The 144,179-nt window shown below is 45.7% G+C and overlaps 3 protein-coding genes and 2 non-coding genes across 5 annotated transcripts; 4 read left to right on the top strand and 1 right to left on the bottom strand.

Moving 5' to 3' along the window:
* Positions 1–9,169: 9,169 nt before the first annotated feature.
* On the bottom strand, positions 9,170–12,646 carry LOC138362860 (gastrula zinc finger protein XlCGF9.1-like). Its single transcript, XM_069321432.1, has 3 exons — positions 12,511–12,646; positions 12,075–12,228; positions 9,170–9,227 (listed from the first exon to the last, which is right to left on the bottom strand). The coding sequence occupies exons 1-3, from the start codon at positions 12,644–12,646 to the stop codon at positions 9,170–9,172; spliced, it is 348 nt and encodes a 115-aa protein (XP_069177533.1).
* A 23,546-nt stretch (positions 12,647–36,192) lies between these two features.
* LOC123765939 (E3 ubiquitin-protein ligase SH3RF1-like) lies at positions 36,193–60,627 on the top strand. Its single transcript, XM_045754801.2, has 3 exons — positions 36,193–36,274; positions 52,693–52,763; positions 59,635–60,627. The coding sequence occupies exons 2-3, from the start codon at positions 52,758–52,760 to the stop codon at positions 60,196–60,198; spliced, it is 570 nt and encodes a 189-aa protein (XP_045610757.2). The 5' UTR covers positions 36,193–36,274; positions 52,693–52,757; the 3' UTR covers positions 60,199–60,627.
* LOC123765938 (peptidyl-prolyl cis-trans isomerase G-like) lies at positions 60,260–99,399 on the top strand. Its single transcript, XM_069321431.1, has 3 exons — positions 60,260–60,490; positions 97,187–97,363; positions 97,463–99,399. Exons 1-3 carry the CDS (start codon positions 60,260–60,262, stop codon positions 98,039–98,041), a joined length of 987 nt encoding a protein of 328 aa, XP_069177532.1. The 3' UTR covers positions 98,042–99,399.
* A 22,265-nt stretch (positions 99,400–121,664) lies between these two features.
* Positions 121,665–121,738, top strand: TRNAN-GUU (transfer RNA asparagine (anticodon GUU)). The gene has a single exon. It is a non-coding gene; the product is annotated as a tRNA-Asn (tRNA).
* Positions 121,739–125,093: 3,355 nt separating this feature from the next.
* TRNAV-CAC (transfer RNA valine (anticodon CAC)) lies at positions 125,094–125,166 on the top strand. The gene has a single exon. It is a non-coding gene; the product is annotated as a tRNA-Val (tRNA).
* Positions 125,167–144,179: the final 19,013 nt, after the last annotated feature.

Here is a 144,179-nt window from a genome sequence, read left to right as displayed (position 1 = left end):
AGATTCTGTGACAAATTCTCGCTCAGTCAGCAGATTACAGAACCGACTAGGAATGAGAACACGCTGGACCTCATATTCACGAATAATGATGAGCTAATCAGAGACATTACTGTCTCGGACACTACGTACTCGGACCACAAGCTCATTGAAGTGGAAACTAACATTAATAATGGTAGTAGGCCCAAGAGAAACAACAAGCGAGAAGGGCTATTCAATAAATTAAATTTTAATAATAAAAGGATAGACTCGGAGAAAATAAACAAGGAACTTACAACATTCAATGGGAAAATGTTTAAGTAATAAAAATCCTACACAAGGTCCAACGTAGAAAGAGAACACAGACGACATTACAGAAGAAGAAAAAAGTTAACAGAAGTGCTGAAGCAGACACGACTTTCCATACAAAGAAGGAATAATTTAAACAGGGAGATTGAAGAAATTGAACAGACTGAAGCATTCATATCAACTTGACGAAAGGCAACTAAAACAGAAAGCAATTCAAAAAATAAAGAAATACCCAAAATATTTCTTCACATATGCTAAATCAAAAGCAAAAACCACTGCCAGTATTGGACCTATTCGTACTAGTGAAGGTTCATACACTGAGGATGACAAAGAAATTAGTGAAATCCTAAAAAAGCAATATGAGGACATGTTTAGCACCCCGATACACAGCATGAAAGTGGAAGATCCGGACAACTTCTTTACGCGTGATATACAAACCCCTGTAAATATAATTGATATCAACACGAGCGTGGCAGGTTTTGAAAGAGAAATTGACAATATGCCCATGCACTCAGCCCCGGGTTCAGACTCATGGAATTCAATATTTATAATGAAATTCAAAGTGCCAGTAGCACAGGCACTCAGTATAGTGTGGAGAAAGAGCTTGGACACGGGGGAGATACCAGATGCGCTTAAAGCAGCAGACATAGCCCCTCCACACAAGGGAGGTAGCAAAGCATTGGCAAAGAATTATAGACCAGTTGCACTTACGTCCCACATAATAAAATTACTGTATTTGAGAGAGCGATCAGGAGTCAGGTCACTAGTTTCATGGAGACCAATGACCTCCACAATTCAGGCCAACATGGATTTAGAGCAGGAAGATCATGCCTCTCACAGATACTTGACCATTATGACAAAATCACTGAGGCATTAGAAGAAAAACAGAGTTCAGATGTAGTATACACAGATTCGCAAAGGCATTCGATAAATGTGACCATGAAGTGATAGCACACAAAATGAGGTCAATGGGAATAACTGGTAAAGTAGGATGCTGGATACTCAGTTTTCTGTCGAACAGACCAGAGAGAGTAACAGTTAACCATATAAAATCGAGTCCAAGAGCAGTTAAAAGCTACAGTATCTCAAGGTACAGTCCTTGCACCATGGCTTTTCCTTATTCTCATATCAGATATAGACTCAAATACAAGGCACAGCTTTGTATCATCCTTTGCAGATGACACAAAAATCAGCATGAAAATTACCTCTGCTGAAGATATTGAAAAACTACAAGCAGATATTAATAAAGTTTTCGACTGGGCTACAGAAAATAACGTGATGTTTAACAGCGATAAATTCCAGGTACTAAGATACAGTAAAAGTGAGAACCTTAAACTTAATACAGGGTACAAAACACAATCAAATTTGCCCATAGTAGGAAAGAAACATGTAAAGGATTTGGGAATAATGATGTCTGATGACCTAAATTTTAGGGAGCATAACCAAGCAAATATTGCGGCAGCCAGGAAAATGATAGGATAGATTACGGGAACTTTCAAATCCAGGGATCCCATCACAATGGTTGTACTCTTCAAATCACTTGTGCTGTCCCATCTTGAGTACTGCTCAGTACTCACTTCCCCATTTTGAGCAGGAGAGATTGCTGAAATAGAGGGAGTACAGAGAACATATACTGGATACATAAACGAGATAAAGCATCTAAATTATTGGGATCGTCTCAAAGCTCTCCGAATGTACTCACTAGAAAGACGATGGGAGAAATATCAAATAATATACAAGTGGGAAAATACTGGAGGGCCAGGTCCCAAATCTGCACAGTAAAATAACAACATACTGGAGTGAACAAAATGGTAGAAAATGCAGAGTACTGTACAACCAGTGAAGAGTAGGGGTGCCATAGGCACAATTTAGAGAGAACTATATAAACATCAGAGGTCCATGGTTGTTCAACATCCTCCCAGCGAGCATAAGAAATATTGCCGGAACAACCGTGGACATCTTCAAGAGGAAACTAGATAGTTTCCTCCAACGAGTGCCGGACCAACCGGGCTGCGATGGGTATGTGGGCCTGTGGGCTGCTGCAAGCAACAGCCTAGTGGACCAAACTCTCACAAGTCAAACCTGGCCTCGGGCCGGGCTTGGGGAGTAGAAGAACCCCCAGAACCCCATCAACCAGGTATCAACTAGGTGTTTATGGATGAATAAATCATCAGGACGAGTAGAATTAACATGACCGAGATTAAAATACTTAGTTCATGTAGCAGGACTTGTAGCGAGTAGATTATCCCAATAATATACTCGCTCCAAATGCATTGTTAATATTCCTGTCAACCTTTGGAGATGAATGAGGTGAGGCGTTGCCTGGGCAACACGGTGAGGTGTTGCCCGAGCATATAAGCAGCGGTGTAGCGAACATTGGCTAGTCTACTTTCAAGTGTGGTCTAGAGCAGACACTTGCGAGATACTGTACCGACGCTCAGTGCGCTCAACTCACACCAAAGTATCACCGGTGTACTTCTGTATATTCGACCAAATATATATATAGTATCTTAGTGTCTGTGTTTATTTGTCACCATACTTTACGTAACAATAGAACCGTTACATTGGTGACGCAGTGAGTGAAAAAGAACACCTAGTCACAAACTAGATCTTCGCCATGGATTTATCTACCAGGTTTCCAGCATACAACGCAGATGAGCCAGAATTTTGGTTCATGCAGATGGAGGCTATTTTCGACCTTCACGAAATTTTGACTGAGAAAGCCCGATATGCCTGTACCCTGCCAACACTTACCTCGGAGGCTATGCACACTGCCTCCGCTGTCATCACTGCGCCATCACCGGACACCAGGACGTACACTGCATTGAAGGCCGCTCTTCTACAGGCAGCAATGAAACGCCGCATTCAACAAAGGGACCAACTCCTCACTGACAAAAGATTAGCAGACAAAACACCAGCTCAGCTTCTGTGGCATATTCAGTATGTGATGCATACTGCAACTGGCCCAGCCCCCAGCGAGATTGTGAGATCACTGTGGATACAACTCTGTCCAAAACACATTCAACCGGCCCTATTCAGTATGGCTGACGACACCCCATTAGCCCAGCTGGCTACACTGGCAGACTGGCTTCATACGACGTCTAATAACACTATATTGTCCCACCTCAGTGATACACAGCAGACTACAGACACCCAACAACTCGACGTCCTCCAGAACCGGCGTTTCGTCCACCCAGGGAAAACGTACCATGCGAATCCAGTATCAGTCTCTAGGCGACAGCGAGAACGTCGGGGAAAGCTTTGTTCTTACCACCAGAAGTTTGGACACCAAGCCTGCACCTGTAGGGCTCCTTGTTCCTGGTCGGGAAACTACTTCGGCGGGGACTGTTAACGGCCAGTGACCCCGCCATTTCAAACACTACACTGCTCTACATATCTGACGTCATAACCAAACGCCGTTTCCTCGTTGACACAGGTGCAGCAGCTAGCGTGTTGCCTCCCCCACTAGTCAAACCAACCCGTACTCCTGGTTTGGACTTACGAGCCGCCAATGGTACGTCCGTCCGTACATATGGGACCCGCGCCCTGGTTCTCGAGTTCGCCTCTCTGGGTCGCTTTACGTGGACTTTCCTCATAGCGGATGTGGAACAACCCATTCTTGGATGGGATTTCCTGCAACACCATCGACTTATGGTGGATCCCGCAGGTGCAGTACTTCGAGCCTCTCCTAGTACCTCTACACAAGTTAACATCGTCACCCCAGTCGCATCTACGGAACTTCAAGCACTCCTGGATGAATTCAAAGATGTGACCCAACCCGCCAGCCCTCGACCAGAGGTGCAACATACGATTACGCATCACATTACTACAACGGGAGCACCTACCTTCGCCAGACCACGCCGCCTGGCACCGGAACAACTGGCGGTAGCACGTGCTGAATTCAATAAGCTACAGGAGGCGGGAATAATCCGCCCTTCGAACAGTCCTTGGGCTTCACCTCTCCATATGGTCCCGAAAACAGCCCCAGGGGAATGGCACCCTTGCGGAGACTACAGGGCTCTCAACGTTCGCACTCTGCCGGATCGCTACCCAATACCACACATCCAGGATTTCTCACAGGGATTGAGCAACGCAACAGTTTTTTCGAAAATTGACCTTGTGCGGGCATTTCACCAGATCCCTGTGGAACCGGCAGACATTCCGAAAACAGCGATCACAACACCTTTTGGACTGTTTGAATTCGTCCGGATGCCTTTTGGTCTACGGAATGCAGCCCAGACATTCCAACGCTTCATCGACCAAGTAGTTAAGGACCTTCCTTTTGGCTACGCCTACATTGACGATCTGCTGGTGGCCAGTACATCACCAACAGAACATCTGCTACACCTCCGACTCCTTCTCACCCGTCTGCGCAACTTCGGCTTGCAGCTCAACTCCGAGAAGTGTATTTTCCATGTTCCAGAGCTGGATTTCTTGGGACACCGTGTGTCAGCAGCAGGGGTCCAACCACTAGAGAAGAAAATCGAGGCAATCAAGGAATTCCCGCGCCCATCTACTCCAAAGAAGTTGCAAGAATTTCTTGGTGTAGGGAATTTTTATCATCGATTCATCCCACATTGTTCGGACATCTTGCGACACTTATACGACCTCTTACGAGGTCGGAAACTCACGTCCCGTCTTCCGTTGGAGTGGACTCCCCAGGCAGAGACAGCATTCACCGACATAAAACACAAGCTGGCGGAATTCACCTTGCTCGCACACCCAGTGTCTGACGCTCCCACCAATCTATCTACCGACGCTTCAAACACAGCAATTGGTGCTGTACTACAACAGCTCATTGAAGGAGAATGGCGCCCAATTGCATTCTTTTCAGCGCGCCTGTCACCCACTGAAGAGAAGTACAGCACTTTTGATAGGGAACTGCTCGCCATCTACTCAGCCATACATTTCCGGCACTTTCTCGAGGGGCGGAACTTCCACATCCTCACAGACCACAAACCTCTCACTTATGCGCTGGCGGCCAAGGGTGATGCTCACTCTCCTCGAGTAGCCAACCACCTGGGATTTATTTCCCAATTTACCTCGGATATCCGCCATGTCAAAGGAACTAATAATGTCATAGCCGATGCACTGTCTCGACCCACCATAAACCACGTCGTGACAAACCCAGCTCAGGTGGACTATTGTGTAATCAGTAAGGCCCAACGGGAAGACCCTGATCTGCAGCGATTACGAACATCTGACACAGCTCTCCGGTTCATCGAGATTCCCATGGAAGGTGGCGGAAGGATAATCTGTGACACCTCACGGACGGGAGCACTTAGGCCCTACATTCCTGCCCAGTTTTGCTGGAAAACGTTCTCAGTATTTCACTCCCTAGCACACCCAGGAGAACGTGCTTCCCAGAAACTACTAACGGAGCGTGTTGTATGGCCAGGAATCAATGCCGATGTTCGACGATGGACTCGCCCATGTCTCCAGTGCCAGCGAGCGAAAACACATCGTCACACAAAGAGCCCTCTTCAACAGTTTCCATTACCTTCTGACCGTTTCGAGGTGGTGCATGTAGACATCGTTGGACCATTACCGTCTGCAAGAGGATATTCTTATCTACTCACCTGCATCGATCGATTCTCCAGATGGCCGGAAGCAATCCCATTAATCAACATCTCAGCTGAGTCAGTGGTCCAGGCTTTCCTCTCTGGATGGGTCGCCCGTTTTGGCAGCCCCTCTGTCATCATCACCGACCAAGGACGACAGTTCGAATCATATCTATGGAAGGAACTTATGGAATTCCTCGGCACCACACATAACCGAACCACAGCATACCACCCCGAGTCGAACGGAATGGTAGAACGCTTTCATAGACAACTAAAAGCTGCCCTAAGAGCTCAAGCACGCCCTGATGATTGGATCGACAACCTTCCATTAGTCTTGCTTGGCATCCGTTCGGCCACGAAGGAGGGCAGTGGATTCTCGGCAGCAGACTTAGTATACGGATCTAGCCTGCGGCTCCCGGGCGAATTCTTAACCCCAACGCCACTTATCACACCCCCAGACCCCACTTTTGTCCAGAAATTACGGGCGGCCATGACAAACATTCGGCCTACACCACCACGCCAACCGACAACTCGTGCTACATATGTGCCTCATGAGCTCCACACAACTGAACACGTGTTTGTAAGAGTCGACGCTGTTCGACGCCCTCTACAGTCACCTTACGAAGGACCATTTAAAGTGGTTTCTCAAACACCGAAGTTCTTCACCATTGAACGCCGAGGACAGCGGGTAAACATCTCCATCGATCGCCTTAAACCAGCACACTGTGACGCTGCCCCAGACATCCCTCCAGAGACACATCCGCCGACTACGCAGTTCACTTTTCGACCACAGTTACCAGCAGCACCGCCACCTACGACAACGGACGATCCTGTACGACCTCTCACCCTACAACCCCAGTTACCAGCCGCACCACAACCTGATCCTGCGACGACGGACGATCCTGTGCGACCTCCCACCCTATGACCCCAGTTAGATGACATCAGCGAAGAGGAGGAAGTTAACTTTGATGGTTATGTAACGCGAGCAGGGCGTACAATTCGCCGACCAGCTAAGTTCCTTGATCAAGTATTTTTCCTTTCATCCCCTGGGAGGGGGAGTTCTGTAGCGAGTAGATTATCCCAATAATATACTCGCTCAAATGCATTGTTAATATTCCTGTCAACCTTTGGAGATGAATGAGGTGAGGCATTGCCTGGGCAACACGGTGAGGTGTTGCCCGAGCATACAAGCAGTGGTGTAGCGAACATTGGCTAGTCTACTTTCAAGTGTGGTCTAGCCCTTAAACTGCGCATGGCGTATATATACGCCCTGAGTAACATGTCCCATGGTGCGCATGGCGTATATATACGCCATAGGGTGCCAGGCTTGATTCAAATGGCCCGCGGCTACACGGGGTTCACAGTAGCTTCCTCAGGGCTCTTGTAAACAGATGCCATTTAAAAAAAAAATCGTGGGCAATATTCTCAGGTGTGAGAGGCACAGTACTGTTGGAGCAACCAAGGCCGGCGCACGCAGCATGAGCGAACAGCATTGATGTTCAGCTTGTGACCACAGCATCGCCGAAAAATGTCAAAATAAATATATAATTGTTATTATTTAGCGATGACAATATTACAGATGACCAATGACTGTGATATAAATAACCAGGGTTGTGATAATAGCAGGATTGTTGTAATAATTAGCGCTGTGTGAGGAGTGATGCTGAGAGACGGAGGGAGACAGCATTGTTTTCTGACTGTGTGGCCACCTGTTATTGTTTGCGTTCACCATACCAGCTCAGTGGTTCTCTATGGTGAACACAAATGTAGATACTTATATATAATGTGTGTATTAGTGTAATAACAGCAAAAGGATTATGCTGGGAGGAGCCATATGGGTGACGGAGGTGACGTCGTCTGCACGATTTCTCTAGCTGTTTAGAGGGTGGCCACTATGCTCTTTGGGCGCTCTACAAGCTTAGGTGTACAGTTACGGTTCATAAAACATGTAGATATTTATATATAATATGTGTATATAGGGTAATAACACTGCAAAAGGTATTGTTGGGGGAGAAAGTTTAGTGCGTGTGACCTTGAAAGAGTGAGGGAGCCGCCAGCCGCCATCTGTGTATAGCGACGACTCTTAGTGCCTGAACTAACTATATCAGCTTAGCTGAACAGTTGTGGTGAACAAAATATACACATACTTATATATAACGTCTGTATATAGTGTAATAACACCACAGCTGGTATTGTTGGGGGAGAAAGTTTAGTGCGTGTGTTGAGGGAGTGGCAGCGAGTGGCTGGCTGGTGTGTGGCAGTAACTCCTCGTTGCTTTTCGACTCTCAATACCAACTTAGTGGTTCGTTATGGTGACCAAAACATGCCAATACTTATATATAACCTGTGTATAGAGTGTAATAGCAGCAAAACTATTTGTTTATTGTTTTATAAACATAATAATTGAATCACTAATATGCACATCATACTTTTGAGTATAGCGATAATTAACCACTTTTATTATATAAATATATTACAATACACACTATTGAATAATATTACTGCAAAAAAACTAAGAAAAAATCAATCGGAGACATTGAAACAATTAGGTAATAATATCTTTGTGGCAACTCCCATCTGTCAACGCGGGTGACGCTGACCGGGTCTGACGACCGCTCTGTCAACGCCCACTTTTTGCCAGACTTCCTCGGTCAATTGCGCCCAAAATATGTCACCTACGATTTTTTTTTATTTTTTCCGTGCTCAGGGGACACAAATTAACATGTTTAGAAGACGAAAAAAATTTTTTGAATTTTTTTTTTTCTTGCGCACAGGGGTGTAAATGTCCATATGACCCCTGAGCAGTGTAAGGGCTAGAGCAGACACTTGCGAGATACTATACCGACGCTCAGTGCGCTCAACTCACACCAAAGTATCACCGGTGTACTTCTGTATATTCGACCAAATATATATATAGTATCTTAGTGTCTGTGTTTATTTGTCACCATACTTTACGTAACAATAGAACCGTTACAGACTAAACAAAGCTTGGAAGGTATTAGAACTGGAAGGCATTGTGCAAGTGTGACTGCGGAGAGGACGGCACCGAGCACCCTCAGTAAGAGGGGGGGTAAAAGGCGCAGTTGTTACAATGAGAGATGAAGCCACTCCATGTGATGAGGTGGTCATCACTGGGGGCTTGGGGCTCAACCCTGCCACAGAGGTAGAAGGGGAGCAGAGAGGGGTAGTCGGGACCTGGTAGACCAAGCTCTCACAAGTCAAGCCTGGCCTCGGGGATTAGAAAGACTCCCAAAACACCATCAAGCGGGTATCAAGCAGGGAAAGTCTGGAGCTGCTTGGTCTGGGACCAAAGTAGCTGGGGGTTACAGAGCCCGGCTTTCATCACAGTCCGACTCTGGGCCCTGGTCTCCCACCCCACATCTGAGAAGTTAAAAATAAGTGTCAGATATCAGCATGTAAATGAACAGGTAATCATTTCATCAACAAACAAGCCCCCATACCCACCATGACGCCACAATTAGAGGATAGGACACCCAATAGGATGTGGGCCCCCCCCCCTAAGGGTGCATCGTGGATATATGCCCTGCAATCACCACTTTAAGAACCATTAGTCCATCAAGATTGGGCTCAGCAACGAAGGAAAAGAGTGACAATAAAAGTGTCCCTTTGCTCAACAATTTCGGGTACCACAGTTTTACGGGCGAGAGACTGTGCCTCACCTAACACCCAGTGTCAAAACAGAAGACGACATCTAAAAGAATGATCAAGAATAGCAAAAAGTCGCTGGGAAATAGCAATTAAAAAGGAGAATTGGGAAGGAAAAAGTAAACTTAGTAGGAAAAAGCATTCAGCACAATTAGTGAAGAAGGCAGCAGGAGCATAAGGCTTCAAAAGGACAGAGGACACTGTCCCATGGAGCATCACACTCTAGCATCCGCCAACCAAGCCCCCTCACGATGGCAACGGGCTGGAAAGGGAGGGAGAGATGAAAAAGACGAGAGGGTGAAGATTACTGCCCGGTGAGACACCAGTGTTAATGGGTAGAGTGGGAAAATTGGAATTATTCACAGAGACATACTGGAGCCTGTCACTGAGGTAAGATTATAGGTATTGGAGGGAGTGATCTCTTACTCCGTAATGTTGTAATTTAAGAAAGTTAATGTGTTTACAATGTCAAAATGTCTTATGTAGGTCAACAAATAAATGAATAAGTTTTCCAAGGGCTGCATAAATGAAATTAATCATACTAACTGGGCATGATTGGTCCTGTTTTGGGCCTGAAGCCATTATGGGAAGAACTAAGTATAAATAGGAGTAAGGCTGCGTGTAAATTAACTTTAAAATAATTTAGACAAAATCGGCAGAATTGATATTGGTCTATAATTGTTGACTTCAGTGAGATTGCTGATTTTATGGACTAAGGTTACTCTTGCTTTTTTTCTCAAAATATCAGGAAAGGTTTAGAGTTCAAATAATTTGTTGTAGAGCAATGCAATGGCTGGAGCTAAAAATCTAGAGGTTTTTTTTTGTAAATTAGGGGTGGTATCTCAACATACAGTATCTATGCATGAGGTTCATTCATCCACTGCAAACTACCTCAAGCCCATCATCACCCAACAAAAATCTGCTATCAGAACAATAAAACTGTCTTCAAACAACACCCAACCTCTGTTTAAATCCCTGAACATGCTAAATATACACTCGCTCTACACATTCTCTTATGCTATTTACAAGTACAAAACCTTGTTCCTAAATGCTAACCCTGATCTGAAACTCTCCATTGATAGACGTAATAGAACCCACAAGCACCACAACATAAATATCTCTTTGATATAATTTTTTATATAAATTGAGTCAGGATAAAATAATTGCCAGACTAATATAACTTTGAATCAGGCTTTTTCACCCACAGGGTTATTGATCAATGGAACTTCTGACCCACCAAACCCATACCTGCCAAAACTGTACTGAATTTCAAAATATACCTGGAAAAAATCATGAAGGCAAACTGGGAGGGGGAAGGCAACCTTCAACAAGCCGACGACTTCCAGTTCTCATCAAGGCCACTCGGGTTAGTGGCCCTCAGGTAAATCGGGTAAAATATTATTCCCAGACAATTACAGCATAACTGATAAAGTTAGGCTAGAGTAATAAATTTCTGGTAAATTTAGAGTGATAAATTTTTAGAGTTATATAAATTTAAATTTCATATTATCTTCACTGACAGTTATAAATGCCAGTCTGCCTTCAATAAACTCTTTGGTGAAATATTTATAATCAAGAGAGGAACTCATAAATAAGCCAAAGCAAAAAATAAAAAATGGACATCAGTTTGCATATGAATCTGATGAGAAAATTCCTTGATTAGTATACATTTCCCTTCCAATGAAATGGTCTCATCTTAAGTATATCTCAGACTGTGTTCTTCACCAACTCCAATGCTAAATAATATTACAACAAAAATGTCCATAACTTAGCTACAGAGTATATAACATTTTAAATAAATTTCCACAGGAAGGAAAAAAAGGAAGCACATTATTTACATAAATATGAAGAAAAACATTTAAAGCTTTGTTTTACCTTTGCTAAATTAAAGAGATATTTCTATACAGTACTTATAAGCAATTTTGAGTTTTCCTACAGTGACAGCTTCTCCAGTTCTTGCTTGGTCATCTAACTTTCATAAAAGAACAATATAATAAAATATCTTCATATCTTTACCTTTCATTGTGAAGTGTATTTGTCAAACAAAATATAAACCTACAGTCTCCGTGGTGTAGTGAAAGACACTCGCCTGGTGTTCCGCGAGCGCTATGTCATGGGTTCGTATCCCGGCCGGGGAGGATTTACTGGGCGCAAATCCTTAACTGTAGCCTCTGTTTAACGCAACAGTAAAATGTGTACTTGGATGAAAAAAAGATTCTTCGGGGCAGGGGATCGTATTCCAGGGACCTGCCCGAAACGCTACACATACTAGTGACTGTACAAGAATGTAACAACTCTTGTACATATCTCAAAAAAAATTACCTCTGAAGAACATCCAACTGACATTGTGACAGCACGATAGCACACTGTTAGATTAAAGGTAAGTTAATATACCATAATGTGCCTCATTATCCTTCAACATTCTCTTAATTATCTTTCACACTCAAAGTGTTTAGCCTATTATCTGCATGTATCATCTTATGCCTCTTCATATGTCCAAGCTGACTGAATCTCTTACCACACTCTGGACAGTCGTGAGGTTTCTCACCTGAATGCACTAACATGTGAGTCTTCACATGTCCACGCTCACGGAATCTCTTTCCACACTCTGGACACTCGTGAGGTTTCTCACCTGAATGCACTAACATGTGAGTCTTCATATGTCCAAGCTGACTGAATTTCTTTCTACACTCTGCACACTCGTGAGGTTTGTCACCTGAATGCATTAACATGTGCCTTATTATAGTTCCACGTTCTCTAAATTTTTTGCCACACTCGGCACATTGTAAAGGTCTCTCATCCACATGCATCTTCCGGTGTGTCTTCATATGTCCAAGATGACCGAATCTCTTCCCACACTCTGGACATTCATGAGGTTTGTCACCTGAATGCACTAACATGTGCATTATTATAGTTCCACGTTCTCTAAATTTTTTGCCACACTCGGCACATTGAAAAGGTCTCTCATCCGCATGCACCATCCTGTGCTTATTCATACTTCCACGCCGACTGAATCTCTTCCCACACTCTGGACACTCGTGAGGTTTCTCACCTGAATGCACTAACATGTGACGCTCCACATGTGATGGACTGGTGAATACCTTCGGACACTGTGGACACTGGTGAGTCTTCATCTTCTTTATGACAGGTACAGTTTGTGTGAAGGTTTTCTCCCCCGGATGTTGGGAGAAGCGTCAAGGCTTGAGTGTTGTTTCTTAGAGTTAGACTTGATGTGAGCACTTGGCGGTCAATGGTGGTGCTTCTTCTTTATGATAGGTGCAGTTTGTGTCAAGGTTTTCCCTTAATGCTCGTGCAGGACCTCACCGGCTGGTGCGGTAAAATGGCGGCGGTTGTTTACCCTCTCATCACCTGAGCGTTCCAATGTTTTGGTCTGGTTCCACATATCACTTTTCCAACCTCTTATTTTTGTTTATATCTAGTCATTTGAAATTAACGCTTGTATTTATTCTCATGTTTTTGAATCAAAGAATGTACTTGGAATTGTTTCTTTAAACATAAGGCCACACGATTATACTTTTTGAAGGAAACAGCTCTCCCACAGGGATGCAAGATACTCTTTACATTGACAACACTAATTTTTTTGCCATTTCGGAAACCAGTTTTGGACGTTTCTCTTATGTGTACGTGTTCAATATTAAATCGACTATATAATGCTATTAATAATTAAATTATTATAAATTAAATAATTAAATTATTTATTATAAATAAATACTTAAAAAATGTATTATGTATGTTGTATTAAAAATTAAAAATACGGATGTACACTATTTCACTCGGAGATATTTGCATAATACGAATTATAATCTGAAAATATATACATATAACAATGTATAATCATGAGTGAAAAATCAAACAGGAAATTACTTAAGCACTTACGTGATAATCAATTCAATTTCTTTATTATGCACCCCATACCCATCCTGTGGGCGGTGGTGTAAAGGATTACAGAGGCACATAATCGGTTCAGGAACTGAACCCTCTAGTTCGTTTAGCTAAGCAAATAACAATGTTTGACGCTAGTTACAAAATTATCAATGTTGCATACACATGTACACACCCTCATATATACATGTACATATATATATATATATATATATATATATATATATATATATATATATATATATATATATATATATATATATATATATATATATATATATATATATATATATATATATATATATATATATATATATGTCGTACCTAGTAGCCAGAACTCACTTCTCAGCCTACTATTCAAGGCCCGATTTGCCTAATAAGCCAAGTTTTCCTGAATTAATATATTTACTATAATTTTTTTCTTATGAAATGATAAAGCAACCCTTTTCTCTATGTATGAGGTCAATTTTTTTTTATTGGAGTTAAAATTAACGTAGATATATGACCGAACCTAACCAACCCTACCTAACCTAACCTAACCTATATTTATAGGTAAGGTTAGGTTAGGTAGCCAAAAAAAGCTAGGTTAGGTTAGGTTAGGTAGGTTAGGTAGACGAAAAAACATTAATTCATGAAAACTTGGCTTATTAGGCAAATCGGGCGTTGAATAGTAGGCTGAGAAGTGCGTTCTGGCTATTAGGTACGACATATATATATATATATATATATATATATATATATATATATATATATATATATATATATATATATATATATATATATATATATATATATATATATATATGTCGTACCTAATAGCCAGAACGCACTTCTCAGCCTACTATTCAAGGCCCGATTTGCCTAATAAGCCAAGTTTTCATGAATTAATGTTTTTTCGTCTACCTAACCTACCTAACCTAACCTAACCTAGCTTTTTTTGGCTACCTAACCTAACCTTACCGATAAATATAGGTTAGGTTAGGTTAGGTAGGGTTGGTTAGGTTCGGTCATATATCTACGTTAATTTTAACTCCAATAAAAAAAAATTGACCTCATACATAGAGAAAAGGCTTGCTTTATCATTTCATAAGAAAAAAAATATAGTAAATATATAAATTCAGGAAAACTTGGCTTATTAGGCAAATCGGGCCTTGAATAGTAGGCTGAGAAGTGAGTTCTGGCTACTAGGTACGACATATATATATATATATATATATATATATATATATATATATATATATATATATATATATGTCGTACCTAGTAGCCAGAACTCACTTCTCAGCCTACTATGCAAGGCCCAATTTGCCTAATAAGCCAAGTTTTCATGAATTAATGTTTTTTCGTCTACCTAACCTACCTAACCTAACCTAACCTAGCTTTTTTTGGCTACCTAACCTAACCTTACCTATATATATAGGTTAGGTTAGGTTAGGTAGGGTTGGTTAGGTTCGGTCATATATCTACGTTAATTTTAACTCCAATAAAAAAAATTGACCTCATACATAGTGAAAAGGGTAGCTTTATCATTTCATAAGAAAAAAATTATAGTAAATATATTAATTCAGGAAAACTTGGCTTATTAGGCAAATCGGGCCTTGAATAGTAGGCTGAGAAGTGAGTTCTGGCTACTAGGTACGACATATATATATATATATATATATATATATATATATGTCGTACCTAATAGCCAGAACGCACTTCTCAGCCTACTATTCAAGGCCCGATTTGCCTAATAAGCCAAGTTTTCATGAATTAATGTTTTTTCGTCTACCTAACCTACCTAACCTAACCTAGCTTTTTTTGGCTACCTAACCTAACCTTACCTATAAATATAGGTTAGGTTAGGTTAGGTAGGGTTGGTTAGGTTCGGTCATATATCTACGTTAATTTTAACTCCAATAAAAAAAATTTGACCTCATACATAGAGAAAAGGGTTGCTTTATCATTTCATAAGAAAAAAATTATAGTAAATATATTAATTCAGGAAAACTTGGCTTATTAGGCAAATCGGGCCTTGAATAGTAGGCTGAGAAGTGAGTTCTGGCTACTAGGTACGACATATATATATATATATATATATATATATATATATATATATATATATATATATATATATATATATATATATACGTATACACATACACATATACATATACATACATATCTAATCACCCACACAAATACACACATCAATAATCTTTGTGTCACAAGTGACACAAAGAGGTGTCACAAGTGACATTACAAGAGGCTCACAACAGTCACTATACAAGGCACTTTACATCTATAGTGAGTCACACAGTTGCTAGTCTTGCTGCACACCCACCCAACTGGGCGGCAGCTTTACAGTCATGTGCATGCATTACCTACAGTAAGCAAATTTTGGATACTTCGCTAAAATTTCGGGCAGCACATCATTATGAATGAAGTACTTACACATTTCTTGGACACTATTGATGGTGTTATCTCTAAATTCCGCAATTTTTTCACATTCCATTATATAATGACGCAAAGTATGCGAATAGTTCTGCTGACAGAGTTTACATTTAGTCAAATCTACATCAGCAGATGTTACAAACTCCCAGAGGTATTTGTAGCCGAGCCTAAGCTTAGCAGTGGTAACATCTAGAAGTCTGATAACATTATTGGATGACCCATAGACGTGCGGTTCTTCATGCATAATAGAATGATGATAGATGGAGTAACTGGTGTGAATTTCACTTTGCCTCAAGTCTCCGTAATTTAGTTGATGTTTCTGGGATATTGCTGCCCTCAGGCTGCTCAAAGGCAGTCCAAGTTGGTAATCAATTCCCTCTTTACGACCAAAAGTCTTGGCTAGCTCATCGGTTCTATCATGCATTCGGAGACCAATAATCAACACGTCATAATATACTTTGGATGATATGTTCATCAACATGGAAGTGCTTAAGTTTTTTCCTTTCATAAGTTTCCTTCGTGGTTATACATTGTCTTCAACTCTACATTGTCATACTATTTTTATTTTTTTTTTTTATTTGAGATATATACAAGAGTTGTTACATTCTTGTACAGCCACTAGTACGCGTAGCGTTTCGGGCAAGTCCTTAATCCTATGGTCCCTGGAATACGATCCCCTGCCGCGAAGAATCGTTTTTTCATCCAAGTACACATTTTACTGTTGCGTTAAACAGAGGCTACAGTTAAGGAATTGCGCCCAGTAAATCCTCCCCGGCCAGGATACGAACCCATGACATAGCGCTCGCGGAACGCCAGGCGAGTGTCTTACCACTACACCACGGAGACTGTGAAAAAAAATTCATTACGTAAATTCATTACGTGTTAATTTTTTCATGAAGCCTGTGAGGTGCGGATAAAAGATAAACTTATAGCCATTTTTTTTTACTTACTCTTTGTAATTCTTCATATAGAATATCGTAGAATTATATAGAATAGGGTAGCAGCACAATGCTGCATATACCTAAGCTTATCAATGAAAAAAATGGATTTATATACACACACACAAATATATATATATATATATATGTATATATATATATATATATATATATATATATATATATATATATATATATATATATATATATATATATATATATATATATATATATATATATGCGGAAAATCCACAGAGAAATATGAAATGAGGTGAACGTTTCGGCTTTGTTAAAGCCTTTGTCAACACCAGACTGACTAAGGAGAAGGGAGAAGGGGAGGATATATAGGCCGACACCTGACCAACCCATCCCTAGGGTTGGTCAGGTGTAATTAACCAAAAAAGGTATAGCTTAGCTTAGAATGGTCAAAGAGGATTAAGCGGTCAGAGAATAAGGATGAAAGATTAAAGAAAAGCCTCATGAACACACAATATATGAATATACAATTATAATGAGACATTGTAAGCCTCTCTATCAGAGTTGTTTCTTAAACTGTTGTGCAATATTATAACTTAAAAATGGATCAAGTTTGTACATTCCAGTACTAACATTAAGAAGATTTGGACACTGACTGATTAGAGCAGACTCAATCAAATTCCGTTCCACGAAATCCCCACAATTGGTAATGCTTTTTGCCCCATTCCAGTTAATATTGTGATCGCATAAACTCGTATGTAGATACAATGCATTAGACGTTTGGGCAGTTCTAATACTATAAGCATGTTGTGACAACCGCAATTGTAAGGACTTTCCTGTTTGTCCAAGGTACACAGAATCACAATCATTGCAGGGAATCGAATACACACAACCTCCTGTATCAGGGGAGTTTTTTATTAAATTGGATTTGATCGTACTATTAGTAAACACCAAATTTATATTAAGTTTCTTAAAAATCAGAGACAATTTTTCAAGTCCACTCGCATAAGGTACCACCAATGAGTTAATAATTTTTGGTTTCGCCTTAGGGACGTGATTATAAAACGTACGCTTGGCTTGTACAAACGAGAAATCCAAAAACCTCTTAGGATATTGTAAACTCTTCCCAATTTCATATATTTTAGCAATCTCTTCATCAAAAAACTCAGGGCTGCAAATCCTCAAAGCTCGTAGAAACATTCCTGAAAATACTGCCTGTTTAACTTTACTATGATGATTCGAATAAAAATGAACATACGACCCCACGTTGGTAGGTTTATTTGTGATCGTCAATTGCATATATATATATATATATATATATATATATATATATATATATATATATATATATATATATATATATATATATATATATATATATATATATACCAAAATAGGGGTGGTAGGAGAAGAAAATATCAAAGTGTTCAGTGAGGATCCACAAGGTCTTCTCTGAGTACTCTTTATTTTCTTCTCCGAGGCTATGGGTCCCTACACTTGCACCAGAGGTGGTACCCCTTCTATATATATATATATATATATATATATATATATATATATATATATATATATATATATATATATATATATATATATATTCCCTCTAATGCGTTATGCGTGGTTTCCTCCGAGGCTATCCCCCTTCTTCCAGCTAGAGGTGGTACTACTCTCCCCTATAATATATATATATATATATATATATATATATATATATATATATATATATATATATATATATATATATATATATATATATATATATATATATATATATATATATATACAAAGCCAGTGTACAATTCAATTTCTTTCTTTATTATGCACCTCATACCCATCCCGTTGGCGGTGGTGTAAAGAATTACAGAGGCACATAATTGGTTCAGGAACTGAACTCTCTAGTTCGTTTAGCTAAGCAAATAACAATTTTGACGCTAGTTGCGAAATTATTAATGTTGTATACACATACTCTCATACATACATAGAAATTCCGGGCTGTGACGGGTTCAGAGACTACATAACAGGAACTATAACAATGGGTGGACCTAAGATAATAGTGGCAGTCATTTACAACCCTCCCCTAAATGACAGAAGACCTAGACAGGAGTTTGATAGGAACAACATGGCAACCATTAATATAATAGAGAGAGCAGCTTCAGTTGTCTGCAGGAATGGCTCAAGACTCTTAATCATGAGCGATTTCAACCATGGAAAGATAGACTGGGAGAATGGGGACCCACATGGTGGTGCAGATACGTGGAGAGCTAAACTCTTGGAAGTGGAAACAAGGAATTTTCTGAGCCAGTATGTCAAGGAACCCACAAGAGTGAGAGGCAATGATGAACCAGCTAGACTCGACTTGATATTCACCCTGAATGAGTCAGAAATAAGGGAAGTCAAAGTTGAAGCCCAAATAGGAATGAGTGACCACAGTGTACTGACCTTTGAGTACTTGGTGGAGGTAGGAATAACCTATCCAAGGATGGAATCGGAGGGAAAAAGACTGAATTACCGAAGAGGAAAATATGACGAGATGAGGAACTTCCTCAGGGGAATACCATGGGAAACAGAACTTAGAGACAAGAATGCGCAGGTCATGATGGATTTTGTCACCCAGAAGTGCCAGGAAGCTGCAGACAGGTTTATCCCTGTCAAAAAATCAAATCAAATCAATTCAAATCAAATGTTTATTTAGGTAAGGTACATACATACAAGATATTTTACAAAGAGTGATGGATTTATATATTTATTTATTTATTTATTTATTTATTTATTTATGCATATACAAGAAGGTACATTGGGAATGTGAGTATACATAATATGGTAATTACAGTCTTGTAAAGCCACTAGTATGCGCAGCGTTTCGAGCAGGTCCTTAATCTAAGAAAATTTTAAGTAGGTAAATACTTGCAAAATTTATAGACAAAAAAAAATGATAACAGTTACATGGCATGAAAAAAAAAGATGAGAGAAAATTGTAGGTACAGTATATTAAAGCACATAGGTAGCTAAGATTGATTGCAATGACAGCTTGAATGGTAGTTGACAAAAATTGGTAGCACAATACAGCATATGGCTAGCACATAAAAGAAGACAGCAATGAACACAATGATAAGGTTGTTTGATACTACATAAAAATTAGAAGATTGGGTAACACTAGGTACAGAGCAAATTTAAAGCTCAGTGTAGGAAACTAAGAAGATGAAATTAGGTACTTTTTGGTTTTGCTTTTAAACAAGGCAAAAGTTTTACAGTTTTTCAATTCACTAGGGGGTGAGTTCCATAGACTAGGTCCCTTAATTTGCATAAAGTGTTTACACAGATTAAGCTTGACCCTGGGGATATCAAAGAGATATTTATTTCTGGTGTGGTGATAATGGGTCCTATTACATCTGTCCAGGGAGAGTTTCAGAGCATGGTTTGCATTTAAGAACAGGGTTTTGTAAATGTAGTTGACACAAGAGAATGTGTGGAGGGAGTTAATATTTAGCAAGTTTAGGGATTTAAACAAGGGAGCTGAGTGTTGTCTGAAAGCAGAGTTAGTTATTATTCTGATAGCAGATTTTTGCTGTGTGATGATTCAGATTCAGATTCAGATGTTTATTCAGGTAAGGTATATACATACAAGTGATGTTACATTAATGGATTGATATATAGAAAGAGCTAGTACATACAATGCCTAAAGCCACTATTACGCAATGCGTTTCGGGCAAGAAAAACATTAATATCTAGAACTTAATACTAATTGAGCATAAAGAATAAAAGATGTTGAGAACAAATACAAATAAAGATAAAAAAAAAGGGGGAACATGACTGAAAAAGCAGCACAAATACAATAGGTTGACAAACAGTGTTGATTAAAAAAAAAGAAAAAAAAGAAAATAACAGACATGGGTTGACAATAGAGGAGTGAGGTAGATTACAGGGAATTTATTAGGTAGTGTTTAGTTTTTATCTTAAACTGGTTGAGAGAGGTACAGTCTTTAACATGGTTGGGAAGGTCATTCCACATTCTGGGCCCCTTGATTTGCAGAGCATTTCTAGTTTGATTAAGACGTACTCTAGGAATATCAAAACTGTATTTATTTCTGGTGTGGTGCTCATGGGTTCTGTTACAACCTTCTATGAAGCTTTTAAGATCAGGATTGGCATTATAGTTTAGCGTTTTATATATGTATAATACACATGAGAGAATGTGCAGTGACTTAATATCTAACATATTAAGAGATTTGAGTAGGGGTACCGAGTGATGTCTGGGGCCAGAGTTGGATATTGTTCTAATAGCGGCTTTGTGTTGGGTAATTAGAGGACGTAAGTGATTTTGGGTAGTAGAACCCCAAGCACAAATACCATAGTTGAGATAAGGATAGATAAGGGAGTAATAGAGAGTCACCAGAGCAGGGCGTGGTACATAATATCTGATCTTAGAAAGAATGCCCACAGTTTTTGAAACTTTTTTTGATATATTTAGAATGTGTCCCTGGAAATTCAGCTTGTGGTCAATGAGAATGCCAAGGAATTTGCCATCTAATTTGTTACAAATTTGGGTATTGTTTATTTTGAGATTTATAAGACTAGAGGATTTATTGCCAAACAGAATATAGAAGGTTTTGTCAATGTTAAGGGTGAGTTTGTTGGCAGTTAGCCAAAGATGTACTTTATTTAGCTCTGTATTTACTGTGGCATTTAGAGCAAGAGGGTCAGGACTGGAGTAAATGAAGGTTGTGTCGTCAGCAAATAGAATTGGTTTGAGGTGTTGGGAGGCATTTGGAAGGTCATTAATGTAGATGAGAAAGAGGAGAGGGCCAAGTATGCTGCCCTGAGGAACACCAATGTTGATGGGTAGGGTGGGAGAAATTGTATTATTCACAGAAACATATTGGAGCCTGTCAGTAAGGTAGGACTCGAGGTATTGTAGGGAGTGTCCTCTGACTCCATAATGATGTAATTTAAGAAGAAGGTTTTGGTGGTTGACAGTATCAAAAGCTTTACGCAGGTCCACAAATAACCCAACAGGGAGTTCCTTTTTATCAAGAGCTGTATGAATCGAGTTAAGCATACTAATAAGTGCATCGTTAGTGCTTTTTTTGGGTCTGAAGCCATATTGGCAAGGGCTAAGTATATTGAGTTTGGCTAGATATGAGTAAAGCTGCTTGTATATAAGTTTTTCAAAAATTTTTGACAAGTTTGGCAGGATTGATATAGGTCTGTAGTTGTTAACATCTGTGGGGTCACCACATTTGTGGACAGGCGTTACTCTCGCTTTTTTTAGAATATCTGGAAAGGTTTGGAGTTCAAGTGACTTGTTGAAGAGCAAAGCAATAGCAGGGGCTAAAGATCTGGAGGCTTTTTTGTAAATTAAAGTTGGTATCTCCTCAAGGGCACCAGACTTGGTTTTAAGGGAAAGGATTATCTCATTGACGTCAGTGGAGTTAATAGGCTTTAGGTACAGAGACTGTGGATAGTTACCTGTAAGATAGTCCTTAATGTCAGTACTGGAAGATGGAATATCATTTGCAAGGGATGAACCAATGGAAGAGAAGAACCTATTGAACTCAATAGCAGAATCAGAGGCTGAAAGCTGACCATCGTTATTAGACAGGAGAGTCGGTTTGTTATTTAAAGATTTCTTTGATCCCAATATTTGTGAAATTGTGCTCCAAGTTTGTTTAATGTTGCTCTTTATTTGAGTAAATTTATCTTCGTAGTAATTCGTTTTGGCTCGTCTAATTATCTTAGTTAGCAATAATGAGTAATTCTTTGAGAATTCTTTGGAGACAATTCCTAACCTATACTTCTTCTCAAGGTCGTGTTTTTTGTTAATGGATTTCAGTATTCCCTTTGTAAGCCAAGGATTGTTAAGCCTTTTGCTTGTGACTTGTTTTGTAAGCCTAGGACAGTGGGTGTTATAAAGGCTAAGAGTTGTTTGTAGAAAAGATTGCACTGCTAGGTTGATGTCCCCTATGTTACCTAATTCGGACTCCCAGTTGACATTATCAGCAGCAGTTATAAAATTGTTTATAGCAGTTTCATTGTGCAGCCTAAAGCTTAATTCCCTTGTTTCTAGAGGTGGTTTGCTAATGTTAGTTAAGAGAAATGTGGGGTAGTGGTCTGTAGTGCTATCGGTGATTATACCTGAAGTAAGCGGAGAGGTTATGTTGGTCCAGATGTGATCTAGAGTCGTGGCAGTGCTATCAGTGATTCTAGTAGGTCTAGTGATTAAGGGTATGAGGAGGCAGGAATTCATACAGTTGAGGAAGCTAACAGCAGTAGGGTGTTCTGGCTCGCAGAGGTCAATATTAAAGTCCCCTGCGATAATTAGGTGGTTTTTGTTCAGTCTGTTATCAAGTATTAGATTTCTAAGGTTTGAGTTGAATACAGACACATCAGTGTTGGGAATTCTATAGACTGCACCCACAGACAGGACAGACTCGGCACCCTTGACTCTGAAGCTGGCGAAGATATACTCCCCATAGCAGTCTCTAGTTCTAATTTCTTTTAAGCATGTTAGTTCTTGGTGGTAGTAAAGAGCAGTGCCACCACCTCTCTGGAGTTGACGACAGTTGTGAATTGCTGAGTAGTTAGGCATGTTAAAGAGTTGAGTAGTATCCTCTTTCAACCATGTTTCAGTAAGCCATACTCCCTTACTCCTTTGTACCCCTGTAAGCCCCTTTTGTGTTTGTTTTGTACAGTATTGTGTATATATTTTTCCCTATTTTATAGCTTTTTTCTACTTATTTCTGATTCTACAATCAGCTTTTTTTATGCAGTCAAGTATAGACCCTGAACTTAACCTCTTATCCACTATCTATGACAATAATCACTTTAATGATCTAAATTGCAGATATTTTGCAGCACATGATGTAAACAATGTATTAACTCATAATCACAATATCTCTGTAATCAATTTGAACGTTAGATCCCTAGGTAAACACTTCGATGATGTTAGTGCCTTGATTGAAACTATTGGCAACAAATTCTCTTTTATTATACTTACTGAAACATGGTTGAAAGAGGATACTACTCAACTCTTTAACATGCCTAACTACTCAGCAATTCACAACTGTCGTCAACTTCAGAGAGGTGGTGGCACTGCTCTTTACTACCACCAAGAACTAACATGCTTAAAAGAAATTAGAACTAGAGACTGCTATGGGGAGTATATCTTCGCCAGCTTCAGAGTCAAGGGTGCCGAGTCTGTCCTGTCTGTGGGTGCAGTCTATAGAATTCCCAACACTGATGTGTCTGGATTCAACTCAAACCTTAGAAATCTAATACTTGATAACAGACTGAACAAAAACCACCTAATTATCGCAGGGGACTTTAATATTGACCTCTGCGAGCCAGAACACCCTACTGCTGTTAGCTTCCTCAACTGTATGAATTCCTGCCTCCTCATACCATTAATCACTAGACCTACTAGAATCACTGATAGCACTGCCACGATTCTAGATCACATCTGGACCAACATAACCTCTCCGCTTACTTCAGGTATAATCACCGATAGCACTACAGACCACTACCCCACATTTCTCTTAACTAACATTAGCAAACCACCTCTAGAAACAAGGGAGTTAAGCTTTAGGCTGCACAATGAAACTGCTATAAACAATTTTATAACTGCTGCTGATAATGTCAACTGGGAGTCCGAGTTAGGTAACATAGGGGACATCAACCTAGCAGTGCAATCTTTTCTACAAACAACTCTTAGCCTTTATAACACCCACTGTCCTAGGCTTACAAAACAAGTCACAAGCAAAAGGCTTAACAATCCTTGGCTTACAAAGGGAATACTGAAATCCATTAACAAAAAACACGACCTTGAGAAGAAGTATAGGTTAGGAATTGTCTCCAAAGAATTCTCAAAGAATTACTCATTATTGCTATCTAAGATAATTAGACGAGCCAAAACTAATTACTACGAAGATAAATTTACTCAAATAAAGAGCAACATTAAACAAACTTGGAGCACAATTTCACAAATATTGGGATCAAAGAAATCTTTAAATAACAAACCGACTCTCCTGTCTAATAACGATGGTCAGCTTTCAGCCTCTGATTCTGCTATTGAGTTTAATAGGTTCTTCTCTTCCATTGGTTTATCCCTTGCAAATGATATTCCATCTTCCAGTACTGACATTAAGGACTATCTTACAGGTAACTATCCACAGTCTCTGTACCTAAAGCCTATTAACTCCACTGACGTCAATGAGATAATCCTTTCCCTTAAAACCAAGTCTGGTGCCCTTGAGGAGATACCAACTTTAATTTACAAAAAAGCCTCCAGATCTTTAGCCCCTGCTATTGCTTTGCTCTTCAACAAGTCACTTGAACTCCAAACCTTTCCAGATATTCTAAAAAAAGCGAGAGTAACGCCTGTCCACAAATGTGGTGACCCCACAGATGTTAACAACTACAGACCTATATCAATCCTGCCAAACTTGTCAAAAATTTTTGAAAAACTTATATACAAGCAGCTTTACTCATATCTAGCCAAACTCAATATACTTAGCCCTTGCCAATATGGCTTCAGACCCAAAAAAAGCACTAACGATGCACTTATTAGTATGCTTAACTCGATTCATACAGCTCTTGATAAAAAGGAGTTCCCTGTTGGGTTATTTGTGGACCTGCGTAAAGCTTTTGATACTGTCAACCACCATAACCTTCTTCTTAAGTTACATCATTATGGAGTCAGAGGACACTCCCTACAATACCTCGAGTCCTACCTTACTGACAGGCTCCAATATGTTTCTGTGAATAATACAATTTCTCCCACCCTACCCATCAACATTGGTGTTCCTCAGGGCAGCATACTTGGCCCTCTCCTCTTTCTCATCTACATTAATGACCTTCCAAATGCCTCCCAACACCTCAAACCAATTCTATTTGCTGACGACACAACCTTCATTTACTCCAGTCCTGACCCTCTTGCTCTAAATGCCACAGTAAATACTGAGCTAAATAAAGTCCATCTTTGGCTAACTGCCAACAAACTCACCCTTAACATTGACAAAACCTTCTATATTCTGTTTGGCAATAAATCCTCTAGTCTTATAAATCTCAAAATAAACAATACCCAAATTTGTAACAAATTAGATGGCAAATTCCTTGGCATTCTCATTGACCACAAGCTGAATTTCCAGGGACACATTCTAAATATATCTAAAAAAGTTTCAAAAACTGTGGGCATTCTTTCTAAGATCAGATATTATGTACCACGCCCTGCCCTGGTGACTCTCTATTACTCCCTTATCTATCCTTATCTCAACTATGGTATTTGTGCTTGGGGTTCTACTACCCAAAATCACTTACGTCCTCTAATTACCCAACACAAAGCCGCTGTTAGAACAATATCCAACTCTGGCCCCTGACATCACTCGGTACCCCTACTCAAATCTCTTAATATGTTAGATATTAAGTCACTGCACATTCTCTCATGTGTATTATACATATATAAAACGCTAAACTATAATGCCAATCCTGATCTTAAAAGCTTCATAGTAGGTTGTAACAGAACCCATGAGCACCACACCAGAAATAAATACAGTTTTGATATTCCTAGAGTACGTCTTAATCAAACTAGAAATGCTCTGCAAATCAAGGGGCCCAGAATGTGGAATGACCTTCCCAACCATGTTAAAGACTGTACCTCTCTCAACCAGTTTAAGATAAAAACTAAACACTACCTAATAAATTCCCTGTAATCTACCTCACTCCTCTATTGTCAACCCATGTCTGTTATTTTCTTTTTTTTTTTTTTTTAATCAACACTGTTTGTCAACCTATTGTATTTGTGCTGCTTTTTCAGTCATGTTTCCCCCTTTTTTTTTATCTTTATTTGTATTTGTTCTCAACATCTTTTATTCTTTATGCTCAATTAGTATTAAGTTCTAGATATTAATGTTTTCTTGCCCGAAACGCATTGCGTAATAGTGGCTTTAGGCATTGTATGTACTAGCTCTATCTATATATCAATCCATTACTGTAACATCACTTGTATGTATATACCTTACCTGAATAAACATCTGAATCTGAATCTGAATCTAAGTATAATAAAAGAGAATTTGTTGCCAATAGTTTCAATCAAGGCACTAACATCATCGAAGTGTTTACCTAGGGATCTAACGTTCAAATTGATTACAGAGATATTGTGATTATGAGTTAATACATTGTTTACATCATGTGCTGCAAAATATCTGCAATTAAGATCATTAAAGTGATTATTGTCATAGATAGTGGATAAGAGGTTAAGTTCTGGGTCTATACTTGACTGCATAAAAGAAGCTGATTGTAGAATCAGAAATAAGTAGAAAAAAGCTATAAAATAGGGAAAAATATATACACAATACTGTACAAAACAAACACAAAAGGGGCTTACAGGGGTACAATGGAGTAAGGGAGTATGGCGAGGCTAGGCAACCTAGGCAATTAATGAGATTAAAGAAAAAACATGTAAACATGGACTATACAAAACACAAGATATGGAAATACAAAACAAAAAATATAAGCAAGACTAAGCAATACAAAAAAAAAAAAAAAAAAAACAAATTGAGCAAAAATGAGGTAGATTGCTTACGAGTACTCACAGGTACACTGTAAGTAACAATTTGCAATTTGAGATGCAGGCAAAGCCAGGGGTACAATGGAGTAAGGGAGCATGGCAAGGCTAGGCAACCTAGGTAAAAAATGAAATCAAAGAAAAGTTGAATAATAAACATAGGCAAATTTAAGCTAATGATTAATAACTATAGATAGTTCAGTAATGACTGTATAATTAAAAAGACCTGAAGAACTACTTAATAACTCAATTAAATAATTTCGGTAAATGACTAGGTAAGAGTAAGTTAAAAAATAAGTCAGAAAATGAACCAAGGAGACTTAGGATACCTAGCCCCACTAGTTGACAGGGGGTTAATTAAGTTAATTCATTGGGAGTGATAAGGTGAGACAAACCACATTGGGAGAGGAAAGTGTTGAGGTTTTCTTCTCTAGTAATAGTAAACATTTTGCCCTCTGCGGTTTTTCTCACCTTTATCAGACCATCTCTAACGAAGCACTGATGAATAGCATCTGGGTTTTGTTGCCGGATTTGACGCAGGCGGTAGAGGATTTGCTGTCTGTTCCTGGTCAAGCACTCGTTGATGTATAATCCCTTCCGTAGGGATGCAGCTGTCCGGACTAGATTGGATTTCGTGAACTGGGAAGACAGCTTCAGGCGAATTTTCCGTTGATTTAGACCTGATGGATTCTTTTTGCCTACTCTGTAGGCAGCAATAACGTCAGTTTTGTTTAGATTGAGCTGCAATTTGTTTTTTAAGAGATCCTGAGCTATTTCGAAACAATTTTCACCTTCATGTTCCACAGGTATATCTTGGGACGACACGATAACAGAGTCTAGCAGCTTTTGCTGGTCTTGTTCCTCCTGGGAGACGGAACGTTGAGCTGAAAATGTACTGATACATGCAGTCATTTTGCTGAGAGCTTCCTCCTGCTTTTTTAAGGCTTCATCAGTTTTACGAAGGTTGTTTACCTCATGGAGATCATTCAAATCATGCTGTAGTTGGTCTTGGCTAGCCTTGTAGTTTCTAATATCCTCGCGGAGGAGGGTTATTTCTTGTTGTTGTTGTTGGAGATTAGCGCGGTTCGCTAGATTCTCGTTGAGAAGACTCAAGATGATAGAATTTTGTGACTCGAGGACTAGGCACAACTTTTTGAACCACAGATTCTCGGTCCAGTTAGTGAATTCCGGTGAGGGACCGGAAGCTCGCTTGAGTTGATTATACTGGGATGCTAGCATGTTCATAGGAGAGGGTTGAGAGGACTCTGCTCCCTTGCTCAATGGGGTGGAGGGGAGGGCAGCCCCGCCACCCCGGACCCCAGAGCTTCCAGACGGAGAAACACGGATATTGTTATTGTTGGCCGGGATGGATGTCTTGTTAAGGGGTTTGCTGCCCTTATTTCCCTGCACAGTCACATTTTTAGGAGACATGATTGGTTAGAATGGACTGAGGGGTATATGTTGAGAAGAAACTTGCGTCAGGCAGCGCGGTGGCGGCAGCATGCACTGGTACTCACACCGTAGAGGATGGGCTTAAGGTGGTTTGCAGTGGTAGACCCCCATGCACAGATACCATAATTAAGATAGGGGTAGATTAGTGCATAATATAGTGAGAGGAGAGCAGAGTTAGGAACATAATATCTGATTTTGGAGAGTATACCAACTGTCTTAGAGACTTTCTTAGTTATGTGTTGAATGTGGGTGCTGAAGTTGAGTCTCTTGTCTAGGAATAGGCCAAGAAACTTGCCATCTTTTTTATCACTGATGTTAATGTTGTCTATCTGTAGCTGAATTGCATTTGATGATTTGCTTCCAAATAAGATGTAGTAAGTCTTTTCGATGTTTAATGTTAGTTTGTTCGTTGACATCCATAAGTGGACTTTTTTTTAATTCATTATTCACAACATTATTTAGTGTATGTGGATTGAGGTCTGAATAGATAAGGGTAGTACCGTCAGCAAACAATATAGGTTTGAGAATATTAGAGACATTAGGCAGATCGTTTATATATATAAGAAATAGAAGAGGTCCTAAGATACTGCCCTGCGGCACTCCAACGGTAATTGGTAGAGTGGAAGAAGTTGTATCATTGATGGTTGTATGTATGAATGTATGAACTCGTGTATATATAAATAATAATAATAATAATAAAAGTAGTTACAGAGCTCAAAATACCTCGTACCATTTGGTCTGAAATCATTGATAACAGGGCAGTCAGAGATGTTACAACATTCCCAGTGTTATGTTTAGACCAGAAGTTAGTTAGTTTAGTTCATTTATTATGCACCCCATACCCATCTTGTGGGCGGTAGTGGAAAGGGTTACAGAGGCACATAATGGGCTCAGGGACTGAACCCCACAATTCATTTAGCTAAGCAAGTTACAATCTTGATGAGCTAGGTTACAAAATTCAGTATAAGTCGTCACATCAACAATGGGTTCGAGATCGACCTCAAGTACAGTTTCTAAATTAAGCAACTGACGTATTTGGAGAGCTAGTGTCACAATTGATATGTTTGTGCTGCACACCGCCCCCCATCCAGTGGGCAGCGGTGGATAGGTTACAATCACTTAGTTACTACCTACAGCTAGCAAACTGGGGATATTTGGCTAAAATTTCTGGTAGCTAATCATTTTGAATGAAATATTGACACATCGCTGGAACATTTGTTAAAGAATTGTCTCTGAATTCACGTATCTTTTCGCACTCCATCACATAGTGACGGAGGGTGTGCGAATAATTTTGTTGACACAGTTTACATTTGGTCAGGTCTACATCAGCAGATAATGAGAATTCCCAGAAATACTTGCAACCGAGTCTAAGCCGAGCAGTAGTAACATCTAGAAGTCTGCTGATTTTATTGGATGATCCATAGATGTGTGGCTCCTCTTGCATGATAGTATGATGATAGATGGAATTACTGGTGTCAATTTCACTTTGCCTCAGATCTTCAAGATCTTGTTGAAGTTCTCGGTGTACTGCTGCTCTCAGATTGCTCATTGACAATCCAAGGTTACACTCAACGGCTTTTTTAAAGGCAGATTCTTTGGCTAACTTATCAGCTCTATCATGCATTCGGAGGCCAACATGAGATGGAGACCACATGAAATGGACTCTGTTGCCATCATTAATAATTTTGTTGTATTTGTGTCTAGCTTCGGACACGAGAATGTTACAGTTATGTCTTAAAGAGTTGAGAGCATTTAAGGATGATAAGGAGTCACTTACAATTAATGTATCAAGTTTGGAGACTTGTACACATTTCAGTGCAAGGAACAAGGCAAATAGTTCAGTCTGAAGGGTAGAGGCCCAGTTGTTTATACGGACTCCCCACTCAAAATATAAGCCATCGCCCATTGTCAGGACAACTGCACTTCCAGCTGCACCCATGGTGCGGTGTAGGGAACCATCAGTGTATATGATTTAAGAGAGAGAATGTTCTGTGGACAGAGCATCAATATGCAGGAAAGTGCCGTAGTTGTCTCTCTTGGTACAAATCATAAGCCTGATACATTTTGAGTTGAGTTCCAGTTTTAGTCATCCATTTGGAACAATGTTGACCTTCAATAAAGAAATTCTGGAGGGCTTCTGTGCAAGGGTTAGGATGAGTTAGCCTAAGTATTTTTATACCAATTTGACAGTTTATTTCAGTAACACAATCAACATCGCTCAGAATATTAAGTTCCTTTCTCATGTTAAGTATCTTTGTGGTACGAAGGCACCCAAGGATAATCTTCAAGGCTTCGTTCTGCAGTTTTTCAAGCCCCTCAAGCTTTCTTTCAGGCATCAAAACAAGCAGAGGTGCAGCATAATCCACTAAAGATCTGATGTATGCAAGGTACATCATTTTGACAATTACAAAAATACAAATACAAATAATATTATTCAGGTAGAGTACATACATACAAGGTGAGATACAAAAGTTGATGGATTCATAGATAGATAAATAATGATATTAGATAGATAATAATAGATAGAGCTAGTACATACAATGCCTAAAGCCACTATTACGCAAATCGTTTCGGGCAGGAAAAACACTAAGACTAAAACTTAATACTAACTTAGATTAAAGTATAAAATGTGTTGCGAAAAAATAAGAAAAAAATGAAATACTGCCCTGGGGAACACCAATGTTGATGGGTAGGGTGGGAGAAATTGTATTATTCACAGAAACATACTGGAGCCTGTCAGTAAGGTAAGACTTTAGGTATTGCAGGGAGTGTCCTCTGACTCCATAATGTTGTAATTTAAGAAGAAGGTTTTGGTGGTTGACAGTGTCAAAAGCCTTATGCAGGTCCACAAATAACCCAACAGGGAACTCATTTTTATCAAGAGCTGTATGAATCAAGTTAATCATACAAATAAGTTCATCGTTAGTGCTTTTTTGGGGTCTGAAGCCATATTGGCAAGAGCTAAGTATATTGTGTTTGGCTAGATAAGAGTAAAGCTGCTTGTAGATTAGTTTTTCAAATATTTTAGACAAGTTTGGCAGGATTGATATAGGTCTGAAGTTGTTAACATCAGTGGGATCACCACATTTGTGGACAGGGGTTACTCTCGCTTTTTTTTAGAATATCTGGAAAAATCTGGAGTTCAAGTGACTTGTTGAGGAGCAATACAATAGCAGGAGCTAAAGATCTGGAGGCTTTTTTGTAAATAAGAGTTGGTATCTCCTCAAGGGCACTAGACTTGGTTTTAAGGTTAAGGATTATGTCAGTAACATCAGTGGAATTAGTAGGCATTAGGTACAGAGACTGTGGATAGTTACCTGTAAGATAGTCCTGAATATTAGTACTGGAAGATGGAATATCACTTGCAAGGGATGACCCAATGGAAGAGAAGAACCTATTGAACTCAAGAGCAGTGTCAGAGGCTGAAAGCAGACCATCATTATTTGACAGGAGTGTTGGTTTGCTATTTAAAATCTTCTTTGATCCCAATATTTGTGAAATTGTGCTCCATGTTTTCTTAATGTTGCCCTTTGTGTGGGTAAATTTATCATCGTAGTATCTAATTTTGGCTCTCCTAATTATTTTAGATAGCAATGATGAGTAATTCTTTGAAAATTCTTTGGAGACGATTCCTAACCTATACTTTTCTCAAGGTCATGTTTTTATTAATGGATTTAAGTATCCCCTTTATAAGCCAGGGATTGCTTAGCCTTTTAGTTGTAACTTGTTCAGTTAGCATACGACAGTGGGTGTTATAAAGGCTGAGAGTTTTTTGAAGAAAAGATTGCACTGCTAGGTTGATGTCCTCTATGTTACCTAATTCGGACTCCCAGTTGACATTAGCAGCAGCAGCTATAAAATTACCTATAGCAGTTTCATTGTGCAGCCTAAAGCTTATCTCCCGTGTCTCTAGAGGTGGTTTGTTAATGTTAGTTAGGAGAAATGTGGGGTAATGGTCTGTAGTGCTATCGATGATTATACCTGAAGTAAGCGGAGAGGTTATGTTGGTCCAGATGTGATCTAGAGCTGTGGCAGTACTATCAGTGATTCTAGTAGGTCTAGTGATTAAGGGTATGAAGAAGCAGGAATTCATACAGTTAAGGAAGCTAACAGCAGTAGGGTGTTCAGGCTCGCAGAGGTCAATATTAAAGTCCCCTGCGATAATTAGATGGTTTTTGTTCAGTCTGTTATCTAGTATTAGATTTCTAAGATTAGAGTTGAATTCAGACACATCAGTGTTAGGAATTCTATAGACTGCTCCCACAGTCAGGACAGACTCAGCACCCTTGACTCTGAAGCTGGCGAAGATATACTCCCCACAGTAGTCTCTAGTTCTAATTACTTTTAAGCATGTTAGTTCTTGGTGGTAGTAAAGAGCAGTACCACCACCTCTCTGAATTGCAGTCTCCGTGGTGTAGTGGTAAGACACTCGCCTGGCGTTCCGCGAGCGCTATGTCATGGGTTCGTATCCTGGCCGGGGAGGATTTACTGGGCGCAATTCCTTAACTGTAGCCTCTGTTTAACGCAACAGTAAAATGTGTACTTGGATGAAAAAACGATTCTTCGCGGCAGGGGATCGTATTCCAGGGACCATAGGATTAAGGACCTGCCCGAAACGCTACGCGTACTAGTGGCTGTACAAGAATGTAACAACTCTTGTATATATCTCAAAAAAAAAAAAAAAAAAAAAAAAAAAAAAAAAAAAAAAAAAATTGGTCGACAGTTGTGATTTGCTGAGTAGTTTGGCATGTTAAAGAGTTGAGTAGTCTCCGTGGTGTAGTGGTAAGACACTCGCCTGGCGTTCCGCGAGCGCTATGTCATGGGTTCGTATCCTGGCCGGGGAGGATTTACTGGGCGCAATTCCTAAACTGTAGCCTCTGTTTAACGCAACAGTAAACCGTACTTGGTTGTAAAAACGATTCTTCGCGGCAGGGGATCGTATTCCAGGGACCTGCCCGAAATGCTACGCGTACTAGTGGCTGTACAAGAATGTAACAACTCTTGTATATATCTCAAAAAAAAATAAAGTATAATAAAAGAGAATTTGTTGTCAATAGTTTCAATCAAGGCACTAACATCATCGAAGTGTTTGCTAAGTGATCTTACATTCAAGTTAATTACAGAGATATTGTGATTATGTGTTAATACATTGTTTACATCATGAGCTGTAAAATATCTGCAATTATGATCATTAAAGTGATGATTGTCAAAGATAGTGGATAAGAGGTTTAGTTCTGGGTCTATACTTGTCTGCGTAAGAAGGCTGATTGTAGGAAAACAAGGCAAGAATGGCAATTACAAAACAAAATTTTGATATAAAAGGGGGAAAATTAAAATATAAACAAGACCTATACAAGACAAACACAAAATGAAGAAAAAAGAGAAAATTGAGGTAGATTGCTTACAGGTACTCTCAGGTGCACTGTAAGTAATAATTAGCATTTTGAGACACAGGCAAAGCCTGGGGTACAATGGAGTAAGGGAGTATGGCGAGGCTAGGCAACCTAGGTAATAAATGAAAGCAAAGAAAAAAGTTGAATAATAAACATAGGCAAGTTTAATCTAATGATTATTAACTATAAGTAGTTTAGTTATGATCATATAATTAAAAAGAACTAAAGAAAATATTAATGCACTCAATTAATTAAGTTCAATAAATGACTAATATAAATTAAATTAAAATTTACTTAAAAAAATGAAACAAAGAGACTTTGGATACGTAGCCCGCACTAGGTGACAAGGGGGTTAATTATGTTGACTCAATGAGAGGGATAATAAGGTGAGACAAACCACATTGGGAGAGGAAAGTGTTGAGGTTATCCTCATTAGCAATTATAAACATTTTACCTCCTGAAGTCTTTCTCGCTTTAATCATGTCATCTCTAACGAAGCACTGATGAATCGCATCTGGGTTTTGATGACGGATTTGACGCAGGCGGTGGAGGAGTTGCTGTCTTTTTCTAGTCAAGCACTCGTTGATGTAGATTCCCTTTCGTTGGGATGCAGCTGTCCGGACAAGATGCGATTTTATGGACTGGGAAGCTAGCTTGAGGCGAATTTTTCGCTGGTTTAGACTTGATGGATTCTTTTTGCCTACTCTGTAGGCAGCAATAATGTCGGTTTTATTTAGAGTGACACGCAATTCGTCTTTTATGAGAGCCTGAACTATTTCAATACACTTTTCACCTTCACGTTCCACAGGAATATTTTGGGACGACACAATAACAGAGTCAAGCAGCTTTTGCTGGTCCTGTTCATCCTGGGAGATGGAATGTTGGGCAGATGACACGTACATTTGCAGATGACACTAAGATCTATGATAAAGAAGGAAGTGAAAGTGATATTGAGACCTTACAAAGAGATCTACATGAACTCCACCAATGGTCAGATGACTGGCAAATGCTCTTTAATGTCGATAAATGCAAGACCTTGCCTGTAGGGCATAACATTCCACGTCACAACTACCAAATTGTCCACACTACCTTACAACAGATAGATGAAGAATGCGACATTGGAATCAGAATCCATCATTCACTAAAAGTTGCACAACAAGTGGGAGCGGCAGTAAAAAAAGCGAACCAAACCTTGGGAATAATCAAGCGTGCCTTTACCTTCAAGTAAAGTAAAGTAGTCCTTCAATTGTATAAGTCTCTGGTGCGCCCCCACCTGGATTATTGCATAAAGGCATTGAGACCTTATCTTCAGAAAGACATAGCTGCTCTGGAGAAGATGCAACACCGGGCAACAAAAATCATACCAGAGATTAGTCATCTCTCGTATCAGGAAGGGTTGAGGGCCACTGGCCAAACAACACAGCAAACCAGGCATGACAGGGCGGAGCTCATCGAAACACTTAAAATACTCAACAATTTGGACGATGTTGATCCGGACACTTTCTTCAAAAGGTCAGATGTAACACGAACGAGGAGCAACGGGTTCAAGCTCAACAAGCCACAATGTAGGACAGAAAACAGGAGAGGCTTTTTCACCCGTATGGTGGTAAACCCGTGGAACAGCCTACCCGCCAAAAAGTAGGTAAGGTAAACGCCAAAAGTCTACTGGGTTTTAAAATACAGATAGAAAAGATCGTCCAGGCAAATGGGTAGGACCTTTGACAAGCCGCCAACTTCCTGTCCTCGTTGAGGCCACCAATATTAGTGTCTCAAGTAAATTAAACGTCGGCAAAGATCAGTAACCAAAGAAAATGGGAAGAGCGACGTGGCGAGTAAGCGAGCAAGCGAGTGACGTCATCACAACAAAGGTTGCTATAGACGTCTCCACGACTCGTGAAGTTCGCCTGTCTTAAAGACCTGTGTCCACAATACCGGCCAAATTGTCCCTCCCACAGTACTCTCAGGACACTTATGGCAGTGTAAGTGTGTGGTGAGGCCACACCACTGAAGACATTGAGGATATACCACGAGGGAGAGACAAAACTGTTGAAGGAAGGAGTCACTGGCTCCACCTGACCACTTGTTCCTCGCACTCTCATCATCCTCGTAAGTACTGGAGTGCATTACCTGCTTGATACCTGCTTGATGGGGTTCTGGGAGTTCTTCTACTTCCCAAGCCCGGCCCAAGGCCAGGCTCGACTTGTGAAAGTTTGGTCCACCAGGCTGTTGCTTGGAGCGGCCCGCAGGGCCACATACCCACCACAGCCTGGCTGATCCGGAACTTCTCTTAGAAAACAGTCCAGTTTTCTCTTGAAGATGTCCACGGTTGTTCCGGCAATATTTTTTATAGTCACTGGGAGAACGTTGAACAACCACGGACCTCTGATGTTTATACAGCGAAGAGTTAGGGGTGACATGATAGAGGTTTACAAGTGGATGAATGGACACAACAAAGGGGATATTAATAGGGTATGAAAAGTATCAGCACAAGACAGAACACAAAACAATGGGTATAAATTGGATAAATTTAGATTTAGGAAAGACTTGGGTAAATACTGGTTCGGTAACAGGGTTGTTGATTGTTGATTTGTGGAACCAATTACCGCGTAACGTGGTGGAGGTGGGGTCCCACGATTGTTTCAAGCGCGGGTTGGACATGTAAATGAGTGGGATTGGGTGTTTATAGATAGGATCTGCCTCGTATGGGCCAATAGGCCGTCTGCAGTTGCCTTTGCTCTTATGTTCTTATGTTCTCTCATTGTGCCTATGGCACCTCTGCTCTTCACTGGTTCAATCCTGCAGTTTCTTCCATATCATTCACTCCAGTTATTTTACTGTGTAGATTTGGGACCTGGCCCTCCAGTATTTTCCAGGTGTATATTATTTGGTATCTCTCGTCTCCTTTCTAGAGAGTACATTCGGAGAGCTTTGAGACGATCCCAATAATTTAGGTGTTTTATCTCAATAATGCGTGCCGTATATGTTCTCTGTATTCCCTCTATTTCAGCAATCTCTCCTGCTCTGAAGGGGGGAAGTGAGTACTGAGCTTTCTGCTCCACCATTGTCTTACACCCCCAACATACAATTGTTAATAATAAAAATAATAAAAATTTATTTAAGAAAAGTACATACTGTACATAGTTGCAGAGTTACAGTACAAACATTCTGTTTGATTTAAAGATAGAGGTAGTACATACAATACCTAAAGCCACTAGTATGCATAGCGTTTCGGGCAAGGTGAGGTGGGGAAAAAAAAACACTTAGACTAAAACTTAATAGTAATTAAGCTTAAAGTATAATTGCATTGAAAGAAAAAAATAAAAATAATAAAAGATGAAAAAAGGGGGGGAACATGATAGAAAATAGTCAATATACAAGTTGGTCAACAAACAGCATTTTTTTTTTCTTCAACAAAAATGTTGGGGTATGGAAATAGGACTATGGAATTGTTGGAGGTGTAGATGTAGGCCAATAGAATTGTTGGGGTAAATTATATGCCAATGGCATTGTTGGGGTGTGGACATTGGCCTATCGAATAATGATAACTTTTATAATAATAATAATAATAATGAGAAATTCCACTGGGACTGTGTGGTGTTGCAAACCCATGACCAAGGCATTGCCAGCTGCATACTCTACCACTGTACCACCACTGACTTTCTTACAATCGGATTTCTACTAATATCACAGGAAGTCTGATATCCTAATATCACAGTCCTGAAGCCAGTCCAAGTTTTATGTAAGACCCCCAAGCATGGATAAAGTACTGTAGTTCAACATTGTATGCACAACTTCAGATACACAGAAAGTAGCACTAAGGAGATATACATCAATGAACAATCCACTGAGGCTGTGAGGTAATGCAAACATTGCAGGTTCGCATCGCCTCACAGCCCGAGTGAATTTTCTCATTGATGTATATCACTTTAGTGTGATTTTCTGTGTAAATATTAATAATAATAATATTATTTATTCAAAAGATTGTGTGTACAAAGAACATAAGAATATTGTTCAACTGAAGGGACAGAAGTTACACATACTAATGAAGCCACAATTACGCAAAGCGTTTCGGGCAAAATTAATAATAATATAGAAATTTTTTAATTAAAGTTGTGACGGGATAAAACACTTAATACTATTAGAGAAGTAAGCTAACAATGAGAATGTTCAAGGAAAATAAAAAATTAATACAAAGAAGGTGATACTTAAGGATGACAAGCATAGACTATTACATTATGGAGTCAGTAGTTCTAGCAACAGTACAGTAGTTTATTTACATTAATTATAGAATGGAAATACAAGGTGTAATTTAGGAAAGCAAGTGAACTATTCCTCATAACATTTTCTTTGAACATATCAGAACATAGAGTAACATACTATAATTTAAGGTTAATTTGGCCAACAGTTTCAAATAACCAAGATCATAAAGGACACGAGTAAACACTTTATCAAAGAAATGCATGAAATTAGATGACATTAAATGTAGACAGTAAATGTAGAAATTAAATGTGTGTCCTCGCTTGAATGAACTATATGGGGCATAGCCGATTCATTCCAGTGTGGAATTCATTCCATCCGTTCGGCCCCCAGCAATTCCCTTCCCCCCCAAAAAAAAATAAATAAAAAATACAATCACATTAATGCATATGCCAGTCCACATTTGCCTTATGAAAAATTTAAATAATAAAGAATTTGTATTGCAATGAAATACATTGATATGGCATGCTACAGTACTGTACTTACCCTACCAGATGAGTTTTGTAGTGCAAACTTTGTTAGCCTTAATATCCTGAGAGTGCCACACATATGAATATAAATTGTTTAAAGAGCAGTAACTTTTCTAACAAATGTACATTATACACTACAGTCTGTACATAAAGTACAGACCTAGAATCACACTACTGCAGTACACTTATATCATATAAACTACACTTTGTACATTTAATGTCATTAGAACTGTGCTGTACAGCTCAATTGTTACTCCCAGGTAAGTTATGGCTAGTGCTGGGTGCTGGTCTAGTGGCCTGGGCATCCTCAGAAGGTGAGTCCTTGCTAGTGCTGGGTGCTGGTCCAGTTGCCTGGGCATCCTCGGAAGGTGAGTCCTTGCTAGTGCTGGGTGCTGGTCTAGTTGCCTGGGCATCCTCAGGTGTGTCCTTGCTAGTGCTGGGTGCTGGTCCAGTTGCCTGGGCATCCTCAGAAGGTGAGTCCTTGCTAGTGCTGGGTGCTGGTCCAGTTGCCTGGGCATCCTTAGAAGGTGAGTTCTTGCTAGTGCTGGGTGCTGGTCCACTTGCCTGGACATCCTTGGAAGGTGAGTCCTTGCTAGTGCTGGGTGCTGGTCCAGTTGCCTGGGCATCCTCGGAAGGTGTGTCCTTGCTAGTGCTGGGTGCTGGTCCAGTTGCCTGGGCATCCTTGGAAGGTGAGTCCTTGCTAGTGCTGGGTGCTGGTCCAGTTGCCTGGGCATCCACAGAAGGTGTGTCCTTGCTAGTGCTGGGTGCTTGTCCAGTGGCCTGGGCATCCTCGGAAGGTGAGTCTTTGCTATTGCTGGGTGCTGGTCCTGTAGGCCTACTGTGAAATCGTACCAAAAACTTTGGAATCTTAGATTGTTTCTTTGTCGTATGCTTCATTATAATATCTTTCATGTCCTTTAGGTGCAGGTAATAATCTGTCAGCTCTTCATTATCAGTTACAATAACCAAATCAAGCAGATCATTAACCTTTTGCAATGATGCAGCATATGGAATAGGTAACACTATCATCTTCCTCTTCCACATCTTCATCATTACTACCAGTAACAGACTAGATAATCTCATCATCAGTTAATTCACCATAACCTGGATCATCAGCATCATTATCTAACCATGCATTCACATCAGAAAGTTGCAAATCTTCCTCACATGCATCTCTGAATGTCTCAAAAATCGCATTATCATAGCCCTCAAAATCAGCCATCTTAATCTTCATTCTAACCAGGTACCGGACTCAGATTTTTATTCCATGCATTCTTTAATGTGGTGACCTTTAACTCGCTCCATTCTTTGGCCTAGTTGTAAATTGCATCTTTAATTGAATATTTCTTGAAGTTTTCTAGTGTTCTACTAGCCTTTGTATGAACAAATCCACAAGGGCCGTGACGAGGATTCGAACTTGCGTCCGAGAGCATACTTTGTATCCTTATTAGTCACTGTGTTGCTCGGGCTCCAAATATGGCACCCCCCTGTGTGCAAGAAATAAATTCTTGGCAAAATTTTTTTCTCTTCTAATGTTAAAATAAAGTCTCTGATCACGGGAAACTAAAAAATAAATATTGTATGTGACATACTTTAGCCGTGATGGAGCTGGGAAGTTAAGTAAATTTTGGGCACTAGGCGATGGAGCGCTCGGGGTTCATCGCTATGCTCAAAATTATGGGGCTTATATATGTGACATCTATATATATATATATATATATTTATTTATTTATTTATTTATATACAAGAAGGTACATTGGGTTTGTGAGAATACATAGCATGGTATTTACAATCTTGTAAAGCCCCTAATACGCACAGCGTTTCGGGCAGGTCCTTAATCTAACAGATAATTTTAAGTAGGTAAATTCTAGCAGAATTAATAAAATGATAACAGATACATTACAAGAAAAAAATGAGATGAGAGAGATTAGTAGGTATATTAAAGCACATTGGTATATTAAAGCTATGATTGATTGCATTGACAGCTTGATTGGTAATTTAAACAAAGATTAATAGGCACGATACAGCAAATTGATAGCACATATAAGAAGACAGCAATGATCACAATGGTAAAGTTGTTTGGATTGGGTACATCAAGATTGGGAGATTGGGTAGCACTAGATACAGTGCAATTTTAAAGCAACAAGGTAGAAAACTATGAAGATGAAATTATGTACGTTTTAGTTTTGTTTTTGAATGACGCCAAAGTTGGACAGCTTTTCAATTCATTAGGGAGTGAGTTCCATAGACTAGGTCCCTTTATTTGTATAGTGTGTTTACTCAGATTAAGTTTGACTCTGGGGATTTTACAGAGATATTTATTTCTGGTGTGGTGATAATGGGTCCTATTACATCTGTCCAGGGAGAGTTTCAGAACATGATTTGCATTTAAGAACAGGGTTTTGTAAATGTAGTTGACAGAAGAGAATGTGTGGAGTGAGATTATGTTTAGCATGTTTAGGGAGTTAAACAAGGGGGCTGAGTGTTGTCTGAAAGTAGAATTGGTTATTATTCTGATAGCAGATTTTTGCTGGGTAATGATGGACTTGAGGTGGTTTGCAGTGGTTGAACCCCATGCACAGATACCATAATTAAGATAGGGATAGATAAGTGCATAATATAGTGAGATGAGAGCAGAGTTAGGTACATAATATCTGATTTTGGAGAGTATACCAACTGTTTTAGACTTTCTTAGTTATGTGTTGTATGTGGGTGCTGAAGTTGAGTCTCTTGTCTAGGAATAGGCCATGAAACTTTCCATCATTTTTATTACTAATGTTAACATTGTCTATCTGAAGCTGAATTGCATTTGTTGATTTGCTACCAAATAAGATGTAGTAGGTCTTTTCTATGTTAAGTGATAGTTTGTTGATTGACATCCATAAGTGGACTTTTTTTAGTTCATTATTAACAACATTATTTAGTGTATGTAGGTTGGGGTTAGAATAGATGAGGGCAGTATCATCACCAAACAATATAGGTTTCAGAATGTTAGAGACATTAGGCAGATCATTGATGTATATAAGAAATAGGAGAGGTCCCAAGATGCTGCCCTGTGGCACTCCAACAGTTATTAGTAGAGTGGGAGAGGTTATATCATTGATGGCTACACATTGGTATCTATCACTATGATGGGATTGGATATAGTCCAGGGCATGGCCTCGGATTCCATTGTAAAACTGTAAAGGTGTTTTGTTTTGTTGTATTTAATATATACAGTGGAACCTCTATTAACGAGTTTAATCCGTTCTGGCACCGAGCTCGTTACCTGGAAAACTCGTCTTAAGAAACAAATTTGCCCATTTAAAATAAAGGAAATAAATTTAATCCGTTCCACTCCCAAAAACTTCCATACTTGTATGACTTTTTTTTATGTAAATATAATACTGCACATGTAATTATAAATGTTTTGTTGTACTGTTTTAATGTTTACTTTACCTTATGAAGAGTAGTTGCTGGCTTCAGGGAGACGATGGAGAGGTGGAAAGGAGGAGAGGGGTTATGGTGTGGAAAGAGAATCCACCTCTGAGTCAGGCGGACTCTCTCTTCTTGGGAATTTCACCCAAATTTCATTTCAAATGTCACACAAGGATGCGTTAGACCAGCACCAAATAACAAACTACGTTGATTACACTCGTTGTGTCAACAATATAATGGTCTTACCACAAAGATACAATACAATGCCGTTCTCCCAAATAGGCAATGTGGTTATTAGAGAAAACGGAAATTTCATGGCAAACATTTATACAATCCCCAAGTCGATCAGATAAGAATTGGATTTTATAGAAATATTTGCTCAAATGACGCTTGAGTGTGGTGTTTGGGTGCATTCAAGAGAAAAAAGTGTCACGTTCAAGCGACATATACCTGCAAAAGTGATAACACTTTCACAAAGTGTTATCACAAAGTGATAAATTAATTAAACATTTTCACACACTGGGTTGTCACTGCTTTATCAGGGCAGCTTTTCCAAGAATGTGTTCACCTTTTCAAACATTCCAAACACTTCCCTGATCTCAGTGGAAGAGGCAGCATCCTCCCTTACCTCCTCATTCCCTTACTAATGGTGTAAATTGTTGATGAGGACCTGCCATACTCCCTTGTGAGATCAGTCACACAGACACCACACTCATGCTTTGCTATAATTTCCTTCTTTAAATCCACAGTAATTGTGTCTTTCTTCCTCTTGACAACACTATCTTTAGCAAGCAGCTTCTTTGGAGACATCGTGTGTTACAAATTGTAGTCGCAAAACCACTAAAAACGCAAAGAAAAACTCAAATAAATCCAGAGGGATGCTTGTCGTGTGCGAAAAAACAACAACACTGGCGTCGGAGGCGTCCGAGAATTTGCGAGAACCCGCGAGATGCTAGGTAGCACCATGTGGTTTTGCTCGTTAATAGAGGCGAGCTCGTCAATAGAGACAAATTTGCTGCGAGTGGCATGCTCGTTACTGGAAAAACCCATTAATAGAGCCACTCGTTAATCGAGGTTCCACTGTATATATATATATATATATATATATATATATATATATATATATATATATATATATATATATATAACTGAAAACTCACACCCCATTCAGGCTTGTTTGCATTTGTGTTCCTCACGTGTGCCCCAAAGAATGAGGTGATTTGATAAAATGCTATGCCCAAGATTACCATCCGAGTGCCGGCGGGGAAGTGGTTCATATAGCCTCGGCTATCACTTCCTTATGTCCGGTCGTGATGGTCAAGCGGATTAAGGCGTCCCTGTACATACCAGTTGTGGGAGTATGGGTTCGAGTCACTTCTGGGGTGTGAGTTTTCAGTTGTATATAGTCCTGGGGACCATTCAGGCTTGTTTGCATATATATATATATATATATATATATATATATATATATATATATATATATATATATATATATATATATATATATATATATATATATATATATATAAAATAGTTCATGAGTCACAGACAAGGATTTGAAAGGCGCCATTCAGTCGGCCTGAAACTCACACCTCTAAGCATTAATGACCTCAAGTTGACCTGAGGTCAGCTCAAGCAAATTTCACCTTGCTTCTGCTAATCTGATAATTGTAGCCTGATAGCCTTCAAACAAGCCGCCAGTTTTAGGTGTGGCTTGGTAGAGTGCCTGGGGCTATCTACTTGTGGGCAGAGTTAGCTACTAGGTTTCCCAATATATACTCGGAGAGCTGTAGATTCGGGAGGATAAACAATAGGAGAACAGCGAGCAGAGCAGAACAGAGGACAGCATAGCCAGGGAGGCTGTCAGCCGGACGGGGCGGGACTGTTCCTGTCAACTACAGTCCCCCCTTCCCTCTCTATCCAGCTATTGCCAGACACTTGGTGAGTTGAACATGGAAGGTGACTTAGTCCTGTTTACTATTGTTGTGTGACTAGCAGGGGCAGACAGTGGTAATGGTCTCAAATTCTTGGGTAGTGGCTCACTTTGTAATTTAATAGTGAACCTTCAGTTTGTTTGCTTGAATTATGATATCTATCCTTTTAAATATACTTGATGAATTTATTGAGAAATTCACTTATTTTTAATCTGATTTTAATTGTTCCTAGATTTGGGATTTTTGGATACAATATGCAAACTAAAGTGTAGAGTACTCTTGAGACTATGGGATTAAAGAATCTTGCTTGGAACATGATTCCAGTTGACATGCTAATAACATCTTTTGATACAGACAAGTTCCATTCCTTGTCTTGTATGTACTGTTTAGAATGGATGGTGGCAGCACTACTACTTCTACTATCTACTTTTGTACTTCTACCTACCTACCCTTCTACCTCTACCTCCACTCATCTCCGTACTCTCTCTCTTCTCCCTCCGCCCCTCTCCAAACTCTCCCTTTCAACTGACAACCCTCCTCCCACCTCCCTACCTCTCTCACCCCAAACCCTCACTCATTACTTCATTATCCATTTTTTTCCTTTTGGTTCTCATATACGTTTGTGGCAGTGAAATGGTTCTGGAGTTTCTCTAGAGTTTGCGGGTAGCTGATCAAGTTACGGTGCCTTGTAGTTGTAGCACCTAGGTAATCAAATACCTGGGTTACAAGGTGTTGAACAAGAGAGGTTGCAGTAGGAACTCTGGGGGAAACTAGAATAGTTGACTAACTGGGGGGCAAACTAATGGACTAAAGAGAGCTATTTCCCCCACCCCCCGTTACACCATAATGACGAAGTTTATGTAAGAGGTAGTTGTGATTAACAGTATCAAAGGCCTTTCTCAGGTCAATGAAGAGTCCAATCGGAAATTCATTTTTGTCAAGGGCTGAGTAAATTATATCAAGGAGACTAATAATTGTATCGTTGGTACTCTTTTGGGAGCAGAAGCCAAACTGACAGGGGCTGAATATGTCAAATTTTACGAGGTAGGAGTAGAGCTGTTTGTAGATAATTTTTTCAAATATTTTTGATAGTATGGGTAGGTTTGATATTGGTCTATAATTGTTTATGTCTGCCGGATTGCCTCTTTTATGAACTGGTGTTACTCTTGCTTTTTTTAAGGATATCAGGGAAGGTATGACACTCTAGGGATTTGTTGAACAGCAGAGCTATGGGTGGCGCAAGGGCATGGGAGGCGCTCTTGCATACAGTGGATGGGATTTCACTGATGTTCCCAGCTTTGGTTTTTAGTGAGTGTATGATGGACACAACATCTGTCAGGCTGACTGGTGAAAAGAGAAGAGAGTTTGGATAGCTGCCTGAGAGATATGTATTGATATGTGTCTGAGTCTGTGGGATTTTACTGGCAAGGTTAGCACCAACCGATGAAAAGAAGCTATTAAATTCATTTGCCATTTTTAAATCAGTTGACACTGTGTAGCTATCCTTAGAGAGTATTTTCCGGTTGTGGGAGTGTCGTTTTGTTCCTAGGATATTAGAGATGGTTTTCCATGTGTTTTTCATGTTGCCTTTTGCTTCTTTGAATCTATTCTCATAATATGAAAGTTTAGCTTTTCTTATGATACTGGTAAGCACTGATGAGTACCTTTTAACTACTTCCTTTGTAACTAGGCCAATCCTAGATTTCTTTTCATATTCAAGTTTTTTGTTGATTGATTTAAGTATGCCACTTGTGAGCCATGGATTGTTTATTCTTTTGTCAGTTACTTGTTTGATAAGGAGGGGACAGTGAGTATTGTAGAGGTTTAGAGTTTTGGAGAGAAAGAGGTTAGTTAATGAGTTGATATCCTGTGTATTCTTGAATTCAGATTCCCAGTTAATATTGTGAAGTGCATTTGAGAGATTGCCTACAGCTGATTCACTGTGCAGCCTGAATGAGAGTTTGCTTCTGGTGGTGTTATGTCCATGTTTGCTATGAGGAAGGTACGATAGTGGTCAGTTGTTCAATCATAGATTATACAAGATGTAAGGTGTATATTATGTTCTACGATCAAACAGTGTTTTTGCTGTTATTACACTATATACACACATTGTATATAACCATTTATATATGTGTTCACTATAACGAACCACTAAGTTCGTATGGTGAGCCCAAAAAACAAGATTGAGCTGCCACACCCAGCCAGCCAGCCCTCCCTCACTCCTCTAACACCTTACTCGCCAACATTCCTCCTCCCACCATACTGTTATTGTTTTTATTACACTATTTACACACATTATGTATAAATATCAACATGTTTTATTCACCATAACCATACAACTAAACTCGTATTATGTCCAAACAGAACAGTGGCCACCATACACTGCATGACAAGTCACACAGCAGACGACAACGCTACGAGTCCGACGCCACCTCCCTCACCAAAATGGTTCCTCCCAGTATACTCCTGTTGCTGTTATTACACTGTATACACACACATTATATATATGTATCTACATTTGTGTTCACCATAGTGAACCACTAAGCTAGTATGGTGAGCAAAACAAGAGTGGCTGCCACACACTGACGCTACCTCGATTCCCTCCCTCACCAAAATTCCACCTCCCACAATACTATGCACAGCACTAATTATCACCACAATCCTGCTATTATCGTCCTATCATGGCTAAATAATACCAGTTACATATATATTTTGACATTATTTGGCAATGCTGTGGTCACAAGCTGAACAGCAGTGCTGTGAGCTCATGTTGCGTGTACCAGCCTTGGTTGCTCACTCAGTACTGAGGCTCTTACACCCGGGAATGTTGCCCACGATTTTTTTTTTAAATGACGTCTGTTTATAAGAGCGCCACAATCCTGCTATTATTACAATCCTGGTCACTAAATCCTGTAAATGAATAATAGACCACACGTTTATTTTGTAAAGGAACATATGAAGTCGTTTGAAGATTCCTAGATGGACAAAATAATGCTGTTGTGCTGTAGCTAGCGCTGTGAACATCCTGAAGAGCATTGATTCACTGACATTTGATCATTGTACACAGTCATTATCATACTCAGGCTCTTCTGTAATACTATCATGGCTAAATAATACCAGTTACATATATATTTTGACATTATTTGGCAATGCTGTGGTCACAAGCTGAACAGCAGTGCTGTGAGCTCATGCTGTGTGCGCCAACCTTGGTTGCTCACTCAGTACTGAGGCTCTTACACACGGGAATGTTGCCCACGATTTTTTTTTTAAATGACGTCTGTTTATAAGAGCCCTGAGGAGGCTGATGTGAACCCCATGTAGCTGCGGGAGTTTTGAATCATACGCTATACCTATAAGATCCCTGAGGTGTGTTACGCCCCACCCGTCGAGCGCCTACAAGCTCGTTGCGCAGTGCAGTGGTTAAGTATCTCGTCTTCCTTAGAGAGCAGAACTTCCATAATGTCTAAATTCATAGCTCAGGCATTAGTTTCAGACATTAGCCAGACAAAGCCTTTTGAGAGCATAGATAACCCTTAATTCATGAGTTGTATTACAGATATAGTGTTTGGTGGTAAAGCCATACATGTTATTTTGCCATCAGGCGATGTTAATTTAGCAATGGGGTGAGCTGGGGCATTATCTGTCAACAGCATCACCTTTACCTCAGCAGGATGAATTCTACGCTCATTGATCTGCTGCTTTTTTACTAATTTATAAAAGTGATTCTGGAACCAATCCTCAAAAATAATCTGTGTGAACCAGGCATTTTTTGTGTTGTAGTAGATAACAGGTAGTCTGTTCATGCAGTTTTTCAATGCTCTGAGGTTGGCAGATTTCCCAACAATTGCGTACTTTGTTCGGTGACTGCCATCTGTGTTACAGCACAATAATGCTGAAAATCTTTCCTTCTTTACCTTGCAACTAGGAATACTCTACTCAAGCCTGAAGGCCAAAGTGTTTCTTTGAAGGCATTTCCAGTTAAAGCCTGTTACATCTGCATTGTACACTTAAAACCAGCTTAGATTATTAGATATCATGTGCTGAGAAAGTTTATGCTTATATGCATTAGCACTTCCAACATCTGCACTTAATGTCTCGCCACAAATTTTCTTGTTAATGATGTCATACCTCTCTTTAAATCGACATACCCATTCAATGCTAGCCTTGAAATTGTCTATGTTTAACTTTACAGCAAGTCTTTCAGCTGCATTTCTAATAGAATCAACTGAAACAGCAATTCCTCTCACACCATGCTGTGTAAACCATTTAAATACAGACGAGTCCAAATCCGTATACTTAGCAGGCCTCAATTTTTCCTGTTGCCTATTGCATCAGTTTGAGCAAAGAATTTCGTAATATTATCCTTCTGCTTTTTTATATCACAAACTGTAACTTTACCGATGTTGAATTCTTGGGCGAGTTGAGTGACAGAGTATCCACGCTCTGCTTTCTCTATCAAGTCAACTTTCTAATGAATTGACAAATATTTTCTCTTTTGTTTTATACCTTCAATACCATGAATGCTGCTCTGAAACATCTTGACAGATTAAATGAGTTCAAACAGTAAAAATTGTTAAATTTATCACAAAATCCTTCGCGCGTGAGCCCGACGTTTTTACCCCAGGAAGAGGAGAAGCACATGGTGCCAGCCATCTCATCCAGGCCCAATGTGTTGACATGACCTGTGCTTATTTTATAGGCATATTCAAAATTTAATGTACATATTGACTGTTACAAGTTATTTTATTTAAAATATTAATATTGTTATAATTAGTGAAATATTGTTAGTTTTGAAGTTTTATGCATTTTATACAGTACAGTTCTGTATTAACCCTTAAGCTGTGCATGGCATACATATACGACAGGACCTGATGGCAAAGTTCAATTTCTCAAATTTGCTCTAATGCTTTCTAATTTTTTGTGCATACTAGCAAATCCTGCAACTTTGTCTAAATGATCACAAACGTAACTTGAAAAATAAGAAAATAAAAAATAATTACTGTATAAAATTGAATATTGAATACTTCAGATTTTGAGATCAGCTGCAAAAATATAAACTATCACCAATTGTTCATTTGGTGTTATTATGCTCTCAGAATAGTATATGATCTTCATTTTCATAGATTTAGAATACTGTATATGTATTCAGTTTAGTTTACTGTAAAAAAAATCGTCAATGTGGCATTTGAATTATGCGCCAAATTTAGAAAAAAATTGATAACTACAAACGTTTATGGTTTGTGAAAAATCCATTCTAATAGGATTGTAGAACAGACAACTGTGAACGTTATTTGTAAAAATGGTGAGAATCAGTCCGGGCGGTGGTGGATGATGACAAGACCACACACTAGAATGTGAAGGGATGACGACGTTTCGGTCCGTCCTGGACCATTCTCAAGTCGATTGTGATGAGGAAGTAGAGACAGGCAATAAATAGGCACGAGAGATGAGGAGCAAAGTAAGGTGTAGTAGAGGGACTAGTAGTAAGAACTGCAGAGGGCCTATTGGCCCATACGAGGCAGTTCCTATTATAACCACCGAAAGAGAAGGAGAAAATAATGAGAAGAGGAAAGCAAGGGAACGTAGGAGAAGACAATGAACAGAAAAAAGAGAGAAAAGAGAAAGAAAGGAAAGAGAAAGAAAGGTAAATGGAAAGGGTAAGCTTATGTAAGGTCACGTTTGTTAGAAAGATTAGAGCATTTGAGTATATACTGTGAAAGGGAAGAGTCCACAGCAACAAAGTCAGGACTCAAGTTCATGTTGGGTACATTGTGTATTAGAGCCGATTCAACAAGACGGCGTTTGTGTAGAGTAGAGGCAGGAAAGATTATTTTGGAGGAAGACCAATCAATGGGATGATTAGAATCCCTCACATGGCAGAAGAGAGCATTGTTAGTGTCTACAGACTTAACACTTCACTGGATATGTGGGCCTGCGGGCCGCTACAAGCAACAGCCTGGTGGATCAAACGTTCACAAGTCAAGCCTGGCCTCAGGCCGGACTTGGGGGAGTAGAAGAACTCCCAGAACCCCATCAACCAGTTATCAGTCAGAAACTGAATTTTTTGAAGCTGACTCAAAGTTTGAGATAATTGAAGTTGAAGTTATCAACAATGAATAAGGTAGTTCTAATTCATTAATTTACTTACAGGCATACCTCAGAATAAGAGTTTAATCCGTTCCTGGAGACGCCTCGCCTTCCGAAAACTCGCATTCCGAAGTTAATTTCCCCATAAGAAATAAAGGGAAATGAATTAATCCGTTCCTGACTACCCCAAAAACCCCACATCAAACTAAATTTTTATACCTAATTTACCTAATTCATCTAAATAAACCTACAAAACTGTGTTCCAGTTATTACTTACCTTGCTGTCGAGTGCTGTAGGCGTATGGAAGATGGTGAGGAGGGGGGAGGAGGAGAGGAGTTACTGTTTGGAAGGGGAGTCCCATTCTATAATCACATCACATAACCCCATGCCTTGTAACACTATGGACACCACTTCTCTTTCTAAATTTTTCAAACCAGCCCCTGCTTGCCTTAAACTCTTTCTTATCTGCATCACTCGTTGCAGGGGTATTCTTTAGAAGGTCTTCGTGCAACACCCTGGCTTTCTCACAAATAATGGCCTCCGAAACACTATCACCCCTCAACTCCTTGTCGTGTATCCAAATTAATAACAACTTTTCCACTTCTTCAAGTATTTGTGGTCTTTGTGCCGTTAATGTTCTTACTCCTTTTGCCACTTTAGCACCCATAATCTTATTTTTCTTCTTAAGTATAGTGCATATTGTTGATGTGGCTTTGTTGTACTGCCAACAAAGTTCAACAACATGTGTACCGTTCTCATGCTTCCGAATGATCTCTTGTTTCTCCTCTATTGTCATCCTCACATGAGCTTTCTGGCCTTTATCCTTACCACTGACTTTCTTGGGACCCATGGTGAGATATATAATAACAAATTGTATAGACAAATCACCAAAAATCCAACAAAACACTGAAAATCCGCGAGAAGAATTGATGTGGGGGTAGTCACTGAGCGCGAGACAATGGTAAACTGAGGGGCGGCGGGGCGGAGGGGCGACGATCGCCGAACCACCACGCGCTAGGTCGGCCTGTACGCGTATCAACAAACTCGCGTCCCAAAGTAACCCTCGCCTTCTGAGACAAATTTTTGGAGTAAATACTGCTCGCCTTCCGAAAACCTCGCATACAGGGACAATCGCATTCCGAGGTACCACTGTATATGTTTTAATAAACGTTGTTTGGCATTCGTACTCGAATATGTGAAAGTTGTAGGTCAATATGTGTTGAAATGATGTTAAGAAAAAATAACACCCCAAAAAACTAAATATAGGGAAAATTATAATGATTTAGAGGATAAAAATGTATACTTTATAAAAGTGATAAAGCCCTAATCTGGTCCCTAATCATCAAAACCGACTAAAGAGAAAAAGAAAATAGAATTTGAAATCTGTGAAAAACTCAGTCAAAAAAAATTCAAAGTCCCAAGTTCTGCCAGTTGTGACTGATTCATTTGGTGATCAATTTCATTCTATCTTGACATAGTTAGGGGATGGGTATGCACTCTCCAGGATGTAGAGGTTACAACAAAATGAGATAATAAACAAAGGAGACAAAAAAAATGGACATTGGTGAAAGTAACAGATATTAACATTAGGCAATGCATTTTTATGATATTTAACAAAATAGAGCATGATAACATACTTATTATTATTGGTATTATGATATATTACTCAGCAATGCTATACAGGCACCAGCTGCATATCTACTTTGTGGACACTTCTTGCTACTATTCTTCTTCTTTGTACATTGGACAGGTGCTTGCATCTCTTTATTACTGCATTATCCATCAGTTCCAGTTAATAGGAGCTGTTCTCCTTATCAACAAAATATTCTCCCTTTTAAAAAAAATTGTCTAAAATACATTTCTGAAAATATTGAATGAAACTTTCATGATGCTTAAGCCAATAAGTTGGAGATTTGTTTAACATTTAATATTAATTTTCACATAATTCAAATATTTTTTGTCCAGCCCCAGCTTTTACAGCCCAGGCTGTAGCAGCTTTAGGGTTAATGCATGTGGTTTGTATTTTGTAGGCTGTTAGAGAGAGGGAGGGGAGGCAGCCGAGAACCTGCCCATACCCCCTTCCCCTTTCCTGCCCACCCACCTTTCTCCTGCCCACCCTCCTTACTCCTGCCCATCCTCCTTATTCCTGGCCACCCTCCTTACTCCTGCCCATCCTCCTTACTCCTGGCCACCCTCCTTACTCCTGGCCACCCTCCTTACTCCTGGCCACCCTCCTTACTTTTGCTCAAAGCACAATACCTAAAAAAAATTATTTAATGTATTCTAAACATTTACTATGTTTTGGTGGGGAAAATTTAGTCATAGAAACCTTAAATTTGTTTTATTTTGCCTTAACAGGTAATACTGCTTCCAGTCTCTGCTCGGCTACCCAGGACGATAGCAAACACAACTTTTGCCCATTAATGATGGTAAGGACAATTTTATTCTTACTGTACTACCAGTGTGTGTGTTTATCATGATGTCAATAACCAGTGATTGTGAGTGTATTAATCAAGATATTTTCATTAACTAGTGTATTAATGTTGGTATTGTCATTACCCAGTGATGGTGAGTGTATTAATTATATTGTCATTACCCAGTGATGGTGAGTGTATTAATCATATTGGCATGACTCAGTGATGTTGAGTGTATTAACCCGTTTGTTGCTAAGGGCTATTTGTCCCTTGTCACCCACAGGCGTGTAACAAAAAAGAAAAAAAAATTCTTCCTAACCTGTTAATTTGTGTTCCCTGACCACGAGAGAGAGAAAAAAATTAATCGTACTTACAAATGACATAAATGAGCCGACAATATGAGCGATGACGTCACACCCTGCACGCTTGCTCATGCAAGGTGCGTCCTAGAGGCATTGCGCGCAGTCCTCAAGCAGTCAGAATTGCCACAAATTTATTTTTGCTGCATTATTTACAGTGTCTAGGCGTATTTTATCACAAATATTATTCACTAATTGTGTTACATATAATGTTACTTCATGTTCAATGGTAATAAATGTTGCATACATTGAGTATACACATGTGCACAAAAATATTTTCCCATTATGCCAATATAATATGCATTCACATTGTTCATTATTATATTTACGCACATGTACGCACTATTTACAGGTTTTTGCAATATTATTGCACTTTTAAGAAGTCTTGGAGAGAGTGGTAGGCATTGAAGCAGTTGACAGCACATAATGGAACTGCACACGCTTCACACCATGTTTGCATAAGTTTACATTTCTGATCTCTTTTTTTTTGTTCTACAAACTAAGCAATCACGTTGGCCTATTGCACGCTTTCCAGCTGGTGGCAAATGTTTTAGTCTGTGTGCTTGAAAGCACTCCGTGTGAGCGAGCCTGGGTGTAGCAGCATGCTGCAACACTGGGTTCATGATGGGTCTTTGTATGCCAGGAACATCTTTGCCAAACTTTGCTAATAACTGTCCCAAGTGTAAAAGCAAACGAACGGAAACTTGGTTTATGTCCAGTTTTCACCAGATACATATTATAGCTGTTCAGCATGCTTATGTCAACACATCGAAAAACACTTTTCGTCCACTTCAATATTTTCAGCACACACTCGACAGTGCCCACCATCATGTCAGATTTATCAACCAAACGCATGTTGATATTATAGTCAAGAACACAATTTGGCTTATTGGTTCTTGCGTTACTCGGTTCACCTTGCCAATGTTCACCATTGTACTATCATGAATGGTTGTCAGCAAGTTCTCTTCTCTCTTGTCTTTCCACCTAACTGAGCGTATTTGATCACTTTTTCTTAGTTGGCAGTCACCAACTTCAAGTTTATTGTCAAACACTGGCATTTCCCTTCTTCTTGGCTTTACTGTGCCGAACAATCCAGTTCTATTTTAAATCAAGAACCTAACTTGCAAAGGACTTGTATAGCAGTTATCCGTGTATAAAATGTGGCCCTTGTTCATCCATGGTGCCATCAGTGACTTTACCACACTACCCGAGAAACCATGTTGGTCGTTACCGAGAATGTCTACATCGCTAGCAGAATACAGAATCGTGTGTAACACATATCCTGTTTCACAGTCACAAAAAACAAAGAATTTCAATCCAAATTTGTTGCGTTTGGAGGGAATATACTGCATGAATGGAACATGTCCTCTGAAAAGCACAAGGGAATCGTCAATCACCAGCTTCTGTGCTGGTACTGTATGTAGAAATCTCTGAACTTACCAATCGCTTCATTCATATAGTGCCTGACTCTCCAAAGTCTATCATCCTCTGTCCGGTCGTCATTACTTGCAAAATGAAGACACCTGAAGAGTATCTGAAACCTGTCTCGGGACATATATTTCCTGAAGACAGGTGTTGGAATAGTCTGGTCTTTGTTCCAATAATCTGTGATAGCATGTTTGACACAATGTTTCATCAACATACATATTGCCAAAAATATATACATTTCACCTACAGTAGTGATTTTCCAACGCTGCAATTGTGAATATTCTGTTATCTCTTTTCCAATGAGATGAGTCGCATGAAGGTTCATTTGGTGTACATTATATTCCATGAGCGGCTCATCATAAAATGCTGTAAAGTAATCTATTTCACACATGTCCTCACCATTATCAGGGAAAAGGTCTGTAATCCCAACTTCTTTATTGTCAAAGGCAGGAATTAGAGGAATAAAATCATCACCATCACTCCACACAAGTACACCTGCTGTCCTGCGAGACGCAACAGCTCGACAGCGAGGAAGCGTTGCACACCGTGGACCAGGAGCTAAAGTCCGTCTATGCAAAGTACGGGCGCTATGTGAACGTGAGGTGAAATCACGTGAACATGAGGGTCTTGGTTCCTCATGTGGTGCCATGCGGCGGCGTTTGGCTGGGCGAGACGCTGCTGACGCGACAAATTCTCGCCCGGTATCACCACTGGTACTAGCAACAGGCACGGTAACACTATGCTCTGAATCCACTTCACTAAAACCAGAAAATGAGTCACCTTCCTCTGACTCATCGCCCAAAATATCCTCATACTCTAAATAAGCACAAGTACTGTGTGATCGTGGGTGAATTGGAGTAGACACTGGGCGAGGAGGCACGGGTGAGCATGTAGGCCTCGCCATGGGAGGAGACTGTACTGTATCTCATATTCACTGTCTGTGCTACTATCATCGGACAATTGTTTGTAGTCCTTATCAATGTCAGGGTCATCAAAAATCACTTTCCTCACCATCAGAAAATAATTCACTAGTTATTTGCTCTTGAGTAAGTGATTGCGTGGTGCGTGCTCAGCAGGTGTTTGGCCATGCGTTCGCCATGGTGACCGCTGGGTAATTGGGGCCTCCCACGCAGTCTGTAGAGAAGGATCAACGCTGCTTGGTAAGGCACTCATTAATATAAAGATTGGTTTTATATTTGTAGCTGATTGAATGAGGTCTTACTTATCATTGGGATAAGCTAGTTTAGTGAGCATCTGCCTGGTGCTGTGGTGATTGTTTTTATCTATTCTGATAGATTTAATAGTATCATTAAAGTTTATCTCTGATGTAATCAGTTGATGGGCTACACTTGAACAGTTTTGACCTTTTTGTTCTTCAGGCAGTTCAGTAGAGCTGATGATGAGCAAATCATGAAGTTTTTGTTGATACTGTTGTCTGGAGAACCTGAAACACTTATAAATTCAGTACTACCTACCTAACTACACATGCTGTATTGCATATTAATGGGTTATAAGGTAGTCCAAACAGGGTATAAATATGGAATACTATAACTCATACTGGGTGGGGTGGATATTATGAGGGACTGGTGGCTCATAACAGTTGTCACTAACCTGTGTTGGTGAGTGTATTAATAATTATCACTTTCACGCTTCGATGTCGCTTTCCAGTGACATCCGTTTTTCTCCTGGGCCGTCTCGGATGATGCGGTCTGAAATCATCCATTAAAATATTTGTTAAAAATTAAAATTTTAACTGATCAATCTGGGTGTGATTTCAAAATGAGCGCCTTTAGATTGCACACAATTTGATACCAAAATGAAAGACGTCACATGAAAATTGTTGTCAGAACACTGGAAAGATATAAATAATTTTGTGGTGACGAGCGTTAAAAAGTGTCCAAAAGTTAAAATATTTGTTAAAATTCTATTTATTGTTTTATTATTATGGGATTAGTTTTAAAATATGCCCCTTTAAATTGCGCACAATTTGATACCAAAATGAAAGACGTAACACAAAAATTGATGTCAGAACACTGGAAAAAATATTTAGTATTCTAGTATTTCTTTTGTTTTTGGCTATGATGAATTGTTCTAAAATTAATGGTAATTACTGTACCGTAGTGTATAGGCCACTCCACATCCCCCTTATCCCCCCAGGTTATCCCTCCCAACGCTCCCCTATCTCCCGATACCAACCACCCATCCCACCCCTCCTACACCATGCGCCTCGAGCCACAGCGGTACTGGATTAATATGGTACGGCCCGCAGCCTGGCTTTCATATCCAGAAAATTCACTCTTTGTCTGGCTGACTGTCTGGATATTGCAATATCGGCAGCAAGTTAACCGGCCCAGATTTTTATCCGGACAAACTCCTGATTTTCCCGGCTCCTATGGACATTTCGGCCGGATATTGAGATAACTTTATCCGGTCACGATTTTGACCGTATAAGGGTGTTTTTCCGGATATTCGAATCCCGGATAATTGAGTGTCTACAGTAATTATTTTGTGTGACATGGCATTGGAATTGAGCTGTGTTTTTATCATACCATAAATTTTGTGAGTGTAGATTGTTTTTGTTTTTTTGTTTTTTTATTTTGTTTTGTTTTTTAACTGTTTTTCTTATATTTCAGTGATGGGAACATCAGATCATTTGATGTTCCCAATTTTCTAATGGGAACATCAGATCATTTGGGAATGCATAAGACGAGGGAGTGGGGAAAGGTGGGGAGGACGAGGGGACGGGAGTGGGGGGGGGGGGTAATGATGGGAAGGATGAGGGGATGGTGATGTGGGGACCGGGGAATGGAGAATGGTGGGGAGCACAAGGGGACAGGGGGAGTGGGTGATGGTGAAGAGGATGAGGGGGACAAGGGAGGGGGGGAATTGTCGGGCGGATGAGTTGATGGGGGAGTGAGAGATGGTTAGGAGGCCGAAGGGATGGTGGAGTGGGGAATGGTTAGGAGGAGGAGATGGTGGGGATGACTAGGGGACGGGGAAGTGGGGAATGGTTGGGAGGATGATGGGACCGGGGAATGGTGGGGAAGACTGGGAGACAGGAAAGGTTGCTGTGGCTCAACAACGCACATGTGTTGCTGAGCTACAGCAACGTGAGGCCAAGTACAGGTCGTAAGGAATAATGTATATTGGATTAATCAGTTCCAAACCACAAAAATAAATACTGTATAGTTATACAATAATTAAATGGAATAAATGCTAACACACTACACTTTACCTGTACTTCAGAGAGTTGATGGCATATGTGGAAACTAGTGAGGCAGAGGAAGAGAGATGTTCTTTGGCAGGGGAGTTCCCTAACATTAAAACTTCTGGAAGTTGTGCTTCAGATGTTCTTTCTCTTTTCTGTCTTTTTCTGTTTCCCTCAATACACTCACTGAATGCATTTCTTACAAGAAACTTGTCCAAGGATGATTGTTTTTGCCTGTGCATTAAAATGTTTTTAAAGTGAGACATAGCATTGTCATTCAACAGATTTGTAACACAGTTTTTCAAGGTGATAATTTCAAGAAAAGGTTTACACTTTCCCTCATTTTGCACACATTTCTTTTAATAGAGAACTAGATTTAGGCACAACAAACTCTGTAACAAGAGCTGACACTCAGGTACCACTCTCATATTTAGCTGTGAGTTCTTTCTTCATCTGTATCATGATTCTAACCGTTTTTCTTTTTGCTAGGCTCATATCACAAACTTTCATAGGTGTCATGGTGACTTATTTACAATAAGAATATAAAAAATATCCAAGAGAAAAGTGTAGTAGGTTGTGCACTGAACAACAGCTATGGTGAAACTGATGCATCAGGGGACGCGTGTTTACATCTGAATGCCGAGCAAACAGACGAATACCAAACATGAACACAGCGTCTGAATACCAAAAAGTGCGAATTATTAGCAGTGCAAACACTGAGGCTCCTCTGTACAAAGAAATTATGTAAATATTATGTAATTTGTATTGGTAAATACAGTACAATACTGTAATACAGTGGTACCTCGGAATACGAGTGTCCCTGTATGCGAGTTTTTCGGAATACGAGCAGGATTTCCTCGAAAAATATGTCTCGGAACGCGAGGGTTACCTTGGGACACGAGTTTGTTGATACGCGTACAGGCCGACCCAGCGCGTGGTGGTTCGGCGATCGTCGCCCCTCCACCCCTCCGCCCCTCAGTTTACCATTGTCTCGCGCCCAGTGACTACCCCACATCAATTCTTCTCGCGGATTTTCAGTGTTTTGTTGGATTTTTGGTGATTTGACTATACAATTTGTTATTATATATCTCACCATGGGTCCCAAGAAAGCCAGTGGTAAGGATAAAGGCCAGAAAGCCCATGTGATGATGACAATAGAGGAGAAACAAGAGATCATTCGGAAGCATGAGGATGGTACACGTGTTGTTGAACTTTGTAGGCAGTACAACAAAGCCACATCAACAATATGCACTATACTTAAGAAGAAAAATGAGATAATGAGTGCTAAAGTGGCAAAAGGAGTCAGAACAATAACGAAACAAAGACCACAAATACTTGAAGAAGTGGAAAAGTTGTTATTAATTTGGATACACGACAAGGAGTTAAGGGGTGATAGTGTTTTGGAGGCCATGATTTGTGAGAAAGCCAGGGTTTGGACAGATTTGTGGTGAGGAAATTGAGCAGTGAGCCTCAACCAGAACCTAGTGGCACTCAGATAAAACGTCTCAGGGAGAGCACACCAGAAAGGTCTTCACTGCCTGATGTGATAATGGAAGGGAACAGTAACTCCCCTTCCAAACAGTAACTCCTTTCCTCCTCCCCCCTCCTCACCATCTTCCATACGCCTACAGCATTCAACAGCAAGGTAAGTAATAACTTGAACATAGTTTTGTAGGTATATTTAGATGAATTAGGTATAAAAATTTAGTTTGATGTGGGGTTTTTGGGGTAGTCAGGAACGGATTAATTCATTTCCCTTTATTTCTTATGGGGAAATTAGCTTCGGAATACGAGGCGTCTCCAGGAACCAATTAAACTCTTAAACTGAGGTATGCCTGTATTGCTTTTTGTTGTAAATTCTTCTAGCTTAACCAAATATTTTTTTCCACAGGATAACAACCCAGAGGAATGTTCAGTGTGTTTTAACAATTATGATGACAATCAGCTACGGCCTCGCACACTGCCGTGCGACCACACATTCTGCTCCCAGTGTATTGACAATGCTATCAAGAATGGGCAGCTGACCTGCCCCAGCTGCCGTGCCGAGCACGCTGCCACAGCTGCTACTCAGTTCCCAATTAATTATGGTATGGAGGCCCTTATCAGAAAACTAAAAGGTATCGAGGTTGTACCAGAGAAAACGTTAACAGCAAAACCCATTAAAGCTCCTGCAAGAGGAATCAGCAAGAAGTTACATTCCATGGTGGAGGAGCAGAAGAGCAGCATCAGCAGCCTCATTACTAGCTGTGAAGAGGTATTGTCCCAGCTGGGGGAGTACCGGGGGCAGCTGGGGGACTGGAAGACTCACCACCTCCAGCTCCAGGACAGACTCCTGGAACAGATGCCCGAAACGCTTTGCGTAATAGTGGCTTTAGGCATTGTATGTACTAGCTATACCTATAAGTCAAACAATCCTTGTAAATATTTATTGTATGTATGTACCTTACCTAAATAAAATTGTATTGTTGTTGTATTGTATTGTACTCTATGCTCTGGTGGAGCAGAATAAGTCAGCAATGAAGCTCTTGGAACTGGAGGATACCAGTGTGGTGGATATGACAACACAAGGAGAGGAAGGGAAGATTCAGCTGCAGGCCATGTTGGGGAGCCTCGACACAGTCAACACAGCACAGGAAGTATTCATGACCATCAATGAAGTTGACCAATGCAACATGGAGGTAGAAAATTGGCTCAAGAAGTGCCAGGAACTCTTCCCAAATGTCAAGACTGTCCACACCTCAGTGAAGGTACGCAGTTGAAGGTCACATTGTTCTCACCCAACTGAGTGTAGTATTGCCTCTATATAAACACTTTTGACATGGACACACATCAAGATGAGAGTAGACTTTATAGATAGGAAACTTTTTGCTTTATCACCTGAAACATTTTTATTAATAAAGTCAACTGTCATCTTGGTGTTTCTCTACACTGTGGTCAGTGTAGAGAAACATTACTTATATTGTCAAATTACTTTACTCAGAGCCTGATACTTCATTATAGTCCAGTTACTTTACTCAGAGCCAGATGCTTCATTATAGTCCAGTTACTTTACTCATAGCCTGATGCTTCATTATAGTCCAGTTACTTTACTCAGAGCCTGATGCTTCATTATAGTCCAGGTTCCACCATTAATGTTTGTGTTGGTAATGACAGGTGCAGGAGACCATCAGGGAGGCCCTGGAGATGATGACCACAGAGACAGGTGCCACAGCTGACCTTGTACATCTGGGAGACTCAGCCTCCACCATTAATTATGACAATAATTGACGTTTCTGCCCGAAACGCTTTGCGTAATAGTGGCTTTAGGCATTGTATGTACTAGCTCTATCTATAAAGCCAACAAACTTTGTAAATCTCTTTATGCATGTACCTTACCTAAATAAAGATTATTATTATTATAGATTATTATTATTAATGTTTGTGTTGGTAATGACAGGTGCAGGAGACCATCAGGGAGGCCCTGGAGATGATGATCACAGAGACAGGTGCCACAGCTGACCCCGTACACCTGGGAGACTCAGCCTCCACCATTAATGTTTGTGTTGGTAATGACAGGTGCAGGAGACCATCAGGGAGGCCCTGGAGATGATGACCACAGAGACAGGTGCCACAGCTGACCCCGTACACCTGGGAGACTCAGCCTCCACCATTAATGTTTGTGTTGGTAATGACAGGTGCAGGAGACCATCAGGGAGGCCCTGGAGATGATGACCACAGACACAGGTGCCACAGCTGACCCCGTACACCTGGGAGAGAGAGCCTCCAGCATCATGAATAAAGTTCAGGAAATCACTGGAGAGATCCCCCAGAAGCAATTAACAGTAAGTTTTTTATTTTCTCTCATACATCATATGACAAGATATTGAGTTGCGTTTTGAGGAGAGGAAGCCTGTTTTTAGGTTTATCGAGGTTCCCCAAGGTCAATTGCTGACTTTCCGTAATATACAATAGTTTCCTACCTCTGGGATAAATATTTACTGGTAGGTGAACAGGCCCAACAGGTGAAAGGAAACATGTGAACCATTTCTGTCCTGCATGGTGATTGAGCCTGTGATCCTCTATTGAACCCGGGATCCTGGCCCCCTCACAGAGGCTCAAAGAGTGGGTGGCACTCCACCAACCAACTGGGAAAGCATCCAGAAAGACAGTGGACCAAAACAGACCACTGATGGGTTCGAAGAGACTGAAGCCTAAAAACTGCCAACAAACTCCCAGACAATGCCTGCACCAACCTCCATGCCAGTAGAGGGGGCTGGAGCTACAGGTCCAGCACCAACCCCCTGCCAGTAGAGGGGGGCTGGAGCTACAGGTCCAGCACCAACCCCCTGCCAGTAGAGGGGGGGCTGGAGCTACAGGTCCAGCACCAACCCCCTGCCAGTAGAGGGGGGCTGGAGCTACAGGTCCAGCACCAACCCCCTGCCAGTAGAGAGGGGCTGTAGCTACAGGTCCAGCACCAACCCCCTGCCAGTAGAGGGGTGCTGGAGTTACAGGTCCAGCACCAACCCCCCCTGCCAGTAGAGTGGTGGGGCTGGAGCTACAGGTCCAGAATCAACCCCCTGCCAGTAGAAGGGGGCTGGAGCTACAGGTCCAGAACCAACCCCCAGCCAGTAAGAAGGGGGGTGGAGCTACAGGTCCAGCACGAACCGCCTGCCAGTAGAGGGTGGCTGGACGTACAGGTCCAACACCAACCCCATGCTAGTAGAGGGGGGGCTGGAGCTACAGGTTCAGAACCAATCCCCGGCCAGTAGAGTGGGGGTGGGGCGGCTGGAGCTACAGGTCCTGAACCAACTTCCTGCCAGTAGAGGGGGCAGGAGCTACAGGTCCAGCACCATCCCCCTGCCAGTAGAGTGGTGGGGCTGGAGCTACAGGTCCAGAATCAACCCCCTGCCAGTAGAAGGGGGCTGGAGCTACAGGTCCAGAATCAACCCCCTGCCAGTAGAAGGGGGCTGGAGCTACAGGTCCAGAACCAACCCGCAGCCAGTAAGGAGGGGGGGGCAGGAGCTACAGGTCCAGCACCAACCCCCTGCCAGTAGAGGGGGGGGGGGCAGGAGCTACAGGTCCAGAATCAACCCCTGTCAGTAGAGGGTGGGAGGGCTGGAGCTACAGGTCCAGGACCAACCCCCTTCCAGTAGAGGGGGGCTGTAGCTACAGGTTCAGCACCAACCCCCTGCCAGTAGAGGGGGAATGGAGATACAGGTCCAGCACCAACCCCCTGCCAGTAGAAGTGGGGGGGCTGGAGCTACAGGTCCAGCACCAACCGCCTGCCAGAAGAGAGGGGGGGAAGGCTGGAGCTACAGGTCAAGCAGCAAACCCCTGCAAGAAGAGGGGGGCTGGAGCTACAGGTCCAGCACCAACCTCCCCTGCCAGTAGAGGGAGGCTGATGTTACAGGTCCAGCAACAACCCCTACAGGTAAAGGTGGGCTGGAGCTACAGGTCCAGAACCAATCCCCTGCCAGTAGAGGGGGGCTGGTTACCTTGAGGTTACCTTGAGGTGCTTCCAGGGCTTAGTGACCCCGCGGCCCGGTCGTCGACCAGGCCTCCTGGTTGCTGGACTGATCAACCAGGCTGTTAGACGCAGCTGCTCGCATCCTGACGTATGAGTCACAGCCTGGTTGATCAGGTAGCCTTTGGAGGTGCTTATCCAGTTCTCTCTTGAACACTGTGAGTGGTCGGCCAGTTATGCCTCTTATGTGTTGTGGAAGCGTGTTGAACAGTCTCGGGCCTCTGATGTTGATAGGGTTCTCTCTCAGAGTACCTGTTGCACCTCTGCTTTTCAACGGGGGTATTCTGCACATCCTGCCATGTCTTCTGGTCTCATGTGATGTTATTTCTGTGTGCAGGTTTGGGACCAGCCCCTCTAATATTTTCCACGTGTAAATTATTATGTACCTCTCCCGCCTGCGCTCAAGGGAGTACAGATTTAGGCTCTTTAGTCGGTCCCAGTAATTTAGATGTTTTACTGAGTGGATTCTAGCAGTAAAGGATCTCTGATCTCTGCACGCTCTCCAGGTCAGCAATTTCTCCAGCTTTGAAAGGGGCTGTCATTGTGCAGTAGTACTCCACTCGGGAGAGCACAAGCGTTTTGAAAAGTATCATCATCGGTATAGCATCTCTAGTGTGAAAAGTTCTTGTTATCCAACCTGTCATTTTTCTTGCAGTTGTGACGGCTACTTTATTGTGTTCTTCAAAGGTAAGGTCTTCCGACATGAGTACACCCAGATCCTTTACATTGCCTTTTCTTTCTATGTTATGATTTGCCTGAGTTTTGTACGTGGTTTCTGCTTTTATATTTTCAATATTTCCATAGCGCATGAGCTGGAACTTATCCTCGTTAAACACCATATTATTTTCTGTAGCCCATAGAAAGACCTGATCTACATCTGATTGGAGGTTTGCCGTGTCCTCTATGTTGCCAACTCTCATGAAAATCCTAGTGTCGTCTGCAAAGGATGATACAGTGCTATAGGTTGTGTTCTGGTCTATGTCCGATATGAGGATGAGAAAAAGTACTGGAGCAAGCACAGTACCCTGGGGGACTGAGCTCTTCACGGTTGATGGGCTGGATTTTATTTTGTTGACTATTACACATTGGGTTCTGTTAGTCAGGAAATTGTAGATCCATCTGCCTATTTTCCCGGTAACTCCTTTTGAATGCATTTTATGTGCAATAACACCATGGTCACATTTATCAAAAGCTTTTGCGAAATCTGTGTAAATTACATCAGCGTTTTGTTTGTCTTCCATAGCATCTAATGCCATATCATAGTGGTCCAGCAACTGCGACAGGCAAGAGCGCCCTGTTCTGAAAGCATGTTGTCCGGGGTTATGGAGATGCTGTGATTCCATGTATTTTGTGATCTTACTTCTTAGCACTCTCGCAAAAATTTTTATGATGTGCGATGTTAGTGCTATCGGTCTGTAACTTTTTGCCTCTGCCTTATTTCTTCCTTTATGGAGTGGTGCTATCTCTGCTGTTTTTAGTATGTCAGTATCTAGGCTTTGTCTCCACAGAATGTGAAGGGCCTGCGATAGTGGTTTTTTACAGTTCTTGATGAATATGGAGTTCCAAGAATCCGGGCCTGGTGCAGAGTGCATAGGCATACTGTTTATGGCTTCTTCAAAATCTAGTGGGAAGAGGGCGACGTCTGATATATGATTTGATGTTGGTATTATATCCATGAAAAATTCATTTGGGTTATCAATCTTTAGTGCATTTAATGGCTCGCTGAAAACAGAGTCGTACTGCTTCCTCAGTAACTCGCTCATTTCTTTGTTGTCATCGGTGAAAGTTCCATCTCCCTTTCGCAGGGACCCGATACTAGATGTGGTTTTTGATCTTGATTTTACATAGGAGAAAAAATATTTCGGATTTCTCTCTATTTCACTGATGGCCTTTTGCACTCTTTGCCTCTCCTGGGTTTGTATGATTCTTGTAGCTTGAGTTCAATTGTTTCTATTTCTCTACCTAACCTTCTTCGCCATTCTTGAGATCAGGTGCGACTCTCAAGTTGTTCCACGATTCGTTTTCTTCGCCTATATAGGGAACGACGTTCCCGTTCCAATCTGCATCTCTTTCTCTTTTTTCTTAGGGGTATGCGGTTTGAACATATTTCTAGTGCTACTGAGCTTATTTTTTCCAGGCACTGGTTCAGGTTTGCATTTTCTAGCTGTTCTTCCCAGTTTATTTCTGTGAAGTCCTGGTTTATTTCCTACCAGTTTATCTGCTTATTATTGAAGTTGAATTTGCTGAAATCTCCTCCACCGTGAATCTGGACTGGTTTTGAAGGTCCATTCCCCATGGTTGTCAGAACTTCAATTAAGTTGTGATCTGAGTAACAGGTATTTGTAATCATTATGTTCCCGATCAACTCATCATTATTAGTGAAAATGAGGTCCAGCGTGTTCTCCTTCCCAGTTGGTTCTACTATTTGCTGGTTTAAGGCAAACCTGTCGCACATCCGTAGCAGGTCATTTGCATGTGCCTGTTCATTTAGGCTACTTCCTGGTATTCTTTCTGATATTACTGTATTAGCCAGGTGCTTCCATTTCAGGTGCCGTAGGTTGAAGTCCCCAAGCAGGATGATGTTCAGAGCTGGATTTGTGAGGTTTTCCAATCAGTGCTCTATTTTCATTAGTTGGTCTTTAAGCTGCTGAGGGTTTGCCTCTGGTGACTTATATACAAGGACAACAACTACATTTAGGATCTCTATTTTGACTATCAGCACTGGGGCAACAGATCCAGCACAAACCCCCTGCCACTAGAGTGGGGCTGTGGCTACAGGTTCAGCACCAATCCTCTGCCAGTAGAGGGGTGCTAGAGTTACAGGTCCAGCACCAACCCCTGCCAGTGGAGGGGGGCTGGAGCTACAGATCCAGAACCAACCCCTTGCCAGTAGAGGTGGGCAGGAGCTACAGGTCCAGCAGCAACCCCCTGCCAGTAGAGGTAAGCTGGAGCTACAGGTCCAGTACCAACCCCCTGCCAGTAGAGGGGGCTCGAGCTACAGGTCTAGCACTACCCCCCTGCCAGTAGAGGGGGACTGTAGCTACAGGTCCAGCACCAAACCCATGCCAGTAGAGGGGGGCCGGGGATATAGGTCCAGCACCAACCCCCCTGCCAGTAGAGTGGTGGGGCTGGAGCTACAGGTCCAGCACCAACCCCCTGCCAGTAGAGGTGGGCTGGAGCTACATTACCAGAACCAACCCCCTGCCAATAGAGGGGGGCTGGAGATACAGGTCCAGGACCAACCCCCTGCCAGTAGAGGAGGCTGTAGCTGCAGGTTCAGCACCAATCCCCTGCTAGTAGAAGGGGGGCTGGAGCTACAGGTTCAGCACCAACCCCCCACCAGTAGAAACGGGCTGGGGTTACAGGACCAGCACCAACCCCCTACCAGTAGAGGGGGCTGGGGCTACAGGTTCAGCACCATCCCCCTGCCAGCAGAGGGGGTCTGGAGCTACAGGTCCAGAACCAACCCCTGCCAGTAGAGGGGGCTGGGGCTACAGGTTCAGCACCATCCCCCTGCCAGTAGAGGTGGCGCTGGAGCTACAAGTCCAGAACCAAACCCCTGCAACTAGAGGTGGGTTTGAGGTACAGGTCCAGCACCATCTCCCTGCCAATAGAGGGGGTCTGGAGCTACAGGTCCAGCACCAACCCCCTGCCAGTAGAGGGGGGCTGGAGCTTCAGGTCCAGCACCAACCCCCTGCCAGTGGAGGTGAGCAGGAGCTACAGGTCCAGAACCAACCCCATGCAAGTAGAGGTGGGCTGGAGCTACAGGTCCAAATCCTACCCTCTGACAGTAGAGAGGGGGGGGGGGGTGGAGCTACAGGTCCAGTACCAACCCCCTGCCAGTAGAGAGGGGCTGGAGCTAAAGGTTCAGCACCAACCCCCTGCCAGTAGAAGGGGGCTTTGGCTACAGGTCCAGCACCATATCCCCCTGCCAGTAGAGGGAGGGGCTGGAGCTGCAAGTCCAGCACATCCCCCCTGCCAGTAGATGGGTGGGGCTGGAGCTACAGGTCCAGAATCAGACCCCTGCCAATAGAGGTGGGCTGGAGTTATAGGTCCAGAACTAACCCCCTCTGCCAGTAAGGACGGGGGGGGGGGGGAGGGGAGCTACAGGTCCAGCACCAACCCCCTGCCAGTAGAGGGGGCTGGAGCTACAGGTCCAGAACCAACCCCCTGCCAGTAGAGGTGGGCTGGAGCTACAGGTCCAGAACCAACCCCCTGCCAGTAGAGGGGGCTGAAGCTTCAGGTTCAGCATCAACCCCCTGCCAGTAGAGGGTGGGGCTGGAGCTACAAGTCTAGAACCATCCCCCTGCCAGTAGAGGAGGGCTGGAGCTACAGGACTAGCACCAACCACCTGCCAGTAGAGGTGGGCTGGAGCTACAGGTCCAGCATCAACCCACTGCCAGTAGAGGGGGGCTGGAGATACAGGGGTCCAGGACCAACCCCCTGCCAGTAGAGGGAGGCTGGAGCTACAGGTCCCGCACCAACCACCCCTGCCAGTAGAGGGAGGGGGGCTGGAGCTACAGGTCCAGCACCAACCCCTGCCAGTAGAGGTGGGCTGGAGCTACAGGTCCAGGACCAACCTCCTGCCAGTAGAGGGGGCCTGGAGATACAGGTCTAGGACCAATCCCTTGCCAGTAGAGGTGGGCTGGAGCAACAGGTTCAACACCAACCCCCTGCCAGTAGAGGGGGGCTGAAATTACAGGTCCAGAATCAACACCTTGCCAGTAGAGGGGGGCTGGAGCTACAGGTCCACCACCAACCCTCTGCCAGTAAGGAAGGGGGGGGGGCTGGAGCTACAGTTCCAGCACCAACCCCCTGCCAGTAGAGGGGGGCTGGAGCTACAAGTCCAGTACCAACCCCCTGCCAGTAGAGGGGAGGGGGGGTGGAGCTACAAGTCCAACACCAACCCCCCTGCCAGTAAAGGGGGGCTTGAGCTACAGGTACAGTGCCAACCCCCTGCAGTAGAGGGGGGCTGGACCTACAGTTCCAGTACCAACCCCCTGCCAGTAGAAGGGGACTGGAGGTACAGGTCCAGAACCATCCCCCTTGTCAGTAGAGGGGGGGGCTGGCGCTAAAGGTCTAGCACCACTTCCTGCCAGTAGAGGGGGGCTGGAGCTACAGGTCTAGCACCAACCCTCTGCCTGTAGAGGGGGGCTGGAGCTACAGGTCCAGCACCAACCCCCTGCCAGTAGAGAGGGGCTGTAGCTACAGGTCCAGCACTAACCCCCTGCCAGTAGAGGGGGGCTGGAGCTACAGGTCCCGAACCTGCTCCCTGCCAGTAGAGGGGGCTGGAGCTACAACTTCAGCACCAACCCCCTGCCAGTAGAGGGGGACTGGAGCTACGGGTCCAGAACCAACCCCCTGCCAGTAGAGGGGGGCTGGACCTACAGGTCCAGCACCAACCCCCTGCCAGTAGGGAGGGGTGGATGGAGCTACAGGTCCAACACCAACCCCCTGCCAGTAGAGGTGGGCTGGAGCTACAGGTCCAGCACCAACCCCCTGCCAGTAGAGGTGGGCTGGAGCTACAGATCCAGTACCAACCCCCTGCCAGTAGAGGGAGGCTGGAGCTACAGGTCCAGAACCAACTTCCTGCCAGTAGAGGGAGGCTGGAGCTACAGGTCCAGAACCAACTTCCTGCCAGTAGATTGAGGCTGGAGCTACAGGTCCAGAACCAACTTCCTGCCAGTAGAGGGGGGCTAAAGCTAAAGATCCAACGCCAACCCCCTGCCAGTAGAGATCGGCTGGAGCTACAGGTTCAGCACCAACCCCCTGCCAGTATAAGGGGGTGGAGCTACAGGTCCAGTACCAACCCCCCCTGCCAGTAGAGGGGAGGCTGGAGCTACAGGTTCAGCACCAACCCCCTGCCAGTAGAGGGGGGTGGAGCTACAGGTCCAGTACCAACCCCCCCTGCCAGTAGAGGGGAGGCTGGAGCTACAGGTCCAGCACCAACCCCCTGCCAGTAGATGGGGGCTGTAGCTACAGGTCCCGAACCTGCTCCCTGCCAGTAGAGGGGGGATGGAGCTACAGGTCCAGCACCTGCCCCCTGCCAGTAGAGGGGGGGGGCTGGAGCTACAGGTCCCAAACCAACTCCCTGCCATTAGAGGGGGGTGGAGCTACAGGTCCAGCACCAACCCCCTGCCAGTATAGGTGGAGCTGGAGCTACAGGTCCAGCCCCAACCCCCTGCCAGTAGAGGGGGCTGGAGCTACAGGTCCAGTACCAACCTCCCCTGCCAGTAGAGAGGGGCTGGAACTACAGGTCCAGCACCACCCTCTGCCAGTAGAGGTGGGGGTGGAGCTACAAGTCCAGAACAAACCCCTTGCCAGTAGAGGGGGGCTGGAGCTACAGGTCCAGAACCAACCCCCTGCCAGTAGAGGGGGCTTGAACTACAGGTCCAGCACCAACCCCTTGCCAGTAGAAAGGGGGCTGGATCTACAGGTCCAGCTCCAACCCCCTGCCAGTAGAAAGGGGCAGGAGCTACAGGTCCAGCATCACCTCCTGCCAGTAGAGGTGGGCTGGCGCTACAGGTCCAGAACAACCCCCTTGCCAGTAGAGGTGGCTGGAGCTGCAGGTCCAGCACCAACCCTCTGCCAGTAGAGGGGGGCTGGAGCTACAGGTCCAGCACCAACCCCCTGCCATTAGAGGGGGGCTGGAGCTACATGTCCAGCACCAACCCCTTGCCAGTAGAGAGGGGGGCTGGAGCTACAGGTCCAGCACCAACCCACTGCCAGTAGAGGGCCGGCTGGAGCTACAGGTCCAGCACCAACCCCCTTCCAGTAGAGGAGGTCTGGAGCAACAGGTACAGAACCAACCCCCTGCTAGTAGAGGGGGGGCTGGAGCTACAGGTCCAGAATCAACCCCCTGCCAGTAGAGGGGGGCTGGAGATACAGGTCCAGCATCAGCCCCCCCTGTCAGTATAGAAGGGGGGTAGCTGGAGCTACAGGTCCAGAACCATCTCTCTGCCAGTAGAAGTGGGCTGGAGCTACAGGTCCAGCACTAAACCCCTGCTAGTAGAGGTGGGCTGGAGCTACAGGTCTAGCACCAACCCCTGTGCCAGTAGAAGGGGGGGGAGGGACTGGAGCTACAAGTCCAGCACCAACCCCTGCCAGTAGAGGGGGGCTGGAGCTACAGGTCCAGTACCAACCCCCTGCCATTAGAGGGGGGCTGGAGCTACAGGTCCAGTACCAACCCCCTGCCAGTAGAGAGGGGGGTGGAGCTAAAGGTCCAGCAACAACCCCCTGCCATTAGAGGGGGGCTGGAGCTACAGGTCCAGCACCAACCCACTGCCAGTAGATGGGGGGACTGGAGCTACAGGTCCAGCACCAACCCCTTTCCAGTAGAGGGGGTCTGGAGCAACAGGTCCAGAACCAACCCCCTGCTAGTAGAGGGGGGCTGGAGCTACAGGTCCAGAATCAACCCCCTGCCAGTAGAGGGGGGCTGGAGATACAGGTCCAGCATCAGCCCCCCCTGTCAGTATAGAGGGGGGGTAGCTGGAGCTACAGGTCCAGAACCATCTCTCTGCCAGTAGAAGTGGGCTGGAGCTACAGGTCCAGCACCAACGCCCTGCCAGTAGAGGTGGGCTGGAGCTGCAGGTCCAGTACCAACCCCTGCCAGTAAAGAGGGGGGTGGAGCTACAGGTCCAACACCAACCCCCTGCCATTAGATGGGGCTGGAGCTACAGGTCCAGTACCAACCCCTCGCCAGTAGAGAAGGGGGTGGAGCTACAGGTCCAGCACCAACCCCTTGCTATTAGAGGGGGGATGGAGCTACAGGTCCAGCACCTGCCCCCTGCCAGTAGAGGGGGGGGGGGGCTGGAGCTACAGGTCCAGAACCAGCCCTCTGCCAGTAGAGGGGGGCTGGAGCTACAGGTCTAGAACCAGCCCTCTGCCAGTAGAGGGGGGCTGGAGCTACAGGTCCAGAACCAACCCTCTGCCAGTAGAGTGGCACTGTAGCTACAGCTCCAGCACCAACCCCCTTCCAGTAGAGGGTGGCTGGAGCTACAGGTCCAACACCAACCTCCTGCCAGTAGAGATTGGGGTGGGGGGGGGGGCTGGAGCTACAGGTCCAGCACTAACCCCTTGCCAGTAGAGGGGGGTTGGAGCTACAGGTCCAGGACCAACCCCCTGCCAGTAGAGGGGGGATTGAGCTACAGGTCCAGCACCAACCCTCTGCCTGTAGAGGGGGGCTGGAGCTACAGGTCCAGCACCAACCCCCTGCCAGTAGAGAGGGGCTGTAGCTACAGGTCCAGCACTAACCCCCTGCCAGTAGAGGGGGGCTGGAGCTACAGGTCCCGAACCTGCTCCCTGCCAGTAGAGGGGGCTGGAGCTACAACTTCAGCACCAACCCCCTGCCAGTAGAGGGGGACTGGAGCTACGGGTCCAGAACCAACCCCCTGCCAGTAGAGGGGGGCTGGACCTACAGGTCCAGCACCAACCCCCTGCCAGTAGGGAGGGGTGGATGGAGCTACAGGTCCAACACCAACCCCCTGCCAGTAGAGGTGGGCTGGAGCTACAGGTCCAGCACCAACCCCCTGCCAGTAGAGGTGGGCTGGAGCTACAGATCCAGTACCAACCCCCTGCCAGTAGAGGGAGGCTGGAGCTACAGGTCCAGAACCAACTTCCTGCCAGTAGAGGGAGGCTGGAGCTACAGGTCCAGAACCAACTTCCTGCCAGTAGATTGAGGCTGGAGCTACAGGTCCAGAACCAACTTCCTGCCAGTAGAGGGGGGGCTAAAGCTAAAGATCCAACGCCAACCCCCTGCCAGTAGAGATGGGCTGGAGCTACAGGTTCAGCACCAACCCCCTGCCAGTATAAGGGGGTGGAGCTACAGGTCCAGTACCAACCCCCCCTGCCAGTAGAGGGGAGGCTGGAGCTACAGGTTCAGCACCAACCCCCTGCCAGTAGAGGGGGGTGGAGCTACAGGTCCAGTACCAACCCCCCCTGCCAGTAGAGGGGAGGCTGGAGCTACAGGTCCAGCACCAACCCCCTGCCAGTAGATGGGGGCTGTAGCTACAGGTCCCGAACCTGCTCCCTGCCAGTAGAGGGGGGATGGAGCTACAGGTCCAGCACCTGCCCCCTGCCAGTAGAGGGGGGGGGGCTGGAGCTACAGGTCCCAAACCAACTCCCTGCCATTAGAGGGGGGCTGGAGCTACAGGTACAGCACCAACCCCCTGCCAGTTTAGAGGGGGGTGGAGCTACAGGTCCAGCACCAACCCCCTGCCAGTAGAGGTGGAGCTGGAGCTACAGGTCCAGCCCCAACCCCCTGCCAGTAGAGGGGGCTGGAGCTACAGGTCCAGTACCAACCTCCCCTGCCAGTAGAGAGGGGCTGGAACTACAGGTCCAGCACCACCCTCTGCCAGTAGAGGTGGGGGTGGAGCTACAAGTCCAGAACAAACCCCTTGCCAGTAGAGGGGGGCTGGAGCTACAGGTCCAGAACCAACACCCTGCCAGTAGAGGGGGCTTGAACTACAGGTCCAGCACCAACCCCTTGCCAGTAGAAAGGGGGCTGGATCTACAGGTCCAGCTCCAACCCCCTGCCAGTAGAAAGGGGCAGGAGCTACAGGTCCAGCATCACCTCCTGCCAGTAGAGGTGGGCTGGCGCTACAGGTCCAGAACAACCCCCTTGCCAGTAGAGGTGGCTGGAGCTACAGGTCCAACACCAACCCTCTGCCAGTAGAGGGGGGCTGGAGCTACAGGTCCAGCACCAACCCCCTGCCATTAGAGGGGGGCTGGAGCTACATGTCCAGCACCAACCCCTTGCCAGTAGAGAGGGGGGCTGGAGCTACAGGTCCAGCACCAACCCCTTGCCAGTAGAGGGGGGTTGGAGCTACAGGTCCAGGACCAACCCCCTGCCAGTAGAGGGGGGATTGAGCTACAGGTCCAATACCAGCCCTCTGCCAGTAGAAAGGGGCTGGAGCTACAGGTGCAAAACCAACCCTCTGCCAGTAGAATTGGGCTGGAGCTACAGGTCCAGTACCAACCCCCTGCCAGTAGAGGGGGGCTGGAGCTACAGGTCCAGCACCAACCCCCTGCCATTAGAGGGGGGCTGGAGCTACATGTCCAACACCAACCCCTTGCCAGTAGAGAGGGGGGCTGGGGCTACAGGTCCAGCACCAACCCACTGCCAGTAGAGGGCCGGCTGGAGCTACAGGTCCAGCACCAACCCCCTTCCAGTAGAGGAGGTCTGGAGCAACAGGTACAGAACCAACCCCCTGCTAGTAGAGGGGGGCTGGAGCTACAGGTCCAGAATCAACCCCCTGCCAGTAGAGGGGGGCTGGAGATACAGGTCCAGCATCAGCCCCCCCCTGTCAGTATAGAGGGGGGTAGCTGGAGCTACAGGTCCAGAACCATCTCTCTGCCAGTAGAAGTGGGCTGGAGCTACAGGTTCAGCACTAAACCCCTGCTAGTAGAGGTGGGCTGGAGCTACAGGTCTAGCACCAACCCCTGTGCCAGTAGAAGGGGGGGGGAGGGACTGGAGCTACAAGTCCAGCACCAACCCCTGTGCCAGTAGAAGGGGGGGCTGGAGATACAGGTCTAGGACCAATCCCTTGCCAGTAGAGGTGGGCTGGAGCAACAGGTTCAACACCAAGCCCCTGCCAGTAGAGGGGGGCTGAAATTACAGGTCCAGAATCAACACCTTACCAGTAGAGGGGGGCTGGAGCTACAGGTCCACCACCAACCCTCTGCCAGTAAGGAAGGGGGGGGGGGCTGGAGCTACAGTTCCAGCACCAACCCCCTGCCAGTAGAGGGGGGCTGGAGCTACAAGTCCAACACCAACCCCCCTGCCAGTAGAGGGGGGCTTGAGCTACAGGTACAGCGCCAACCCCCTGCAGTAGAGGGGGGCTGGACCTACAGTTCCAGTACCAACCCCCTGCCAGTAGAAGGGGACTGGAGGTACAGGTCCAGAACCATCCCCCTTGCCAGTAGAGGGGGGGCTGGAGCTAAAGGTCCAGCACCACTTCCTGCCAGTAGAGGGGGGCTGGAGCTACAGGTCTAGCACCAACCCTCTGCCTGTAGAGGGGGGCTGGAGCTACAGGTCCAGCACCAACCCCCTGCCAGTAGAGAGGGGCTGTAGCTACAGGTCCAGCACTAACCCCCTGCCAGTAGAGGGGGGCTGGAGCTACAGGTCCCGAACCTGCTCCCTGCCAGTAGAGGGGGCTGGAGCTACAACTTCAGCACCAACCCCCTGCCAGTAGAGGGGGGCTGGAGCTACGGGTCCAGAACCAACCCCCTGCCAGTAGAGGGGGGCTGGACCTACAGGTCCAGCACCAACCCCCTGCCAGTAGGGAGGGGTGGATGGAGCTACAGGTCCAACACCAACCCCCTGCCAGTAGAGGTGGGCTGGAGCTACAGGTCCAGCACCTGCCCCCTGCCAGTAGAGGGGGGGGGGGCTGGAGCTACAGGTCCCAAACCAACTCCCTGCCATTAGAGGGGGGCTGGAGCTACAGGTACAGCACCAACCCCCTGCCAGTTTAGAGGGGGGTGGAGCTACAGGTCCAGCACCAACCCCCTGCCAGTAGAGGTGGAGCTGGAGCTACAGGTCCAGCCCCAACCCCCTGCCAGTAGAGGGGGCTGGAGCTACAGGTCCAGTACCAACCTCCCCTGCCAGTAGAGAGGGGCTGGAACTACAGGTCCAGCACCACCCTCTGCCAGTAGAGGTGGGGGTGGAGCTACAAGTCCAGAACAAACCCCTTGCCAGTAGAGGGGGGCTGGAGCTACAGGTCCAGAACCAACACCCTGCCAGTAGAGGGGGCTTGAACTACAGGTCCAGCACCAACCCCTTGCCAGTAGAAAGGGGGCTGGATCTACAGGTCCAGCTCCAACCCCCTGCCAGTAGAAAGGGGCAGGAGCTACAGGTCCAGCATCACCTCCTGCCAGTAGAGGTGGGCTGGCGCTACAGGTCCAGAACAACCCCCTTGCCAGTAGAGGTGGCTGGAGCTACAGGTCCAACACCAACCCTCTGCCAGTAGAGGGGGGCTGGAGCTACAGGTCCAGCACCAACCCCCTGCCATTAGAGGGGGGCTGGAGCTACATGTCCAGCACCAACCCCTTGCCAGTAGAGAGGGGGGCTGGAGCTACAGGTCCAGCACCAACCCCTTGCCAGTAGAGGGGGGTTGGAGCTACAGGTCCAGGACCAACCCCCTGCCAGTAGAGGGGGGATTGAGCTACAGGTCCAATACCAGCCCTCTGCCAGTAGAAAGGGGCTGGAGCTACAGGTGCAAAACCAACCCTCTGCCAGTAGAATTGGGCTGGAGCTACAGGTCCAGTACCAACCCCCTGCCAGTAGAGGGGGGCTGGAGCTACAGGTCCAGCACCAACCCCCTGCCATTAGAGGGGGGCTGGAGCTACATGTCCAACACCAACCCCTTGCCAGTAGAGAGGGGGGCTGGGGCTACAGGTCCAGCACCAACCCACTGCCAGTAGAGGGCCGGCTGGAGCTACAGGTCCAGCACCAACCCCCTTCCAGTAGAGGAGGTCTGGAGCAACAGGTACAGAACCAACCCCCTGCTAGTAGAGGGGGGCTGGAGCTACAGGTCCAGAATCAACCCCCTGCCAGTAGAGGGGGGCTGGAGATACAGGTCCAGCATCAGCCCCCCCCTGTCAGTATAGAGGGGGGTAGCTGGAGCTACAGGTCCAGAACCATCTCTCTGCCAGTAGAAGTGGGCTGGAGCTACAGGTTCAGCACTAAACCCCTGCTAGTAGAGGTGGGCTGGAGCTACAGGTCTAGCACCAACCCCTGTGCCAGTAGAAGGGGGGGGGAGGGACTGGAGCTACAAGTCCAGCACCAACCCCTGTGCCAGTAGAAGGGGGGGCTGGAGATACAGGTCTAGGACCAATCCCTTGCCAGTAGAGGTGGGCTGGAGCAACAGGTTCAACACCAAGCCCCTGCCAGTAGAGGGGGGCTGAAATTACAGGTCCAGAATCAACACCTTACCAGTAGAGGGGGGCTGGAGCTACAGGTCCACCACCAACCCTCTGCCAGTAAGGAAGGGGGGGGGGGCTGGAGCTACAGTTCCAGCACCAACCCCCTGCCAGTAGAGGGGGGCTGGAGCTACAAGTCCAACACCAACCCCCCTGCCAGTAGAGGGGGGCTTGAGCTACAGGTACAGCGCCAACCCCCTGCAGTAGAGGGGGGCTGGACCTACAGTTCCAGTACCAACCCCCTGCCAGTAGAAGGGGACTGGAGGTACAGGTCCAGAACCATCCCCCTTGCCAGTAGAGGGGGGGCTGGAGCTAAAGGTCCAGCACCACTTCCTGCCAGTAGAGGGGGGCTGGAGCTACAGGTCTAGCACCAACCCTCTGCCTGTAGAGGGGGGCTGGAGCTACAGGTCCAGCACCAACCCCCTGCCAGTAGAGAGGGGCTGTAGCTACAGGTCCAGCACTAACCCCCTGCCAGTAGAGGGGGGCTGGAGCTACAGGTCCCGAACCTGCTCCCTGCCAGTAGAGGGGGCTGGAGCTACAACTTCAGCACCAACCCCCTGCCAGTAGAGGGGGGCTGGAGCTACGGGTCCAGAACCAACCCCCTGCCAGTAGAGGGGGGCTGGACCTACAGGTCCAGCACCAACCCCCTGCCAGTAGGGAGGGGTGGATGGAGCTACAGGTCCAACACCAACCCCCTGCCAGTAGAGGTGGGCTGGAGCTACAGGTCCAGCACCAACCCCCTGCCAGTAGAGGTGGGCTGGAGCTACAGGTCCAGTACCAACCTCCCCTGCCAGTAGAGAGGGGCTGGAACTACAGGTCCAGCACCACCCTCTGCCAGTAGAGGTGGGGGTGGAGCTACAAGTCCAGAACAAACCCCTTGCCAGTAGAGGGGGGCTGGAGCTACAGGTCCAGAACCAACCCCCTGCCAGTAGAGGGGGCTTGAACTACAGGTCCAGCACCAACCCCTTGCCAGTAGAAAGGGGGCTGGATCTACAGGTCCAGCTCCAACCCCCTGCCAGTAGAAAGGGGCAGGAGCTACAGGTCCAGCATCACCTCCTGCCAGTAGAGGTGGGCTGGCGCTACAGGTCCAGAACAACCCCCTTGCCAGTAGAGGGGAGCTGGAGCTACATGTCCAGCACCAACCCCTTTCCAGTAGAGGGGGTCTGGAGCAACAGGTCCAGAACCAACACCCTGCTAGTAGAGGGGGGCTGGAGCTACAGGTCCAGCACTAACCCCTTGCCAGTAGAGGGGGGTTGGAGCTACAGGTCCAGGACCAACCCCCTGCCAGTAGAGGGGGGATTGAGCTACAGGTCCAATACCAGCCCTCTGCCAGTAGAAAGGGGCTGGAGCTACAGGTGCAGAACCAACCCTCTGCCAGTAGAATTGGGCTGGAGCTACAGGTCCAGTACCAACCCTCTGCCAGTAAGGAAGGGGGGGGGGGCTGGAGCTACAGTTCCAGCACCAACCCCCTGCCAGTAGAGGGGGGCTGGAGCTACAAGTCCAACACCAACCCCCCTGCCAGTAGAGGGGGGCTTGAGCTACAGGTACAGCGCCAACCCCCTGCAGTAGAGGGGGGCTGGACCTACAGTTCCAGTACCAACCCCCTGCCAGTAGAAGGGGACTGGAGGTACAGGTCCAGAACCATCCCCCCTTGCCAGTAGAGGGGGGGCTGGAGCTAACGGTCCAGCACCACTTCCTGCCAGTAGAGGGGGGCTGGAGCTACAGGTCTAGCACCAACCCTCTGCCTGTAGAGGGGGGCTGGAGCTACAGGTCCAGCACCAACCCCCTGCCAGTAGAGAGGGGCTGTAGCTTCAGGTCCCGAACCTGCTCCCTGCCAGTAGAGGGGGCTGGAGCTACAACTTCAGCACCAACCCCCTGCCAGTAGAGGGGGGCTGGAGCTACGGGTCCAGAACCAACCCCCTGCCAGTAGAGGGGGGCTGGACCTACAGGTCCAGCACCAACCCCCTGCCAGTAGGGAGGGGTGGATGGAGCTACAGGTCCAACACCAACCCCTTGCCAGTAGAGGTGGGCTGGAGCTACAGGTCCAGCACCAACCCCCTGCCAGTAGAGGTGGGCTGGAGCTACAGATCCAGTACCAACCCCCTGCAAGTAGAGGGAGGCTGGAGCTACAGGTCCAGAACCAACTTCCTGGCAGTAGAGGGAGGCTGGAGCTACAGGTCCAGAACCAACTTCCTGCCAGTAGATTGAGGCTGGAGCTACAGGTCCAGAACCAACTTTCTGCCAGTAGAGGGGGGCTAAAGCTAAAGATCCAACGCCAACCCCCTGCCAGTAGAGATGGGCTGGAGCTACAGGTTCAGCACCAACCCCCTGCCAGTATAGGGGGGTGGAGCTACAGGTCCAGTACCAACCCCCCCTGCCAGTAGAGGGGAGGCTGGAGCTACAGGTTCAGCACCAACCCCCTGCCAGTAGAGGGGGGTGGAGCTACAGGTCCAGTACCAACCCCCCTGCCAGTAGAGGGGAGGCTGGAGCTACAGGTCCAGCACCAACCCCCCTGCCAGTAGAGGTGGGCTGGAGCTGCAGGTCCAGCACCAACCCCCTGCCAGTAGAGAGGGGGGTGGAGCTACAGGTCCAGCACCAACCCCCTGCCAGTAGAGGGGGGCTGGAGCTACAGGTCCAACACCAACCCCCCTGCCATTAGAGGGGGGCTGGAGCTACAGGTCCAGTACCAACCCCCTGCTATTAGAGGGGGGATGGAGCTACAGGTCCAGCACCTGCCCCCTGCCAGTAGGGGGGGGGCTGGAGCTACAGGTCCAGGACCAACCCCCTGCCAGTAGATGGGGGCTGTAGCTACAGGTCCAGCACCAACCCTCTGCCAGTAGAGGGGGCTGGAGCTACAGGTCCAGCACCAACCCTCTGCCAGTAAAGGGGGGGCTGTAGCTACAGGTCCAGCACCAACCCCCTGCCAGTAGAGGGGGGCTGTAGCTACAGGTCCAGCACTAACCCCCTGCCAGTAGATGGGGGCTGTAGCTACAGGTCTAGCACCAACCCTCTGCCAGTAAAAGGGGGGCTGGAGCTACAGGTCCCGAACCTGCTCCCTGCCAGTAGAGGGGGGATGGAGCTACCGGTCCAGCACCTGCCCCCTGCCAGTAGAGGGGGGGGGGCTGGAGCTACAGGTCCCAAACCAACCCCCTGCCATTAGAGGGGGGCTGGAGCTACAGGTACAGCACCAACCCCCTGCCAGTTTAGAGGGGGGTGGAGCTACAGGTCCAGCACCAACCCCCTGCCAGTAGAGGTGGAGCTGGAGCTACAGGTCCAGCCCCAACCCCCTGCCAGTAGAGGGGGCTGGGGCTACAGGTCCAGTACCAACCTCCCCTGCCAGTAGAGAGGGGCTGGAACTACAGGTCCAGCACCACCCTCTGCCAGTAGAGGGGGGGGTGGAGCTACAAGTCCAGAACAAACCCCTTGCCAGTAGAGGGGGGTGGAGCTACAGGTCCAGAACCAACCCCCTGCCAGTAGAGGGGGCTTGAACTACAGGTCCAGCACCAACCCCTTGCCAGTAGAAAGGGGGCTGGATCTACAGGTCCAGCTCCAACCCCCTGCCAGTAGAAAGGGGCAGGAGCTACAGGTCCAGCATCACCTCCTGCCAGTAGAGGTGGGCTGGCGCTACAGGTCCAGAACAACCCCCTTGCCAGTAGAGGGGAGCTGGAGCTACATGTCCAGCACCAACCCCTTTCCAGTAGAGGGGGTCTGGAGCAACAGGTCCAGAACCAACACCCTGCTAGTAGAGGGGGGCTGGAGCTACAGGTCCAGCACTAACCCCTTGCCAGTAGAGGGGGGTTGGAGCTACAGGTCCAGGACCAACCCCCTGCCAGTAGAGGGGGGATTGAGCTACAGGTCCAATACCAGCCCTCTGCCAGTAGAAAGAGGCTGGATCTACAGGTGCAGAACCAACCCTCTGCCAGTAGAATTGGGCTGGAGCTACAGGTCCAGTACCAACCCCCTGCCAGTAGAGGGGGGCTGGAGCTACAGGTCCAGCACCAACCCCCTGCCATTAGAGGGGGGCTGGAGCTACATGTCCAGCACCAACCCCTTGCCAGTAGAGAGGGGGGCTGGAGCTACAGGTCCAGCACCAACCCACTGCCAGTAGAGGGCCGGCTGGAGCTACAGGTCCAGCACCAACCCCCTTCCAGTAGAGGAGGTCTGGAGCAACAGGTACAGAACCAACCCCCTGCTAGTAGAGGGGGGCTGGAGCTACAGGTCCAGAATCAACCCCCTGCCAGTAGAGGGGGGCTGGAGATACAGGTCCAGCATCAGCCCCCCCCTGTCAGTATAGAGGGGGGGTAGCTGGAGCTACAGGTCCAGAACCATCTCTCTGCCAGTAGAAGTGGGCTGGAGCTACAGGTCCAGCAGTAAACCCCTGCTAGTAGAGGTGGGCTGGAGCTACAGGTCTAGCACCAACCCCTGTGCCAGTAGAAGGGGGGGGAGGGACTGGAGCTACAAGTCCAGCACCAACCCCTTTCCAGTAGAGGGGGTCTGGAGCAACAGGTCCAGAACCAACCCCCTGCTAGTAGAGGGGGGCTGGAGCTACAGGTCCAGAATCAACCCCCTGCCAGTAGAGGGGGGCTGGAGATACAGGTCCAGCATCAGCCCCCCCTGTCAGTATAGAGGGGGGGTAGCTGGAGCTACAGGTCCAGAACCATCTCTCTGCCAGTAGAAGTGGGCTGGAGCTACAGGTCCAGCACCAACGCCCTGCCAGTAGAGGTGGGCTGGAGCTGCAGGTCCAGCACCAACCCCTGCCAGTAAAGAGGGGGGTGGAGCGACAGGTCCAACACCAACCCCTTGCCATTAGATGGGGGCTGGAGCTACAGGTTCAGTACCAACCCCTTGCCAGTAGAGAAGGGGGTGGAGCTACAGGTCCAGCACCAACCCCTTGCTATTAGAGGGGGGATGGAGCTACAGGTCCAGCATCTGCCCCCTGCCAGTAGAGGGGGGGGGGCTGGAGCTACAGGTCCAGAACCAGCCCTCTGCCAGTAGAGGGGGGCTGGAGCTACAGGTCCAGAACCAACCCTCTGCCAGTAGAGTGGCACTGTAGCTACAGCTCCAGCACCAACCCCCTTCCAGTAGAGGGTGGCTGGAGCTACAGGTCCAACACCAACCTCCTGCCAGTAGAGATTGGGGTGGGGGGGGGGGGCTGGAGCTACAGGTCCAGCACTAACCCCTTGCCAGTAGAGGGGGGGTTGGAGCTACAGGTCCAGGACCAACCCCCTGCCAGTAGAGGGGGGATTGAGCTACAGGTCCAATACCAGCCCTCTGCCAGTAGAAAGGGGCTGGAGCTACAGGTGCAAAACCAACCCTCTGCCAGTAGAATGTGGCTGGAGCTACAGGTCCAGTACCAACCCCCTGCCAGTAGAGGGGGGCTGGAGCTACAGGTCCAGCACCAACCCCCTGACATTAGAGGGGGGCTGGAGCTACATGTCCAGCACCAACCCCTTGCCAGTAGAGAGGGGGGCTGGAGCTACAGGTCCAGCACCAACCCACTGCCAGTAGAGGGCCGGCTGGAGCTACAGGTCCAGCACCAACCCCCTTCCAGTAGAGGAGGTCTGGAGCAACAGGTAAAGAACCAACCCCCTGCTAGTAGAGGGGGGCTGGATCTACAGGTCCAGAATCAACCCCCTGCCAGTAGAGGGGGGCTGGAGATACAGGTCCAGCATCAGCCCCCCCTGTCAGTATAGAGGGGGGGTAGCTGGAGCTACAGGTCCAGAACCATCTCTCTGCCAGTAGAAGTGGGCTGGAGCTACAGGTCCAGCACTAAACCCCTGCTAGTAGAGGTGGGCTGGAGCTACAGGTCTAGCACCAACCCCTGTGCCAGTAGAAGGGGGGGGGGAATGACTGGAGCTACAAGTCCAGCACCAACCCCTGCCAGTAGAGGGGGGCTGGAGCTACAGGTCCAGTACCAACCCCCTGCCATTAGAGGGGGGCTGGAGCTACAGGTTCAGTACCAACCCCCTCCCAGTAGAGAGGGGGGTGGAGCTACAGGTCCAGCAACACCCCCCTGCCATTAGAGGGGGGCTGGAGCTACAGGTCCAGTACCAACCCCCTGCCAGTAGAGAGGGGGTGGAGCTACAGGTTCAGCACCAACCCCCTGCTATTAGAGGGGGGATGGAGGTACAGGTCCAGCACCTGCCCCCTGCCATTAGAGGGGGGGGGGGCTGGAGCTACAGGTCCAGAACCAGCCCTCTGCCAGTCGAGGGGGGCTGGAGCTACAGGTCCAGAACCAACCCTCTGCCAGTAGAATTGGGCTGGACCTACAGGTACAGCACCAACCCCCTGCCAGTAGAGTGGGAGGTGGAGCTTCAGGTCCAGCACCAACCCCCTGCCAGTAGAGGGGGGGCTGGAGCTACAGGACCAGTACCAACCCCCTGCCAGTAGAGGGGGGGCTGGAGCTACAGGTCCAGCACCAACCCCCTGCCAGTAGAGGGGGGCTGGAGCTACAGGACCAGTACCAACCCCCTGCCAGTAGAGGGTGGCTGTAGCTCCAGGTCCAACACCAACCTCCTGCCAGTAGAGATGGGGTGGGGGGGGGGGGTTGGAGCTACAGGTCCAGCACCAACCTCCTGCTAGTAGAGGGGGCTGGAGCTACAAGTCCAGCACCAATCCTCTGCCAGTAGAGTGCGGCTGAAGCTACAGGTCCAGTACTAACCCCATGCCAGTAGAAGGGGCTGGAGCTACAGGTGCCGCACCAACCCGCTGCCAGTAGAGGGGGGCTGGAGCTACAGGTCCAGCACCAACCCCCTGCCAGTAGAGGGGGACTGGAGCTACAGGTCCAGCATCAAACCCCCTGTCAGTATCGAGGGGGGGAAGTAGCTGGAGCTACAGGTCCAGAACCATCTCTCTGCCAGTAGAAGTGGGCTGGAGCTACAGGTCCATCACTAACCCCTTGCTAGTAGAGGTGGGCTGGAGCTACAGGTCTAGCACCAACCCCTGTGCCAGTATAGGGGGGGGGGGCTGGAGCTACAGGTCCAGCACCAACGCCCTACCAGTAGAGAGGGGTTGGAGCTACAGGTCCAGGACCAACCCCCTGCCAGTAGAGGGGGGCTTGAGCTACAGGTCCCACACCAGCCCTCTGCCAGTAGAATTGGGCTGAAGCTACAGGTCCAGAACCAGCCCTCTGCCAGTAGAGGGGGGCTGGATCTACAGGTCCAGAACCAACCCTCTGCCAGTAGAATTGGGCTGGAGCTACAGGTCCAGTACCAACCCCCTGCCAGTAGAGAGGGGGGTGGAGCTACAGGTCCAGCACCAACCCCCTGCCATTAGAGGGGGGCTGGAGCTACAGGTTCAGCACCAACCCCCTGCCAGTAGAGGTGGGCTGGAGCTACAGATCCAGTACCAACCCCCTGCCAGTAGAGGGAGGCTGGAGCTACAGGTCCAGAACCAACTTCCTGGCAGTAGAGGGAGGCTGGAGCTACAGGTCCAGAACTAACTTCCTGCCAGTAGATTGAGGCTGGAGCTACAGGTCCAGAACCAACTTCCTGCCAGTAGAGGGGGGCTAAAGCTAAAGATCCAACGCCAACCCCCTGCCAGTAGAGATGGGCTGGAGCTACAGGTTCAGCACCAACCCCCTGCCAGTATAGGGGGGTGGAGCTACAGGTCCAGTACCAACCCCCCCTGCCAGTAGAGGGGAGGCTGGAGCTACAGGTTCAGCACCAACCCCCTGCCAGTAGAGGGGGGTGGAGCTACAGGTCCAGTATCAACCCCCCCTGCCAGTAGAGGGGAGGCTGGAGCTACAGGTCCAGCACTAACCCCCCTGCCAGTAGAGGTGGGCTGGAGCTGCAGGTCCAGCACCAACCCCCTGCCAGTAGAGAGGGGGGTGGAGCTACAGGTCCAGCACCAACCCCCTGCCAGTAGAGGGGGGCTGGAGCTACAGGTCCAACACCAACCCCCCTGCCAGTAGATGGGGGCTGGAGCTACAGGTCCAGTACCAACCCCCTGCTATTAGAGGGGGGATGGAGCTACAGGTCCAACACCAACCCCCCTGCCAGTAGATGGGGGCTGGAGCTACAGGTCCAGTACCAACCCCCTGCTATTAGAGGGGGGCTGGAGCTACAGGTCCAGCACCAACCCCCTGCCAGTAGAGGGGGGCTGGAGCTACAGGACCAGTACCAACCCCCTGCCAGTAGAGGGTGGCTGTAGCTCCAGGTCCAACACCAACCTCCTGCCAGTAGAGATGGGGTGGGGGGGGGGGGTTGGAGCTACAGGTCCAGCACCAACCTCCTGCTAGTAGAGGGGGCTGGAGCTACAAGTCCAGCACCAACCCTCTGCCAGTAGAGTGCGGCTGAAGCTACAGGTCCAGTACTAACCCCATGCCAGTAGAGGGGGCTGGAGCTACAGGTGCCGCACCAACCCGCTGCCAGTAGAGGGGGGCTGGAGCTACAGGTCCAGCACCAACCCCCTGCCAGTAGAGGGGGACTGGAGCTACAGGTCCAGCATCAAACCCCCTGTCAGTATCGAGGGGGGGAAGTAGCTGGAGCTACAGGTCCAGAACCATCTCTCTGCCAGTAGAAGTGGGCTGGAGCTACAGGTCCATCACTAACCCCTTGCTAGTAGAGGTGGGCTGGAGCTACAGGTCTAGCACCAACCCCTGTGCCAGTATAGGGGGAGGGGGCTGGAGCTACAGGTCCAGCACCAACGCCCTACCAGTAGAGAGGGGTTGGAGCTACAGGTCCAGGACCAACCCCCTGCCAGTAGAGGGGGGCTTGAGCTACAGGTCCCACACCAGCCCTCTGCCAGTAGAATTGGGCTGGAGCTACAGGTCCAGAACCAGCCCTCTGCCAGTAGAGGGGGGCTGGAGCTACAGGTCCAGAACCAACCCCCTGCCATTAGAGGGGGGCTGGAGCTACAGGTTCAGCACCAACCCCCTGCCAGTAGAGGTGGGCTGGAGCTACAGATCCAGTACCAACCCCCTGCCAGTAGAGGGAGGCTGGAGCTACAGGTCCAGAACCAACTTCCTGGCAGTAGAGGGAGGCTGGAGCTACAGGTCCAGAACTAACTTCCTGCCAGTAGATTGAGGCTGGAGCTACAGGTCCAGAACCAACTTCCTGCCAGTAGAGGGGGGCTAAAGCTAAAGATCCAACGCCAACCCCCTGCCAGTAGAGATGGGCTGGAGCTACAGGTTCAGCACCAACCCCCTGCCAGTATAGGGGGGTGGAGCTACAGGTCCAGTACCAACCCCCCCTGCCAGTAGAGGGGAGGCTGGAGCTACAGGTTCAGCACCAACCCCCTGCCAGTAGAGGGGGGTGGAGCTACAGGTCCAGTACCAACCCCCCCTGCCAGTAGAGGGGAGGCTGGAGCTACAGGTCCAGCACTAACCCCCCTGCCAGTAGAGGTGGGCTGGAGCTGCAGGTCCAGCACCAACCCCCTGCCAGTAGAGAGGGGGGTGGAGCTACAGGTCCAGCACCAACCCCCTGCCAGTAGAGGGGGGCTGGAGCTACAGGTCCAACACCAACCCCCCTGCCAGTAGATGGGGGCTGGAGCTACAGGTCCAGTACCAACCCCCTGCTATTAGAGGGGGGATGGAGCTACAGGTCCAACACCAACCCCCCTGCCAGTAGATGGGGGCTGGAGCTACAGGTCCAGTACCAACCCCCTGCTATTAGAGGGGGGCTGGAGCTACAGGTCCAGCACCAACCCCCTGCCAGTAGAGGGGGGCTGGAGCTACAGGACCAGTACCAACCCCCTGCCAGTAGAGGGTGGCTGTAGCTCCAGGTCCAACACCAACCTCCTGCCAGTAGAGATGGGGTGGGGGGGGGGGGTTGGAGCTACAGGTCCAGCACCAACCTCCTGCTAGTAGAGGGGGCTGGAGCTACAAGTCCAGCACCAACCCTCTGCCAGTAGAGTGCGGCTGAAGCTACAGGTCCAGTACTAACCCCATGCCAGTAGAGGGGGCTGGAGCTACAGGTGCCGCACCAACCCGCTGCCAGTAGAGGGGGGCTGGAGCTACAGGTCCAGCACCAACCCCCTGCCAGTAGAGGGGGACTGGAGCTACAGGTCCAGCATCAAACCCCCTGTCAGTATCGAGGGGGGGAAGTAGCTGGAGCTACAGGTCCAGAACCATCTCTCTGCCAGTAGAAGTGGGCTGGAGCTACAGGTCCATCACTAACCCCTTGCTAGTAGAGGTGGGCTGGAGCTACAGGTCTAGCACCAACCCCTGTGCCAGTATAGGGGGAGGGGGCTGGAGCTACAGGTCCAGCACCAACGCCCTACCAGTAGAGAGGGGTTGGAGCTACAGGTCCAGGACCAACCCCCTGCCAGTAGAGGGGGGCTTGAGCTACAGGTCCCACACCAGCCCTCTGCCAGTAGAATTGGGCTGGAGCTACAGGTCCAGAACCAGCCCTCTGCCAGTAGAGGGGGGCTGGAGCTACAGGTCCAGAACCAACCCTCTGCCAGTAGAATTGGGCTGGAGCTACAGGTCCAGTACCAACCCCCTGCCAGTAGAGAGGGGGGTGGAGCTACAGGTCCAGCACCAACCCCCTGCCATTAGAGGGGGGCTGGAGCTACAGGTTCAGCACCAACCCCCTGCCAGTAGAGAAGGGGGTGGAGCTACAGGTCCAGCACCAACCCCCTGCCATTAGAGGGGGGGCTGGAGCTACAGGTCCAGAACGAACCCCTTGCCAGTAGAGGGTGGCTGAAGCTACAGGTCCAACACCAACCCCTGCCAGTAGAGATGGGGGTGGGGGGTGGGGCTGGAGCTACAGGTCCAGGACCAACCCCCTGCCAGTAGAGGGGGCTGGGGCTACAGGTATAGCACCAACCTCCTGCCAGTAGAGACGGGGATGGAGCTACAGGTCCAGAACCAACCCCCTGCCAGTAGAGATGGGGGTGGGGGGGGGGCTGCGGCTACAGGTCCAGCACCAACCTCCTGCCAGTAGAAGGGAGCGGCAGCTACAGACCCAGCACCAACCCCCTGCCAGTAGAGGGGGCTGGAGCTACAGGTCCAGCACCAACCCCCTACCAGTAGAGGGGGCTGGAGCTACAGGTCCAGCATCAACCCTCTGCCAGTAGAGTGCTGCTGAACCTACAGGTCCAGTAATAACCCCATGCCAGTAGAGGGGGCTGGAGCTACAGGTCCAGCACCAACCCGCTGCCAATAGAGAGGGGCTGGAGCTACAGGTCCAGCACCAACCCGCTGGCAATAGAGGGGGGATGGAGGTACAGGTCTACCACCAACCCCTGCAAGTAGAGGGGGCTGGAGCTACAGGTCCAGCACCAACCCTCTGCCAGTAGAGTGCGGCTGAAGCTACAGGTCCAGGACTAACCCAATACCAGTAGAGGGGGCTGGAGCTACAGGTGCAGCACCAACTCCCTGCCAGTAGAGGGGGGCTGGAGCTACAGGTGCCGCACCAACCCGCTGCCAGTAGAGGGGGGCTGGAGCTACAGGTCCAGCACAAACCCCCTGCCAGTAGAGGGGGGCTGGAGCTACAGGTCCAGCACCAACCTCCTGCCAGTAGAGGGGGCAGGAGCTACAGGTCCAGTACCAACCCCCTGCCAGTAGAGAGGGGGGTGGAGCTACAGGTCCACCACCAACCCCCTGCCATTAGAGGGGGGCTGGAGCTACAGGTTCAGCACCAACCCCCTGCCAGTAGAGAAGGGGGTGGAGCTACAGGTCCAGCACCAACCCCCTGCCATTAGAGGGGGGCTGGAGCTACAGGTCCAGAACGAACCCCTTGCCAGTAGAGGGTGGCTGAAGCTACAGGTCCAACACCAACGTCCTGCCAGTAGAGATGGGGGTGGGGGGTGTGGCTGGAGCTACAGGTCCAGGACCAACCCCCTGCCAGTAGAGGGGGCTGGGGCTACAGGTACAGCACCAACCTCCTGCCAGTAGAGACGGGGATGGAGCTACAGGTCCAGAACCAACCCCCTGCCAGTAGAGATGGGGGTGGGGGTGGGGCTGCGGCTACAGGTCCAGCACCAACCTCCTGCCAGTAGAAGGGAGCGGCAGCTACAGACCCAGCACCTACCCCCTGCCAGTAGAGGGGGCTGGAGCTACAGGTCCAGCACCAACCCCCTACCAGTAGAGGGGGCTGGAGCTACTGGTCCAGCATCAACCCTCTGCCAGTAGAGTGCTGCTGAAGCTACAGGTCCAGTAATAACCCCATGCCAGTAGAGGGGGCTGGAGCTACAGGTCCAGCACCAACCCGCTGCCAATAGAGAGGGGCTGGAACTACAGGTCCAGCACCAACCCGCTGGCAATAGAGGGGGGATGGAGGTACATGTCTACCACCAACCCCTGCAAGTAGAGGGGGCTGGAGCTACAGGTCCAGCACCAACCCTCTGCCAGTAGAGTGCGGCTGAAGCTACAGGTCCAGGACTAACCCAATACCAGTAGAGGGGGCTGGAGCTACAGGTGCAGCACCAACTCCCTGCCAGTAGAGGGGGGCTGGAGCTACAGGTGCCGCACCAACCCGCTGCCAGTAGAGGGGGGCTGGAGCTACAGGTCCAGCACAAACCCCCTGCCAGTAGAGGGGGGCTGGAGCTACAGGTCCAGCACCAACCCCCTGCCAGTAGATGGTGGCTGGCGCTACAGGTCCAACACCAACCTCCTGCCAGTAGAGATTGGGGTGGGGGAGGGGGCTGGAGCTACAGATCCAGCACTAACCCCCTGCCAGTAGAGGGGGGTTGGAGCTACAGGTACAGGACCAACCCCCTGCCAGTAGAGGGGGGCTTGAGCTACAGGTCCAGCACCTGCCCCCTGCCAGTAGAGGGGGGGGCTGGAGCTACAGGTCCAGAACCAGCCCTCTGCCAGTAGAGGGGGGCTGGAGCTACAGGTCCAGAACCAACCCTCTGCCAGTAGAATTGGGTTGGAGCTACAGGTCCAGTACCAACCCCCTGCCAGTAGAGAGGGGGGTGGAGCTACATTTCCAGCACCAACCCCTTGCCAGTAGAGGGGGGGCTGGAGCTACAGGTCCAGAACCAACCCTCTGCCAGTAGAGTGGCACTGTAGCTACAGCTCCAGCACCAACCCCCTTCCAGTAGAGGGTGGCTGGAGCTACAGGTCCAACACCAACCTCCTGCCAGTAGAGATTGGGGTGGGGGGGGGGGCTGGAGCTACAGGTCCAGCACTAACCCCTTGCCAGTAGAGGGGGGTTGGAGCTACAGGTCCAGGACCAACCCCCTGCCAGTAGAGGGGGGATTGAGCTACAGGTCCAATACCAGCCCTCTGCCAGTAGAAAGCGGCTGGAGCTACAGGTGCAAAACCAACCCTCTGCCAGTAGAATTGGGCTGGAGCTACAGGTCCAGTACCAACCCCCTGCCAGTAGAGGGGGGCTGGAGCTACAGGTCCAGCACCAACCCCTTGCCAGTAGAGAGGGGGGCTGGAGCTACAGGTCCAGCACCAACCCACTGCCAGTAGAGAGGGGGGCTGGAGCTACAGGTCCAGCACCAACCCACTGCCAGTAGAGGGCCGGCTGGAGCTACAGGTCCAGCACCAACCCCCTTCCAGTAGAGGAGGTCTGGAGCAACAGGTACAGAACCAACCCCCTGCTAGTAGAGGGGGGCTGGAGCTACAGGTCCAGAATCAACCCCCTGCCAGTAGAGGGGGGCTGGAGATACAGGTCCAGCATCAGCCCCCCCTGTCAGTATAGAGGGGGGGTAGCTGGAGCTACAGGTCCAGAACCATCTCTCTGCCAGTAGAAGTGGGCTGGAGCTACAGGTCCAGCACTAAACCCCTGCTAGTAGAGGTGGGCTGGAGCTACAGGTCTAGCACCAACCCCTGTGCCAGTAGAAGGAGGGGGGGGATGACTGGAGCTACAAGTCCAGCACCAACCCCTGCCAGTAGAGGGGGGCTGGAGCTACAGGTCCAGTACCAACCCCCTGCCATTAGAGGGGGGGCTGGAGCTACAGGTTCAGTACCAACCCCCTGCCAGTAGAGAGGGGGGTGGAGCTACAGGTCCAGCAACAACCCCCTGCCATTAGAGGGGGGCTGGAGCTACAGGTCCAGTACCAACCCCCTACCAGTAGAGAGGGGGTGGAGCTACAGGTTCAGCACCAACCCCCTGCTATTAGAGGGGGGATGGAGGTACAGGTCCAGCACCTGCCCCCTGCCATTAGAGGGGGGTGGGGGGCTGGAGCTACAGGTCCAGAACCAGCCCTCTGCCAGTAGAGGGGGGCTGGAGCTACAGGTCCAGAACCAACCCTCTGCCAGTAGAATTGGGCTGGACCTACAGGTGCAGCACCAACCCCCTGCCAGTAGAGAGGGAGGTGGAGCTTCAGGTCCAGCACCAACCCCCTGCCAGTAGAGGGGGGGCTGGAGCTACAGGACCAGTACTAACCCCCTGCCAGTAGAGGGGGGGCTAGGGGCTACAGGTCCAGCACCAACCCCCTGCCAGTAGAGGGGGGCTGGAGCTACAGGACCAGTACCAACCCCCTGCCAGTAGAGGGTGGCTGTAGCTCCAGGTCCAACACCAACCTCCTGCCAGTAGAGATGGGGTGGGGGGGGGGGTTGGAGCTACAGGTCCAGGACCAACCCCCTGCCAGTAGAGGGGGGCTTGAGCTACAGGTCCAGCACCAACCTCCTGCTAGTAGAGGGGGCTGGAGCTACAAGTCCAGCACCAACCCTCTGCCAGTAGAGTGCGGCTGAAGCTACAGGTCCAGTACTAACCCCATGCCAGTAGAGGGGGCTGGAGCTACAGGTGCCGCACCAACCCGCTGCCAGTAGAGGGGGACTGGAGCTACAGGTCCAGCATCAACCCCCCCTGTCAGTATCGAGGGGGGGAAGTAGCTGGAGCTACAGGTCCAGAACCATCTCTCTGCCAGTAGAAGTGGGCTGGAGCTACAGGTCCAGCACTAACCCCTTGCTAGTAGAGGTGGGCTGGAGCTACAGGTCTAGCACCAACCCCTGTGCCAGTATAGGGGGGGGGGGCTGGAGCTACAGGTCCAGCACCAACGCCCTACCAGTAGAGAGGGGTTGGAGCTACAGGTCCAGGACCAACCCCCTGCCAGTAGAGGGGGGCTTGAGCTACAGGTCCCACACCAGCCCTCTGCCAGTAGAATTGGGCTGGAGCTACAGGTCCAGAACCAGCCCTCTGCCAGTAGAGGGGGGCTGGAGCTACAGTTCCAGAACCAACCCTCTGCCAGTAGAATTGGGCTGGAGCTACAGGTCCAGTACCAACCCCCTGCCAGTAGAGAGGGGGGTGGAGCTACAGGTCCAGCACCAACCCCCTGCCATTAGAGGGGGGCTGGAGCTACAGGTTCAGCACCAACCCCCTGCCAGTAGAGAAGGGGGTGGAGCTACAGGTCCAGCACCAACCCCCTGCCATTAGAGGGGGGCTGGAGCTACAGGTCCAGAACGAACCCCTTGCCAGTAGAGGGTGGCTGAAGCTACAGGTCCAACACCAACCTCCTGCCAGTAGAGATGGGGGTGGGGGGTGGGGCTGGAGCTACAGGTCCAGGACCAACCCCCTGCCAGTAGAGGGGGCTGGGGCTACAGGTACAGCACCAACCTCCTGCCAGTTGAGACGGGGATGGAGCAACAGGTCCAGAACCAACCCCCTGCCAGTAGAGATGGGGGTGGGGGGTGGGGCTGCGTCTACAGGTCCAGCACCAACCTCCTGCCAGTAGAAGGGAGCGGCAGCTACAGACCCAGCACCAACCCCCTGCCAGTAGAGGGGGCTGGAGCTACAGGTCCAGCACCAACCCCCTACCAGTAGGGGGGGCTGGAGCTACAGGTCCAGCATCAACCCTCTGCCAGTAGAGTGCTGCTGAAGCTACAGGTCCAGTAATAACCCCATGCCAGTAGAGGGGGCTGGAGCTACAGGTCCAGCACCAACCCGCTGCCAATAGAGAGGGGCTGGAGCTACAGGTCCAGCACCAACCCGCTGGCAATAGAGGGGGGATGGAGGTACAGGTCTACCACCAACCCTTGCAAGTAGAGGGGGCTGGAGCTACAGGTCCAGCACCAACCCTCTGCCAGTAGAGTGCGGCTGAAGCTACAGGTCCAGGACTAACCCAATACCAGTAGAGGGGGCTGGAGCTACAGGTGCAGCACCAACTCCCTGCCAGTAGAGGGGGGCTGGAGCTACAGGTGCCGCACCAACCCGCTGCCAGTAGAGGGGGCTGGAGCTACAGGTCCAGCACAAACCCCCTGCCAGTAGAGGGGGGCTGGAGCTACAGGTCCAGCACAAACCCCCTGCCAGTAGATGGTGGCTGGAGCTACAGGTCCAACACCAACCTCCTGCCAGTAGAGATTGGGGTGGGGGAGGGGGCTGGAGCTACAGATCCAGCACTAACCCCCTGAAGGTAGAGGGGGCTGGAGCTACAGGTGCAGCACCAACTCCCTGCCAGTAGAGGGGGGTTGGAGCTACAGGTCCAGTACCAACCCCCTGCCAGTAGAGAGGGGGGTGGAGCTACATTTCCAGCACCAACCCCTTGCCAGTAGAGGGGGGGCTGGAGCTACAGGTCCAGAACCAGCCCTCTGCCAGTAGAGGGGGGCTGGAGCTACAGGTCCAGCACCAACCCCCTTCCAGTAGAGGGTGGCTGGAGCTACAGGTCCAACACCAACCTCCTGCCAGTAGAGATTGGGGTGGGGGGGGGGGCTGGAGCTACAGGTCCAGCACTAACCCCTTGCCAGTAGAGGGGGGTTGGAGCTACAGGTCCAGGACCAACCCCCTGCCAGTAGAGGGGGGATTGAGCTACAGGTCCAATACCAGCCCTCTGCCAGTAGAAAGCGGCTGGAGCTACAGGTGCAAAACCAACCCTCTGCCAGTAGAATTGGGCTGGAGCTACAGGTCCAGTACCAACCCCCTGCCAGTAGAGGGGGGCTGGAGCTACAGGTTTAGCACCAACCCCCTGCCATTAGAGGGGGGCTGGAGCTACATGTCCAGCACCAACCCCTTGCCAGTAGAGAGGGGGGCTGGAGCTACAGGTCCAGCACCAACCCACTGCCAGTAGAGGGCCGGCTGGAGCTACAGGTCCAGCACCAACCCCCTTCCAGTAGAGGAGGTCTGGAGCAACAGGTACAGAACCAACCCCCTGCTAGTAGAGGGGGGCTGGAGCTACAGGTCCAGAATCAACCCCCTGCCAGTAGAGGGGGGCTGGAGATACAGGTCCAGCATCAGCCCCCCCTGTCAGTATAGAGGGGGGGTAGCTGGAGCTACAGGTCCAGAACCATCTCTCTGCCAGTAGAAGTGGGCTGGAGCTACAGGTCCAGCACTAAACCCCTGCTAGTAGAGGTGCGCTGGAGCTACAGGTCTAGCACCAACCCCTGTGCCAGTAGAAGGGGGGGGATGACTGGAGCTACAAGTCCAGCACCAACCCCTGCCAGTAGAGGGGGGCTGGAGCTACAGGTCCAGTACCAACCCCCTGCCATTAGAGGGGGGGCTGGAGCTACAGGTTCAGTACCAACCCCCTGCCAGTAGAGAGGGGGGTGGAGCTACAGGTCCAGCAAAAACCCCCTGCCATTAGAGGGGGGCTGGAGCTACAGGTCCAGTACCAACCCCCTACCAGTAGAGAGGGGGTGGAGCTACAGGTTCAGCACCAACCCCCTGCTATTAGAAGGGGGATGGAGGTACAGGTCCAGCACCTGCCCCCTGCCATTAGAGGGGGGGGGGCTGGAGCTACAGGTCCAGAACCAGCCCTCTGCCAGTAGAGGGGGGCTGGAGCTACAGGTCCAGAACCAACCCTCTGCCAGTAGAATTGGGCTGGACCTACAGGTGCAGCACCAACCCCCTGCCAGTAGAGAGGGAGGTGGAGCTTCAGGTCCAGCACCAACCCCCTGCCAGTAGAGGGGGGGCTGGAGCTACAGGACCAGTACCAACCCCCTGCCAGTAGAGGGGGGGGCTGGAGCTACAGGTCCAGCACCAACCCCCTGCCAGTAGAGGGGGGCTGGAGCTACAGGACCAGTACCAACCCCCTGCCAGTAGAGGGTGGCTGTAGCTCCAGGTCCAACACCAACCTCCTGCCAGTAGAGATGGGGTGGGGGGGGGGTTGGAGCTACAGGTCCAGGACCAACCCCCTGCCAGTAGAGGGGGGCTTGAGCTACAGGTCCAGCACCAACCTCCTGCTAGTAGAGGGGGCTGGAGCTACAAGTCCAGCACCAACCCTCTGCCAGTAGAGTGCGGTTGAAGCTACAGGTCCAGTACTAACCCCATGCCAGTAGAGGGGGCTGGAGCTACAGGTGCCGCACCAACCCGCTGCCAGTAGAGGGGGGCTGGAGCTACAGGTCCAGCACCAACCCCCTGCCAGTAGAGGGGGACTGGAGCTACAGGTCCAGCATCAACCCCCCTGTCAGTATCGAGGGGGGGAAGTAGCTGGAGCTACAGGTCCAGAACCATCTCTCTGCCAGTAGAAGTGGGCTGGAGCTACAGGTCCAGCACTAACCCCTTGCTAGTAGAGGTGGGCTGGAGATACAGGTCTAGCACCAACCCCTGTGCCAGTATAGGGGGGGGGGCTGGAGCTACAGGTCCAGCACCAACGCCCTACCAGTAGAGAGGGGTTGGAGCTACAGGTCCAGGACCAACCCCCTGCCAGTAGAGGGGGGCTGGAGCTACAGGTCCAGAACCAACCCTCTGCCAGTAGAATTGGGCTGGAGCTACAGGTCCAGTACCAACCCCCTGCCAGTAGAGAGGGGGGGTGGAGCTACAGGTCCAGCACCAACCCCCTGCCATTAGAGGGGGGCTGGAGCTACAGGTTCAGCACCAACCCCCTGCCAGTAGAGAAGGGGGTGGAGCTACAGGTCCAGCACCAACCCCCTGCCATTAGAGGGGGGCTGGAGCTACAGGTCCAGAACGAACCCCTTGCCAGTAGAGAGTGGCTGAAGCTACAGGTCCAACACCAACCTCCTGCCAGTAGAGATGGGGGTGGGGGGTGGGGCTGGAGCTACAGGTCCAGGACCAACCCCCTGCCAGTAGAGGGGGCTGGGGCTACAGGTACAGCACCAACCTCCTGCCAGTAGAGACGGGGATGGAGCTACAGGTCCAGAACCAACCCCCTGCCAGTAGAGATGGGGTGGGGGGTGGGGCTGCGTCTACAGGTCCAGCACCAACCTCCTGCCAGTAGAAGGGAGCGGCAGCTACAGACCCAGCACCAACCCCCTGCCAGTAGAGGGGGCTGGAGCTACAGGTCCAGCACCAACCCCCTACCAGTAGAGGGGGCTGGAGCTACAGGTCCAGCATCAACCCTCTGCCAGTAGAGTGCTGCTGAAGCTACAGGTCCAGTAATAACCCCATGCCAGTAGAGGGGGCTGGAGCTACAGGTCCAGCACCAACCCGCTGCCAATAGAGAGGGGCTGGAGCTACAGGTCCAGCACCAACCCGCTGGCAATAGAGGGGGGATGGAGGTACAGGTCTACCACCAACCCCTGCAAGTAGAGGGGGCTGGAGCTACAGGTCCAGCACCAACCCTCTGCCAGTAGAGTGCGGCTGAAGCTACAGGTCCAGGACTAACCCAATACCAGTAGAGGGGGCTGGAGCTACAGGTGCAGCCACCAACTCCCTGCCAGTAGAGGGGGGCTGGAGCTACAGGTGCCGCACCTACCCGCTGCCAGTAGAGGGGGGCTGGAGCTACAGGTCCAGCACCAACCCCCTGCCAGTAGAGGGGGGCTGGAGCTACAGGTCCAGCACAAACCCCCTGCCAGTAGAGGGTGGCTGGAGCTGCAGGTCCAACACCAACCTCCTGCCAGTAGAGATTGGGGTGGGGGAGGGGGCTGGAGCTACAGGTCCAGCACTAACCCCCTGCCAGTAGAGGGGGGTTGGAGCTACAGGTACAGGACCAACCCCCTGCCAGTAGAGGGGGGCTTGAGCTACAGGTCCAATACCAGCCCTCTGCCAGTAGAGGGGGGCTGGAGCTACAGGTCCAGAACCAACCCACTGCCAGTAGAATTGGGCTGGAGCTACAGGTCCAGTACCAACCCCCTGCCAGTAGAGAAGGGGGGGGGGAGCTACAGGTCCAGCACCAACCCCCTGCCATTAGAGGGGGGCTGGAGCTACAGGTTCAGCACCAACCCCCTGCCAGTTGAGAGGCGGGTGGAGCTACAGGTCCAGCACCAACCCCCTGCCATTAGAGGGGGGCTGGAGCTACAGGTTCAGCACCAACCCCCTGCCAGTAGAGAGGGGGGTAGAGGTACAGGTCCAGAACGAACCCCTTGCCAGTAGAGGGTGGCTGGAGCTACAGGTCCAACTCCAACCTCCTGCCAGTAGAGATGGGGGTGGGAGGGGGCTGGAGCTACAGGTCCAGCACCAACCTCCTGCCAGTAGAGTGCGGCTGAAGCTACTGGTCCAGTACTAACTCCATGCCAGTAGAGGGGCCTGGAGCTACAGGTGCAGCACCAACCCCCTGCCAGTAGAGGGGGGCTGGAGCTACAGGTCCAGTACAAACCCCCTGCCAGTAGAGGGGGGCTGGAGCTACAGGTCCAGTACAAACCCCCTGCCAGTAGAGGGGGGCTGGAGCTACAGGTCCAGTACAAACCCCCTGCCAGTAGAGGGGGGCTGGAGCTACAGGTTCAGCATAATAGGGCTGACACTGTCCACAGGTGATAATGGGGCTGACACTGTCCACAGGTGATAATGGGGCTGACACTGTCCACAGGTGATAATGGGGCTGACACTGTCCACAGGTGATAATGGGGCTGACACTGTCCACAGGTGATAATGGGGCTGACACTGACCACAGGTGATAATGGGGGCTGACACTGACCACAGGTGATAATGGGGCTGACACTGACCACAGGTGATAATGGGCCTGCCACTGACCACAGGTGATAATGGGGCTGACACTCCCCACAGGTGCTAATGGGGCTGACACTGACCACAGGTGATAATGGGGCTGACACTGCCCACAGGTGATAATGGTGCTGACATTGACCACAGGTGATAATGGGGCTGGCACTGACCACAGGTGATAATGGTGCTGACTCTGTCCACAGGTGATAATGGGGCTGACACTGACCACGGGTGATAATGGGGCTGACACTGACCACAGGTGATAATGGGGCTGGCACTGACCACAGGTGATAATGGGGCTGACACTGTCCACAGGTTGAGGACCTCCGCAGGATGAGTGAGCCCGTCAAGAGGCTGGTGGAGGCTGGCCGGGTGTTGGCCGTCAAGAGGCTGTGGAGGCTGGCCGGGTGTTGGCCGTCCAGGAAGACCAAGATGGCCGCCGCTCCGCCAGGATAACTCTACAAGACGGACAGCTGTACCTCCACCCACTCCTGCGTCAGCCCACGCCCGCCCACGCCCACACCCTCCAGGTTACTTTATTGCACCTACTAGTCTTACTGAGTTTTGATAACTAATATGATAACATTTTGTTATACAGTTATCAGCATGATTTATTTCATTTTCTGCAGGAGAGTGAGGTTGTGGGCGTGCTGGAGCCCTCCTGCACCCTGGCGTTCCTTGACCTCGGGTGGGCGGGGTCAACAAGAGGGCGGGTCACCATCCGGCTGACCCCTGACACTCCGCTGGCCAGACAGTTTGTGTTGTTGTGTACGGGCCAGCGGGGCCACACCTACCGCAACACTAAACTGTTGCAGGTGTGGAACAAGGGTCAGCCGGGGGAGTGGGTGGCTGGCGGAGACTACGAGAGTAATGATGGTAAGGGAGGAGCCTCACTGCTGCCTGACCTCCAGGGGCAGTACCGGGAGTCAGGCCGGGCAGGAGCTGTAGTGTCCAGGGCAGGAACTGTGTGGTCGTTGTGGGGGCCGGGGAGTCCCAGTAGTGCCCAGTTCGCCATCACCACCAGGGACCGCCAGGGTGGTCACCATTGGTCATGTGTCTTCGGTGATGTGGTGAGTGGCCTGGATGTGGTGAGGGCAGCAGTCAACCACAGTAACATTAGGGAGGTGACTGTGGTGGACTGTGGTGTTGTGCTGCCACTTTCACTGTACCATCACCATCACTACTGTGGTGTTGTGCTGCCACTCTAGTTCACTGTACCACCACTATCACTACTGTGGTGTTGTACTGCCACTCTAGTTCACTGTACCACCACCATCACTACTGTGGTGTTGTGCTGCCACTCTAGTTCACTGTACCACCACCATCACTACTGTGGTGTTGTGCTGCCACTCTAGTTCACTGTACCACCACCATCACTACTGTGGTGTTGTGCTGCCACTCTAGTTCACAGTACCACCACCATCACTACTGTGGTGTTGTGCGGCCACTCTAGTTCACTGTACCGTCATTACTGTGGTGTTGTGCTGCCACTCTAGTTCACTGTACCATCACCATTACTACTGTGGTGTTATGCTGCCACTGTAGTTCACTGTACCACCACCATCACTACTGTGGTGTTGTGCTGCCATTCTAGTTCACTGTACCTCCACCATTACTACTGTGGTGTTATGCTGCCACTGTAGTTCACTGTACCACCACCATCACTACTGTGGTGTTGTGCTGCCACTCTAGTTCACTGTACCACCACCATCACTACAGTGGTGTTGCGCTGCCTCTCTAGTTCACTGTATCATCACCATCACTACTGTTGTGTTGTGCTGCCACTCTAGTTCACTGTACCACCACCATCACCATCACTCCTGCATCACCATGGACTGCGTGTTTTGATGCCAATGTAATTTAAAGACACGCCTTTATCACTATATCATCATAACTTCACTATCTTCGGTATTTAACACTTTGGTATTTATACTTTGGTATCATATACCTGACAATCACGACTGTATCACCATCAATGCTATACCTTCTCAGTACTGTAACCTATCATTCCTGTATCACTATAGCTTCACTATCACCACTATATATCACCATCACCTCAGGCCCCACACTTGGGGTCATATACTGACCATATTGAGTAACAAATTGTTGGTGTCACTATATGACAGCTGTTGTCGCTGATATATCACCAACAGCTCACTATCACATAATACTATCACTGCTACACCAACATCATTTCACTTTCTCTGCATTAACACCTCACTGATATTTTCTCCTTACATTCACTGATATATCACTATCATTGCTACAACACCAATACCTTACTGTCACTGCTATATCACCACCATACTATCACAGTTATATCACAATCACTCAGGTGTGTTGTGATATTACCATACTGGACCATGGTGTGTTGTGATATTACCATACTGGACCATGGTGTGTTGTGATATTACCATACTGGACCATGGTGTGTTGTGATATTACCATACTGGACCATGGTGTGTTGTGATATTACCATACTGGAGCATGGTGTGTTGTGATATTACCATACTGGTCCATGGTGTGTTGTGATATTACCATACTGGACCATGGTGTGTTGTGATATTACCATACTGGACCATGGTGTGTTGTGATATTACCATACTGGACCATGGTGTGTTGTGATATTACCATACTGGTCCATGGTGTGTTGTGATATTACCATACTGGACCATGGTGTGTTGTGATATTACCATACTGGACCATGGTGTGTTGTTATATTACCATACTGGTCCATGGTGTGTTGTGATATTACCATACTGGTCCATGGTGTGTTGTGATATTACCATACTGGACCATGGTGTGTTGTGATATTACCATACTGGTCCATGGTGTGTTGTGATATTACCATACTGGTCCATGGTGTGTTGTGATATTACCATACTGGACCATGGTGTGTTGTGATATTACCATACTGGACCATGGTGTGTTGTGATATTACCATACTGGTCCATGGTGTGTTGTGATATTACCATACTGGTCCATGGTGTGTTGTGATATTACCATACTGGACCATGGTGTGTTGTGATATTACCATACTGGTCCATGGTGTGTTGTGATATTACCATACTGGACCATGGTGTGTTGTGATATTACCATACTGGACCATGGTGTGTTGTGATATTACCATACTGGACCATGGTGTGTTGTGATATTACCATACTGGTCCATGGTGTGTTGTGATATTACCATACTGGTCCATGGTGTGTTGTGATATTACCATACTGGACCATGGTGTGTTGTGATATTACCATACTGGACCATGGTGTGTTGTGATATTACCATACTGGACCATGGTGTGTTGTGATATTACCATACTGGACCATGGTGTGTTGTGGTATTACCATATGGGTGTGAGGTGGTGTTATGACCACACATACACCAGTATGATCATACTGTAGCTGGTGTATGATGTGCTCAAGCTGTATAGTGATGTCTTGGCTGATTAGCCTAGTGTCATGAATATTAATTTATGTAGTTATTCTTTTTTCGACAACACACTAGTATTAAATGTGTATTGCTAATGTATGTCACATATATCTATGTATATTATATATCTGTACCATAAGTCCTTGCCATGTATTTGTGGATATATATTAGAAGTCTAGTGAATAGCAGTAACCTAATATCATTTAGCTTGAAAAACATCCGTATATGCTTATATTATGGAATGCTGTATAGGAAATATTATGTGAACTATGATGGAGAATGTATAAATTTAGGTCTCGGATGTATTACTGTCATGTATACTGTGTAATTTCCCTTTCATTATTGTTCATTACATTGTCCTTTAACATTAAATTAGATTTTGGCACTGTGAGATGTATACCACATAGACATAGTTTTGATGCACATGTATGTATATATATATATATATATATATATATATATATATATATATATATATATATATATATATACTTTATATTGTATTCATGTATACTTATGTATAATGACTGGCTGGCAGACGTCTTGAAATCCTCCCTTAACCCCTCCTCCCCTCTCCCGCCAGTGTTACCATGTCTTGCCAATATGAATTCTTTGTTCACATATTTTTATATCATGATATAATCTTTAATGTACTGAATTATTGATATGTATTATTATGTAAGGTTGTGTATTATAGCCTTTATTTTGTTGATATATGAATTAGAAGTTCTTGATCAAGATATGTCTGTATATGAGCTTGAGATATTTGAAAGAGAGGAGTCAGCTGACTCATAGAGGTGGATACAGTGTCGCTCCCGGCCAGCATGGCTCTGGGCGGTCACTCTTTGATTTTCTCAGTCGAGCGCATGTGTTGCCACTACGGTCCGGGTTTTGTGACCTTATTTGTGTCATTTGACTGCTAGGATACTTGTCATGTTGCAGTAATGTATACCATGGATCAATTCTACCATTGTGCATCCTTTATACCAGGTGATAGGTGCTGTTATATATCTTAGTGAGGTGGGTACCTGAGGATTAAGTGATGCCATTGTGCTGTATATGATATTGATTCCTCATACCTCATTTGTTAATGGTTGCGACACCACCTCCACCACCCTGTATTGGTATTAGCAGCATAATAGGCGCCAGTGTCCCACTGCGCCACGATAGAGCCTGGCGTCAGCTAGTGCTGATTGTATGCAGTTTTGAGACCTGTTGATGATCATGCCCAGCTTTGAGAAGCTGGATAAATCATTGTGTATGAGTTTATAGATTGTATTCTTTTTTATGTTATGTTCATTTATGTTAATGCCCAGTAAACTGGATTATTTTTTGTTACCCTTTCACTCCCCTAGACACTTATTGATATTTGGCCAGGCTGTGTTTTCCAATGACGCTGTAGGTTACTCCCCCTTAACATATATATATATATATATATATATATATATATATATATATATATATATATATGTCGTACCTAGTAGCCAGAACGCACTTTTCAGCCTACTATGCAAGGCCCGATTTACCTAATAAGCCAAGTTTTCCTGAATTAATATATTTTCTCTAATTTTATTCTTGTGAAATGATAAAGCTACCTATTTCATTATGTAAGAGGTCAATTTGTTTTTATTTGAGTTAAAATTAACGAAGATATATGACCGAACCTAACCAACCCTACCTAACCTAACCTAACCTATCTCTATAGGTTAGGTTAGGTTAGGTGGCCGAAAAAGTTAGGTTAGGTTAGGTAGGTTAGGTAGTCGAAAAACAATTAATTCATGAAAACTTGGCTTATTAGGCAAATCGGGCCTTGCATAGTAGGCTGAGAAGTGAGTTCTGGCTACTAGGTACGACATATATATATATGTATATATATATATATATATATATATATATATATATATATATATATATATATATATGTATATATGTCGTACCTAGTAGCCAGAACTCACTTCTCAGCCTACTATTCAAGGCCCGATTTGCCTAATAAGCGAAGTTTTCCTGAATTAATTTATTTACTATAATTTTTTTCTTATGAAATGATAAAGCTACCCTTTTCACTATGTATGAGGTCAATTTTTTTTTATTTGAGTTAAAATTAACGTAGATATATGACCGAACCTAACCAACCCTACCTAACCTAACCTAACCTATATATATAGGTAAGGTTAGGTTAGGTAGCCAAAAAAAGCTAGGTTAGGTTAGGTTAGGTAGGTTAGGTAGACGAAAAAACATTAATTCATGAAAACTTGGCTTATTAGGCAAATCGGGCCTTGCATAGTAGGCTGAGAAGTGAGTTCTGGCTACTAGGTACAACATATATATATATATATATATATATATATATATATATATATATATATATATTATTGTACCTAGTAGCCAGAACGTCATACTCGGCCTACTATGCAAGGCCCGATTTGCCTAATAAGCCAAGTTTTCCTGAATTTGTTTTTCAATATTTTTTTCTTATGAAATGATAAAAATATCCATTTCATTATGTATGAGTTCATTTTTTTTAATTTGTGTTAAAATTAACGTAGATATATGACCGAACCTAACCAAACCTACCTAACCTAACCTATCTTAACCTAACCTAAACTAACACAATTAAGTTAATAATTTATGATTTTAATATAATATAATAACAATAAAAAATAAACTAATTGGAAACAATTTATTGAAAATAAAGAAAATCACTCGGCCTATTAGGCAAATCGGGCCTTGCATAGTAGGCCAAGACGTACGTTCTGGCTACTACGTACGACATATGTTATATGTTAAATATGACCGAAAAAGTGAGATTATTAATTCTAACACAAATTTTCTCAGTTGTGTGTGTAAACTAGAGTCTTTGAAAATGTAATAAGTTATTACGAAACGCGTTCAAGTGTCGCGTCAGACTAGAAATAAAAGGAATTTTGGAGAATTGATTTTTCAATTACCATCAATAGTAAAAAGAAACATAAGAAATATTGAGAAAATTTGTGTTAGAATTATTAATCTCACTTTTTCGGTCATATTTAACAACATGTGTTTACAAGAAGGACTACTACCAATATATACTAATATATATATATATATATATATATATATATATATATATATATATATATATATATATATATATATATATATATATATATATATATATATATATATTGGTGTATACTGACAGCAGGTTTTCTTTCAAACATGTTTCATTGAATATGACCGCATATTCTGTATTTATTATTTTCTGGTTTAGGGCTTCTATCCCTCTAACTATTTTCTTAGCATCAGGGCTTAATTGAAATAGGAGTTCTCCAAAACTCATTTTCGTACTTTTAAGGTGAAGAAAAGAAGTGATTTACTATAGAGTGTATTACACTTATTTATATAATTTGCACAAAGTTTCGAACCTCCATGGTTCATTCTCAAGTGAACAGATCTTACAATACTAGTTGATTTTATACCCACACTGGGTCAGGTGATAATACAATAAAGGTGAAAACATGGGGGGATACATAAGGGATAAATGTGAGGTGAAACATAGAGGCTGCAGAAGGCTTATTGGCCCATAAGAGGCAGCTCCTATCTAAACACAAAAATTAATTATATATATATATAATATATACTATATATATTATATTAACTATATATATATATATATAGATGATGGGAGCCGAAGCTATTTACCCCACCATGCCGACTGTGTCCCATGGATATATGGGACACCAATACACCAAAATAAATAAATAAATATATATATATATATATATATATATATATATATATATATATATATATATATATATATATATATATATATATATATATTAGTATATTTTGGTAGCAGTCTTTCCTGTAGACATATATTAATAAATATGACCGAAAAAGTAAGATTAATAATTCTAACACGAATTTTCTCGATCTTTCGTACGTTTCTTTTCACTGTTGGTGGTAATTCAAAAATCAATTCTCCAAAATTCATTTTTATTTCTAGTCTGACGCGACACTTGAACGCGTTTCGTAAAACTTATTACATTTTCAATGACTTTAGCTTACACATACACAACTGAATAGAACTTACACATCTTCGATTTGTTTATATCTACATTTGAGTGAGGTGGATGGGGTGAGGTAGTATTAATAGGGTATTAAATTCCTAAACACAAGACAGAACATGAAACAATGGGTATTGAATGGAAGTGATTTGTAGAAAGCCTATTGGTCCATATTTCTTGATGCTTCTATATTGGAGCGGAGTCTTGAATTACCACCAACAGGGAAAGGAAACGTATGAAAGATCGAGAAAATTCGTGTTAGAATTATTAATCTTACTTTTTCGGTCATATTTAATAATATATATATATATATATATATATATATATATATATATATATATATATACAGTGGTACCTTGCATAACGATTGCCCCAAAAGACGAATATTTTGGGTAACGAATGGCCCGATCGGCGTCAAATTGTCCCATATGACGAACGCTGGTTTGAGTAACGTCAACACCACATGGTGGGGTCGCGCTGCTTCTTGCACATTCTTAGACGCCTCCGACGATGCACATAAAAATATGTTGTTCTTGTTTAAAGATGCTAATGATGCTGGGATATAAAGGGGTGACTGCTGAGATGTTGCAAAGCATTGACGTTTTTGTAGGAAAAAAGAAATGAAATGTCTGATATACAACAAATGTCAAAAAGGTTTGTTCGGTGTTCGGCAGGTAAGCTGCTCCATTATAACAATCTTTGTTTCAAATGTGTTCCATTTGTTTTGTATTTGTCATTTACGTCTCAATAATGGAGAAGCCTACCTTACATACACTGATTAAACCATTATGACATTTTCCTTTCTTCAAATGTGTTCAATATTTATTTTTCATTTGTCTTATAGCAAAAGGTTCGTTCGGTGGTCGGCAGGTAGGCTGCTCCATGTTTCTTACATACAAAAAAACGTATATAATAAAAAAAATGAAGAATTTTGAAAACCAGTACAAATGTCAAAAAGGTTCGTTCGGTGGTCTACAGGTCGGCTGCTCCATGTTTCTTAAAAAAAAAAAAAAAAAACGAAAAATAAAAGAACTGTTGAAACAATTTGAAAAATGGACAAATGTCATAGAGGTTCGTTCAGTGTTTGTCGGGTAGGCTGCTCCATTATTGAGACGTAAGTGACAAATACAAAACAAATGGAACACATTTGAAACAATGAAAGATTGTCATAATGGAGCAGCCTACCCAACAAACACTGAACGAACCTTTTGCTATAACGAATATGAAAGACAAGGGCTGCTGGCTGGGTTAGTACTGCGTGAGCAACCATTTGTGGCACATGCGCCTCTGGCTCTCAAACACCTGTCCCACACGGTGTTGAAAGACTATGTGCTCAGTCGGTGCAATTCAGACCCTATTGTTTGAAGAACATAAGGGTCATAACATTGGCGAAGCTAGGCGCAATAAGGGCTTAACACAACGGTCGGATGCCAGTGATACAGCAACTATGAGGATGATACAGCGAGCATATCCAGGTGTAGCTCTGAGCTCCACCCTTGCCATCTCTAATGTACATAGATGATACATAGATGAATCGTTTTCTGCGTTCAGTGATGATGCATCTGATACAAGTAGCATAGATGAAGTGTTAGCGGCTTCCATGGTGGTGGTGGTGGTCATTGATATTTTCAAGAATACCTGAATCTCTTCCTGACTGATGGACACTCTTTGAGGCTAGCTGAATCTCTTCCTGTGGGGGACCTTACAAAGCGATCTTTTCAAGACTACCTTACAAATTGAGCTTTTCCTATAATCGTTTCAATACTACTTTATGCTTTACAAGCTTGGCTACATACCACCTACAAGTACTAAAGCCAAGGGTGCACGCGAGTGCGTTATGTGCAAGCACATACAACGAATAAACAGGAAACGAAAATCTATCTGTAACTGGTGCAAGGAGAGCAAAGTCGCGCTGTGTACCATGGACTACTTCGTTGACTATTACGCACCTCCAAAGTACTGAGTGTGTAATACAGTGTGTTACTGTGTAAATAGTATGTGAAACTGTACATATTGTAATTTTAGTGAATTTTTACCACGTAATATTGTGACAATAAACATTTATTGTGGACACATTACTGACACATGTATCACAGTTTCATGGAAAATTATGAACATTCTACTGTATACATATTGTAAAGGTCACAAATATGCATCATATACTATAAAAGAAACAAATAAAACCGCATTGGAAATGCATAGAAAAAATATTTGAAAATATATTTGTGGCAACACGCGGTGCTTGAATGGCCTGCGCGACCGTGTCTGGGAGCTTCACACACGGGCGACCAGCCCCTGATGACGTCACAGCGCACCTTTTCCACGCCCTCACAGCCAAAGTAAGTGGAATTTGGTAATTATTTTTACATAGACATGTTCAGGGATGGTAATTTATCATTTTACAAAGAAAAATTATATTTTGGGGAGCATTTGATGTCATGCACACTGGGGATATTTCACAATAAACACAGTGCATCACACTGGTTACATGGGGGGACACTCGTTTTGTATGACGTCCGTTTCACATGACGAACATGGAACGGATTAAATTCGTTATGCGAGGTACCACTGTATATATATATATATATATGCAGAATAACCACATATGAAAAATAGAAAATGCTTAACGCGTTTTCGGCTAATTCGCCTTCATCAGAGCAAAGTAGAATCAAAAAAAAAATTTTTCTATTTTTTTTCTATTTTTCATATGTGGTTATTCTGCATACTTGGATCAGTGTTTTTGTGATCATTGTTGCATATATATATATATATATATATATATATATATATATATATATATATATATATATATATATATATATATATATATATTATTAAATATGACCGAAAAAGTAAGATTAATAATTCTAACACGAATTTTCTCAATATTTCTTATGTTTCTTTTCACTGTCGATGGTAATTGAAAAATCAATTCTCCAAAATTCATTTTTTTCTACTTTGACGCGACACTTGAACGCGTTTCGTAATAACTTATTACATTTTCAAAGACTTTAGTTTACACACACACAACTATAACCTGCAAACACTAAACAGAGTTCTACTATGCTATAATTTAAACCTATCCTAACCTTTTATCTTATATACCTGCATTTTGGTGAGGTGATATGTTACAACAGTTTGTTGTAACATATCACCTCACCCAAATGCATATCACCTCACACACCCAGTATGTTGTCAATATACTAATATATATATATATATATATACATACATATATATATATATATATACATACATATATATATATATATATATATATATATATATATATATATATATATATATATATATATATATGTGTATATATATATGTGTGTGTATATATATATATATATATATATATATATATATATATATATATATATATATATATATATATATATTATTAAATATGACCGAAAAAGTAAGATTAATAATTCTAACACGAATTTTCTCAATCTTTCGTACATTTCGCTTCACTGTTGGAGGTAATTCAAAAATCAATTCTCCAAAATTCATTTTTATTTCTAGTCTGACGCGACACGAGCGCGTTTCGTAAAACTTATTACATTTTCAAAGACTTTAGTTCACAAATACACAACTGAATAGAACTTACGCATCTCCGATTTTATATCTACATTTGAGTGAGGTGGAAGGGGTGATGTGGCATTAACACAAGACAGAACAAGATGTGGTATTAATAGGGTATTAATTTCATCAACACAAGACAGAACAAGAGTATTAATAGGGTATTAATTTCATCAACACAAGACAGAACACGAAACAATGGATATTGAATAGAAGTGTTTGTAGAAAGCCTATTGGTCCATATTTCTTGATGCTTCTATATTGGAGCGGAGTCTTGAGGTGGGTAGAATATAGTTGTGCAATAATTGGCTGTTGATTGCTGGTGTTGACTTCTTGATGTGTAGTGCCTCGCAAACGTCAAGCCGCCTGCTATCGCTGTATCTATCGATGATTTCTGTGTTGTTTACTAGGATTTCTCTGGCGATGGTTTGGTTGTGGGAAGAGATTATATGTTCCTTAATGGAGCCCTGTTGCTTATGCATCGTTAAACGCCTAGAAAGAGATGTTGTTGTCTTGCCTATATACTGGGTTTTTTGGAGCTTACAGTCCCCAAGAGGGCATTTGAAGGCATAGACGACGTTAGTCTCTTTTAAAGCGTTCTGTTTTGTGTCTGGAGAGTTTCTCATGAGTAGGCTGGCCGTTTTTCTGGTTTTATAGTAAATCGTCAGTTGTATCCTCTGATTTTTGTCTGTAGGGATTACGTTTCTATTAACAATATCTTTCAGGACCCTTTCCTCCGTTTTATGAGCTGTGGAAAAGAAGTTCCTGTAAAATAGTCTAATAGGGGGTATAGGTGTTGTGTTAGTTGTCTCTTCAGAGGTTGCATGGCTTTTCACTTTCCTTCTTATGATGTCTTCGACGAAACCATTGGAGAAGCCGTTATTGACTAGGACCTGCCTTACCCTACAGAGTTCTTCGTCGACTTGCTTCCATTCTGAGCTGTGGCTGAGACCACGGTCGACATATGCGTTAACAACACTCCTCTTGTACCTGTCTGGGCAGTCGCTGTTGGCATTTAGGCACATTCCTATGTTTGTTTCCTTAGTGTAGACTGCAGTGTGGAAACCTCCGCCCTTTTCCATGACTGTTACATCTAGAAAGGGCAGCTTCCCATCCTTTTCCATCTCGTAAGTGAAACGCAGCACGGAACTCTGCTCAAATGCCTCCTTCAGCTCCTGCAGATGTCTGACATCAGGTACCTGTGTAAAAATGTCGTCAACATACCTGCAGTATATGACCGGTTTCAAGTTCATGTCGACTAAGACTTTCTGCTCGATGGTACCCATGTAGAAGTTTGCAAACAGGACACCTAGGGGAGAACCCATGGCGACCCCATCTACTTGCTTATACATGTGCCCATCCGGGCTCAAGAAGGGTGCCTCTTTAGTACAAGCTTGGAGTAGTTTCCTCAGAATATTTTCTGGTATGTCAAGAGGAGTACAGGCTGGATCACGATACACTCTGTCGGCTATCATTCCGATTGTCTCGTCCACAGGTACGTTGGTAAACAGCGATTCTACGTCCAACGAGGCTCTTATCCCTGTGGCCCGTGTGCCCTGCAGTAAGTCAACAAATTCCTTTGGAGACTTCAGGCTGAAGGCGCAAGGAACATAAGGAGTCAGCAGGCCGTTGAGTCGCTTCGCCAGTCTGTACGTGGGTGTGGGTATCTGGCTAATGATTGGCCGAAGTGGGTTTCCAGGCTTGTGCGTCTTGACATTTCCATACGCATATCCAGGTTTATATTCCCCAATGATCTTTGGCAGGTGGAGTCCGGATTTCTTGGCGTTCACAGTTTCGATCAGTTTGTTGACCTTTGCTTTTAATTCGGCTGTAGTGTCCTTCATTACCCTTTGGAACTTAGTTTGGTCAGAGAGTATGATGTTCATTTTCGCCAGATATTCGTCTTTTTTAAGAATGACATATATTGGCGACTTGTCACCTCTCCTGACAACTATCTCCTTGTTCTCACGAAGGCTTTTAGCTGCCGCTTTAAGCTCGGGGGACAGTATGGTGCTTCTGTAGTTGCCTCGATTCTTTCCTCCTTCTGCAATAAGTTCTGCTTGTAAGGTATCTTTGGTAGTGACCTTTTGTGTCTCGAGGTCGAATATGTCGTCCAACAGAATTTCCAACTCTACTTTCCGGGCCATCTCACTCGGTCTGGACATAACATGACAGTTTATGCCCAGATTTAGGAGAGTGACTTGGTCCTCAGTGAGGTTAATTCCTGCAAGGTTCAGGAAGCCATCTCTTGGTCGTGGAATTGCCATAGGTCCTCCATATAATGTTGTTAGTTTCTTGATAATCCTTGTTTCAGTGCTGAGGTGATGTTGGTCTGTGAGGATGTCGAGGTGTAATGAGGGTAATGAAGGACACTACTGCCGAATTAAAAGCAAAGGTCAACAAACTGATCGAAACTGTGAACGCCAAGAAATCCGGACTCCACCTGCCAAAGATCATTGGGGAATATAAACCTGGATATGTGTATGGAAATGTCAAGACGCACAAGCCTGGAAACCCACTTCGGCCAATCATTAGCCAGATACCCACACCCACGTACAGACTGGCGAAGCGACTCAACGGCCTGCTGACTCCTTATGTTCCTTGCGCCTTCAGCCTGAAGTCTCCAAAGGAATTTGTTGACTTACTGCGGGGCATACGGGCCACAGGGATAAGAGCCTCGCTGGACGTAGAATCGCTGTTTACCAACGTACCTGTGGACGAGACAATCGGAATGATAGCCGACAGAGTGTATCGTGATCCAGCCTGTACTCCTCTTGACATACCAGAAAATATTCTGAGGAAACTACTCCAAGCTTGTACTAAAGAGGCACCCTTCTTGAGCCCGGATGGGCACATGTATAAGCAAGTAGATGGGGTCGCCATGGGTTCTTCCCTAGGTGTCCTGTTTGCAAACTTCTACATGGGTACCATCGAGCAGAAAGTCTTAGTCGACATGAACTTGAAACCGGCCATATACTGCAGGTATGTTGACGACATTTTTACACAGGTACCTGATGTCAGACATCTGCAGGAGCTGAAGGAGGCATTTGAGCAGAGTTCCGTGCTGCGTTTCACTTACGAGATGGAAAAGGATGGGAAGCTGCCCTTTCTAGATGTAACAGTCATGGAAAAGGGCGGAGGTTTCCACACTGCAGTCTACACTAAGGAAACAAACATAGGAATGTGCCTAAATGCCAACAGCGACTGCCCAGACAGGTACAAGAGGAGTGTTGTTAACGCATATGTCGACCGTGCTCTCAGCCACAGCTCAGAATGGAAGCAAGTCGACGAAGAACTCTGTAGGGTAAGGCAGGTCCTAGTCAATAACGGCTTCTCCAATGGTTTCGTCGAAGACATCATAAGAAGGAAAGTGAAAAGCCATGCAACCTCTGATGAGACAACTAACTCAACACCTATACCCCCTATTAGACTATTTTACAGGAACTTCTTTTCCACAGCTCATAAAACGGAGGAAAGGGTCCTGAAAGATATTGTTAATAGAAACGTAATCCCTACAGACAAAAATCAGAGGATACAACTGACGATTTACTATAAAACCAGAAAAACGGCCAGCCTACTCATGAGAAACTCTCCAGACACAAAACAGAACGCTTTAAAAGAGACTAACGTCGTCTATGCCTTCAAATGCCCTCTTGGGGACTGTAAGCTCCAAAAAACCCAGTATATAGGCAAGACAACAACATCTCTTTCTAGGCGTTTAACGATGCATAAGCAACAGGGCTCCATTAAGGAACATATAATCTCTTCCCACAACCAAACCATCGCCAGAGAAATCCTAGTAAACAACACAGAAATCATCGATAGATACAGCGATAGCAGGCGGCTTGACGTTTGCGAGGCACTACACATCAAGAAGTCAACACCAGCAATCAACAGCCAATTATTGCACAACTATATTCTACCCACCTCAAGACTCCGCTCCAATATAGAAGCATCAAGAAATATGGACCAATAGGCTTTCTACAAACACTTCTATTCAATATCCATTGTTTCGTGTTCTGTCTTGTGTTGATGAAATTAATACCCTATTAATACTCTTGTTCTGTCTTGTGTTGATGAAATTAATACCCTATTAATACCACATCTTGTTCTGTCTTGTGTTAATGCCACATCACCCCTTCCACCTCACTCAAATGTAGATATAAAATCGGAGATGCGTAAGTTCTATTCAGTTGTGTATTTGTGAACTAAAGTCTTTGAAAATGTAATAAGTTTTACGAAACGCGCTCGTGTCGCGTCAGACTAGAAATAAAAATGAATTTTGGAGAATTGATTTTTGAATTACCTCCAACAGTGAAGCGAAATGTACGAAAGATTGAGAAAATTCGTGTTAGAATTATTAATCTTACTTTTTCGGTCATATTTAATAATATATGTCTACAGGAAAGACTGCTACCAAAATATACTAATATATATATATATATATATATATATATATATATATATATATATATATATATATATATATATTGGGAGTTCGTAACCTCATATCATAACAGGTGGGGATTATTTCTTAGTTCTTTCTCAGCCAACTTGGGAGTGTCAACAAGAATCACTGCTCTCGTTGCTGAGCAGCAATATGAGCCCAGAGGTCCACTTTGGATAGTCGTTGTCCCTGTGAGGCTTTGGGCACCCCCCCCAGCTCCACTGGTTCCTCCCCTCAACTGTGAAGGAAAGAAAGCTCTGCTTCTGGCACTTCACTGATGCCAATAACACCCAGAGAGTCATCTGGTGAGGCCTCACATCAACCATACGTGCACCAACCACACCAGAGTGAAGAAATGACATTTATTTATTTATATACAAGAAGGTACATTGGGTTTATTAGAATACATAGCAATGATGTTTTTACATTCTTGTAAAGCCTTGTAAATTAGAACAGAAAGTCACTCAAGAGATAAAGAACACTCCAAAATATTTCTTCAAGTATGTGAAATAGTAATAAAAATCTCCTCCAGTATTGGACCTATTATTATAAGCGAAGGTTCATGCACAGAGGACGACAAAGAAATTAGTGTAAACCTAAAAAATCAATATGAGGGCATATTTAGCAGTCCTTACAAATACTAATTTGATTTAAAGCAAGTAATCACACTAACAACCCATGTGTTTGGTAGTCCACCACACGCCTCAGACAATCAGGCCGCAACATGGAAAAGGAAAATTGCAACCTTGAGTTCTGCTGGACACACGAGGGTTTCCTGAGGCTTCCACTGAAGCCTGACCAGGATTTTCACACAATCCCCCCTCCCCATGCACTCTGGCTGTCATCTAGGAATGTTCTACCTCTGATGCTCCTCTTTTAATACACAGAGTAATAACACTAACATGTGATTGCCCCCCATGCACTTTGTCAGAGTGGGGGGGCTTGTGTGAAAATCCTGGTCCGGCTTCAGTAGAAGCCTCAGGAAACCCTCGTGTGTTCAGCAGAACTCCAGATTGCAGTCCTTTCCCATGTCGTGGCCGGATTGTCTGGGGTGTGTGCGGGGGAATACCCACCACATAGGTTCGAATCCTCATCACGGCTCCTAAGGATTTTCTCACTAATTTAATTATTCCCATCCTAATTAGTAACAATATGTATTCGAGAAATAGTGATGGGCTTTAATTACTCTTGGTTCACTTTCACACCTGCAGAGGTAGGAAATAAATTCCTAAGTCAAAAAATAGAACATTTAATACAAATAAATGACGATGGCAAATATTGATATTAACTGAGGCTGGACCCACAACCCCTCAGTGTGCTCTTCTTGAACTCTCCTCAACACTCCCGTTACACCATGTTACAAACATGTTGTTAATTGTCTTATATCACACGTGACTGTCTCCTCTGTAACTGAGGTGAACCTTTGGTCAAAACTGTACATACAACTAATGTGCTCATGTGTTCAATATCTTCACCACATAACCTTCACTTCCTGGGCAAAAATAGTTACCAATAAATCAACATATGGTCAAACACTCCACATAATGGACAACAATAAATGGGTACACTAACTTGCACATATATGTCTAATATTGGTAAGTCCCTTGACGATTGTTCATCAATAACATTCCCTGAGGTAATTAAGATCAGCCATTCTCGACACCAAGACAAAAGAATATTACATGCAGGGAAAGGTATGAGCAGTTGGTCATAGGAGACACTGCTAACGACCCGTTGTTGAGTGCCTTAAACACTCCACTGGGATGTTGGGGCAATGTTCACACTGATGCATCTGGCAGCGTGGCGCCTCCCTTGCTGGCTGAGACCCAGTAACAGTCTGGGCTTCACACTCTCCTCCAAATATATCAACCCAGCCTCTTGTTTACACACTGCTTTTGTAACTGTGTGCACCTGTGTACTGCTATGTAACTATGTGCACCTGTGTACTGCTGTGTAACTATGTGCACCTGTGTACTGCTGTGTAACTATGTGCACCTGTGTACTGCTGTGTAACTGTGTGCACCTGTGTACTGCTGTGTAACTATGTGCACCTGTGTACTGCTGTGTAACTGTGTGCACCTGTGTACTGCTGTGTAACTATGTGCACCTGTGTACTGCTGTGTAACTGTGTGCACCTGTGTACTGCTGTGTAACTGTGTGCACCTGTGTACTGCTGTGTAACTATGTGCACCTGTGTACTGCTGTGTAACTATGTGCATCTGTGTACTGCTGTGTAACTATGTGCACCTGTGTACTGCTGTGTAACTGTGTGCACCTGTGTACTGCTGTGGGAGTGGACGGGGTTAGAAGGAAAGACCCGGCTTAAACACTTTAATGCGCCCGGGCCTCGTGAAAAAAAATAGTGCATTGTGCGCGCGGCGTTTTGGGCTCTTGAGCGTAAACCCCCAAAAGTGTGTAATCTTTTCACTCTCCTGACACCAATTCTCAAGCTACGTATTTCATTTTGGTATCAATGTGTTGGCAATAAAATTCTCTACAAGATCATATGTATAAAATGTCACCAAAGCATTAGCTATCCCACCACGAAATAAATAAAATGTAGATCACTCGCCGTGACGCCCAAACAGCAACAAAATGTTCATACTCTTTTGTTTGTTGTCAGCTCCACATTAGTCTGACAGCGTTAAATTTTATATCACTGAACTCGCAATAAAATTTCCTACACAGACATATGCATATAAATGTAGAATCATGATCGCGGGCCACACCAAGAGTGTGTGAAGTGGGCGATTACCGTCGTTGTGGCAACAACTCAATAGTCTCTCCACTAAGTTACAAAACAATGCCGTTTTCCCAAATAGGCCATGTGCCTATTAAAGAAAACGAAAATTTAATGGCAAACATTTTCATACTAACCCCAAGTCGATCGAATAAGAATTGGATTTTATATGTTTTTTTTTTTTACATCGCGCGGCTATTTACGACGCGGTTGCGGAACCCGTTAAGCAAGCCCGTCGTGTAGGTACGACGCGTGTGCATCAAAGTGTTTTAAAAAAGGTGAAACGTATAAGAGTCAATATCTTCACTAGTTTATAATCACATCTCCACCATTCTAGTTCTCTTCACACAATGGGACTTTGCACCTGCAGAGTCCATAATGATGTAATTTAAGAAGAAGGTTTTGGTGGTTGACAGTGTCAAAACCCTTCCGCAGGTCCACAAATATCCCAACAAGGAACTCATTTTTATCAAGAGCTGCATGTATCAAGTTAATCATACTAATAAGTGCATCGTTAGTGCTTTTTTGGGGTCTGAAGCCATATTGACAAGAGCTAAGTATATTGTGTTTGGCTAGATAAGAGTAAAGCTGCTTGTAGATTAGTTTTTCAAATATTTTAGACAAGTTTGGCAGAATTGATATAGATCTGAAGTTGTTGACATCAGTGAGATCACCACATTTATAGACTGGGGTTACTCTCTTTTTTTTTTTTTAGAATATCTGGAAAGGTTTGGAGTTCAAGTGACTTGTTGTAGAGTAATGCAATAGCAGGGGCTAAAGATCTGGAGGCTTTTTAGTAAATTAGAGTTGGTATCTCCTCAATGGCACTAGACTTGGTTTTTTGGGAAAGGATTATCTCATTAACATCAGTGGAATTAGCAGGCATTAGGTTCAGAGACTATGGATAGTTACCTGTAAGATAGTCCTGAACATTAGTCCTGGAAGATGGAATATCAGATTCAGATTCAGATTCAGATGTTTATTCAGGTAAGGTATATACATACAAGTGATGTTACATTAATGGATTGATATATAGATAGAGCTAGTACATACAATGCCTAAAGCCACTATTACGCAATGCGTTTCGGGCAAGAAAAACATTAATATCTAGAACTTAATACTAATTGAGCATAAAGAATAAAAGGTGTTGAGAACAAATACAAATAAAGATAAAAAAAAGGGGGAACATGACTGAAAAAGCAGCACAAATACAATAGGTTGACAAACAGTGTTGATTAAAAAAAAAAAAAAAAAAAAAAAATAACAGACATGGGTTGACAATAGAGGAGTGAGGTAGATTACAGGGAATTTATTAGGTAGTGTTTAGTTTTTATCTTAAACTGGTTGAGAGAGGTACAGTCTTTAACATGGTTGGGAAGGTCATTCCACATTCACATATCATTAGCAAGGGATGACCCAATGGATGAGAAGAACCTATTGAATTCAAAAGCACTATCAGAGGCTGAAAGCAGACCATCGTTATTTGACAGGAGTATTGGTTTGTTATAAAAAAACCTTTTTGATCCCAATATTTGTGAAATTGTGCTCCATGTTGTCTTAATGTTGTCCTTTGTGTGGGTAAATTTACCTTCGTAGTATTTAATTTTGGCTCTTGTAATTATGTTAGATAGCAATGATGAGTAATTCTTTGAAAATTCTGTGGATACGATTCCTAACCTATACTTCTTCTCAAGGTCATGTTTTTTATTAATAGATTTAAGTATACCCTTTGTAAGCCAAGGATTGTTTAGCCTTTTAGTTGTGACTTGTTTCGTTAGCATAGGACAGTGGGTGTTATAAAGGCTGAGAGTTTTTTTAATAAATTATTGCACTGCTAGGTTGATGTCCTCTATATTACCTAATTCGGTCTCCCAGTTGACATTAGCAGCAGCAGCTATAAAATTGCGTACAGAAGTTTTATTGTGCAGCCTAAAGCTTATCTCCCTTGTATCTAGAGGTGGTTTATTCCTGTTGGCTAGGAGAAATGTGGGGTAATGGTCTGTCTGTTAACAATGGTAATCCCTGAAGTAAGCGGAGAGATTATGTTGGTCCAGATGTTGGTATTTGTATTGTATTTACTGTACGGGGTTCTGTATCCTGTACACTGTTCTGTATACTGTACACTGTTCTGTATATTGTACACTGTTCTGTATACTGTATGGGGGTTCTGTATACTGTATACTGTTCTGTATATTGTACACTGTTCTGTATATTGTACTGTTCTGTATACTGTATACTGTACACTGTTCTGTATACTGTACGCTGTTCTGTATACTGTACGCTGTTCTGTATACTGTACACTGTTCTGTATACTGTACGGGGTTCTGTATACTGTATGCTGTTCTGTACGGGGTTTTGTATACTGTACGGGGTTCTGTATACTGTACGGGATTTTGTATACTGTACGGGGTTCTGTATACTGTACGGGGTTCTGTATACTGTACGGGGTTCTGTATACTGTACGGGATTTTGTATACTGTACGGGGTTCTGTATACTGTACGGGGTTCTGTATACTGTACGGGGTTCTGTATAATGTACGGGGTTCTGTATACTGTACGGGGTTCTGTATACTGTACGGGGTTCTGTATACTGTATGGGATTTTGTATACTGTACGGGGTTCTGTATACTGTACGGGATTTTGTATACTGTACGGGATTTTGTATACTGTACGGGGTTCTGTATACTGTACGGGATTTTGTATACTGTACGGGGTTCTGTATACTGTATGGGGCTGTATATATTGTACGCTCCTCTGTATACATACGGTGTTCTGTATACCATACAGGGTTCTGTATACTGTATGGTGTTCTGGGTTCTGTGTGCTATGGGTTTTTCTCCTTCATGTCTTTTTCATGTTCTATGTTTATATAATGTTATGCTCTCCTTTTTGTACATTTTGTGTTTATCTTATAAATAAAAAAAATCGTCTATAATACACCCATCGTGAGTGATGGGGGTTAAGGCATTGGCAGGTAGGCTGTTCCAGGGGTCTATAGCCCTTTGGATGGCAAAACGTTTTTTTCTCCTATATTTTGACTTGATTGATTGATAAAGATTAAGCCTTCCTAAAGGTAGCACGGGCATGAATAGCCCGTAGGAGGAGGCTCTTGCGAGGCATTACCAGTACCCATATCTAGCTGATACTAGAGCTGTGCAGATGGATGAGGTGGGGGGGGGGTGATTGTGACCTGTTGTGCTTGATTAAGCTGTTGCATCATGTGTAAGTTACATGCGACCTTTTAGAGAAGTGGTCTGGATTCTCTAAATCCTCCAATTTGTTCAGTATTTTATAAGTTTCTATCGGAGCCGCCATGTCCCGTCTGGCTTGCTGTGTTAGTCCTGGGGCCCTCAACCGTTCCTGGTATGGGAGCCACCATGCCCCGTCTGGCTTGCTGTGTTAGTCCTGGGGCCCTCAACCGTTCCTGGTATGGGAGCCACCATGCCCCGTCTGGCTTGCTGTGTTAGTCCTGGGGCCCTCAACCGTTCCTGGTATGGGAGCCACCATGCCCCGTCTGGCTTGCTGTGTTAGTCCTGGGGCCCTCAACCGTTCCTGGTATGGGAGCCACCATGCCCCGTCTGGCTTGCTGTGTTAGTCCTGGGGCCCTCAACCGTTCCTGGTATGGGGGCCACCATGCCCCGTCTAGCTTGCTGTGTTAGTCCTGGGGCCCTCAACCGTTCCTGGTATGGGAGCCACCATGCCCCGTCTGGCTTGCTGTGTTAGTCCTGGGGCCCTCAACCGTTCCTGGTATGGGAGCCACCATGCCCCGTCTGGCTTGCAGTGTTAGTCCTGGGGCCCTCAACCGTTCCTGGTATGGGAGCCACCATGCCCCGTCTGGCTTGCTGTGTTAGTCCTGGGGCCCTCAACCGTTCCTGGTATGGGAGCCACCATGCCCCGTCTAGCTTGCTGTGTTAGTCCTGGGGCCCTCAACCGTTCCTGGTATGGGAGCCACCATGCCCCGTCTGGCTTGCTGTGTTAGTCCTGGGGCCCTCAACCGTTCCTGGTATGGGAGCCACCATGCCCCGTCTAGCTTGCTGTGTTAGTCCTTGGGCCCTCAACCGTTCCTGGTATGGGAGCCACCATGCCCCGTCTGGCTTGCTGTGTTAGTCCTGGGGCCCTCAACCGTTCCTGGTATGGGAGCCACCATGCCCCGTCTGGCTTGCTGTGTTAGTCCTGGGGCCCTCAACCGTTCCTGGTATGGGAGCCACCATGCCCCGTCTGGCTTGCTGTGTTAGTCCTGGGGCCCTCAACCGTTCCTGGTATGGGAGCCACCATGCCCCGTCTGGCTTGCTGTGTTAGTCCTGGGGCCCTCAACCGTTCCTGGTATGGGAGCCACCATGCCCCGTCTGGCTTGCTGTGTTAGTCCTGGGGCCCTCAACCGTTCCTGGTATGGGAGCCACCATGCCCCGTCTAGCTTGCTGTGTTAGTCCTGGGGCCCTCAACCGTTCCTGGTATGGGAGCCACCATGCCCCGTCTGGCTTGCTGTGTTAGTCCTGGGGCCCTCAACCGTTCCTGGTATGGGAGCCACCATGCCCCGTCTGGCTTGCTGTGTTAGTCCTGGGGCCCTCAACCGTTCCTGGTATGGGAGCCACCATGCCCCGTCTGGCTTGCTGTGTTAGTCCTGGGGCCCTCAACCGTTCCTGGTATGGGAGCCACCATGCCCCGTCTGGCTTGCTGTGTTAGTCCTGGGGCCCTCAACCGTTCCTGGTATGGGAGCCACCATGCCCCGTCTGGCTTGCTGTGTTAGTCCTGGGGCCCTCAACCGTTCCTGGTATGGGAGCCACCATGCCCCGTCTGGCTTGCTGTGTTAGTCCTGGGGCCCTCAACCGTTCCTGGTATGGGAGCCACCATGCCCCGTCTGGCTTGCTGTGTTAGTCCTGGGGCCCTCAACCGTTCCTGGTATGGGAGCCACTATGCCCCGTCTGGCTTGCTGTGTTAGTCCTGGGGCCCTCAACCGTTCCTGGTATGGGAGCCACCATGCCCCGTCTGGCTTGCTGTGTTAGTCCTGGGGCCCTCAACCGTTCCTGGTATGGGGGCCACCATGCCCCGTCTGGCTTGCTGTGTTAGTCCTGGGGCCCTCAACCGTTCCTGGTATGGGAGCCACCATGCCCCGTCTGGCTTGCTGTGTTAGTCCTGGGGCCCTCAACCGTTCCTGGTATGGGAGCCACCATGCCCCGTCTGGCTTGCTGTGTTAGTCCTGGGGCCCTCAACCGTTCCTGGTATGGGAGCCACCATGCCCCGTCTGGCTTGCTGTGTTAGTCCTGGGGCCCTCAACCGTTCCTGGTATGGGAGGCACCATGCCCCGTCTGGCTTGCTGTGTTAGTCCTGGGGCCCTCAACCGTTCCTGGTATGGGAGCCACCATGCCCCGTCTGGCTTGCTGTGTTAGTCCTGGGGCCCTCAACCGTTCCTGGTATGGGAGCCGATATAGTTCTGAGACGCTTGTTGTCGCTCTGTGTTGTACTTTCTCCACAGCAGATATGTTGTGAAGCTGAGGCCTCTATGCTTGATACAGCAGTCCAAATGTGGCCGCACCAGAGATGTTTACAGTTCAATAACTTTATTTTCCTTGAAAATAAAGTTGACTTTCTTATTAGAGTTCACAATTGTTGTGCAACTTTCAATGACTGGTCCCCATGGCGCAGTGGTGAAACACTAGCCCCCGCACTTCGCGAACAATTTAGTCTGGGTTCTTATCCTGGCTGGGGAGGATTGACTAGGTTCCAATCCTTAACAGTGCGCCTCTCTTCACCCAGCAGTGAAGGATACCTTGTTAAACGATTTGGCAGGTCGTATTCCTGGGTTATTAATTAAGATTAATATTAATCTTATGAATTAGTCATATTAGGATAAAGGACCTGCCCGAGACGCTATGCGTGCTAGTGGCTTTACAAGAATGTAAAAACTGGTGGACCATCCAAGTAATAGGCGTCCATCTGTCTCAGGAGACTATGGAGTTCCGTTCTGGTTGTCGGTCTGGAGTGGCCTCTCCAGGGCGCAAAGCCAGGGTAGGTTGATACGGGGGAGAAGCTGTCACCCATGCAGCAGGTCGCCCTCTCCACAGCACAGAACGTCTCAATTGTAAAGGTAAACGCCAATAAGACAGGTTCCAGCGCCGTCGCAGGAACTGTCAGGACGAGGTTGAAGGCAACAAGGAACTGCCCCCAGGGGGCTCCAGCTCCGGAGTTAACCTCGAAGTTGGTAAAAGAAGGCACAGGGACTCCAACCCCAGAGTCTTTTTTGTTGTTGTTACTCTTTTTTGTGGGGGGGGGGGGAAGGAGGAAAATTAGGGAAATAAAGGAGGAAACTTAGGAAAAATGGGAGAATTATTGACAAGCTGCCGGCTTCCCGTCTCCGTCGTGACCACTAGACACAAGGTTACTTTAGGCATTAGGACACTAGGAATTATCATCATCAGGAAAAGATCATCAAGGCAAATGGGGGGACCTTCGACAAGCCGCCGGCCTCCTGTCCTCATCGAGGCCACTATTAGTAGCTCTCAAATAAACTCAGATAATTATTACACTTCGATATCTAAGTAATTCCGCCTTATTATAAATTTGTTTAGTCCGTTTCTCGAGCCTCCGTGGCGCAATTGGTTAGCGCGTTCGGCTGTTAACCGAAAGGTTGGTGGTTCGAGCCCACCCGGGGGCGATTATTTAGGCCAACTCTAGGGGTTGACCTCAGACAAGACCGACATAACACACTTGACAGCGATGTCACACTTGGCCCCGTGATCCAGCCCGTCCTCCTCAAGTCTGCCAACGTCAACAAACTCTCGCGCGTAAGTGACCTTATCCTAACACAACAGAGAACGGCACAGTGTCAACGTCGCGACCCATCCTCCTGTTTACACAGTAGTTGTTGTATATGCTCCATAGTACAAACGTTGACGTACTAAGTCATTACATAATAGTACTTACTGATCACTTTATTGTCTGAAGTCTTAATTATAGACTGTCTTTATAGTCTGAAGTGAAGTATATAGTACTAATCACTTTATAGTCTGAAAAAATAAAGCTAAATAATATATATAAATTCCAAGGTCTAGTATAGCACACATATGTACGATATAAGGCCTCAAATAGCGTGTATTAGGCCTAGCTAGGATGGTTCAGTTAGTTAAGGTTGTCTTTGCAACATAAATATAAAACCTTTTCCGGTTTGTCTTAATTCAATAGTACAAATTTCTACTTTCTAATAGCGTTGTTCGTCGATATATTAACTTTGGTCCTCACCGTTACTATAAGTACTACCAACACAAGAGGATGGGCTGCAGTTTCACGAGCCGCTACCATTTTCTTGTACGACAATTGTTGGTCTTGGGAAGAGTATTCGTCAAAAGGCGCCGTTCTATTAGGAGGACGGGTTGAACATCTACATACCGAGTTTTGGCGGCATAACACAACAATTTAGAAAATAATATATAATTATAAACAGCCTCCCAGTCTTTCGGAGCTCATCAACAGTTTAATATGTGTAAAGTCGCCAAAGATTGAGATAATATGTTCGTAAGTACTTGCGTAACTGACTGATGAATCTGGGTCCAGACACTAAATATAATTCTTATGCTTGGAATGTTTACATGCAAGAAGAGTTGCTATAGACCTCAACAAAGACGACAGATCAGCCTCCAGGGCTGAGTGGATCCCATACTTATCCTGTAGACCCCATGTATACCTATCCTGTGAGCGTTAGTGCCTCCAATACATGTCCTGTTCATGAGTGGTAGTGAACCCATACCCATCGTGTGCAGCAGTGATCACATACCCATGCTATGATGTATGTCATACGCAGCTGGCTGTGCTATGATGTATGTCATACGCAGCTGGCTGTGCTATGATGTATGTCATACGCAGCTGGCTGTGCTATGATGTATGTCATACGCAGCTGGCTGTGCTATGATGTATGTCATACGCAGCTGGCTGTGCTATGATGTATGTCATACGCAGCTGGCTGTGCACAGTAGCCATGATGTGCGCATCACATGCGCAAGATCAGTACGTACTGGTGCGTTACTGCGCAGAAACACTGATACTTTTATTTATGAAGAAAATATTACCAATTATAATATTATAAAAGATGTATAAAATATATCATCCAAATAATATGAGCAATAGAGTGGCGTAGTGGAAGCGTGCTGGGCCCATAACCCAGAGGTCCGTAGATCGAAACTACGCTCTGCTACGGAATTGTTTTAATGTATTAATAATGGTTTTTCATTACAAATGTAGGTACATAGCAGTGTCTTGCTACCCCCTTCAATATAAGTAATTACAAATTACAGGTTGAGCTAGCTATATGTTAAAAAATAAAGGTACAATAACGAATGTGGGAGATTTGTACCTGAATTTACCTGTCCCTAGTGTCCTCGACGGATAGTGGAAGCCATCGGCTTATCAAAGATCCCCCCCCCCCATGGTTCATGAGGATTGTTTCTGTTTGGATTTTGAACTAAAGTAATGTCTTGGTATTTAGCGACTTCGTCGGTAAGACAATTCCTTGGGATAACCCTTGTTTATAGTTTAGTTCATCTAATATGCACCCCATACCCGTCCTGTGGGCGGTAGTGGGAAGAGTTACAGAGGCACATAATCAGGGACTCAGGGACTGAACCCCACAATTTATTTACCTGAGCAAGTTAATCTTGCTGAGAGAGTTACAAAATTCAATGCACATCATCACATCAACAATGGGCTCGAGACCGCCCACAAGTACAGGTTCTAAATTAAGCAACTGACATGTGGAGAGCCCTAGAGCGAGAAACATTTGTACGCTAACCTCTGTGTTACGGAGGCTACGCTCTCTAAAACCTTACAAATATTTCCTCCCGCTTCTTACCGCTCGCTCCCGCCATCGAAAGCCCTAAAAACACTTCCTCCCACTTCCTCCCGCTCTCTGAAGCCTTAAAAATATTCCCTCCTGCTCTCTGAAGCCCTAATAACACCACCTCCTGTTTCCTCATGAAGCACATACCTTACAAATACTTCCTATTGCTTCCTACCACTGGCTCCTGCTCTCTGAAGCCCTAAAATCATTTCCTCCTGTTTCCTCCCGTTCGATCCCGCTCTCTGAAGCCTCACAAATTTTTTCTCCTGGTTCCTACCACTCGCTCCCGCTCTCTGAAGCACTAATAGCAATTCCTTCCGCTCTCCGAATCCCTAAAAAACGTTCTCCTATTTCATCCCGCTCTCTGAAGCCTTAAAAACACTTCCTCCTGCTTCCTCCCGTTTTCTGTTGCCCTAAAATCACTCTCTCCTGCTTTTTCCCGCTCGCTCCTGTTCTCTGAAGCCTTAAAAACACCTACTCCCGCACTCTGAAGCCTTAAAAATACTTCCTACTGCTTCCTCCCACTCTCTGAAGCCCTAATATCACTTCCTTCTGCTTCCTATAACCAATGTTCCAGAGACGTGTAAATATTTCATTCAAAATTACCTGCTACCAGAATTTTTTGCCCAATATCCCCAGTTTGCTAACTGTAGGTAGTACCTAAGTGATTATAAGCTATCCAGCGCTATCCATGGGGGGGGGGGCGGGGTGCACGACAAACATCAATTGTGACACTAGCTCTCCACATATGTCAGTTGCTTAATTTAGAAACTGTACTTGTAGTCAATCGCGAACCCATTGTTGGTGTTACGACGTATATTGAATTTTGTAACTAGCTCATCAAGATTGTAACTTGCTTAGCTAAATGAATTGTGGGGTTCAGTCCCTGAGCCCATTATGTGCCTCTGTAACCCCTTCCACTACCGCCCACAAGATGGGTATGGGGTGCATCATAAGTGAACTAAACTAAACTAAACCTCTCATGTTATCGTGACGTCACACACCCCGTACACACATAAAACAGGATTTTCTCTCTAGTTTCGTTATTAAACCTTTTATAATTTATATAATTACTCAAGCAATGTGTTTTGATCATATTATATCGCTGAAGAAAAACTGTGCATCTTCGGTAGCAATTACCCGGATTTGGTCCATATAATAACAGGTCACTATACTTCAGGTTTCCGTAGTGTAGTGGTTATCACGTGCGCCTCACACGCGCAAGGTCCCCGGTTCGATCCCGGGCGGAAACATTTGACTTTTTAAATGTTTGTTTTCATACCCCATTGGAATAAACTAAAAGAGCTAAAATTAATAACAAAGTATATTGACAATATTTATTAAATCATAAAACTTATGCCATTTTGTAATATGTTAATATTGCATTACACTAATTATTAATATTGAGGGTCATACAAGTATGTATTGTGGAGCAGAGTGGCGCAGTGGAAGCGTGCTGGACCCATAATCCAACTAGAGGTCCGTAGATCGAAACTACGCTCTGCTACAGTCTAATTTTTCCTACCATAACAAACCAAATGGCCGGGGAGGATTTACTGGGCGCAATTCCTTAACTGTAGCCTCTGTTTAACTCAACAGTAAAATGTGTACTTGGATGTAACAACGATTCTTCGCGGCAGGGGATCGTATTCCAGGGACCATAGGATTAAGGACTTGCCCGAAACGCTACGCGTACTAGTGGCTGTACAAGAATGTAACAACTCTTGTATATATCTCAAAAAACAAAAACAAAATGAAATGTTTATATCTTTAATAAATGCAATCCATTCTCCTGTACATTTTGTAATTAAGTAGAGCACCGAACATATAAATTAAATATTGACGTAATAGACAATTACATAGTAGAATTTGGTACTATTCACCATATAATTCAGAAAAAAATATAGCTAAAATCAAACAGATATATTCCAAGGCCTAGTATGACACATATGTACTATGTTTGGCCTCAGTTAGCATGTATTAGACCTTGGATGGTAAGTTAGGTTAGGTTTTATGAGCAACAAATACAAAGGTTCGGGCCGACCCTGCCCGTAACGCTTTGGGCAATAGTGGCTTTAGACATTGTATGTCCTATCACTATCTTTAAATCCAACAACATGTTTGTATCTCACCTTGTATGTATGTACTTTACCTGAATAAACATTTTATTTGATTTGACAAAACCTTTGCCGGTTTATACAAATTTAATAATACCAAATTCTACTATCCAATTGTCCATTACATCAATATATGTACGATGGAGGATGGATGTGTTGCTTATAGGCACTGCTATTAATATATCATAAGCTCCTACATAGATTTTGTAATGAAGTAAGGGCGAAGAGGTAGAACGGCTTATTGACAGAGCTCGGGTGCATATTGGGGGAATTGTGTAAAATTCTGGTTTGTGTCTCGGAGAGGCTGCAGGATCCAAGTAAGGTCAGTAGAACTTCTGGTTGCAATTCTTTTCCCATGTCTTAGCTCAGTCGATTAAGGCAGCGTCTGGGATGCTCTCGGACGTAGGTTCGAACCCTCATCACGGCCCTTGTGGATTTCTCCTACATAGATGTTATTACTGGACGGTTGTCTTAGGTTTGCAATTTATATAAATGCCGATATTTCTTAAAGTATTACAATTCGGCGGACACCGACTAGGCTATGACGCTCCCCTACCCAACATGACTCATCTTGGAAAGCTGGGCGAGGCTAGTCCCACCAAGTGTCTGGTCACCATCCTCGGATAAACATTCTATTTTATAGATATAGGTTATATAAATATATAGGGGGTACCATCTTTGGTTGTGTTTATAGGACCCTCGACCTCGAAGAAGACGACATGCAGCATCCGGGGAAGCCTTGTGGGGCACCCGCGTACACATTGTCTTTTCATACCATCCCCTATATTTTTTATTTTGTCATTTTATTTTATTTAAAATGTCATTACACAAAAAGGGTTACAACATTGGTTACATTCAAAGTACAAGACTTCTTATTACAGGTTGTAGAGTTCCTCCAATATATAGTTTTGTGTTAACTAATACTATTACATATATATTATTACCTATATCTTCTAGTCGTAGTAGTAGCAGACATTCGTCAGTCTCAGGAGACTATGGAGTTGCGCTCTGGTTGTCGGTCTGGAGTGGCCTCTCCAGGGCACAAAGCCAGGGTAGGTTGATACGGGGGAGAAGCTGTCAACCATGCAGCAGGTCCCCCCCCCCTCTCCACGGCGCCGAAAGTCTCCAATGGAAAGGCAAACGCCAATACGATTGGTTCCAGCGCCGTCGCAGGAACTGTGAGCTCCGGAGAGTTGACCTGGAAGTTGGTGAAGGGACTCATAACCCGGAGACCGCCGTGGTCGGGGCCGGAGAAGAACCACGCCAGCAAGTGTAAGAACGACCCCAGCCTCCTGAAGCAGAGCCTGGGGCTGCTAGAGCCCAAGGAGGAGGACTTCAGAGTCCCGCACCTACGGGTTCCAGGCGTAGTTCAATAACTAACTGATAAACATAACTTTAATACTGATTCATTAACTAAGTTCAATAACTAACTGATAAACCTTAAAGAACTGGTGAGAACAACTGTGTACACTTCAGTTTGCTGAGATTTATTAGAGCTGTGCTGCTCATAAAATACGTTTGTGTTCGATCCCCGATGGTCCCAGTGCTTGGGCACCGTTACTCTACTCCGTCCGCTCGCTTCTTGCAGGGTCCGCGTTCGATCCCCGATGACCCAAGTGTTAGCTTTCCATTCCTTCACTTCGTCCTTATAAATCCCAGATGATCTTAATATCCCTTCCAAGTGCTGTATAATCATACTGGCCTAGTACTTTCACCTCATAATTACCTTACCTTACCTCGCTTCCTCAGAGACTTTTCCTTCCCGACTTTCTCCTTCACTCGCCTCAGTTGTCACTTGATGATGTATGATGAAGTGGATGAATGTATGACTGTTGAGTTCTTCATTAAGCAGGAAGAGTCGTGGCCAGACTGGGAGGTTGGACCCGGTGTTCACGCGGTCACCAGTTGGACCCGGTGTTCACGCGGTCACCAGTTGGACCCGGTGTTCACGCGGTCACCAGTTGGACCCGGTGTTCACGCGGTCACCAGTTGGACCCGGTGTTCACGCGGTCACCAGTTGGACCCGGTGTTCACGCGGTCACCAGTTGGACCCGGTGTTCACGCGGTCACCAGTTGGACCCGGTGTTCACGCTGTCACCAGTTGGACCCGGTGTTCACGCTGTCACCAGTTGGACCCGGTGTTCACGCTGTCACCAGTTGGACCCGGTGTTCACGCTGTCACCAGTTGGACCCGGTGTTCACGCTGTCACCAGTTGGACCCGGTGTTCACGCTGTCACCAGTTGGACCCGGTGTTCACGCTGTCACCAGTTGGACCCGGTGTTCACGCTGTCACCAGTTGGACCCGGTGTTCACGCGGTCACCAGTTGGACCCGGTGTTCACGCGGTCACCAGTTGGACCCGGTGTTCACGCTGTCACCAGTTGGACCCGGTGTTCCCGCGGTCACCAGTTGGACCCGGTGTTCACGCTGTCACCAGTTGGACCCGGTGTTCACGCTGTCACCAGTTGGACCCGGTGTTCACGCTGTCACCAGTTGGACCCGGTGTTCACGCTGTCACCAGTTGGACCCGGTGTTCACGCGGTCACCAGTTGGACCCGGTGTTCACGCGGTCACCAGTTGGACCCGGTGTTCACGCTGTCACCAGTTGGACCCGGTTTTCACGCGGTCACCAGTTGGACCCGGTGTTCACGCGGTCACCAGTTGGACCCGGTGTTCACGCGGTCACCAGTTGGACCCGGTGTTCACGCGGTCACCAGTTGGACCCGGTGTTCACGCTGTCACCAGTTGGACCCGGTGTTCACGTGGTCACCAGTTGGACCCGGTGTTCACGCTGTCCGACCCCGTGAACACCGGGGTGTTCTGGATGTTAACACCGAGGTGTTCAGGGTGTTAACACCGGGGTGTTCTGGATGTTAACACCGAGGTGTTCAGGGTGTTAACACCGGGGTGTTCAGGGTGTTAACACCGAGGTGTTCAGGGTGTTAACACCGGGGTGTTCAGGGTGTTAACACCGGGGTGTTCTGGATGTTAACACCGAGGTGTTCAGGGTGTTAACACCGGGGTGTTCAGGGTGTTAACACCGGGGTGTTCTGGATGTTAACACCGAGGTGTTCAGGGTGTTAACACCGGGGTGTTCTGGATGTTAACACCGAGGTGTTCAGGGTGTTAACACCGGGGTGTTCAGGGTGTTAACACCGAGGTGTTCAGGGTGTTAACACCGGGGTGTTCAGGGTGTTAACACCGGGGTGTTCTGGATGTTAACACCGAGGTGTTCAGGGTGTTAGCACCGGGGTGTTCAGGGTGTTAACACCGGGGTGTTCTGGATGTTAACACCGAGGTGTTCAGGGTGTTAACACCGGGGTGTTCTGGATGTTAACACCGAGGTGTTCAGGGTGTTAACACCGGGGTGTTCAGGGTGTTAACACCGAGGTGTTCAGGGTGTTAACACCGGGGTGTTCAGGGTGTTAACACCGGGGTGTTCAGGGTGTTAACACCGAGGTGTTCAGGGTGTTAACACCGGGGTGTTCAGGGTGTTAACACCGGGGTGTTCTGGATGTTAACACCGGGGTGTTCAGGGTGTTAACACCGGGGTGTTCAGGGTGTTAACACCGGGGTGTTCAGGGTGTTAACACCGGGGTGTTCAGGGTGTTAACACCGGGGTGTTCAGGGTGTTAACACCGGGGTGTTCAGGGTGTTAACACCGGGGTGTTCAGGGTGTTAACACCGGGGTGTTCAGGGTGTTAACACCGGGGTGTTCAGGGTGTTAACACCGGGGTGTTCAGGGTGTTAACACCGGGGTGTTCAGGGTGTTAACACCAGGGTGTTCTGAATGTTAACACCGGGGTGTTCAGGGTGTTCTGGATGTTAACACCGGGGTGTTAACACCGCGGTGTTCAGGGTGTTAACACCGGGGTGTTCAGGGTGTTAACACCGCGGTGTTCAGGGTGTTAACACCGGGATGTTCAGGGTGTTAACACCGGGATGTTCAGGGTGTTAACACCGGGGTGTTCAGGGTGTTAACACCGGGGGTGTTAACAACGGGGTGTTCAGGGTGTTAACACCGGGATGTTCAGGGTGTTAACACCGGGATGTTCAGGGTGTTAACACCGGGGTGTTAACACCGGGGGTGTTAACAACGGGGTGTTCAGGGTGTTAACACCGGGGTGTTCTGGATGTTAACACCGGGGTGTTCAGGGTGTTAACACCGGGGTGTTCAGGGTGTTAACACCAGGGTGTTCTGGATGTTAACACCGGGGTGTTCACGGTGTTAACACCTGGGTGTTCAGGGTGTTAACACCGGGGTGTTCTGGTTGTTAACACCGGGGTGTTCAGGGTGTTAACACCGGGGTGTTCAGGGTGTTAACACCGGGGTGTTCTGGTTGTTAACACCGGGGTGTTCAGGGTGTTAACACCGGGGTGTTCTGGATGTTAACACCGGGGTGTTCAGGGTGTTAACACCGGGGTGTTCAGGGTGTTAACACCGGGGTGTTCAGGGTGTTAACACCGGGGTGTTCTGGATGTTAACACCGGGGTGTTCAGGGTGTTAACACCGGGGTGTTCAGGGTGTTAACACCGGGGTGTTCAGGGTGTTAACACCGGGGTGTTCAGGGTGTTAACACCGGGGTGTTCAGGGTGTTAACACCGGGGTGTTCAGGGTGTTAACACCGGGGTGTTCAGGGTGTTAACACCGGGGTGTTCAGGGTGTTAACACCGGGGTGTTCAGGGTGTTAACACCGGGGTGTTCAGGGTGTTAACACCGGGGTGTTCAGGGTGTTAACACCGGGGTGTTCAGGGTGTTAACACCGGGGTGTTCAGGGTGTTAACACCGGGGTGTTCAGGGTGTTAACACCGGGGTGTTAACTGCCAAGAGTTCGAACTCTCGGTTTAGTCTTCCTTTTTCCCATATATTGGCTACAAAATACTTTAGAGTTAGTTCAATAATGTTTGTCATCTATTTAATCATATTAATTTTATATTTTAAAATCTAGGTGAGCACATCTAGGTGAGCACATCTAGGTGAACACATCTAGGTGAGCACATCTAGGTGAACACATCTAGGTGAACACATCTAGGTGAGCAAATCTAGGTGAACACATCTAGGTGAACACATCTAGGTGAGCACATCTAGGTGAGCACATCTAGGTGAGCACATCTAGGTGAGCACATCTAGGTGAACACATCTTGGTGAGCACATCTATATATATATATATATATATATATATATATATATATATATATATATATATATATATATATATATATATTTAGTGATATATATATATAAATATATATATATATATATATATATATATATATATATATATATATATATATATATATATATTTAGTGATATATATATATATATATATATATTTAGTGATATATATATATAAATATATATATATATATATATATATATATATATATATATATATATATATATATATATATATATATATATATATATAGAAGGGGTACCACCTCTGGTGCAAGTGTAGGAACCCATAGCCTCGGAGAAGAAAATAAAGAGTACTCAGAGAAGACCTTGTGGATCCTCATTGAACACTTTGATATTTTCTTTTCCTACCACCCCTATTTTGGTATGTGTGTAAATATATATATATATATATATATATATATATATATATATATATATATATATATATATATATATATATATATATATATATATATATATATATATATATGTCGTACCTAGTAGCCAGAATGCACTTCTCAGCCTACTATGCAAGGCCCGATTTGCCTAATAAGCCAAGTTTTGCTGAATTAATATATTTTCTCTAATATTTTTCGTATGAAATGATTAAGCTACCCATTTCATTATATATGAGGTCAATTTTGTTTATTGGAGTTAAAATTAACGTAGATATATGACCGAACCTAACCAACTCTACCTAACCTAACCTATCCTATCTTTATAGGTTAGGTTAGGTTAGGTAGCAGAAAAAGTTAGGTTAGGTTATGTTAGGTAGGTTAGGTAGTCGAAAAACAATTAATTCATGAAAACTTGGCCTATTAGCCAAATCGGGCCTTGCATAGTAGGCCGAGAAGTGCATTCTGGCTACTAGGTACGACATATATATATATATATGTATATGTATATATGAGGGTGTGTACATGTGTATGCAACATTGATAATAAATAAATATAAATAAATATGTTTATTCAGGTAAGGTACATACATACATACAAGTGATGTTACATTAATGGATTGATATATAGATAGAGCTAGTACATACAATGCCTAAAGCCACTATTATGCAATGCGTTTCGGGCAAATCCAAAATTTGTAACTAATCCAGAGCAAATCCAATAATTTTGAATTAATTTAACTAATTAAAAGCAAACCCAATAATTTTGTAACTAGCGTCAAACATTGTTATTTGCTTAGCTAAACGAACTAGAGAGTTCAGTTCCTGAACCGATTATGTGTCTGTGTAATCCTTTACCCCACCGCACACGAGATGGGTATGGGGTGCATAATAAAGAAAGAAATTGAATTGATTATCACGTAAGTGCTTAAGTAATTTCCTGTTTGATTTTTCATTCATGATTATACATTGTTATATGTATATATTTTCAGATTATAATTCGTATTATGCAAATATCTCCGAGTGAAATAGTGTACATCCGTATTTTAAATTTTTAATACAACATACATAATACATTTTTTAAGTAAATAAAATAAATAAATAAATAAATGTTCATTTAGGTAAGGTACATACATACAAGAAATTTTTACTTATAGGTGGACTTATAGGTAGAGCTAGTACATACAATGCCTAAAGCCACTATTACGCAAAACGTTTCAGGCATGAAAAACTTAAATGACTAAAGCTTTATACTAATTGAGCATAAAGAGTAAAATGAAAACATGAAATGAAAACATAGATGAAAAAGCAGCACAAATACAATTCTGTCGACAAACAGCGCTCTTTAAAAAAAAACCAGACATTGGTTGACAATAGAGGGGTAAGGTAGGTTACAGGGAATTTATTAGGTATAGCTTCGTTTTTGTCTTAAACTGGTTGAGAGAGGTACCGTCTTTAACATGGTTGGGAAGGTCATTCCACAATCTGGGTCCCTTGATTTGTAGAGCATTTCTAGTTTGATTAAGTCGTACTCTAGGAATATCAAAACTGTATTTATTTCTGGTGTGGTGCTCATGGGTTCTGTTACAACCTTCTATGAAGCTTTTGAGGTCAGGATTGGCATTACAGTTTAGCGTTTTATATATGTATAATACACATGAGAGAATGTGCAGTGACTTAATGTCTAACATATTCAGAGATTTGAGTAGGGGTACCGAGTGATGTATTTTTGTGATGAGTGATGTGAGACCAAAAGTATTTATTTATAATAAATAATTTAATTATGTAATTTATAATAATTTAATTATTAATAGCATTATATAGTCGATTTAATATTGAACATGTACACATAAGCGAAACGTCCAAAACTTGGTTTCCGAAATGGCAAAAAAATTAGTGTTGTCAATGTAAGTAGTATCTTGCATCCCTGTGGGAGAACTGTTTCCTTCAAAAAGTATAATCGTGTGGCCTTATGTTTAAAGAAACAATTCCAAGTACATTCTTTGATTCAAAAACATGAGAATAAATACAAGTGTTAATTTCAAATGACTAGATATAAACAAAAATAAGAGGTTGGAAAAATGATATGTGGAACCAGACCAAAACATTGGAACGCTTAGGTGATGAGAGGGTAAACAACCGCCGCCATTTTAGTAGCGCCCGCCGGTGAGGTCAAGCACGAGCAATAAGGGAAAATCTTGACACAAACTGTATCTATCATAAAGAAGAAGCACCACCATTGACCGCCAAGTGCTCACATCAAGTCTAACTCTAAGAAACAACACTCAAGCCTTGACGCTTCTCCCAACATCCGGGGGAGAAAACCTTCACACAAACTGTACCTGTCATAAAGAAGATGAAGACTCACCAGTGTCCACAGTGTCCGAAGGTATTCACCCGTAATAGAGATGTGAAGCGTCACATGGTAGTGCATTCAGGTGACAAACTTCACGAGTGTCCAGAGTGTGGGAAGAGATTCAGTCAGCGGGGAGGTATGAAGACTCATATGTTGGTGCATTCAGGTGACAAACCTCACGAGTGTCCAGAGTGTGGAAAGAGATTCAGTCTGCTTGGACATATGAAGAGACACAGGATGATACATGCGGATGAGAGACCTTTTCAATGTGCCGAGTGTGGCAAAAAATTTAGAGAACGTGGCACTATAATAGAGCACATGTTAGTGCATTCAGGTGACAAACCTTATGAATGTCCAGAGTGTGGGAAGAGATTCAGTTGGCGTGGAAATATGAAGAGGCACAGGATGGTGCATGTGGATCAGAGACCTTTTCAATGTGCCGAGTGTGGCAAAAAATTTAGAGAACGTGGAACTATAATAGAGCACATGTTAGAGCATTCAGGTGATAAACTTCATGAGTGTCCAGAGTGTGGGAAGAGATTCAGTCGGCGTGGAAATATGAAGACACACATGTTATTGCATTCAGGTGACAAACCTCACGAGTGTCCAGAGTGTGGGAAGAGATTCAGTCTGCTTGGACATATGAAGAGACACAGGATGATACATGCGGATGAGAGACCTTTTCAATGTGCCGAGTGTGGCAAAAAATTTAGAGAACGTGGAACTATAATAGAGCACATGTTAGTGCATTCAGGTGACAAACCTTATGAATGTCCAGAGTGTGGGAAGAGATTCAGTTGGCGTGGAAATATGAAGAGGCACAGGATGGTGCATGCGGATCAGAGACCTTTTCAATGTGCCGAGTGTGGCAAAAAATTTAGAGAACGTGGAACTATAATAGAGCACATGTTGGCGCATTCAGGTGACAAACCTCATGAATGTCCAGAGTGTGGAAAGAGATTCAGTCATCTTGGACATATGAAGACTCACATGTTAGGGCATTCAAGTGACAAACCTTATGAATGTCCAGAGTGCGGGAAGAGATTCAGTCGGCGTGGAAGTATGAAGACTCACAGGATGGTGCATGCGGATGAGAGACCTTTTCAATGTGCCGAGTGTGGCAAAAAATTTAAAAGACGTGGAACTATAATAGAGCACATGTTAGTGCATTCAGGTGACAAACCTCATGCATGTCCAGAGTGTGGGAAGAGATTCAGGCAGCGCGGAAGTATGAAGAGGCATAAGATGATACATGCAGATAATAGGCTAAACACTTTGAGTGTGAAAGATAATTAAAAGAATGTTGAAGGATAATGAGGCACATAATGGTATATTATCTTACCTTTAATCTAACAGTGTGCTATCACAATGTCAGTTGGATGTTCTTCAGAGGTAATTACATTTTGTTTCAGAAATACACTTCACAATGAAAAGGTAAAGATACACAATGAAAAGGTAAAGATATGAAGATATTTTATTATATTGTTCTTTTATGAAAGTTAGATGACCAAGCAAGAACTAGAGAAGCTGTCACTGTAGGAAAACTCAAAATTGCTTATAAGTATAGAAATATCTCTTTACTTTAGCAAAGGTAAAACAAAGCTTTAAATGTTTTTCTTCATATTTATGTAAATAATGTGCTTCTTTTTTTTGCTTCCTGTGGAAATTTATTTAAAATGTAATATACTCTGTAGCTAAGTTATGGACATTTTTGTTGTAATATTATTTAGCATTGGAGTTGGTGAAGAAGACAATCTGAGACATACTTAAGGTGAGACCATTTGATTGGTAAGGAAATGTATATTAATCGAGGAATCTTCTCAGGAGATTCATATGCAAACTGATGTCCATTTTTTATTTTTTGTTTAGGCCTATTTATGAGTTCTATTCTTGATTATAAATATTTCACCGAAGAGCATATTGAAGGCTGACTGGCATTTATAGCTGTCAGTCAAGTTAATATGAAATTTAAATTTATATTACTCTACAAATTTATCACTCTAAATTTACCAGAAATTTATTACTCTAGCCTTACTTTATCAGTTATGCTGTAATTGTCTGGGAATAATATTTTACCCGATTTACCTGAGGGCCACTAACCCGAGTGGCCTCGATGAGAACAGGAAGTCGTCGGCTTGTTGACGGTTCCCTTCCCTCTCCCAGTTTGTCTTCATGATTTTTTCCAGGTGTATTTTGAAATTCAGCACAGTTTTGGCAGTTATGGGTTTGGTGGGTCGGCAGTTCCATCGATCAATAACCCTGTGGGTGAAAAAGCCTGATTCAAAGTTATATTAGTCTGATTGGCAATTATATTATCCTGACTGTCAATTAATATAAAAAAATTATATCAAAGTGATATATATGTTGTGGTGCTTGTGGGTTCTATTACGTCTATCAATGGAGAGTTTCAGATCAGGGTTAGCATTTAGGAACAAGGTTTTGTGCTTGTAAGTAGCACAAGAGAATGTGTAGAGCGAGTGTATATGTAGCATGTTCAGGGATTTAAACAGAGAGGTTTTGTGTTGTTTGAAGACAGTTTTATTGTTCTGATAGCAGATTTTTGTTGGGTGATGATGGGCTTGAGGTAGTTTGTAGTGGATGAATGAACCTCATGCATAGATACTGTATGTTGAGATACCACCCCTAATTTACAAAAAAGCCTCTAGATTTTTAGCTCCAGCCATTGCATTGCTCTACAACAAATTATTTGAACTCTAAACCTTTCCTGATATTTTGAGAAAAAAAGCAAGAGTAACCTTAGTCCATAAAAGCAGCAATCTCACTGAAGTCAACAATTATAGACCAATATCAATTCTGCCGATTTTGTCTAAAATATTTTAAAGAGTTAATTTACATGCAGCCTTACTCCTATTTATACTTAGTTTTTGCCATAATGGCTTCAGGACCAAAAAAGGACCAATCATGCCCCAGTTAGTATGATTAATTTAATTTATGCAGCTCTTGGAAAAAATGAGTACCTTATTCATTTATTTGTTGACCTACATAAGACGTTTTGACACTGTAAACACATTAACTTTCTTAAATTGCAACATTACGGAGTAAGAGGTCACTCCCTCCAATACCTACAATCTTACCTCAGTGACAGGCTCCAGTATATCTCTGTGAATGATTCCAATTTTCCCACTCTACCCATTAACACTGGTGTCTCACCGAGCAGTATTCTTCACCCTCTCATCTTTTTCATCTCTCCCTCCCTTTCCAGCCCGTTGCCATCGTGAGGGGGCTTGGTTGGCAGATGCTAGAGTGTGATGCTCCATGGGACAGTGTCCTCTGTCCTTTTGAAGCCTTATGCTCCTGCTGCCTTCTTCACTAATTGTGCTGAATGCTTTTTCCTACTGAGTTTAATTTTCCTTCCCAATTCTTCTTTTTAATTGCTATTTCCCAGCGACTTTTTGCTGTTCTTGATCATTCGTTTAGATGTCGTCTTCTGTTTTGACACTGGGTGTTAGGTGAGGCACAGTCTCTCGCCCGTAAAACTGTGGTACCCGAAATTGTTGAGCAAAGGGACACTTTTATCGTCACTCTTTTCCTTCGTTGCTGAGCCCAACCTTGACGGACTGATGGTTCTTGAAGTGGTGATTGCAGGGCATATATCCATGATGCACCCCTGGGGGGGGGGGCCCACGTCTTATCAGGTGTCCTATCCTCTAATTGTGTCGCCATGGTGGGTATGGGGGCTTGTTTGTTGATGAAATGTTTACCTGTTCATTTACATGCTGATATCTGACCCTTATTTTTAACTTCTCAGATGTGGGGTGGGAGACCAGGCCCCCGAGTTGGACTGTGATGGAAAGCCGGGCTCTGTAGCCCGCTGCTACTTTGGTCCCAGACCAAGGAGCTCCGGATTTTCCCTGCTTGATACCCGCTTGATGGCGTTTTGGGAGTCCTTCTAGTCCCCGAGGCCAGGCTTGACTTGTGAGAGCTTGGTCTACCAGGTCCCGACTACCTCTCTCTGCTCCCCTTCTACCTCTGTGGCAGGGTTGAGCCCCAAGCCCCCAGTGATGACCACCTCATCACATGGAGTGGCTTCATCTCTCATTGTAACAACTGCGCCTTTTACCCCCTCTCTTACTGGGGGTGCTCGGTGTCGTCCTCTCCACAGTCACACTTGCACAATTCCTTCCGGTTCTAATACCTTCCAAGCTTTGTTTGGTCCTGCTACATGGACTAAGTATTTTAATCTCGGTCATGTTAATTCTACTCGTCCTGATGATTTATTCATCCATAAACACCTAGTTGATGGAGTTCTACTCCCCAAGCCCGGCCCGAGGCCAGGCTTGACTTGTGAGAGTTTGGTCCACTAGGCTGTTGCTTGCAGCAGCCCGCAGGCCCACATACCCACCGCGGCCCGGTTGGTCCGGCACTCGTTGGAGGAAACTATCTAGTTTCCTCTTGAATATGTCCACGGTTGTTCCGGCAATATTTCTTATGCTTGCTGGGAGGATGTTGAACAACCGCGGACCTCTGATGTTTATACAGTGTTCTCTGATTGTGCCTATGGCACCTCTGCTCTTCAGTGGTTGTACAGTACTCTGCATTTTCTACCATATTGTTCACTCCAGTATGTTGTTATTTTACAGTGCAGATTTGGGACCTGGCCCTCCAGTATTTTCCCACTTGTATATTATTTGATAACTCTCCCATCGTCTTTCTAGCGAGTACATTCGGAGAGCTTTGAGACGATCCCAATAATTTAGATGCTTTATCTTGTTTATGTATCCCGTAAATTTTTTCTGTACTCCTCTATTTCAGCAATCTCTCCTGCTCTAAATGGGGAAGTGAGTACTGAGCAGTACTCAAGATGGGACAGCACAAGTGATTTCAAGAGTACAACCATTGTGATGGGATCCCTGGATTTGAAAGTTCTCGTAATCCATCCTATCATTTTCCTGTCTGCCTCAATATTTGCTTGGTTATGCTCCCTAAAATTTAGGTCATCAGACATCATTATTCTCAAATCCTTTACATGTTTCTTTCCTGCTATGGGCAAATTTGATTGTATTTTGTACCCTGTATTATGTTTAAGGTTCTCACTTTTACCGTATCCGAGTACCTGGAATTTATCGCTGTTAAACATCACGTTATTTTCTGTTGCCAAGTCGAAAACTTTATTAATATCTGCTTGTAGTTTTTCAATATCTTCAGCAGAGGTAATTTTCATGCTGATTTTTGTGTCATCTGCAAAGGATGATACGAAGCTGAGCCTTGTATTTGAGTCTATGTCTGATATGAGAATAAGGAAAAGCCATGGTGCAAGGACTGTACCTTGAGGTACTGCAGCTTTTAACTGCGCTTGGACTCGATTTTATATGGTTAACTGTTACTCTCTCTGGTCTGTTCGACAGAAAACTGAGTATCCAGTGTCCTACTTTACCAGTTATTCCCAGTGACCTCATTTTGTGTGCTATCACTTCATGGTCACATTTATTGAATGCCTTTGCAAAATCCGTGTATACCACATCTGAACTCTGTTTTTCTTTTAATGCCTCAGTGATTTTGTCGTAATGGTCAAGTAGCTGTGAGAGGCATGATCTTCCTGCTCTAAATCCATGTTGGCCTGGATTGTGGATGTCATTGTTCTCCATGAAACTAGTGACCTGACTCCTGGTCACTCTCAAATACAGTACTTTTATTATGTGGGACGTTAATGCAACTGGTCTATAATTCTTTGCCAATGCTTTGCTACCTCCCTTGTGTGGAGGGGCTATGTCTGCTGCTTTAAGCACATCTGGTATCTCCCCAGTGTCCAAGCTCTTCCTCCACACTATACTGAATGCCTGTGCTACTGGCACTTTGAATTTCATTATAAATATTGAATTCCATGAGTCTGAATCCAAGGCTGAGTGCATGGGCATATTGTCAATTTCTCTTTCAAAACCTGCCACGCTCGTGTTGATATCAGTTATATTTACAGGGGTTTGTATATCACACATAAAGAAGGTGTCCGGATCTTCCACTTTCATGCTGTGTATCGGGGTGCTAAACATGTCCTCATATTGCTTTTAAGGATTTCACTAATTTCTTTGTCATCCTCAGTGTATGAACCTTCACTAGTATGAATAGGTCCAATACTGGCAGTGGTTTTTGCTTTTGATTTAGCATATGTGAAGAAATATTTTGTGTTTTTCTTTATTTCTTGAATTGCTTTCTGTTTTAGTTGCCGTTCTTCAATCTGATATGAATGCTTCAGTCTCTGTTCGATTTCTTCAATCTCCCTGTTTAAATTATTCCTTCTTTGTATGGAAAGTCGTGTCTGCTTCAGCATTTCTGTTAAATTTTTTCTTCTTCTGTAATGTCGTCTGCGTTCTCTTTAAACGTTGGACCTTGTGTAGGATTTTTATTACTTAGACATTTTCCCATTGAATGTTGTAAGTTCCTTGTTTATTTTCTCCGAGTCTATCCTTTTATTATTAAAATTTAATTTATTGAATAGCCCTTCTCGCTTGTTGTTTCTCTTGGCCCTACTACCGTTATTAATGTTAGTTTGCACTTCAATGAGCTTGTGGTCCGAGTACGTAGTGTCTGAGACAGTAATGTCTCTGATTACCTATCATCATTGTTGGTGAATATGAGGTCTAGTGTGTTCTCATTCCTAGTCGGTTCTGTAATCTGCTGACTGAGAGAGAATTTGTCACAGAATCTCAGTAGTTCTTTGACCTGTGATTCATTATTTCCAAGTTGATTTCATGCTATAGTATTATTGTTTACTATTCTCCATTGTAAACTGGGTAGATTGAAGTCTCCAAGGAAGATAAAATCTGGTACTGGGTTTGCTAGGTTATCAAGGCTATTTTCTATTTTGTGGATCTGCTCAGTGAATTCCTCAACTGTTGCATCTGGCGGTTTGTATATTAGAATAATAATTAGATCTATATTCTCTACCATGATTCCAAGTACCTCTACCACCTCATTGGTCAAGTTCAGGAGCTCTGTGCATGCCAGCTCCTCTTTAATATACAGACCTACTCTTCCACTTGACCTAATTACTCTTACTCTAGTTGATTTGGTGGATACCTTTGTCACTTTTAACCCCACCCAGACTGGTACACGTGTTGTTGCAGCTCCTTCTCGGGAAGCAGCTGTCCACTTAGCTTCGTTGTCCTGCATTGGGGAGACACCGGTTCGAATATCAAAAAATGCCTGATTAAATAAATGCCAGGATTGGCACAGTTATTCTTCCATATCATGTAGCGACTGGTGATAAGGCACTTAAAGACTACCATAATAAACATATCCTTGAGGCCCAAGGCCATTCTATCCTCCATATTAATATGTTACTCGCCCTCCCTCGTGGTTGTCATGGCCAGTCTCTTTGTGTAATGAAAATTACTTTTGATAGGTTCCTTCCGTCTTCTGTAACTCTTGGTGCCAGATGCTCTATTCAGGAGTATTTCTGCTCTTCTCGCCTCTTCCCTCTGTGGTGTCGCCTTGTCATGGTGAGGGGCTCACGTACACCACCCTGGGACTAGTGAGGGTTGCCTTTGCCCCCAGGTAGGGGCTTTGTAAGCCATCGAACCGCCCGCTGGAGGGTTAGCCCTGAGTGGATGGCTGGGTGTCCAGGCTGGGGCAATAGGGGGAGTGGGGTCTTTGCATCAGTGTGGGAGAATGAACTATGCAGTAGGACTCCTTGTTAAAAATGAAGGGGGGGGGGCACCGCTGGGGACGATGCACCCTTCCTGCACTGGCCCGCGCTCGGCCTCCCTGGCTGCCCTGGTAGGTGGTATCCCTTGGATCCAGGCCCCAAACTTTTAGAAAGACTGCTGCATGGAAAATGAAATGACTTCTCTTTCCCAGGCTCATGGGGGTGGGTGACCAGGCCCCCGAGTCGGACTGTGCTGGAAGACTGGGCTCTGTAGCTCCCGCTACATTGGGCCCAGACTGGACTACTCCCCCGCTCCCCTTCATCTACTGTGGTTGGGTCGAGCCCCAAGCCCCCTGTGGTGACTACCTCGTCCCCTAGTATGACTCCATCTCTCATTGTGACTACTGCATCCTATGACCCCCCCTCTCTCTCTAGGGGGTTCTCACCACCGTCCCCGCCATGGCTGCTCTCGCATGCTTCCTTCTCATACCAATTCATACCATGCCTTGTTTGATCTTGCTACGTGGACTAAGTACTTTGACCTCCATCATTTAGATTCTACTCCTGACAATTTCTCCCTCCATAGGGACCTTGTTGGTTCAGTAGATGCCTCTGTTACTTTTAACCCCACCCATCTCGGTACGCATGTTATTGCTGCTGCTTCTCGGGATGCAGCTGTCCACTTGGCGACTTTGTCCTACATTGAGGTGACCCCCTGTTGGGGTCTCCAAGAATGCTCAGTTAAGTGCCAGTTTTGGAACTGTTCTCCTCCTTCCATGTTACAACCGGTATTAGGAACCTCAAGGACTGCCACGAGGATATTAAACATGTCCTCGAGGCCCAAGACCATTCTGTTCTCCAGGTTTACACGTTCACGACCCCCTCGTGGCCGTCGCCGTCTGTCCCTTCGGCTTGTGAAAATTACCTTTGATGGTTGGACACTTCCGCCCTCTGTTATTCTTGCTGGTGCCAGATGCTCCATTCAGGAGTACATACCCTCTTCTCGGCTTTGTAATAAATGCTGGAAGTTCGGACATGGTGCCCTCAAATGCTCCAGTATTCTTTCTCTCTCTGCCCTATGTGTGGGAACGAAGGTCACTTTAAGTCGGAGTGCACTTCTCCCCAGGCTCGCTGCCTCAATTACGGTGATGCCTACCCTACCTTCTCTCGCACGTGTATCCATTACAAACATGAGGCAGCTGTCCTCAACTTGAAGCACTGGGAACGTTTGTCTTTTCCTGAGGCGAGGCGCCATGTTCACCATCCCCCTCCTTCCCCTTTCGCTGGGGTTTCTTACACTCACGTGTTGCACTCTTCCTCTCCTCGTCCTTCCCACCTTCCTCAGTCTCACAACAGTTTCCAGGCCTTAGACCCAGATACGCCCATCGCCTGCTCCCCTGTTCCTTTACATTCTGACCCGAAGGATCCACCTCCTGGTTCTCTGTCTGGGATTCCCCTTCTTTCTACCCAGTCTGTCATGTCTCCTGTGTCTTCTTTCTCAACTCCCTTTGATCCTCCTTCCCATCCTTCTCTTCCATCTCTTAGCTCTCCATGCTGCCTCTCTGAGTGGGCTGATATCCATCCTTCTAGCGATCATCGTGTTGTTTGCTCTCGTTCTTCTTCTGTTGAGACGTTTGAGCCTGTTGCCCAGTACGTTGCTGCTGGAACACCTGCCTCTCTGAGTCAGAAGCAAAAGCCTGGCTTATCTCCTTCCTCCTCCCTGGCTGGTAAGAAAGCTTCACTTTCATCCTCGCCCCCCTACCTCTGACTCTATCGCTCCACCTCTCCCATTTTGGTGGTCGAGCCCCCTGTTCCTGCTATGGAGGTTTCTTTGGCCCCTGCTACGCTCTCAGTTGCTGCCCTTGCTGAGGTGTGCTTCCCAGTTTCTGCCCCTCCTGCTGTCCTTGACAGTCCCTCTCGGTTGTCTCCTCCTCTGGACCCTGCTCATCTGCCTGTGGTCTGTCCTCCCACTCCCTTCCCTCCATCCTTACTCAGTTTACCCATGCTCCCTAACCCTGACTTCGCTGACCCTGATCCTGATCCTGCGCTTCTTTGACATGCTGTGTTCCTTTTTAACCTTTGTTTTTTCATTGTTCTCTGTTCCTGTCCTTTCTCTTTTTGTCGATGTCTATTCTTCAATGGAATATTCATGGATATTACGCCAATTTCCATGAATTCCAACTTTTGATTTCACAGTTTTCACTCCTTTGTGTCCGTCTCCAGGAGCCGATGCTTGGTGCTCATCCTGGTCGCTTCCGTGATTATTCCTTTCTCTCCCCCTGCCCCCCCCCCCCCTTCAGATTTTGCTGGGGCCAATAACTTTTCTGCTTTTGATTCGTTCTGATGTTCCCTTCATCCTCTTACTTTTTCCATCACCTCTCCAATGTTCTGTTGCCTGTGTCTTTGTGTGTAAATGGTACACAGTTTGTTCCATTTATCTCCCCCCAAATGTGCCGCTTTCTCTTCCCGATCTTAAATACCTAGTAGACTCCTTGCCAGAGTCTGTGCTCCTGCTGGGTGATTTCAGTTGTCGACATACCCTCTGGGGTGATGTTCGGACAAACAGCTGGGGTCGCCTTCTCGAACCGTTCATCCTCTCTTCTTCCCTGTCTCTTC

The sequence above is a fragment of the Procambarus clarkii genome, chromosome 9 (assembly GCF_040958095.1).
Source record: "Procambarus clarkii isolate CNS0578487 chromosome 9, FALCON_Pclarkii_2.0, whole genome shotgun sequence".
Taxonomy (NCBI): domain Eukaryota; kingdom Metazoa; phylum Arthropoda; class Malacostraca; order Decapoda; family Cambaridae; genus Procambarus; species Procambarus clarkii.
Note: the sequence above shows the minus strand (reverse complement) of the source record. Positions and strands in the feature narration are given on the sequence as shown.

What these genes read in the sequence shown, in the direction of transcription:
- LOC138362860 (XM_069321432.1), bottom strand. Translation starts at nt 12,646, where the DNA reads ATGAAGACTCACCAGTGTCCACAGTGTCCGAAGGTATTCACCAGTCCA. An exon ending in GAGATTCAGTCGGCGTGGAA is followed by an intron (nt 12,229 to 12,510) that starts GTATGAATAAGC and finishes TAATGCATTCAG; the next exon opens with GTGACAAACCTCACGAGTGT. An exon ending in GGACATGTGAAGACTCACAT is followed by an intron (nt 9,228 to 12,074) that starts GTTAGTGCATTC and finishes TTAACTTCTCAG; the next exon opens with ATGTGGGGTGGGAGACCAGG.
- LOC123765938 (XM_069321431.1), top strand. Translation starts at nt 60,260, where the DNA reads ATGAAGCTCTTGGAACTGGAGGATACCAGTGTGGTGGATATGACAACA. An exon ending in CTGTCCACACCTCAGTGAAG is followed by an intron (nt 60,491 to 97,186) that starts GTACGCAGTTGA and finishes GCCCGTCAAGAG; the next exon opens with GCTGGTGGAGGCTGGCCGGG. An exon ending in CCCACGCCCACACCCTCCAG is followed by an intron (nt 97,364 to 97,462) that starts GTTACTTTATTG and finishes CATTTTCTGCAG; the next exon opens with GAGAGTGAGGTTGTGGGCGT.